General features: G+C 34.0%; 1 protein-coding gene across 3 annotated transcripts; it reads left to right on the top strand.

Moving 5' to 3' along the window:
* The first annotated feature begins 13,401 nt into the window (after positions 1 to 13,401).
* Positions 13,402 to 80,699, top strand: LOC132728581 (uncharacterized). Of its 3 annotated transcripts, XM_060714242.1 has the most exons (13): positions 13,402 to 13,624; positions 13,667 to 13,966; positions 18,543 to 18,628; positions 19,269 to 19,345; positions 28,749 to 28,922; positions 55,136 to 55,335; positions 60,366 to 60,460; positions 70,739 to 70,867; positions 71,108 to 71,201; positions 72,976 to 73,110; positions 75,132 to 75,273; positions 78,270 to 78,991; positions 79,460 to 80,699. In XM_060714242.1, exons 1-13 carry the CDS (start codon positions 13,426 to 13,428, stop codon positions 79,600 to 79,602), a joined length of 2,496 nt encoding a protein of 831 aa, XP_060570225.1. In that variant the 5' UTR covers positions 13,402 to 13,425; the 3' UTR covers positions 79,603 to 80,699. The 3 variants fall into 3 exon arrangements, with proteins under 3 accessions (XP_060570225.1, XP_060570224.1, XP_060570223.1); XM_060714241.1 differs by having other exon boundaries at positions 13,402 to 13,966; positions 79,463 to 80,699; XM_060714240.1 differs by having other exon boundaries at positions 13,403 to 13,966.
* The last annotated feature ends 28,018 nt before the right edge of the window (positions 80,700 to 108,717 follow it).

Consider the following 108,717-nt stretch of genomic DNA (forward strand, 5'->3'; position numbering starts at 1 on the left):
CATAAGAATCAAAGCGTTTGAAACAAAAAATATTATTATGTAAATAATAAAAAACAATATTTCAGTAAAAATCTTTCAAAAAGTATTTTGGGAATTTTTAGGGGATGCAATTTGGTAAAAACCTTGCTTTTAGACTAATAAGTAAGGGCACACCGTTCGGTCACCATCGACAGAAAACGTTCGTGTTTTTCCCCCAAGATTTTCAAGACACATAAGATTTGGGGCTGAGAACTAACCCATCCAAAGGTTTGTTTGGAAAATGCTTTTATTTTCTTTGTTCAAAATCGTTTGTGTTGGCAGAGTGTTTAAATTTTTGTTAGACAAACGAAATTAGGTCAAGGATTGTTTACAATTATTGAATTTTACAGGTAAACTCGGCCCCTACAAAAACCCAGACTCCGGGACAAGTGACATAGTCAACTCGGCCCTACTAAAAACCATAATATTAGGATATAGATTGTTTTAGTTAATAACATTAATTGTTTTTAAATTATCCTTTAAGAATAAATAATTACTGAAGAAGAGATATCAAAGAGACAAGAACAATATATGTTAAATATTGAATCAAATAAATAGAGTTTTTAGAATTGAATTTTTGTGACCAAGAATTTTTTTTTGTAATTTAAAAATACTGTTTGTTCTTTAATATGGACAAATGTTTTTTAATGATATTTTTTACAAAAAAATCTGGAGTAAGCAAAATATGCGTTTAAAAATTGTAAATTCCCTTTCTTTCTCAAACAAATTCACACAAAAAATTGGGTACTTTCATAAAATTAAAAATTTTTTCCAATACCCCTTGGATAGATGCCCTGTTAAAAGTAGTGTGAAAATTTTAAAAAACCAAAAAGGGTTTATAAATAAAAAACATATAAAAAGTAAGAAAAGAAAAATCATTACCAGAAATTAAAATTTTAAAGGGCCCGGGGTTGGACCGCTGATTTGGAAAATGGGGCCCAAAAGCTGACTCAAAGGGCCAAGAAACTTTTTAGGGCCGGCTGACCCTAAATCGAATTTACAGTGTTAAATTTGTTGTGAAAGGAAATTTCCCTTTTTCAAAATCTATTTTTATTTTAGACTACAAATTAACATAGAAAAAATTTTAAATAATATTTTTAACGGGTTGTGAAAACAATTGATATTCGTTTAAACTGTATAAATTTTTTAAATCTAAAGCCCTCCTGATTTTTTATTTGGCGGGGGTCCGGGGACTGACAGACAGCCTTTCGCACAGACTGCAATTTGCAGTTGGGGTATAGTAATTTTTAGTGTTTGATGATCAGAAGATTTTTTCCTTCTGAAAAGCATGGAACTTTGAATAATTTCAAATCTGTGTGTGAAAGCGCAAAGAGAAAGAGACTGAAAATTAATTGCCATTATTTCTATGGACAATATAGATGTTATAAATTTGTAATCAAACATGTGGGTCAATTTTCAGCAGTAGTTGAATCATGACAAAGTATTTTTAATAATTTTAATTTAACTTCTGGCTATTTTGAAAATTTCATGCTGGGATGTTTGCTTACCATTACTTTTTGCATAAGAGCTCTATGATTGACATTAAAGTCCACGGGCCAATTCATTTCTGATATATCTATAATCTTTCCGAATATCTTGTTATTAATATAAATGAACTGAACATCATTTTAGAATTATTAGGAAGAAATAACATATGTTCATTCCTTGTAAAAAATGTTAGAAGAACTTGCAAGTTTACCGACTTAATCATTGCATTTATTTATTAAATTGAAAAAAATGGCCGAAAAACAGCTAGTCTCAACAGTCGTTTTATAGGCGAGAATTTTCAAAGTTTGCATTAGGGCCAAAATATATTGTTAGTCATGACGGCTTTCCCTATTGCTGTCTAAAAAACTTTAAAACCTTGTCATAACTTTTTCAAAGATTTTGGTGTTATTGGGTCTTCAATACAATGGTAACAACCCAAACCCTTGCAAAAAATGACCAGAAACTAAACTTAATTTAAACTTGACCAAAACCATATTAACTTTATCAAAGGTAAAATTTAAAAGGTAAATAAAGGTCTAAAATTTTCTTGAATTTTTGCTATTAAAGTAGCTAATAACTTTGTTATTTTTGAATGCTTGAAACCAACAATCTTTCAAGGATAGGACCTGACTTTCACTCATAAATGTCCTTGAAGCTTTTTGTGATTCAAAGAAGTTGTACCAGAATAATAACAAACCCAGAACAATTTCATTTACTTGGTTTTGCAACTTCTTGAAAGACAATGGGATTTTTAAAGATAGTTGTTTTCTTGGAAATTTCAGGACAGTATAGTAGATAGTAAAGACATTTAATACATACTGGTAATATACTATAATTACTTTAGTGTCCAACTTTTATTTGTCATCCAATGAAAACGCTGTATCTCTTAAAAATTGTGTGCGTTAATTTTCATAGAGTACAAAAGTCGATCACTAGAAAATCGAATTACCTCCATAGTCGAAACTTTTTTATTTTTCATGGTACTATTCATAAAACTGCATAGTGACGTAATAAAAGTGAATGATAATGAAGGCCAAATAAAGTTTGACGCTAACTTATGTAGTATTTCATGCCCGTGCTGTTCTACAGAAATTAGAAACATTCTCCTGTCGCTATTGCTCCCATCGAAGTTTCTTATTTCTGTAGAACAGCACGGATGAACACTAACATATACATAGTATACTACTATAAAAATCTTTATGCTTGGACAATTTTGAACAAATTGTCTCTTAAACAGTGTAAGAAATTAGGATTTGATCGACTTTGGCTGGTCGGGACTATTAGATTGAAATATTTACTTGCCCAAAAGACATTTCACTAGCACGATTCATTTGTTCAAAACAGTTGTTTTTATTGCCTCTGAAAATACAGTAGCCTGGTCAGGCTTTTTACTGTGAAAAGTTGGTAGCCCGAGGAGAAATTTAGTAGTCGGGCTCTCAGACTACTGCTAATTTCGAACATTAGCTGCTTAAATTATTGATTTGATATCAACTAACATAATAATTGGGATACTATATGTAAATCTAATAATATTTATATTTTATTTTTCAGAAGTTCGTCCTACATGTCAGATTTATGAATGTGAGCAGCAGGATATCGATTTTAAGGATGCTTTAGGGTCAATGACAATGAAATCATGAAAGATAAAGGCTAAAAATGTGAGACTGTCAATCTGACTAACCTTGAAGTGAATAAATGGAAAAATGTTTCTTTCAAAGGCAATGGGCATTTAAGGAAGAGGTACATGATTATTTAGAAGTATTTTGTATATGATATTTCTTAATTATTATTTTCTAATAGCTTTTATTCTTGACTTGTTTAAAGGCTGACAACAGGACAGTTTTTTTAAGTCAGTGAGCTTCTGTCACTGGATAGACTATTGTCACAAAAAAGCCAAATTTATAAAAAAAGAATTAGTGTATTTAAATATCTTATACAAGAAATTAGGTCCAAAATTAATAGCAAGAACAATTGTGACATGTAACATGTATTTAGGAATTCAGCTTTCCTTTTCCTTTTCACCTCAGGACAATTCACATTAAAAATATTGAATATTCACAGTAAAGCAGTGTTAGCACTCCAACATATCTGACATATATGATCATCTTATCATCACTTAGCCAGAAATCACTCACATTTATGAATTTGAATAATTTTGAAAAAATTGCTGCTAAGCAAATAGATAAAATACCCGGGGTGTCTGTGACTGATTGTTTTTTTAGTTTATTGACTCCTTTCACTGCTGTAAGTTCAAGCTCAGCATTTTTTTCATGTGAGAAAGCTCATTTATGGAACATTGATGGTATCCATGTGCCTGAAATCATACACATAGGTGCACCAAGGTCTTCCTCAACCAGTAAAGCTGGAAGGAATTGTGCTGAAAATTGCCCCCCCCCCCCCCAAATTTTTTTTTTTTTTTTTTTATATAAAAATAGTGGAATTTTAATTTAATTTTGCAATTAACTTTTTCTAAACAAATATTTCAGGAAACAGAGGCGCTTATATGATAGAACAGATAAAGCAGGGAGCGATAAGGAAAGATACATGTAGATGCGTCTTCATGTCGGAAACACTAAAAGAAATAGAAATATTGTGGTTTTATAAAACTTAAAAGAAATTGGAATACCAGGAGACTGCCTGCCCTTTGCAATGTTGGATAATGAGTTCTTAGATGTGATGTCGAAAGTCTCATGAATATAGTACCATGACTTAATCTAATTAGAAAAAGAAATGACATTGAGGAGAAAACTAGTCACCAGTCTTTCACCAATAACTAGAGATAACTTTCCAATATTTGAAATATCATAATATGTATAGAACTTTAATGAGCCACCAGTTTTTCACCAGGAAAATAAGATCACTTAACTATTTTTAGCTCACCTGTCACAAAGTTACAGGGTGAGCTTTTTTTGATCGCTTTCGTCCGGCGTCCGTCCGTAAACTTTTACTTTAAATGAAATGTCCTCATAAACCACTTAGCCAATTTCATCCAAACTTTACAGGAATGTTTTCTTTGGTGGTCACCTTTAAATACTGTTCATAGAATTTAATTTCATGCAGAACGCTGGTTGCCATGGCAACCAAAAGAAAATGACATAAAGTATCTTCTTTTAAAGAACTCAAAGAGCTAGAGCTTAGACAAAGTATCTTCTTTTAAAAGAACCCAAAGAGCTAAGAGCTTAGACGTTTGGCATGAAAAACATCTTCTAGTGAGTGTCTACCAAGTTTGTTCAAATAAAAGCCCTGGGGTCAAAATTGCCCCGGCCCCAAGGGGTCATTGATTTTCCCTATATGCATATAGTAAAAACTTAAAAATCTTCTTTTAAAGAACCAAAATAGCTAGAGTTTAGATATTAAGCATGAAACATCTTCTGGTAAGTGTCTACAAAGTTTGTTCAAATAAAAGCCCTGGGGTCAAAATTGGCCCCGCACCGGGGGTCATTGATTTTCCTTATATGTGTATAGCAAAAACTTAAAAACCTTCTTTGAAAAAACCCAAATAGCTAGAGTTTAGATATTAAGCATGAAACATCTTCTGGTAAGTGTCTACAAAGTTTGTTCAAATAAAAGCCCTGGGGTCAAAATTGGCCCCGCACCGGGGTCATTGATTTTCCTTATATGTGTATAGCAAAAACTTAAAAACCTTCTTTGAAAAAACCCAAATAGCTAGAGTTTAGATATTAAGCATGAAACATCTTCTGGTAAGTGTGTACAAAGTTTGTTCAAATAAAAGCCCTGGGGTCAAAACTGGCCCCGCCCCAGGGGTTTCATTGTTTTTAACTATATGTGTATAGTAAAAACTTAAAAAAATCTTCTTTTAAAAAAACCCAATGAGCTAGAGCCTAGATGTTTAGCATGAAACATCTTCTTATGGTGTCTTACCAAGTTTGGTCAAATTTAAGCCCTTGGATAAAAATTGGCCATGCCGGGGGTGGGTGGTGGTGCAGAGGTCTTTGTTTTACATTATATTTGTGTAGAAAAAACTTAACATCATGAAACATCTTCTAATGGGTGTCATACAAGTTTGTTCAAATAAAAGCCCTGGGGTTTAAACTGGCCCCGCTCCAGGGGCCTATATACACATGGCCCTCTTGTTGAAATATGTATGAACAAATCTTTATCAACTTCAAGGTTTTATCGAAGGAATTTGAATTACTTGGCACAAATGATTGTTATAATAAGACGATGAGTCATGTGCAACAACCAGACCCCTAACCTCCAGGGTCAAGGTCGCACTTGCTCATTCAAGGTCAACATTGTCTATTTGAGAGTATATCTCATGTCTGGTCTATAACTTTCCTATCTCTAAAGGGATTTTGTAAATACTTGCCACAATTGCTCACAATAATGAGAAGATGTGTCATGCGCAACAACAGGTCACCTGCCTCCAAGGTTAAGGTCACACTTGGAGGCCAAATATTAACATAACCTGTTACAGGGTATATTTCGTGTCTGGTCCATAACTTTTGTCATTTATTGAAGGAATTTGAAATAACTTATTACTTATAACTTAACACAAAATGTTTGTTATAATAAGATGATGATGCGCAATAACCAGACCCCTACCATTAGGGTCAAGGTCACACTTGCTCATTCAAGGTCAACATTGTCTATTTGAGGGTATATCTCGTGTCCAGTCTATACCTTTCTTATCTTGAAGGGATTTTGTAAATACTTGCCACAGTTGTTCACAAACAATGAGATGATGTGTCATGCGCAACAATCGGTCACCAACCTACAAGGTCAAGGTCACACTTGGAGGTCTAAGAATAACATAGCCTGTTATAGGGTATTTTTTTGTCCGTTCCATAACTTTTTCCTATATCAAAGGATTTTGAAAACACTTTGCACAAATATTCACTATAATAAGACAATGTGTCATGCGCAACACCTGCATCCCTACCTCCAAGGTCAGGGTCACATTTCGAGGTAAAAATTAACAAAGTCTTTTAAAGGGTATATATTGTGTCCAATGTAGAACTTCTTCATAGTTCAAGGAATTTTGAAATAACACATAGGCACAAATAGTCACAATAATAAGACTATATGTCAAGTACAACACCTGCACCCCTGCCTCCAAGGTCAAGGTCACACTTAGAGGTATAAAGGTAACAAAGTCTGTTATATGGTATATTTTATGCACCGTCCATAACTTCTTCATAGATGAAGGGATTTTGAAAATACTTGGCACAAATAGTTACAATGATAAGATGATATGTCATGCACAACACCTGCACCCCTACCTCCAAGGTCAAGGTCACACTTACAGGTCAAAGCAGGGATTTTTTCCAGGATTTTGGGAACATAACCCATACCCATGGAACTGGGAATTTCAGCAATATTTTCTTAAAAATTGGGAAAAAATACATGACTGAAATTTTGTAGTGATTAAATGTATGCAAGCAATCACTGCCTAGGATGGCTTCTTCAAAACATTTTAACACTATAACAGTGAAGAAGCCCTTATTTTCAAAGATTTTAGAATTCTTTATTCAATATCTATATTTTTGTAACTTTCAATTGGGAATATTTTCCTGTGGATTGGGAAAATAATATGTCCCAATAACGGCTATAAAATGAGCCAAAAAATCCCTGCAAAGCTTAACATGATAGATTTTGAAATTCAGTATTTCATTTTATTTCTTTAATAAATATATTGTTGCATTTGCAGATCTAGCATTGATCATAATTTTGGACTGAAAATCATTAGATCCCTGGCTCAATCTTTTGAAATAGCACAATTTTTTGTTTCATATAAAACATCCCTGAGGCAGGGGACGTTAGTAACTCTGTCGATCAAAAGTCAAATAATAAATTAAAACATGAGAGTATATTTCTATATACATGGCTGGATTTTCATAACATTTATCACAAATCATGAAATGTTCACTTTATGTATACATCTTTCTCCCTAATCTGAAGCTTTAAGGTTCAGTTCTGAATGAAGGCAACAGGCTCGATATGCTGCCAGTGGGCTTGTCTAATTATGTACATATTTTGATTACCCATGCACTCAATATAAGCATTGTTCTTAACGCAGGCATTCAAGTCCTGTGGGCACATTTCTACTTTTGACTATATTTTGTTGTATAATATCAGTCTTGTATGTAAAAAATCCTTAAAACAGCACCTCCTATACCACTGGCCGTTTGCATTAAAGCTTCTTTCATTCAGATTGTTATAGCTTGTGTCACCTCAATATGTACCAATAATTTAAAGGGACTCACTCCATTGAGGTTTAAAAGCCTAAAACATAACATTTGAATTTCTACAGAAATGAGCCGGGGCACTTGATACAGAAATATATGCACAGATAGTGAAGAAATATACTTTGAAATAAATTGAAAATCGATTTTTTATGCTTTTCTCAGCCTGATCTTCGTGAAATGTGTTTAAACGCTTTTATTTTGGGTCATTTTTTTACAATTTGAATAATTATTCTTGAAAAACCAAGTGCGCAAATGATCTGAAATTTTTCTCAAAGATAAGTGGTCAAAATATACATCAAGTGGTACATTAATCTAGAAAATAAATTTCAGTCTCATCATGTCAAAAAACTTCAGTGGAGTTCCTTTCACACAGTTTATCTGACAAACTAAATTTCATTATCTCCATAATATTTAAGCATTTATTTTTTAATATCACATATATTTTTACTTTTATGCAAGTTTTGACAATAAAAGTTTACTTTAAATCATTGTTCTTTGTTTTGCTATGACTTTAACAGCATGTACATCAATTTCATACTAAAACACAATTAGTCATGTTTGAACTTACACATGTAAGCACATGATGAGCTTTTCTTGTCCTTGAGTTAAAATAAACAGTCTCTTCATTAACTATGATTAAATAATGCTTATGGCATGGTCTTGAATTCCTATGAAGTAGTTATATAAGTCATGGCCGATTTAGGTCAAACTGAGTGGTTCTTTGTGTTCATAATGCAGTAGTATTATCTATTAATTCACTTATTAGAAACAGAATTACCTATGATTTCAACTGATTATGAGTGTCACAACTTATGGGTTTGGGGCCCTGGGCCAAGAACTAGTTATCAGCCCACTGAACATGAGTAGTGCAAAAACAGAAACAATGACGTCACATTTTGTGTCATCAAATCAGCAAGCTGTAGATCGAAGCTTGCACATATTCCTTTGTTTTTAATTCACACACATTGGGAATTTCTATGAAAATTTCCTTCCAACAGTACTTTCAGTGCTTTGATTTATACACAGCTTCCGTTATTCTGGTTCCCTGTCCAATTATGGTTCCCATAGACGTGCGCGGGTGACCAGTCTACATGCACATCCGTTTTCAGCCAGAATTCCTCAGTTTTTATCGTTATCTTTAAATATCGAAAGGTTGCGATGTGTCCAATTCGGTACTTTGGACGAAAGTTTTCAAAAACCATCACTTAGCAGGTACTCGCGTTACCGTAAAGCTCGTTTTTTTTTGCGAGCAGGCCCTTCGGGCCAGCTCGTCGAGAGCTCGCTATTATTTCTATTGTTACAGTCGGCAAATTGTTACAAAATAATGCTTTTAGAAGTGAAGAAATGTCATTAAAATAATCTCTAGACTCTTCATTTTTTCTAGAGGTCATAAAACACGCCGTCTCTGTTTGGGAAAAAAACAGTGCATTTATGATAGGCCTAATACTCACAGTGAATTTCACCGATTGCAGCTTTGAAGGTCTTCTTCTGATAATTTGCTTGGGCTATTTCACCTTCCTCGTTGTATGTCTTTATTGGGGAGACGATATCAGTTCACTGTCGATATGAGACGAAGTGTCTGCCGTCTTTGAATATTGCGCGCACAATAAACCTGTGTTCTACGTAATAAACCTGTGTACTTCGTCAGTAACATGTGCTTGATTCGCAAAATTTCGTGTAGTTCCGTTGTTTTTGCCGTCAATACAATGACTGAATAATTTCAATTATATCGTTGAATTTTATTTCACAAATCTATTATTTTAGCCCAACAAGCGCTTGAATTGACACACTCTACAGTAGTTTCCAAAACAATTGTGTTGCTACGTCATCAGTATACGTATTAAATACGTCATGAAATTATGCTCGTCTCGGTTAGCGTAAATATACGGAAATTGCTCGAGTATAATCGTAAAGGTTCGCTGGTTAAGTAAAGACTAAGTTATCATCGTTAATTTCCGTCAGCATAAATATGACCTGCCACATATAGGCCTACTTTAATTCAGGCGGGGATTCGGGTTTTGACTCGTGAAAATTTGGAAATGCACAAATTTGACACGTGAAAAAATCTGCACAAGAGTCTATTTGCCACATGGGATTTTCAACTATGCAATAATAATCACCTTAAATCCACCCCTAATTAGATCTACATATGTTCAAATCACAATCAATTAAAATGTCAACAGGCAGTATAAGCCGTGTATAAAGTGGTTTATACACACAGCCTGTGCACTGAAGCATGACATCAGTGGATGCAATTTGACAGCGCTAAAAATAGCTCTACACAACTGATAAAAATTACATACTTCAGATGTCAATTATTGATTATTTTCTTAAGGTTTATAATACGTCTTTGATTTACTTGGAGTGCCTGTACATTTGTTATTTCTTTTTGGATTATATATTCCTATTATCTATTAATTAAATGGCCAATGATAAAATTGTCATAATGCAGGTTGACCATTAAGGTCAATTGATTATTAAATTTCAATTAAATAATAATAATAAAAGTAATCCTAGAAAAATATTATTAAATAGATCTAGATCAGTATGTTGTTTTATTTAAACATTTTTATTTTCAATTTTATTGTCTTCCTTCTTTATTTACATGTTTACTTTCAACAAAGAGAATTCCTAGTCTTTAGGAATTTATGTAAGATTCAAGGAATTTAGCACAGATGTTAAGGATTTTGTTCTACAAGATAAATTCTAAGTAATTCCTAAAGACTAGGAATTTTGCAAAATCTTAAGTCTTAGAAATCTCAGAAAATAAATTACAATTCCTAGTATAACTTTGAAATTGATGAGTTGTTTAAAAATTATTAGAAATGCCTAGTTCTCAGTAACTGGTATTTCCTAGGCATTACTAGAATAGCCAAGACTGGTTTTAACATTCTGGAATTTTCTAGGATAATAACTGGGAAATACTGGGACTTTTTAAATACCAGTATATCTTTCTGCAAGGGTTTTCAACCTCAGTGGAGTCCCTTTAAGAATATTTAAAACCAAACTGTACAAGAAACAAAAACCTTTATTTTATTTTTATTTTTGCTTACCATTTTTAAGTCTGTGCAATACATAGATTATATAATCATAATCTAATTAAAATGTCATGATAATTAGAAAATGAGCACTTATGTGACAAACTATGAACTATTTTGGAAGCAAAATCATACTGAATAAAAAAAATATAAGCATATTCGCAACTGCAGACTCGAATGTGAAACACCCAATATAACCATTACTCAACTCGGATTTATTACCGCTTTTTCATTACAGTATAACATAGCGGGCTCAAAGTATTATTTATTTCTAAAGAGTTCCACTACATTTTACCTCTGTAGAGCAACCACTCTAGGCAACAAAGGGATTTTCTCTGTAAAGGTTATACTGTATATTTTAATTAAATACAAAATATAATTATTAAATAACTTGTGCAACTTTTGTTACCACTGAATACGAATAATGTATTATGTTGACGTTATCTTGTTCATTTTTTAATATAATACAGTTTGCTTTAAAACAAAAATAAAAAAATAAAAACAAGAAAAAAATAAACAACCTCAAAACACACACCAAAAACACGTGCTTATAATGTTAGCAATAAAATGGACTTCTCCCTTATTAAGGGAGATCATAATCAGGTTTTTAATTTTGAATATTTTTCTGTTGCCACGTTGTAATCGGTAAAGTGGTCTTACGCTGAATTCGGAAGGCATGGATTCGAGACACGATTGCGTATTGTACTAATAGATTATCCTTTAGAATTGTTTACTGTGTATGAAATGTTTCAAGGTCCACCTCGGACTCCTGTCATTCATTTCCAAAGAGAAGTTGATACTGTGAGAAACACTGGTTTCGTTAAATTCCCTCCGCTATAATTGAAATACTGTTGAAAGCGGCGTTAAACCCAATATTAGAAAAATAAGAAGATATAAAACATAAAATGCATAGTTCATTATTTTGATAGGCTCTACATAGCACTGCATTATGTGCAGACAAAAAACGAGCTTCTCCCACAACCATAATCACACAAATTGAGAATCCTACATAATTGCCTTCAGTACAAGGGCATCTGTATTTAATATGCAAAATTCTCCGCTTCTGAACATACAAAATAAATCAACGGATATTTCGCCTCTAATCGAAAAATGATCGCAGCTTCAGGTCCCCTCAAAGATGCGCTAGTAAACGCATACCGCGAGTCAGCTATTCTAAAATATATAAGAATATCTGTAATTATGTGAAATACGTGAGAAATTCAAGCCATAGCATGAGAGCGTGATTCCTGCTTTAAATCTGAGTCTCACGCTTAGTGTAGGGTATTTAGCTGCGAGAGAAAATAGAATAACTGATGGCTGTTAATAAATAAATTTTTATACGTGTAGAAATTTTTGAATTTAATGTCTGCTAGATTTTATAATATAATTAAGACTACCAGTGAATCATGACTTACGTACAAATCGTTGCTACTTCCAGTTGATCATATATTTTTGAAACGTAAATTTGATTCGTTTCCTACCAGAGACATAGATGTTATCTATGTCTCTGTTCCTACTAACTGATATAAAAATTATACAATTCAAAATTGTTACATATGATAACATGGAAGTTTGTACCGGGATACACATAACATGATGACATTGCGACTGCACCAGCCTTTTCAGTCTTTTTTTCTGACATTCTTTGCAAAATTTATGTTTTTATAATTTCCACTTAGGTGGCCTTTTAATTATATTTTTCAATATTCTGAATTGTCTTTCAGTCCTCGAGGTATTTATATCCATTCGTTGCAGTTTTTCAGAGATTGATACCAACTTTTGCAGACAGTTTTACCCTGATTTGTTGTACATGTATATAATTGAAGATATTCATCGAAATGCAGGCATCTGACAGGACTTTTAAAAAAATCATTTTTACGGAACATGTCTAAATACTATTGTTGTTGATGGTTTTCACACATTTTTATTCCTGTCAGTATGATATTTATCGAAAAAGTCGTGAAAATTTCCTTGAGAAAAATATTTGACGTCGCCAAAATCATTACGTTTTACTCACCCTTTATTTTATATTCAAATAGTAATAGCAAAATATCTTACGCGTTGACCCTATATTTTTATTGCATAATGATTTTCTTTTATGACTTCACTACATGTTAAAAAAATTAAAGCAAAATTCACCGTTTTGATTTTTTATTATTTCACAATCTTTATTGTGATATCGCGCGATATTTGCATCAAATATGGACGTCAGAACGTGAGGGAAAATAACGTAGAATCGCAGAGTATTAAGCAAATGTTCAAGAAAGACATCATTACAAAGACATACATTTACTGAACATTATAAAATTAAAATGAAGGAAATCGGATGAAAATTGATAAGAACAGACCGGTTTATTGATAAAAAAGACGCAATTTCGCCGCCACCGATAGAGGGCATTTTGACGTCGTAGTAACGCTGTTTATCTATAAAATAATGCTACAGAAGTAAAGCTTACATATTTACATGTCTGTATACCAAAAATCATCAAGATCTGATATATTGTCAAATTTCGGTCGGAAAGTAGCGAGCTACCTTAAATGGACAATTTAATTTGGACGATTTTGCGATAATTTTATATTATATTTTACTGGTGATTATTTTATTATTGATATATTGAGTACAATGAAATAAACCTTCATATATAACAATTAAATCTCCTTCAGGAGAGAGAATGGATGTTGATATTAATGATGACTTTAGAACAATTCAGCATTCTGAGCCAATGCAAGGTGTGCAAGAGAGTCGGAACAGTATGGGTCAGTTTGCTAATAATAGGCAGCTGCAGCCTTTGCAAGGTGTACAGGAAATTCCACAAACGATCAGTGGATTCCAATCAAATGTTGATGATGGTCATTTAAGAATGGATGGTGGTCAATCAAGTGTCGATGGGGGACATTTAAGAATGGATGAAGGTCAATCAAGTGTGGATGGGAGACATATAAGAATGGATGTGGATGGAGGTCAACCACCTGTATCAAGGGGTCAATTAAGTGTGGATGGGGGTTCAGTATCTAGGGATCAATCAAGTGTGGATGGAGGTCAACCACCTGTATCTAGGGGTCAGTCAATTTTGGATAGGGGTCAAAGGTCCTTTAAAGATGCATGTTTGTATGATGGTCGCTTACTCATACTTACACAGGATGTTATTGAAAATTTAAGAAGAGAAAATATAATAGAAATCGGCAAGGGTTCATTTGGAAAAGTATATAAAAGTAAGTACAAAAATTCATCAGCCTTATATAAAGACTTATTTATCTAATGCATAAAAGACAAAAGACCACAGTCATTATTTTGTTGTGTTGTTAATGTAAATCTGATTATTTTATGTTTATAGAGATAAACATATAGTATTACATATAGTAGTAAATTATGCCTGTGTCTAGGGGACTTACAGGTTATGTTGATATTCTGGCAGAGAAATTGTTAGCATATAGGAAAAAAGTATATAGCAAAACATCAGTGATTCTCCTCAGTTTTTCATGCCATATGACTTAAACCATGTTAGTGCAACTTAAAACCCACCAAAAAAAATGCTTTTAGCTTCACTATTTGCAGAATAATCAAGATAATGCAGTCAACCATTTGTCGGCATCGGTGTCCCTGTGGTTACTTTTTTGCATGTAAGGTGGTATACCCTTAACAACTGAAAGGAATGGATTGAAACTTCGTACACTTGTTTTTTGTAATTATCTAACATGATTGGAAAAAAGTCCCATAACTCTGATTTGCTTTTTAGCATAATTATGCCCCTTTTGTATATCAACTGAGGAAGCTAAATAAAGCGAAACATGTTTTGATATCTAAATTTGTGTTGGTTTTTGATCCAATTGTCCTACATTTTCCAACTAAGAAATTCTTGGTTAAGTTGTTGCGTGTAAGCTGGAATCAAGAGAATGGATTGAAACTTCACACACTTGTTCTCTATGATTATCTTACATGATTGGCACAATCCCATAACTCTGATTTGCTATTTTATTTACTTATGCCCCTTTTTCAACCTAGAAATTCTTGATGAAGTTTTTGCATGTAAGCTTGTATCTCCATAACTACTGAAGGGAATGGATTGTAACTTCACACACTTGTTCTCTGTGATTATCTAAGATGACTGGCACAAATCCCATAACTCTGATTTGCTTTTTTTATATGCCCGAAAGAATTTGGGGCATATTATGTAATACTCCCTGGCGTCCGTCTGTCTGTCTGTCTGGACGTCCGTCTGTCTTTCCGTCTGTACAAACCAGAGCTACATAATATGGGATTTGGTCTATTGTTATACCCCCGCACAACAAAGTTGTAAGGGGGGTATACTGGAATCAGCTTGTCCGTCCGGCTGTCCGTCCGTCCGGCCGTCCGTCCGTCGGTTTTTTTCTTGTCCGCCCAATAACTTAAGATTCCTTTGACCCTTAGTCTTCATATTTGGCATGGAGGTTAGTCATGATTAGTAGATGACCCCTATTGATTTTGAGGTCACTAGGTCAAAGGTCAAGGTCACAGGGGCCTTGACGTCAAAAAGCTTGTCCGCCCAAATAACTTAAGATTCCTTTGACCTACAGTCTTCATATTTGGCATGGAGGTTAGTCATGATTAGTAAGATGACCCCTATTGATTTTGAGGTCACCAGGTCAAAGGTCAAGGTCACAGGGGCCTTGACTTCAAAAAGCTTGTCCGCCCAATAACTTAAGATTCCTTTGACCTACAGTCGTCATATTTGGCATGGAGGTTAGTCATGATTAGTAGATGACCCCTTTTGATATTGAGGTCACCAGGTCAAAGGTCAAGGTCACAGGGGCCTTGACTTCAAAAAGCTTGTCCGCCCAATAGCTTAAGATTCCTTTGACCTACAGTCGTCATATTTGGCATGGAGGTTAGTCATGATTAGTAGATGATCCCTATTGACTTTGAGGTCACCAGGTCAAAGGTCACGATCACAGGGGCCTTGACTTCAAAAGCTTGTCCGCCCTATAACTTAAGATTCCTTTGACCCACAGTCTTCATATTTGGCATGGAGACTAGTCATGATTAGTAGATGACCCCTATTGTTTTTGAGGTCACCAGGTCAAAGGTCAAGGTCACAGGGGCCTTGACTTCAAAAAGCTTGTCCGCCCAATAACTTAAGATTCCTTTGACCCACAGTCTTCATATTTGGAATGGAGGTTAGTCATGATTAGTAGATGACCCCTATTGATTTTGAGGTCACCAGGTCAAAGGTCAAGGTCACAGGGACTTTGACTTCAAAAAGTTTATCTGCCCAATAACTTTAGATTCCTTTGACCCACAGTCTTCATATTTGGCATGGATGTTGATCATGATTAGTAGATGACCCCTTTTGATTTTGAGGTCACCAGGTCAAAGGTCAAGGTCACAGGGACTTTGACTTCAAAAAGTTTATCTGCCCAATAACTTTAGATTCCTTTGACCCACAGTCTTCATATTTGGCATGGATGTTGATCATGATTAGTAGATGACCCCTTTTGATTTTGAGGTCACTGGATCAAAGGTCAAGGTCATAGGGACTTTGACTTCAAAAAGTTTGTCCACCCATTAACTTAAGATTCCTTTGACCCACAGTCTTCATATTTGGCATGGATGTTGATCATGACTATAAGGTGACCCCTATTGATTTTGAGGTCACTGGGTCAAAGGTCAAGGTCACAGGGACCTTGACAAAAAAATAAGCTTTTCTTCTCAACTGCTAAAGAATGTCCTGTCCGAATGTATTGATTTTGACATTTTCACATTTGAAGCATGTAGAATACATAACTTAGCAATGCACTGGCTTAGTAACCTCAGATTTGGCAGGGAGGTTGTCCTTGAGCTCTAAATGGCCACTGTTGATTCTGACAAAGTGGTATGCGGGGGTATTCACGCCATGATAGTGGCAGTTCTAGTTCTCTTAACAATAGATGTGTTTGATGCCATTCATTCCATTTCTCTTGTGGGGTTATTTTCTGCATTGTAGGGTTAAAAAGAACAAAAGAAATAACAAAAGAAAACCCCATAATGTAGCTCTGGCAAGAATGTCCGTCCGTCCATTAGCAATTTAGTTTCCAGAGCTTAACTTAAGTTCCATTTGGCCCACAACATTCAAACTTCATAGGATGATTGTATATATTGGGTAAAAGACCCCTATTGATTTTGGGGTCACAAGGTCAAAGGTCAAGGTCACTATGACCTTATAACTGAAAACAGTTTCCGGAGCATAACTTAAGGTCCATTTGGCCGACAGTGTTCAAACTTCATAGGATGATTGTCCATATTGGGTAGAAGACCCCTATTGATTTTGGGGTCACAAGGTCAAAGGTTAAGGTCATTATTACTTTTAAACTGAAAACAGATTCCGGAGCATAACTACAGTTCCATTGGCCAACAGTGTTCAAACTTCATAGGATGATTGTCCATATTGGGTAGAAGACCCCTATTGTTTTTGGGGTCACAAGGTCAAAGGTCAAGGTCACTATGACCTTTAGACTGAAAACAGTTTCTTGAGCATAACTTAAGTTCCATTTGGCCCACAGTGTTAAACCTTCATAGGATGATTGTCTAAATTGGGTAGAAGACCCCTATCGATTTAGGGTCACAAGGTCAAAGATCAAGGTCATTATTACTTTAAAAATGAAAACAGTTTCTGGAGCATAACTTAAGTTCCATGTGGCCCACAGTATTCAAACTTTAGGCTGATTGTCCATATTGGGTAGGAGACCCCTATTGATTTTGGGGTCACAAGGTCAAAGGTCAAGGTCACTTTAACTTTAAAACTGAAAACAGTTTCCAAAACATAACTTAAGGTCTATTTGTCCCACAATATTCAAACTTCATAGGATGATTGTCCATGTAGGGTAGAATAATCCTATTGATTTTGGGGTCACAATTTCAAAGGTCAAGGTCACTATTACTTTAAAACTGAAAACAGTTTCCAGAATTTCTATTTGGCTTATAGTGTTGAGACTTCATAGGATGATTGTCCATATTGGATAGAACACCCCTATTGATTTTGGGGTCACACGGTCAAAGTTCAAGGTAGCTATTACCTCAAAACTAAAAACAGTTTCCAGAGCATAACTGAAGTTCCATTTCGCCCACAATATTCAAACTTTATAGGCGGATTGCTATTTGAAGAAGGTAATACTTTATTTAATTTATGTAATGTCTTACAAATGCTTCATCCTTTGTAAAGAAAAAAACAAACTTTCGGGCATTTAATGCTCCGCCTAGCGATGCTCTTGTTCATATTTATGCCCCATTTTTGACTTACAAATTCTTGGTTAAGTTTTTGCGTTTAAGCTGGTACTCCATAACTACTGAAGGGTTTGTGCCTTTTTTGTGACAAGTTTGTCTATCCGTGTAGGGGCCTGACTATTAGGTTTATTTTGACAGGGGCATTACAAAATAGTGAGCTTACTAAGTCAGTCAGTCTGACCATTTGAAAATAATGCACAGAGGGGCAGCTGAGGTCTTTTTCTACAAGTAAAGCTTTAAAGTCACCATGTGACCTTGACAATGTTGGTGAGATGTCAAACCCAACAAAAAAATAAAATGAAAAAACACTTGATTTACGACAATATTGTTTTAATATTAAAGAGATTACTTTTATCACAAAATCTGATTTATTTCCAGTATACCCTGGTTAGCTGCATATAATGCTTGATCCAGAAGCTTTTAAGTGTGAGCTATTCTGTTAAGTGCTTATATCTCAATTTATGTGTATGCAAATTCAAAGCAGGGCAAACCCATAGCACAAACACATGTTGTGTTTCTTAATTTACCTCTTATTTTGAAATATATCATCAGGTGAATCTAAATCAGAGGACTTTGGGATACATGTTGTTGTCAAGAAAATACCTTGTGATGGACCTTCAGCAACCACAATTAGAAGGGTAGGTATTTACTTTAAAATACATGCAGCTTTTAGCTTGGTTATAGGAAGATAAACAAAGGTGTTTTGCTCAACCTGCTGTTTTGTTAGCAAAGCACTTTGTTAAAATTCTGCATGCATCCTCATATCTTATAAACCAGTGAAGAGTTTCCCTGGAGACCCTTATGCTCTTCTTTTAGTTACAATCCTCCACCCTATTTCTCTGCAATTATTGGCTGGAATTTAACTAAACATTTTTGGGAACCATCATTACCAAAAGGAGATGCACATATTGTGGCCTTGTTCTGGTCAGACTCTAAGACACAGAGATATGGCCCTTGTTTAGGTATGCCAACTGATGTGTCAGTACTGATGTGGAATTGGGATATTTCATAAGTGTGTGCTGATGTGGAATTGGGATATGGCATAAGTTGGTACAGATGTGGAATTTGGATATGGCAAATGTCTGTAGCAATGTGGAATTGGGATATTGCATAAGTCAATACCAATATGGAATTGGGATGCGGCTCAAGTCAGTACCATTTGGCATAAGTCTGTACCAATGTGGAATCTTGAGTAATCATGCTTTACAGATATATCAAATTTTTTCAAGGCTTTAAAGCATTGAATAAAAGTCATAGTATCATATTGTTTATTTTCAGGAAATGATTACATCCAGAATTTTGCATCCATTTATTCTTCCATTGCTAGCTGCTGTTGAGCAACCATTACCAGATGGGTAAGTTTGATAGATATACTGCTAAAGCCTGAGTCAACATCACTAAATTTGCATCACCATTTATTTCATTGTAACAGCATATTTCCATGTGACCAGTGTTTTCATACGTCAAAGTTAATCTGACATATAATTTTAGTCATACAACTTACCAACAAAGTTTTCCAAATATTTTAGTGGGCTTCATTTTGTCCATAGTTTTGGTGTAGAATATGAAGGAAACCATATAAATCATTTAGTTTATGTGGTAATTTTACTGGTTTATTTCCAAAAATGATTCTTAAAAATCAAAGAAAAAGCACCTGAACCGAAAATGTGCTCACATCCATCCATATCTCAGCCATTCATCAAGGGATTTTGAAATAACTTTGCATAAATGATCACCATGATAATACCAAGTGTCATACACAACAACAATACCCATGCCTCCAAGGTCAAGGTTTCACTTGGAGATCAAAGTGTCAATATTGTCTGATCCACTCTATTACTTTTATATCCTTCAAGGGATTTTGAACAACCTTGCATGATTGTTCACCATAAAAAGACAGTGTGTCATGCACAACAGCCAGACCCTTACCAGTCCTAGGTCAATGTCAAAAGGTCAATGTCACTCTTGGAGATTAATTAAAAGGTCAACATGTCTGATGGGGGATATATAATAATCATAATTATCATCATCACCATAGTTGTTATATTATCATCATTTTAGCACAGCCTCACAATAAAAAGTTTCAAGTTGGATGGCATTTCAAGTCATTGGTAATTTTGAATGAATACTTTGCATTAGTTTTTGATAAATAAATGCTGACTGTATGATTTGTTTCATCACATAAATAGTTAACAAAAAGAAAAATAACGTGTTTGTTAAACTTGATGAATACTGACCAAATTAATGCAATTTGTTAGGATATAAATAAAAAAAGGCCTCAAAGTATGTAAGTATTTTGTAACTGCACTCCTCATCTAAGATTGTTGCAAAATAACATTGACCTTGTAGGTAAAAATGGTTTCTGATCAATAACTAAAGAACGCTAAGGCATAGGAACTTCATACTTGTTATGATGATTGTTCATGACCAGAAGATGAACTCTATTGATTTTGAAGTCAAAGGTCAGGGTCACATTGACCTTGTAGGTAAAAACAGTTTCCTATCAATAACTTTACAACACTTCATAAATTGACCACATGACTAATTGGCTTCCAATAGGAAGCATAAATGTTTTACAAACATATCTTGTTAAAATTGCAGAACAAATAGAAGAGATAACTTGCTATCAGCGTAAGTCAAGTATAAAACAACAGGTGGAAATTATTAAGACTTAGTGAAACATAGTTTTCAAAATAATCAGCGGAAACCATTCTGACATTTAAGGCCTCTGTGACCTTGACCTTTGACCTTGTGACCCAAAAATCAATAGGGGTCATCTACTCTTTATGACCAATCACTATTGTGAAATATTTTGACTTGGTGATACATAGTTTTCAAGATAATCAGCGGAAGCCATTTTGACATTTAAGGCCCCTGTGACCTTGACCTTGTGACCCCAAAATCAATAGGGGCCTCTACTCGTTATGACCAATCACTATGTGAAATTGAAAACCTTGTCACATATGATGTAGTTGATGACCAGAAACTTATATTTAAAGTTTGAAGTAAATACCTTAAGAAATAAAGAACTTATAATGAAAAAACGTTAAAACTAGAATCAGAAATCTTGAAATTCAGTCTATTTGTTGCCATAGCAACGGTTTCCGCTGATTATTTTGAAAACTATGTATCACTAAATCTTAATATTTCACAATAGTGATTGGTCATAGAGTAGATTACCCTATTGATTTTGGGGTCACAAGGTCAAGGTCACAGGGACCTTATATGTCAGAAAGGTTTTCACTGATTTATAATCTTGAAAAGTATTCATCACAAAGTTTTCATATTTCACATTGTGATTTGTCATAACTTGTAGATGACCCCTATTGATTTGGGATCACTAGGTCAAAGGTCAAGGTCACAGGTGAATGTCAGAATGGTTTCTGCTCATTATCTTCACAAAGTCTTAATATTTCACATATTGATTGGTAGTAACTAGTAGATGACCCAAATTGATTTTGGGATCACTTGGTCAAAGGTCAAGGTCACAGGTGCCTTAAATGTCAGAATGGTTTCAGCTCATTATCTTGGTTACTATTTATCACAAAGTCAAAGTTTTCATATTTCTAATATTGATTGGTCATAACTATTAGATGACCCCTATTGATTTTTGGTCACTTGTTCAAAGGTCAAGATCACAGGGACCTTAAAATGTCAGAATGGTTTCCTCTAATTATCTTGAAAACTATCACAAAGTCTTCACTATTTTTCTTTTTTCCATAACTGAACACTTCCATGTACCCATCTATGGCAAGTTTCTATAGTAAAATAACCAATAATGTGGTCAAGGACTAGATGGGGGCATATGTTTCGTTCGATTTCTTGTTGTTATTAGACCTTACATTAGAATTAACAAGAATGTGTTTAAGATTTTTAGGTCTTTTAAATGCAACCAAAGGTTTACTTTCATGAAGCTTTTGCACAGAACATTTACTTGAAAGATCAAGTAAATCCCAATACTTTTTAATGATATTTACTAATTTTAGGTAAAATTGGGTTATACTCAACAATAAAGGGAATAACACTGCCATCACTTGTTTTCTTGTTAGTACACAGGGCCTCATCCTGTGTTAGACATGAAACCTTACTAAGTGCATTATCAATAACATTGATAGGATAATTTCTTTCTTTGAAGTATTTATGCAAATTCTGTAAATTGAAAACATCGTCAGAAATGATATGGCGGTAATGTTTCCCTAGATTGTTCGGAATACCATTTTTACAAGACACTTAGTCTAGGTGACAGGAAGAGTATTCTAAATACTGATGATTATTATCTGTCTCTTTAACATGTATATCAGTGTGTTTAATATTGTTTTTGTCTTATGAAAGGTTTACATCTAAAAATGATATGAGAGATTTAGAAACGTTCGCTGTAAATTTTATAGATGGATGAAAGTTATTCAAACTATCAATGAAAACATTCAAATCATCAAGGGAATAACGTTACTCCATATGCAAAATATATCGTCAAGAAAACGGAATCATAAACTTGGTTTTAAAGAACGTTGGCTTAAAAAGTAATTTTCAAATTTACAAATATATGGACTTATGGGGTCTCCTTGACGACAGCCTCTCCCTATTTCAAAGAAGTCAGAGAGAAATCCATTTAACTGTACAGCAGCTGTTTTTTACATTTTTGTGCCCCCACTTAAGTGGCATTTAGATTTACCCTTGTACATCCTTCTGTCCGTCCATCCTTCTGTCCGTCCGTTCTCTTTTGTGTCGCATGTTACTCAAAAAGTATTTGACTTAGAGTCATGAAACTTTATAGAAATGTTGATCAGCATGTGTAGTTGTGCATCTGGGTATTTTCTTCTGGATATTTTTAGTATTTTTAGAGTTATTGCCCTTGACTTAGTAAAATTTTGCAATTTTCAAGTTGTGTCGCATGACTAACTCAAAAAGGATTTAACATAGAGTCATGAAAGTTTACAGGAATGTTGATCAGCATGTGTAGTTGTGCACCTGGGTATTTTCTTCTGGATTTATTTAGTATTTTTAGAGTTATTGCCTTTGACTTAGAAATTTTTTGCAATTTTCGACTTGTGTCGTATGTAACTCAAAAAAGATTTGACATAGAGTCATTGAATCTTACAGGAAGGTTGCTCAGCATACAGTCTAACTTGCCCATGCGACCACGTGTATTAAGCGACTTTTGTCTTAAACAACCACTTTAAATTCCCCCCGATCATTTTCTCTCTATATCTTTATTGTATTAAGCGACTTTTGCTCATCGCGACCAGCGACCGCTAATTAGTCACCTAATTGAGATCAATCTTTTCATTAAACGACCACATTTACCGTCAAGTAATTGTGTTTTTAGAGAACGCCGCCTCGCAAAGTCACAAGTGTCAAAAATCAAACACAACAAGTAAACGTGTGAAAAACTCTGTTTCCCAAACCGTTTTAGTGTATGCAAATGAAGTTAAGTATATGCGTGACGTGTTTTATCCAATAATATTGAAAAAACAATGCAACGCTCGTCTCTACTTCTAAAGATGGTGCATACGCTTCGCTTGTTGACATTAAGACTGCATTGAATTGACCTTGAACTTGATCAGCAATTAAATTAATTGTAACAATAAGATGTAGTTGTTTATTTCTAATGAAAAATGCACAACAGAAAGCATCTTCATTAATAGGGTTTTCGTGTTGGAGTAAAGGAAAAACAACGGAGAAGTTAAAAAATTTTCGAAAAAATGTCAAACATGTACGTAATGGATCAAAACTGTTTTGTCAATAAATATCAGAAAGATATTTTTTACATTAGCATCCATTTAGATTATCGGAGCGTACTAATTATTCAACATTTATATAAAAATGAAGTTGAAAAACATTCCCATCGCATAAGAAAGATGCCATCTATAAATTTTGACTTTTATATCATGCTTTGTCTTAAGAGACCGTTTCATTAAGCGACCGTTTTGGATGTTTCCCTTGTGTGGTCGCTTAATACAAGTTTGACTGTTATTAGTTTTGCATTTGGGGTTTTGCTTGTGGCTGTATCCATTATTTGTAGAGTTATTTCCCTTGACATAGTAAAAACCGTTTCATTATGTTGTTATTTGTTCATTGAATCAACTAACTTTACAGGAATAATGACCAACATCACTAAATTACAGAAATAATGATTCACATCACTGTGAAGCTATGCACCTGGGACTTAGCATGTGGAATTTTTTCAGTTTTGTTAGAGTTATTGCCCTTGACAGAACAGTGGCGCGGTTGGGGCACTCGTGTCCTATGGACACATTTCTAGTTCATAAATAAAGATATCCATTGTTTAAACATTCGACCAAAATTGAAGAAAGAGAGCATGTTATTTATGAAATTACAAGACGAGGTATCAAAAGCTTTTTCAAAATCTGTCATCAATAGCATTCCAGGAATCTTATGTTTTTCTGTGTAGTTCATGACATCATTATAATAAAAGTAATACTATGTTCTCACCAATAAATCTACCTTTTATAAAACCATTTTGATCAGAAGAAATCAATGAATCTAAAACTGTTTTTAATCTATTGGCTATTTATCCTGACGCTAATTTATAAACAATATTTAAACGGGTAATTGGTTGTCAGTTTTTATGCCCCCACAAAGTGGGGAGCATATAGCATTGCACTTGTCCGTCCGTCCGTCCACGCAAACATTTTGGGTTAAGGGGCTATGATAACAGAAAAGAGAACAAAAAAGAACAATAGGTTCCTTCTGTGATCAAAGGCTTAATGGGCTAGTAGCCCTTAAGAAAACAAAGAAAATAACAAAGAAAATAGCCCCTAAACCCAAATGTTGGAACGTACGTCCGTCCATGATGCCATCCGGCTGTACGTCCCGAAATCTTGTGATCGCAACTCCTCTTAAACCGGATGGCAGATTTTGCTTAAACTTCCAGGGATGAACAACCTTAATGTGTAGATGGTAGTAAAGGAAGGAACTTTCGCTGGGACCAAATTTAAGAGAATTATGGCCCTTTGTTGATTTTTTCACTAATGCAAGTAGTGCAACTAATAATTCCTTGCTTCTGAGTCACTGACAATTCTTCATTTATAAATCCATAAATAATTGCTCTCAAAAGAAAATGACCAATTTTTGACCAGAAAACTTTATAAAAATCAGCTGTAAAACCGTCTGCGCCTGGACTTTTGTCATTTTTCATATTATTTAAAGTGTTTGACAGTTCAGAGAAAGATTATGAGTCCTTCTAGACTATTTGATTGTTCTATTGATAATTTGTATATATATATTATTTGTATTGTTAAGAAAATCATTAATATTTCTATCCCCAATAACATCAGCATTACTATATAAATTTCTGTAAATTTTTATGCCCCCACATAGCGTTGCACTCTGACTGTCCGTCCTTCTGTCTGTACGTCCGTCCGTCTGTACGTACCGAAATCTTGTTAACGCAACTAGGCTCTTAAACCGGATGACAGATTTTGCTTAAACTTCAAGGGATGAACAATCTTAATGTGTAGATGGTAGTAAAGGAAGGAATTTTCGCTGCGACCAAATTTAATAGAATTATGGCCCTTTGTTGATTTTTTCACTATATGCTATGTAGAAATTTTGTGAACGCAACTCCTCTTAAACCGGATGGCAGATTTTGCTTAAACTTCCAGGGATGAACAACCTTAATGTGTAGATGGTACTAAAGAAAGGAATTTTTGCTGCGACGAAATTTAACAGAATTATGGCCCTTTGTTGATTTTTTCACTATATACTATATAGAAATTTTGTGAACGCAACTCCTCTTAGACCGGATGGCAGATTTTGCTTAAACTTCCAGGGATGAACAACCTCAATGTGTAGATGAAGGTCAAGGAAGGAATTTTTGCTGCCACCAAATTTAACAGAATTATGGCCCTTTGTTGATTTTTTCACTATATACCATATATATGTTGTCAGTGGGGGCATCCGTGTCCTTTGGACACAGTTCTAGTTTTAGTCTCATTTAATATTGATTTTTGGTCATAGATAAAAAAACCCATCTATATTTTTGTAGGTATGGATTTATTTTACTAGCATAATTATATTTTCCTGAATTACAAAAACAATTACTTGGTTTTACCCCCTCATCTATCCATTGTGCTCTTGATCTTATCATATGACCACTTATTTTCTAAGTTTTTAGCTCACCTTGCACAAAGTGCAGGTGAGCTTTTAGGATGGCCAACCAAATGGCGTCCGTCGTCTGTCGTCCGTCCACATTTTAAATATTCTAAGGACATCTTCTATGATACCGCAAGGCCAATTTTAATGAAACTTGGCAGGAATACTCTTTGTATGAAGCTCTATCAAGATTGTTCAAAGAATTCCATTTCATGCAGAACTCTGGTTGCCATGGCAACCGAAAGAAAAATCTTTAAATATCTTCTTATAAAGAACCGTAAGAGCTAGAGCTTAGATATTTGGCATGAAACATCTTCTAATGAGTGTCTACCAAGTTTGTTCAAATAAAAGCCCTAGGGTCAAAATTGGCCCCGCCCCAGGGGGTCATTGATTTTCCCTATATGCATATAGTAAAAACTTAAAAAATCTTCTTTTAAAGAACCCAAAGAGCTAGAGCTAAGATATTTGGCATGAAACATCTTCTAGTGAGTGTCTACCAAGTTTGTTCAAATAAAAGCCCTGGGGTCAAAATTGGCCCCGGCCCGGGGGGGTCATTGATTTTCCCTATATGCATATAGTAAAAACTTAAAAAATCTTCTTTTAAAGAACTGTAAAAGCTAGAGCTTAGATATTTGGCATGAAACATCTTCTAGTGAATGTCTACCAAGTTTGTTCAAATAAAAGCCCTGGGGTCATAATTGGCCACGCCCCAGGGGGTCATTGATTTTCCCTATATGCATATAGTAAAAACTTAAAAAATCTTCTTTTAAAGAACCCAAAGAGCTAGAGCTAAGATATTTAGCATGAAACATCTTCTAATGAGTGTCTACCAAGTTTGTTCAAATAAAAGCCCTGAGGTCAAAATTGGCCCTGCCCCAGGGGGGTCATAGATTTTCCCTATATGCATATAGTAAAAACTTAAAAAATCTTCTTTTAAAGAACCCAAAGAGCTAGAGCTAAGATATTTGACATGAAATATCTTCCAGTGAGTGTCTACCAAGTTTGTTCAAATAAAAGCCCTGGGGTCAAAATTGGCCCCGCCCCGGGGGGTCATTGATTTTCCCTATATGCATATAGTAAAAACTTAAAAAATCTTCTTTTAAAGAACCGTAAGAGCTAGAGCTTAGATATTTGGCATGAAACATCTTCTAGTGAATGTCTACCAAGTTTGTTCAAATAAAAGCCCTGGGGTCAAAACTGGCCCTGCCCCAGGGGTGTCATTGTTTTTAACTATATGTGTGTAGTAAAAACTTAAAAAATCTTCTTTTAAAAAACCCAATGAGCTAGAACTTAGATGTTTAGCATGAAACATCTTCTTATGGGTGTCTACCAAGTCTGTTCAAATAAAAGCCCTTGGGTAAAAATTGGCCGGGGGGGGGGGCTATATACAGGTGAGCGACCTCAGGGCCATCATGGCCCTCTTGTTATACTTTCCAGTTTTGAATGTAAATCAGATAAAGTTTTCTGATTCTTTTCATTTATGTTTGTCTCTATGTCTTGAATTTTGGAGAGGAGGCTGTCCAGACTGTAACTTTGTCATGCATCGAATGATTTTAAAATAACTAGGCATAAATGTCTGTCATGCATCGAATGATTTTAAAATAACTAGGCATAAATGTCTACCACATGAAGACGATGTGTCAGGTTCAAGAATTACGTCCCTGCCTAAAGGTCAAGGTCACACTGACATTTTGAAGTTTCACATTATCACAATTAGAATTAATAGATACACACAATCACACAATCTTGTCCGGGCTGTAACTTTGTCATGCATGGAAGTATTTTAAAATAACTTTGCATGAATGTCTACAACATCAAGACGATGTGTCGTGTCCAATAATCTCGTCCCTTCTTCAAATGTAAAGGTCACACTACCATTTTGAAGTTCACTTTATCACAATTAGAATTTATAGGTACACACATTCGTGTCCGGGCTGTAACTTTGTCATGTATCGAAGGATTTTAAAGTAACTAGGCATAAATGTCTACCAGATCAAGACCACATGTCACGACAAAGACCCATGTCCCTACCTTCAAGGTCACACTTATAGTTTTAAGGTAGTCATTCTTTCGAGAAGAGTTTGAAGATAGGACATTCATGTCAGGACTGTAACTTTGTCATGCATCGAATGATTTTAAAATAACTAGGCATAAATGTCTGTCATGCATCGAATGATTTTAAAATAACTTGGCACAAATGACTACCACATCAAGACAATGTGTCGCGGCTAAGGCTCATGTCCATCTGTCCATGTGTCCCTTCTTATGCAACAATCATGTACAGACTGTAAGTTTGTAATGTCTTGAGGGATTTTGAAATAATTTGGCACAAAAGTCTATCTCATAACAACATTTTGTAGCATCCAGGAACCAAGTCCCTTCTTCAAAGGTCAAGGTCACACTTATATTTTGAAGGTTCATCATCATGCTATCACAATTAGAGATTACAGGTACAATTATACAAATAACAATATTCAGAAATTAGTTACTTTCATTCTATTTTCTTTTCGGGGGCATTCATCACTTGGGTGACAGCTCTTGTTTCTTATGGACACATTTAAGTTTTAATCTTTAAATCATTAATATGATAAATATACTTTTTTATACTTAAAGAAACCCTTTAATAGAACTTAAATATTTCAGGAAAAAAGAATTTTGGTTTGTCTCTCCACTTTGTGAAAACGGTGATCTTGATCAAGTCCTCCAACATGACAGGACGCAGCAGGTCCTGAAACTGAATGCACAGAAGAGAGTAAAGATTCTTCTCCAAGTTGCATTAGCTATCAAGTACATCCACACTGAAGTGCCTGGTGTCAGGTAACAAGTTAACCTGTTCTTTAAGTCTTTTTCCCTTCAACAATAAAAGCTAAAAAAAAAAAGTGAGCTTAATGTTAGAGGATTGACCTGGATATTGGCTTATTGCTGATGTGACTTGTACTTTAATAAGGCATTTTGTTTACTTAATGGCATTTTCATTCATATAATTATTATACCCCCAAAACGAAGTTTGGGGGGTATATAGGAATCACCTGGTGGTCGTTCGGTTGGTCGGTTGGTCCAGCAGTCTGTTGCATTTTCTTTGTCCGGAGCATAACTTGAAAACTAATGGTTGGAATTCAATATAACTTCATACAATGGTCAAGCACATTGAGAGGAAGTGCAGTGCACAAGAACCATAACTCCACTTTGATTGATTACAGAGTTATTGCCGTTTGTTACTTTTCTCTGTCCGGAGCATAACTTGAAAACTACTGGTTGATATTCAAAACAACTTCATACAATTGTCAAGCACAATAAAGAGAAGTGCAGTGCACAAGAACCATAACTCTATCTAAAGTAATTACAGAGTAATTGCCCTTTGATACTTTTCCATTGCTTTCTTTTGTCCGGACCATAACTTGAAGACTAATAGTTGAAATTCAATATAACTTCATAAAATGGTCAAGCACATTGAGAGGAAGTGCAGTGCCTAAGAACCATAATTCCATCTTGACTAATTACATAGTAAATACCCTTTGTTACTTTTCCTTGTCCAGACCATAACTTAAAAAGATTTAGTTGGAATTCAATACAATTTCATACAATGGTCAAGCACAATAAGTGGATGTGCAGTGCACAAGAACCATAACTCTATATTAAGTAATTTCAGAGTTATTGCCCTTTGTTACTTTTCCATTGCTTTTTTTGTCCAGAGCATAACTTGAAGACTAATGTTTTGAATTCAATATAACTTCATACAATGGTCAAGCACAATAGGAGGAAGTACAGTGCACAAGAACCATAACTCTATCTTGATTTATAACAGAGTTATTGCCCTTTGTTACTTTTCCTTGTCTGGAGCATAACTTGAAAACTATATGTTGGAATTCAATATAATTTCATACAATGGTCAAAGTATATTGAGAGGAAGCGCACTGCATAGAAACCATAACTCTTTCATGACTCATTCAAAAGTTTTTGCCCTTTGTTACTTTTTATTGTCCAATGCAATACTTGAAAATTAATGGTTGAAATTCAATGAAACTTTATACAATGGTCATGGGCAGTGAGATGAAGTGCAGTGCACAAGAACCATAACTCTATTTGGACTAATCTTCAGTATTTATAGAGTTATTGCCCTTTGTTCCTTTTCCTTGTCTTTCTGGACTTATTACAGAGTAAGGGGACAATACACAGTTTTCAAGGCTTCTCGGTAAACAAGTGACTAAAACCTGACACACAAGTCTGTAATCACACACCTGAAATAAATGCATTTCATATTTAACATATACATATGTATCTCACAGCAAACAATTAAAAATACATGTCCACCTTCTAGTTTTCTGGCACATAGCCCTGTGTTTTTCATTGTTTTGTCGCGAAAATCAATGACAAATAGAGCAGATTATACTTATTTGCAAAATACAACAATATATTAACGTCAAAAAATTAAATCACAAGCTATAGTGTTTCTTCCTTCTTAAACGATGCATAATCTGAAAATCACACCCAAACAGGGTGCCATCCACCTACTTTTTTCACTATTCTAAGTCTTCTGCATACCCTTTAAATTGAAGAGCTGATTCACCGGCTAGCTCCAAAAACCACACATTCGCATCCGACAGGTACTCTCTCCAAATGCAAGGGTCAACGCCACTAAATTCAATTTTACTAAATAACTGAAACACAATACTAGTCATTGAAACTTGAAATATAGCAACTATAAATATTTAGAACCTCAAATATCCTCTTCAATTTCAAAACTGTCTTTTATTTGTATATTCGAAACTAAACGTGTACTGCCTCCTTAATTCAATAAAACTTCATCAATGGCCAACCACATTGAAAGGAAATGCAATATACAAGAACCACAACTATCTTGAATTGCCCACTACCATAACTCTATTTCAGTTCTTTTACAAGGTATTCTGTTAGTAGTAACATCCTCTTTTCCAAAGCAGTCTGGGGGGGTGTATTAATCACATTTAGTGATAGTTCTAGTTATAAAATTTTATAAGATATTAGGAATTCAATTCTAACTGTGTCCTGTTGTTTTAATGAGTCCCCTACCGGTTTAACCAGAGGAGACTTTAGATTTACCCTCCATCCATCTGCAGTACCGAATAGGGATAGGGGGGGCATCTAACTGTAAACAGAACAAAAGAGAACAATAGAATTCATTCCATAACAATAGAGTAAGGGACCATGACCCTCTATTAAACAAAAGAAAATACAAGTAACAATAGAAAGGGCCCTTTATCCCTATTCGGTCAGACAGATGTCCGTCCATCCGAAAAATTGGATCCCGCGATAATGCAAAAAGTACTGAATATATTTTTAACCAGGTTTTCCGAAGGAAAAAACTGGTTATTAGATTGAGGTATGTCGGCTGGCGGATGGGCGGGCGGACGGGCGGGCGGACGGGCGGGCGGGCGTTCACAATTTCTTCTGTGCGCAACTCCTCCTACATTTCTCAACGGATTTTGACCAAACTTTCACAGAAGCTTTGTCATCAAGTGCCCTGGCGCATATTGTCGGGGTTTTGCCATTGGATAATATTTGACCTAATTATGGCCCTTTGTTGTTTTTTCTTATATAGAATATATAGTGAACAATTTCTTCTGTGCGCAACTCCTCCTACATTTCTCAACGGATTTTGACCAAACTTTCACAGAAGCTTTGTCATCAAGTGCCCTGGCACATATTGTCGGGGTTTTGCGATTGGATAATATTTGACCTAATTATGGCCCTTTGTTGTTTTTTCTTATATAGAATATATAGTGAACAATTTCTTCTGTGCGCAACTCCTCCTACATTTCTCAACGGATTTTGACCAAACTTTCACAGAAGCTTTGTCATCAAGTGCCCTGGTACATATTGTCGGGGTTTTGCGATTGGATAATATTTGACCTAATTATGGCTCTTTGTTGTTATTCTTATATAGAATATATAGTGAACAATTTCTTCTGTGCGCAACTCCTCCTATATTTTTCTATGGATTTTGACCAAACATTTACAGAAGCTTTGTCATCAAGTGCCCTGGCACATATTGTCCGGGTTTTGCCATTGGATAATATTTGACCTAATTATGGCCCTTTGTTTTTTTTCCTTATATAGAATATATAGTGAACAATTTCTTCTGTGCGCAACTCCTACATTTCTCAACGGATTTTGACCAAACTTTTACAGAAGCTGTGTCATCAAGTGCCATGGCACTTATTGTCCGGGTTTTGCCATTGGATAATATTTGACTTAATTATGGCCCTTTGTTTTTTTTCCTTATATAGAATATATAGTGAACAATTTCTTCTGTGCGCAACTCCTCCTACATTTCTCAATGGATTTTGACCAAACTTCCACAGAAGCTTTGTCATCAAGTGCCCTGGCACATATTGTCGGGGTTTTGCGATTGGATAATATTTGACCTAATTATGGCCCTTTGTTGTTTTTCTTATATAGAATATATAGTGAACAATTTCTTCTGTGCGCAACTCCTCCTACATTTCTCAACGGATTTTGACCAAACTTTCACAGAAGCTTTGTCATCAAGTGCCCTGGCACATATTGTCGGGGTTTTGCGATTGGATAATATTTGACCTAATTATGGCCCTTTGTTGTTTTTTCTTATATAGAATATATAGTGAACAATTTCTTCTGTGCGCAACTCCTCCTATATTTTTCTATGGATTTTGACCAAACATTTACAGAAGCTTTGTCATCAAGTGCCCTGGCACATATTGTCCGGGTTTTGCCATTGGATAATATTTGACCTAATTATGGCCCTTTTTTTTTTTTCCTTATATAGAATATATAGTGAACAATTTCTTCTGTGCGCAACTCCTCCTACATTTCTCAACGGATTTTGACCAAACTTTTACAGAAGCTGTGTCATCAAGTGCCATGGCACTTATTGTCCGGGTTTTGCCATTGGATAATATTTGACTTAATTATGGCCCTTTGTTTTTTTTCCTTATATAGAATATATAGTGAACAATTTCTTCTGTGCGCAACTCCTCCTACATTTCTCAATGGATTTTGACCAAACTTCCACAGAAGCTTTGTTATCAAGTGCCCTGGCACATATTGTCGGGGTTTTGTGATTGGATAATATTTGATGTAATTATGGCCCTTTGTTTTTTTCCTTATAAAGAATATATAGTGAACAAATTCTTCTGTGCTGAACTAGTCCTACATTTCTCAACAGATTTTGTTCAAACTTTCACAGAAGCTTTGTTATCAAGTGCCCTGGCGCATACTGTTAGGGTTTTGTGATTGGATAATATTTGACCTAATTATGCCCCTTTGTTTTTTTTCCTTATACAGAATTATCAATATATAGTGAACAAATTCTTCTGTGCTGAACTAGTCCTACATTTCTCAACAGATTTTGTTCAAACTTTCACAGAAGCTTTGTCATCATGTGCCCTGGCGCATATTGTAGAGGTTTTGTGATTGGATAATTTTTGACCTAATTATGGCCCTTTGTTTTTTTTCCTTGTACAGAATACATTTTTTCCTTATACAGAATATACAGTGAACACTTCTTCTGTGGCAATTCCTCCTACATTATTCATGTTTTACATTGCACATAGTTACATTGTTTATTGCTTGCATTTGTATTACAAATACAACATATTTATCTACAATGGAGATAATTGAAAACCTGGTTTCGTGGCATTGCCATGTTTCTTGTTTATGAAACTTGATACATGGATAGATGGCAGTCTGAAGATTATGCATATTTTTTATTTTTTCTTATGTATAAAACTTTGGTTGCTATTGCAACTTATAGACTGAAAATATGGCTAATTTAACACATAAACTGGATCCTGTGATAACCCAAAAATTACTGAAAATATTTTTATGTAACTTGATATTTGGATAGATGGCAGTCTGGAGCTTATGCATGTCTTTTTCTTTTTTTTCTATGTTGAAAAATTTGGTTACTTTGGCAAACAAATATGCCTAAATTTGGCAAATATAACAATATTTGTCATTTCTCAAAAAGTAGTGAAAACATTTCTATGAAACTAAAAATATATGTTTCTGATCATCAGCATCATCATATGTGACAAGGTTTACAACTCTAGCACAAAAAATTTCAGAATTACCCCATTGATATTGAAAAAAATGAAAAATAAATAAATAGTTGACAATAATCGATCAATAGAAGAAGGTCTTTGGAGACTGGTGACCGTTAAAGTTACATTAAATTTCATAAAAAAAAGAATTAGCGACATTTCATTAAGAAATTGGGTTTCATATCGACTCCAGAATTTATTTTGGTGTCCAGACAACCAAAATGAGTTTAATGAGCATACAAATGTGCAACCTCATTGTGGCGAATTCGGAAGTACAATTTCTGTTTGCATGAGAAACTCCGCCTTCAGATCATCCGTACATCAATATTAAATCAACAAACGTGACTATAAGTAGCAATCCTGATTTAACGGTATATTTCCGCATTATAACGGATATTGTCATACAAATTTAATTTTTTTTATGAGATGATTATTTTTTCTGAACCACAGGCCTAGTGCACCGTGAAGCTTAAACGGTAAAAGTGTGTTTGCACAAGAAAATCGTATATTTGCTGTGTTCCGGATAGCAACTATAACACCGTGACTTAGCGCGTACACGAGCTGATTATAGTCTTCATTTGCATATTAAAATTCGTATAAGAACTTTAGTGTTACCGTGGGGTTTTCCATTTAAAATCCTAATTTATGAACAATTTTTGATGAGATTTACAACGATACTGTTTAAAAGGTTAATGAAACTGTAGAATGCTTGGTTTTTAGGCCGACGGCAAAAATATTTTAACATATTTATTTAATGTAGCTTTAAAGACCAGAGAAGGTTGAAAATAAAGCAATAATATTTTTTTTGCAAATGATTAAATACCATTGTAATATAAATAATTCCGTGCAAAAAAATAAAGTAAACACACAAGTTTATGCAGAAAATATCTCAATTTATTATGGCAGATGCCACTACCAATGTTTTATTTTTGTAGACTTTCACCATTAACAATTTATTGTTTGTAAAATTTGAGATAGATATTAACGAAACATTGATAACTTTCAATCACATCATGCAAGTTTTCCCACCTTAAACAGTAAAAAAATTATAGAAAATTACAAATACTAGTATCATGTAAAAGTGTTATGTTAGTAATTAGGTGTAATTCAGACTAATTCCCTAGAGGTAAATCTGTAACATACCGGCACAGTATTTAGTTACGTTTTCAAAAAGGTCAATTTACCAATCATGTATGGTTTACAGATCACATGTTCCTCCTTGTACAGGTCACGTGATCCTCCATATCTCAAAAATTAATCGCATACCAATTCCCTACGGGCTCCAGCCCAAAGGGAATAATGATTGTGTGTTTAGAAACTGGTATTGCTTATTTGAAAATATGGTATTTCAGAAAAAGTTAAAGTACCTGCATTTCAAAGTAAAATACAGCTATGTTATACACTTTGTCAATGTTTGTCAATAAAAAAAATTTTAATTTTGAAACAACCTTTGCACTATGGCCTTAGAATCTTAACATTAGACACATATGCACATGTGTCTAATGATTTGACATGCTGAAATATGACCTTGACCCCCAAGTTCACTAGACACTACTGCGTTAATGCAAAGTTCAATTGTATAGTAACAAGAAATCTTCTTCTGTTATATTAATGCAGTGGCAGAGTTTTTTTAGCTTGACTATTCGCAGAATAATCAAGCTAATGCAGTCACTAATTTGTGGGCGTCGGTGTTCCTGTGGTTACGTTTTTGTGTGTAAGCTGGTATCTCCATAACTACTGAAGGGAATGGATTGAAACTTCACACTCTTGGTCTCTGTGATTCTCTAACATGATTGGTACAAGTCCCATAACTCTGATTGCTTTTTTGCATAATTATGCCCCTTTTTCGTCTTAGAAATTCTTGGTTAAGTTTTTGCGTGCAAGCTGATATCTCCATAACTACTGAAGGGAATGAATTGAAACTTCACACACTTGTTCTCTGTGAAAATCTTAGATGATTGGCATAAGTCCCTTAACTCTGATTTGCTTTTTTGCATAATTATGCCCCTTTTTCGATTTAGAAATTCTTGGCAAGCTTATATTTCCATAACTGCAGAATCTGGGAATGAATTTAAACTTCACACATTTGTTCTTTGTGATTATCTTACATAATTGGCACTAGTCCCATAACTCTGATTTGCTTTTTTGGATAATTTTGCCCCTTTTTCGACTTGGAAATTGTTAGTTAAGTTTTTGCGTGTAAGCTGGTATCTCCATTCACTACTGAAGGGAATGGATTGAAACTTCACACACTTGTTCTCTGTGATTATCTAAAATGATTGGCAAAAGTCCCATTATTTGTTGTTGTTTTTTTTTTGCATAAAATTTGGTTACTATGGCAACAAATATGCCTTAATTTGGCAAATATAACAATATTTGTCATTTCTAAAAAAGTAGTGAAAACATTTCTATGAAACTAAAAATATATGTTTCTGATCATCAACGTCATCATATGTGACAAGGTTTACAACTCTAGCACAAAAAATTTCAGAATTACCCCCTTGAACTTAGAATTTTCATGAAAAAAAAGATGATTTTTATAACTTCTTTATTTCATAATGTATCTACTATAAATTTCATATATATGTGTCTTATTTTTACTCATGTCATTGGGAGAAGGTTCAATACTCTAGCTTGACTATTTCCAGAATAAGGCCCCTCTTGAACTTAGATTTTTGTATTATGATCGCAGGTGATTAGGTTTATCATCAAAATACCTATTAAGGATTCCACTAAATGGAAATTCTAAATTCAATATTATTTTATTTTATTCAGGCTTTCTTTATATAACTTCCCCGTGGTGCAGGGGTAGGTGTGAGAGGTCTTTGGTTCAAATCCCAGTCGAGGACTCTTTTTTTTCTAATTTTTTCAGTTGAATTTTTTAAGGAAGTAGCCACGATATGCAAGGATAAAGTGTCTTAAAAAATGAGCATAAATGATTTTTGATGCAACTCTAGTCATGCAACTGTTGTAGTAAAACATCTACTTTAACACAGTCGCTGCATCTCAGTGCCCTGCAAGATGAATTTTAGTATATAAATTAAACTTATACAGGACAATACATACAGATAGATATACAGTACGATTTAGATTGCAATGATCAGAAAATACCACAGAGCTTGCAAACCTTTAATTTTTTCTAGAAATAATTATATTTTACTCAAACTTCTTCATTTCTTATAGCATTTCCTTCCAACTCCCACATCATAATAATATGACATGGGTTATAAATTTAGCGTCCATATTTCCGGAATTTTCTCCTGAAACTTTGAATTTTTCTGATTCATTCTTTAACTTTCTTATTTCTCCATGGATTTACTTAAAATTTAAAAAAAGACATTCATTATCAAGACCTACTTCACATGTGATTAGATATATAAAACATAGGTTTCCATGATTATTTTCATTTTAACTTGAAATTTCCTTGATTGTTAGCTCGACAATTCGCAGAATAATCAAGCTAATGCAGGTGTCGACTTCCCTGTGGTTAAGTATTTGCATGTAAGCTGGTACCTCCTAAACTAATGAAGGGAATGGATTGAAACTTCACACACTTGTTCTATGTGATTATCTTACATGATTGGCACAAGTCCCATAACGCTGATTTGCTTTTTTGCATAATTATGCCCTTTTTTCGGTTAGAAATTCTTGGTAAAGGTGTTGCTTGTAAGCTGGGTATAATCTCCATAACTACTGAAGGGTTTGTGCCATTCATAATAATAAAGCAGTGATTTATTCGATAAAACATTTTAATAGCAAGCCTTTGTACTTTTTCGGACAATTTTATGTATTCATGTAGGTAAGGATTATTATTATTATGAAACAACCTTGTGACAACTTTTCGAATAGTCGAGCGTTACTGTCCTCCAACAGTTCTTGTTCCTTTGAATTTTCTTCTTTGTTACTATAAATGGTATATTTTTATTTGCCCGAAAGAATTTCGAGCATATTATGTTATACCCCCTGGCGTCTGTCCGTCTCTCTGTCTGTCTATCTGTAAAAACCCAGAGGTACTTGTGTGACTTGAAGAACAATGGGTTACAGTAAATTAATCATTGTATCACTGTATATATGACATCATTGAAATTAAGGATTGTGTTGGCTTGTGAAATTGTTACACAATATTCATTTACAATGTAACTTCTCTTTGATCCTATTCAATCCGTTTTTACTTGTGTGTCTTTTTTTAAGTTACACGGTCAAAGGTGAAGGTCACTATCACCTTAAAACTGAAAACAGTTTCCGGAGCATAACTTAAGTTCTGTTTAACCCACAGTGTTCAAACTTCATAGGATGATTGTCCATTTTGGGTAGAAGACCCCTATTGATTTTGGGGTCACAAGGTAAAAGGTCAAGGTCAATTTTACCTTAAAACTGAAAACAGTTTCCAGGGCATAACTTAAGGTCTATTTGGCCCCCCCCACCCCCCCCCCCCCCCCCCCAATATTAAAATTTCATAGGATGATTGTCCATATTGGGTAGAAGACCCCTATTGATTTTGGGTCACAAGGTCAAAGGTCAAGGTCACTATTATTTTAAAACTGAAAACAGTTTCCAGAACATAACTTAATTTCTATAAGGTCCATAGTGTTCAAACTTCATAGGATGATTGTCCATATTGGGTAGAAGACCCCTATTGATTTTGGGGTCACAAGGTCAAAGTTCAAAATCGCTATTACCTCAAAACTGAAAACAGTTTCCAGAGTGTAACTTCAAGTTCCATTTGGCCAACAATATTCAAACTTTATCGGAGGATTGCTATTTGAAGGAGGTGATACTTTATTAAATTAATGTAATGTCTTACAAATGCTTCATCCTTACTAAAAAAATTCACTTTTGGGCATTATAATGCTTCCCGTAGCGGTGCTCTTGTTTATTATCTCACCTGTCACAAAGTGACAGGGTGAGCTTTTGTGATCGCTTTTCGTCCGGCGTCCGTCCGTCCGCCGTCCGTCCGTAAACTTTTTCTTTAAATGACATCTCCTCATAAACCGCTGAGCCAATTTCATCCAAACTTCACAGGAATGTTCCTTTGGTGGTTAAGTAACCTTTAAAAAATGTTCAAAGAATTTAATTCCATGCAGAACTCTGGTTGCCATGGCAACCGATAGAAAAAACTTAAAATATCTGCTTTTAAAAAACCCAAAGAGGTAGAGCTTAGATATTTGGCATGAAACATCTTCTAGTGAGTGTCTATCAAGTTTGTTCAAATAAAAGCCCTGGGGTCAAAATTGGCCCTGCCATGGGGGTCATTGATTTTCCCTATATGCATATAGTAAAAACTTAAAAAATCTTCTTTTAAAGAACCCAAAGAGCTAGAGCTAAGATATTTAGTATGAAACATGTTCTAATGGGTGTCTACCAAGTTTGTTCAAATAAATGCCCTTGGGTCAAAATTGGCCCTGCCCCAAGGGGTCATTGGTTTTTCCTATCTGCATAATATTATAGTAAAAACTTATAAAATCTTCCTTTAAAGAACCCAAAAGCTAAAGCTAAGGTATTTAGCATGAAACATGTTCTAATGGGTGTCTACCAAGTTTGTTCAAATAAAAGCCCTAGGGTCAAAATTGGCCCCGCCCAGGGGGTCATTGATTTTCCCTATATGCATATAGTAAAAACTTATAAAATCTTCTTTTAAAGAACCCAAAGAGCTAGAGCTAAGATATTTAGCATGAAACATCTTCTAATGAGTGTCTATCAAGTTTGTTCAAATAAAAGCCCTAGGGTCAAAATTGGCCCTGCCCCGGTGGTCATTGATTTTCCCTATATGCATATAGTAAAAACTTTAAATTAAAAATTCTTTGAAAAAACCAAATAGCTAGAGTTAAGATATTTAGCTTGAAACATCTTCTAGTGAGTGTCTACAAAGTTTTTTCAAATAAAAGCCCTTGGTTCAAAATTGGCCCTGCCCCGGGGGTCAATGATTTTATTTATGTGTAAAGCAAAAACTTATAAAATCTTCTTTGAAAAAACCCAAATAGCTAGAGTTAAGATATTTAGCATGAAACATCTTCCAGTTAGTGTCTTCAAAGTTTGTTCAAATAAAAGCCCTGGGGTCAAAACTGGCCCCTCCCTAGGGGTGTCATTGCTTTTAACTCTATGTGTAGTTAAAACTTAAAAAAACTTTTTTTTAAAAACTCAACGAGCTAGACCTTAGATGTTTAGCGCGGAATATCTTCTAATGGGTGTCTACCAAGTTTGTTCAAATAAAAGCCCTGGGGTTAAAACTGGCCCCGCTCTGGGGGCCTATATACAGGTGAGCGACTTCAGAGCCATCATGGCCCTCTTGTTTATTTTTTTCACATTTCTTTTTATGCCACCGCAGCATCTGCGATGCAGTGGCATATAGCGATTCACCTGTTTGTGTGTGTTTGTCTGTAATATAGATTATATAGTGAACTTCTTGTTAAAAACCACAAGTCCAATTTCAACCAAACTTACCAGGATTGATCCTTGGGTCAAGGGCTTCCAAAGTTGTTCAAAGAATTTCATTCCATGCAGAAATCTGGTTGCCATGGCAACCAAAAGGAATTATAAACATAAATTTAAAAAATTTTCTTGTAAGGACCCAAAAGGCCTAGAGCTTAGATATTTTGCATAAGGCATTTGGTAGACCTCTACAAAGATTGTTCAAATTATAGCCCTGGGGTCATAATCGGCCCCACCCCGGGGGTCATTGCTTTTCACTATATGTACATATAGTAAAAATTTAAAATACCTTCATGTAAAGACCCAAAAGGCCTAGAGCTTAGATATTTTGCATAAGACATTGTCTGGTAGACCCTTACCAAGATTGTTCAAATTATAGCCCTGGGGTCAAAATCGGCCTGGCCCCAGGGGTCATTGATTTTAACTATATGTACATATAGTAAAAACTTGAAATACCTTCTTGTAAAGACCCAAAAGGCTTAGTGCTTAGATACTTTGCATAAGACATTGCCTGGTAGACCCTTACCAAGATTATTCAATTTTTAGCCCTGGGGTCAAAATCGGCCCCTCCCCGGGGTCATTGATTTTCACTATATGTACATATATTAAAAATTTTAAATACCTTCTTGTAAAGACCCATAAGGCCTAGAGCTTAGATATTTTGCATAAGGCATTGTCTGGTAGACCTCTACCCAGATTGTACAAATTATAGCCCTGGGGTCAAAATTGGCCCCGCCCCCGGGGTCATTGGTTTTCCTTATATGTATTTAGTAAAAACTTAAAGTAAAAACTTTAAAAAAAAATTATAGCAAATGATAAATGCTAGAGGTTAGATATTTTGCATGAAACATTGTGTAGTGTACCTCTACCAAGGTTGTTCAGGTCAAAATTGCCCTGCCCTGGGGGTCATTGATTTTCAATATATACATATAGTAAAAAATCAAAAAATCTTATTGTCTGAAGGTACAAAGCTTAGAGCTTTAATATTTGTTAAATGATATCATATATAGGTACTTTACCAAAATTGTTCAAAATTTGCCTCTAGTGTCAAAATCTGCCCGCCCCGGGGGCCATATGTTTTCCTTATTTGTCATATATAGTAAAAACTTAAAAAATCATCTTCTCTAAATTTACACAGGCTAGAGTAAAGATATTTTGCATGAAACATTGTGTAGTAAACCTCTAGCAAGATTGTACAAATTATAGCCCTGGGGTCAAAATTGGCCCTACCCTAGGGGCCATTGATTTTCACTATGTACAAATAGTAAAAAGGTAAAAAATCTTCTGGTCTGAAGGTACAAGGCTTAGAGCTTTGATATTTGGTATATAATATCATCTATGGGTCCTCTACTAAAGTTGTTTTTATTATGCCCCTAGTGTTAAAATTGCCCTGCCCCAGAGGCGATAGTTTTCCTTATAATGTAAAAACTTGAAAAATCTTCTTCTCTGAATTGGCAAAGGCTAGAAGTTAAATATATGGCATGAGACTTTGCGAAGTAAACCTCTTCCAAGATTGTTCAAATCATAGCCCTGGGGTCAAAATTGGTTCTGCCTTGGGGGTCATTGATTTTCATTATGTACATTTAGTAAAAATAATTAAAAAATATTTTTGTCTGAAGGTAAAAGGCATCGAGCTTTGATGTTTGCTATATAATATCATCTATAGGTCCTCTACCAAAGTTGTTCAAATTTTTACCCTGGTGTCAAAATTGGCCCTGCCTAGGGACAGTGATTCTCATTATGTACACATAGTAAAAATAGAAATTAAAACAAATGTTTTCTGAATGGGAGAAAGCTACAGCTTAGATATTTGACTTGAAATGTTGTTTGGTGGACCTGTATCAAGATTGTTTTGAATTAAACCCTTGGGTCAAAATTTTGCCTTGCCCAAGGGGACAGTGACCTACTTTCTTGTCCTTTGATGTAGAGCAATGAAATGTTGACCATGTGCACAGTTTTAGTTGTAAAATTCAACTTTGATATCAGGTGACCTAGATGTTGATGATGTGCCCTACTTTCTTGTCCTTTGATGTACAGCTATGAAATTTGAACCATGTGCACAGATTAAGATGTAAAGTGAACTTTGTTGCACTTATTCAGTATCCCTCATGTACAGACTCAATCAAACCGAGTCTGCAATTCTTATGTACTATTGTTGTGATTAATGCTTCCGAGTGATCACTTTCTTTCCAGATTTTGATATCAGCTGACCTAGATTTTGACAAAGTGTCTTAATGTGTTGTCATTGATGTAGTCATGAAATTTAGGTTGTGTGAAATATTACATTTACCACAAAATTCACTAGACTCAAGTGCATTGATATATTCCTACTCTGATCTTTAATTGGATTAACAATAGATTTCACCACTAATCTGATAATAAGAAATAGATAGGTCATGGATCTATGCATTATGACAATCTTAAATTGTATAGAAACAAAAAAAATATGTTCCTTAGTAACACTACTATTTAGTGTTGTATTAATGCGGTGGCATAGCATTTTTCTCAAATACAACCTTGTTTGTGACTATAAATGGTGTCTTCTTAGATGTTTAACGATCTATCTTTAACGAACTGCGTGTTTGTGGGGAAGGATTGCTATTTTGTTTACAGTCTGTAGAAATACACATAGACAGTATAAGTCAAAATATATCCTTTATTGACAGTCCAAGAAATTATCTTTACAAATACAATGTATAATAAGACATGTTCTTAATTAAGAATTCTCAATACATGTGTATCAATATATAAAATTCATAGACAATTCATTTCAATATGATAACAATTATTTATTAAAATTAAGTTGGGGAAATAATTACTCACTTAGCATTATGAGAACATTTTGATAATTAAAATAGGTAACAGGTACCATGTCAACAAAATGTATATAATAAAATACTTAATTTACATTACAAAAATCAATGTTCAATGTATTCATGTGTTCCAAAAATATAAGTCAACCTATGAAAAATATGTTGTAAGTAAAACATAAAGTTACATTTAAACAAGTCAGAGACTAAAGTAAGTTTACAAAATTTCATTTCCTATTGATTTTAGAAAAAGAGTTAAAATATAAAATAAAGTTTAACATGAGTAAAAATATAAAATAAAGTTTAACATACCTGTAGAAATACACATAGACAGTATAAGTCAAAATATATCCTTTATTGACAGTCCAAGAAATTATGACTGTCTAACCTTAAACTGTCTATTTTATAGGTATGTTTTGGAATTGTTTGAAAAGTAGAATTAATTTATAAATGGGTTTTCACTTTGAAGTTATAAATGTCAAAAACTAAGAAGGAAATAAAGCTGTGATATTTTACTCAACTATTATTCTGTATTTGTTTGTATTTACTCTATAAAAAACAGTCCATCTGTTAAACAAAGAAAAGTGCTAAAAAGACCTAAAGTGCTTCCTAGGCTTAAGCAAAATGTGTTAAGAATGATGGTTTCTATCCCAAAGTTTGAAGAAGTAATTACTGTAAAAATACATGTTATTTTAAGGTTTTAAATTTGAAAATACAAACAAGTAAAATATAGATACAAAAATGTACAAAAATATGCATTATGTAATATAAAAATATAACTCATATTTGGGGTTCCTTATAATTCCCCTCGGCTTCGAGAACTTTTACCCCAAAGTTTGAACGAAGTAAGGTATGAACGTTTTTTAGGCAAAAGTATTTAATCATAATGCTTTTTAAATTAAATACAAAGAATAAAAAGTGAAAGTCATATTACAAATATATGAGTTTACAAAAATAAAAAGAATATACATCAATATACAACAGTGAGAGTCAACGCTAAATAATAACTGTCCTGGTGGTACCTACTGATGTCTAATTGGTATGAGTAGGTTGTGTTTTTGGTAAAAGTAAACATAGAATGGTTTTGTAAAAATATTTTGTAGTTTGTTTGCTAAGGTCATACTAAGAGGAATTGCTGAAGAAACATAAAGAATTGTTTCAGACTGTTTGTCCACTATAGAGAAGCCAGGCCAACATACAGTTAACTTGCATGACAGACAATGCTTTTCATGTTAAAATCAGATACTGAAGCAGGGACATTAATATGGTAACTAGATGGGCACCTGGGCAACCGAATAATGTCAAGTAGAACACAGTCATCATTGTTTGAGATCTCTAGACACACTGTAGAGTTTTTACTTTTACAATTCTTTTTAAACAAGTAGATAGCAATCAAAATAAGTATTAGAAGAAGCAAAACAAAATTTGAATGTTCCCATTTTAAGTCCAAGGACAGAGACTGACTGAGCTGTGGAGCTGCAGTTTTTGGTTTGTAAATAAAACTAGGAACTGTAGATGGCAGCCCTTTGACTTGTTGCACCTGTTGTATAATTTAAATAAAGCCGTGCTTAGTTTCCTTACTCTATAGAATGTATATAAGAGTAAGATTGTCAAAAATACAGTTACATTTATAGTATATAACAACAGTATTTCATTTGCAAAGGGGAAAATATATGGCATAGCAATATCTAATGGGTATTCAATTTTAAAACTTTGGTACCAAAAGTCACTTGCAATGAACACAGGGTTTTCTTTCTTAAAGAGAATTCCATGATTAAGCCGTTTCACATTTTCTGTTCTTTCACTTAAATAAATCAGACCAAACATGACCATTATGCACATTAGTACACACCTCAGAATAGAGACACTGACGGAGAAATCTGATAAAAATTCTAGTAAGAGTTAGCACTATTGAGACAACAGAGAAGAGTTTGTTGTAGGTATCACAGTTTCTGTTTCTTCACTTAAATCAAACAATCACATTAGTACACACATCAGAATATAGCCATCACTGAACTCAGAAAGTAAGGGGAAATCTGATAAAATTCTAGTAGTGAACCAAGAGAAGAGGTAGACAACAAAGAAAGAAGAATTTTGTTGTAGGATTCACTACTTAAATTTTATATACAATTAAGATCAAAGTTTGGAAAGATAGTTTATTGCGCATGAGTTGTGAGTGACTTCATTCATCAGTATAATCCTATCTATTTGTTAACAGATCTAGTGAAATATTTTGGTTTGTGCCTCTTTCTTCTCTTTCCCTGTTTTGTGTGAGTTTTCAGATATTCTGAAATCATATAAGTGTTAACTAGGTGTTCCGCAAGCCAGCGGCGAGACCTGTTTACAAAGTGAATACAGTTCCATTGAGTTCCATTATAACAAACTCCTAATATTTTAACATACTTGGAAAGAGCATCCATTTTTCCAGCTTTATTTAAAATCATTGATGCAGGTGGTTGCCTATTTTGTTTAGACGTTGGCCAGCTCATTTTCTGCAGATGCTCAGCGACCTTCTGTTGAATAGTAATGTAAGTCATACCATCCTGCTTTTATGAATCAGTCAGCAACATCTAAGTTGTCTGATTATTATTTGGCTGTAGATCTCGAGAATGTAAAATTCAACACTGGATCAGAATTGCTTTCTTCAGACAAGACGGTATCTTCGTGGTCACTCAGCGCCAAGTTTGATTCTTATGGATCTTCTGAGGTCCCTTCGTTTCCGTTGTCTGTAGATAATAGCGTTTCAGGTGTTGACATTACCCGGATTCTCCACTAATCTTTAACGATCTATCTTTAACGAACTGCGTGTTTGTGGGGAAGGATTGCTATTTTGTTTACAGTCTGTAGAAATACACATAGACAGTATAAGTCAAAATATATCCTTTATTGACAGTCCAAGAAATTATCTTTACAAATACAATGTATAATAAGACATGTTCTTAATTAAGAATTCTCAATACATGTGTATCAATATATAAAATTCATAGACAATTTATTTCAATATGATAACAATTATTTATTAAAATTAAGTTGGGGAAATAATTACTCACTTAGCATTATGAGAACATTTTGATAATTAAAATAGGTAACAGGTACCATGTCAACAAAATGTATATAATAAAATACTTAATTAACATTACAAAAATCAATGTTCAATGTATTCATGTGTTCCAAAAATATAAGTCAAACTATGAAAAATATGTTGTAAGTAAAACATAAAGTAACATTTAAACAAGTCAGAGACTAAAGTAAGTTTACAAAATTTCATTTCCTATTGATTTTAGAAAAAGAGTTAAAATATAAAATAAAGTTTAACATGAGTTAAAATATAAAATAAAGTTTAACATACCTGTAGAAATACACATAGACAGTATAAGTCAAAATATATCCTTTATTGACAGTCCAAGAAATTATGACTGTCTAACCTTAAACTGTCTATTTTATAGGTATGTTTTGGAATTGTTTGAAAAGTAGAATTAATTTATTAATGGGTTTTCACTTTGAAGTTATAAATGTCAAAAACTAAGAAGGAAACAAAGCTGTGATATTTTACTCAACTATTATTCTGTATTTGTTTGTATTTACTCTATAAAAAACAGTCCATCTGTTAAACAAAGAAAAGTGCTAAAAAGACCTAAAGTGCTTCCTAGGCTTAAGCAAAATGTGTTAAGAATGATGGTTTCTATCCCAAAGTTTGAAGAAGTAATTACTGTAAAAATACATGTTATTTTAAGGTTTTAAATTTGAAAATACAAACAAGTAAAATATAGATACAAAAATGTACAAAAATATGCATTATGTAATATAAAAATATAACTCATATTTGGGGTTCCTTATAATTCCCCTCGGCTTCGAGAACTTTGACCCCAAAGTTTGAACGAAGTAAGGTATGAAAGTTTTTTAGGCAAAAGTATTTAAACATAATGCTTTTTAAATTAAATACAAAGAATAAAAAGTGAAAGTCATATTACAAATATATGAGTTTACAAAAATAAAAAGAATATACATCAATATACAACAGTGAGAGTCAACGCTAAATAATAACTGTCCTGGTGGTACCTACTGATGTCTAATTGGTATGAGTAGGTTGTGTTTTTGGTAAAAGTAAACATAGAATGGTTTTGTAAAAATATTTTGTAGTTTGTTTGCTAAGGTCATACTAAGAGGAATTGCTGAAGAAACATAAAGAATTGTTTCAGACTGTTTGTCCACTATAGAGAAGCCAGGCCAACATACAGTTAACTTGCATGACAGACAATGCTTTTCAATGTTAAAATCAGATACTGAAGCAGGGACATTGATATGGTAACTAGATGGGCACCTGGGCAACCGAATAATGTCAAGTAGAACACAGTCATCATTGTTTGAGATCTCTAGACACACTGTAGAGTTTTTACTTTTACAATTCTTTTTAAACAAGTAGATAGCAATCAAAATAAGTATGAGAAGAAGCAAAACAAAATTTGAATGTTCCCATTTTAAGTCCAAGGACAGAGACTGACTGAGCTGTGGAGCTGCAGTTTTTGGTTTGTAAATAAAACTAGGAAGTGTAGATGGCAGCCCTTTGACTTGTTGCACCTGTTGTATAATTAATAAAGCCGTGCTTAGTTTCCTTACTCTATGGAATGTATATAAGAGTAAGATTGTCAAAAATACAGTTACATTTATAGTAAATAACAACAATTCTTCATTTGCAAATGGAATAATATATGGCATAGCAATATCTAATGGGTATTCAACCTCAAAACTTTGGTACCAAAAGTCACTTGCAATGAACACAGGGTTTTCTTTCTTAAAGAGAATTCCGTGATTAAGCCGTTTCACCGTTTCTGTTCTTTCACGTAAATAAATCAGATCGAACATGACCATTATGCACTAAGTAAACACCTCAGAATAGAGACACTGAAGGAGAAATTTAGCACTATTGAGACAACAGAGAAGAGTTTTGTTGTAGATATTACAGTTTCTGTTCCTTCTCTTAAATCAATCCATCACATTAGTACACACATCAGAATAGAGCCATCACTGAACCCAGAAAGTAAGGAGAAATTTGATAAAATTCTAGTAGTGAACCAAGAGAAGAGGTAGACAACAAAGAAAGAAGAATTTTGTTGTAGGATTCACTACTTAAATCTTATATACAATTAAGATCAAAGTTTGGAAAGATAGTTTATTGCGCATGAGTTGTGAGTGACTTCATTCATCAGTATAATCCTATCTATTAGTTAACAGATCTAGTGAAATATTTTGGTTTGTGTCTTTTTCTTCTCTTTCCCTGTTTTGTGTGAGTTTTCAGATATTCTGAAATCACATTATTGTTTACTAGGTGTTCCGCAAGCCAGCGGCGAGACCCGTTTATGAAGTGAATGCGGTACCATTGAGTCCCATCATAACTAGCCCCTATTATTTTTACTTTATCAGAAAGAGCTTCCATTTTTTCAGCCTCAGTTAAAATGAGTGATGCAGGTGGTTGCCTATTTTGTTTAGACGTTGGCCAGCTCATTTTCTGCAGATGCTCAGCGACCTTCTGTTGAATAGTAATGTAAGTCATACCATCCTGCTTTTATGAATCAGTCAGCAACATCTAAGTTGTCTGATTATTATTTGGCTGTAGATCTCGAGAATGTAAAATTCAACACTGGATCAGAATTGCTTTCTCAGACAAGACGGTATCTTCGTGGTCACTCAGCGCCAAGTTTGATTCTTATGGATCTTCTGAGGTCCCTTCGTTTCCGTTGTCTGTAGATAATAGCGTTTCAGGTGTTGACATTACCCGGATTCTCCACTAATCTTTAACGATCTATCTTTAACGAACTGCGTGTTTGTGGGGAAGGATTGCTATTTTGTTTACAGTCTGTAGAAATACACATAGACAGTATAAGTCAAAATATATCCTTTATTGACAGTCCAAGAAATTATCTTTACAAATACAATGTATAATAAGACATGTTCTTAATTAAGAATTCTCAATACATGTGTATCAATATATAAAATTCATAGACAATTTATTTCAATATGATAACAATTATTTATTAAAATTAAGTTGGGGAAATAATTACTCACTTAGCATTATGAGAACATTTTGATAATTAAAATAGGTAACAGGTACATGTCAACAAAATGTATATAATAAAATACTTAATTTACATTACAAAAATCAATGTTCAATGTATTCATGTGTTCCAAAAATATAAGTCAACCTATGAAAAATATGTTGTAAGTAAAACATAAAGTTACATTTAAACAAGTCAGAGACTAAAGTAAGTTTACAAAATTTCATTTCCTATTGATTTTAGAAAAAGAGTTAAAATATAAAATAAAGTTTAACATGAGTAAAAATATAAAATAAAGTTTAACATACCTGTAGAAATACACATAGACAGTATAAGTCAAAATATATCCTTTATTGACAGTCCAAGAAATTATGACTGTCTAACCTTAAACTGTCTATTTTATAGGTATGTTTTGGAATTGTTTGAAAAGTAGAATTAATTTATAAATGGGTTTTCACTTTGAAGTTATAAATGTCAAAAACTAAGAAGGAAATAAAGCTGTGATATTTTACTCAACTATTATTCTGTATTTGTTTGTATTTACTCTATAAAAAACAGTCCATCTGTTAAACAAAGAAAAGTGCTAAAAAGACCTAAAGTGCTTCCTAGGCTTAAGCAAAATGTGTTAAGAATGATGGTTTCTATCCCAAAGTTTGAAGAAGTAATTACTGTAAAAATACATGTTTATTTTAAGGTTTTAAATTTGAAAATACAAACAAGTAAAATATAGATACAAAAATGTACAAAAATATGCATTATGTAATATAAAAATATAACTCATATTTGGGGTTCCTTATAATTCCCCTCGGCTTCGAGAACTTTGACCCCAAAGTTTGAACGAAGTAAGGTATGAAAGTTTTTTAGGCAAAAGTATTTAAACATAATGCTTTTTAAATTAAATACAAAGAATAAAAAGTGAAAGTCATATTACAAATATATGAGTTTACAAAAATAAAAAGAATATACATCAATATACAACAGTGAGAGTCAACGCTAAATAATAACTGTCCTGGTGGTACCTACTGATGTCTAATTGGTATGAGTAGGTTGTGTTTTTGGTAAAAGTAAACATAGAATGGTTTTGTAAAAATATTTTGTAGTTTGTTTGCTAAGGTCATACTAAGAGGAATTGCTGAAGAAACATAAAGAATTGTTTCAGACTGTTTGTCCACTATAGAGAAGCCAGGCCAACATACAGTTAACTTGCATGACAGACAATGCTTTTCATGTTAAAATCAGATACTGAAGCAGGGACATTAATATGGTAACTAGATGGGCACCTGGGCAACCGAATAATGTCAAGTAGAACACAGTCATCATTGTTTGAGATCTCTAGACACACTGTAGAGTTTTTACTTTTACAATTCTTTTTAAACAAGTAGATAGCAATCAAAATAAGTATTAGAAGAAGCAAAACAAAATTTGAATGTTCCCATTTTAAGTCCAAGGACAGAGACTGACTGAGCTGTGGAGCTGCAGTTTTTGGTTTGTAAATAAAACTAGGAACTGTAGATGGCAGCCCTTTGACTTGTTGCACCTGTTGTATAATTAATAAAGCCGTGCTTAGTTTCCTTACTCTATAGAATGTATATAAGAGTAAGATTGTCAAAAATACAGTTACATTTATAGTATATAACAACAGTATTTCATTTGCAAAGGGGAAAATATATGGCATAGCAATATCTAATGGGTATTCAATTTTAAAACTTTGGTACCAAAAGTCACTTGCAATGAACACAGGGTTTTCTTTCTTAAAGAGAATTCCATGATTAAGCCGTTTCACATTTTCTGTTCTTTCACTTAAATAAATCAGACCAAACATGACCATTATGCACATTAGTACACACCTCAGAATAGAGACACTGAAGGAGAAATCTGATAAAAATTCTAGTAAGAGTTAGCACTATTGAGACAACAGAGAAGAGTTTGTTGTAGGTATCACAGTTTCTGTTTCTTCACTTAAATCAAACAATCACATTAGTACACACATCAGAATATAGCCATCACTGAACTCAGAAAGTAAGGGGAAATCTGATAAAATTCTAGTAGTGAACCAAGAGAAGAGTTAGACAACAAAGAAAGAAGAATTTTGTTGTAGGATTCACTACTTAAATTTTATATACAATAAAGATCAAAGTTGAGAAAGATAGTTTTGGCGCCAGAGTTGTGAGTGACTTCATTCATCAGTATAATCCTATCTATTTGTTAACAGATCTAGTGAAATATTATGGTTTGTGCCTCTTTCTTCTCTTTCCCTGTTTTGTGTGAGTTTTCAGATATTCTGAAATCATATAAGTGTTAACTAGGTGTTCCGCAAGCCAGCGGCGAGACCTGTTTACAAAGTGAATACAGTTCCATTGAGTTCCATTATAACAAACTCCTAATATTTTAACATACTTGGAAAGAGCATCCATTTTTCCAGCTTTATTTAAAATCATTGATGCAGGTGGTTGCCTATTTTGTTTAGACGTTGGCCAGCTCATTTTCTGCAGATGCTCAGCGACCTTCTGTTGAATAGTAATGTAAGTCATACCATCCTGCTTTTATGAATCAGTCAGCAACATCTAAGTTGTCTGATTATTATTTGGCTGTAGATCTCGAGAATGTAAAATTCAACACTGGATCAGAATTGCTTTCTTCAGACAAGACGGTATCTTCGTGGTCACTCAGCGCCAAGTTTGATTCTTATGGATCTTCTGAGGTCCCTTCGTTTCCGTTGTCTGTAGATAATAGCGTTTCAGGTGTTGACATTACCCGGATTCTCCACTAATCTTTAACGATCTATCTTTAACGAACTGCGTGTTTGTGGGGAAGGATTGCTATTTTGTTTACAGTCTGTAGAAATACACATAGACAGTATAAGTCAAAATATATCCTTTATTGACAGTCCAAGAAATTATGACTGTCTATTTTATAGGTATGTTTTGGAATTGTTTGAAAAGTAGAATTAATTTATAAATGGGTTTACACTTTGAAGTTATAAATGTCAAAAACTAAGAAGGAAATAAAGCTGTGATATTTTACTCAACTATTATTCTGTATTTGTTTGTATTTACTCTATAAAAAACAGTCCATCTGTTAAACAAAGAAAAGTGCTAAAAAGACCTAAAGTGCTTCCTAGGCTTAAGCAAAATGTGTTAAGAATGATGGTTTCTATCCCAAAGTTTGAAGAAGTAATTACTGTAAAAAATACATGTTATTTTAAGGTTTTAAATTTGAAAATACAAACAAGTAAAATATAGATACAAAAATGTACAAAAATATGCATTATGTAATATAAAAATATAACTCATATTTGGGGTTCCTTATAATTGGTTAATCTTGCGATAATTGTTCTTTGTTACACTCACATCATGTATGAAAATGTTCATAAGTCTAGCATCTTTATTTCAAGAGTTATCTCCTCTTAGTTCAAGAATTTTACTATTAAAAATGTTATATTCTGGTAACAACCAGGGATGTTTAAAGATTTATCCTCAGGGTCTCAGTCAGTTGGTCTGTCTATCCGTTTCTAAAAACTGTTTCTTGAGATCACTTTTAAAGACATTGGAACTTTTATAACAAATTTACTTAAAATATTGAAAAGTTGAAACATCAGTCATACATATTCATCCTGACAAAATTGGATCTTTTGATTATCTGTTCTATAAACATAATAAGGGACACTTCACATATTACTTAGATACAGACAATTTAAGAACTCAAAAGATTTAAGTTTATTCATGTCATTCATTCATTCATTCAGTGACATAATTAAGTGACCAATGGCCCTTCAGAATGTTGCTGGGGTTCTAACGGGTAGGGGACTTCTTGATTGCTTGCAATTCTATGATGATTGCTTGTTTACATAATATTTCAAGAAAGGTTCTTGTAATACACTTAAATTTTGTAATCATGGAATATATCCTACAAAAAAGTAACTCTGTTTTTTCTGTTGATTTTATGAAGATAATATCTCAGGGTAGGTAATAATACACAGAAATAATGTAAATATAGAATATTTGGTACCAGATATCAGTGATCTCATTCATGCATCTTAGGTAGTATTGTGTTTCAAGACTGTGTTCATTTTTAGCTCACCAGAGCCGAAGGCTCAGGGTGAGCTATTAGTATCAAAGGGGGATGCTCTGGCGTCTGTCGTCATGCGTCAACAATCGTCTTCTTCTCTGAAACAACTAAGCAGATTTACTTCATATTTGGTCTGTAGCATCCTTGTGACAGCCACACTTGAATTTGCTCATGTCATTTCAATTGGCCCCTTTTAGGGGTCAGCAGAGCTAAAAATAGAAAAACCTTTAAACATCTTCTTCTACAGAACTAGTGGTTGGATGATCACCAAACTTTGTCTGTAGCATTCTTGGGTAGTCTTTAATCAAGTTTGCTCATATTAATTTGATTGGCCCCTTTTAGGGGTCTCTTAAGGGCTAACAATAGAAAAACCTTTAAATTTCTATTTCTACAGAACTAATTGATGGATGATCACCAAACTTTGTCTGTAGCATTCCTAGGTAGTCTTTTATCAAGTTAGCTAATATTATTTTGATTTGCCCCTTTTAGGGGTGAGTCTCTAGGGCTAAAAATAGAAAAAACCTTTAAACATCTTCTCCTACAGAACTAATTGATGGATGATCACCAAACTTTGTCTGTAGCATTCTCAGGTAGTCTTTTATCAAGTTTGTTAATATTATTTTGATTGGCCCCTTTTAGTGGCCGCAAAAGCTTAAAATAGAAATACCTTTAAATGTCTATTTGTACAGAACTCTTTGATGGAAGATCACCAAACTTTGTCTGTACCATTCTTGGGTAGTCTTTTATCAAGTAAGCTCATATTAATTTGATTAGCCCCTTTTAGGGGTCTCTATAGCTAAAAATAGAAATATTGTTAAATGTCTATTTCTAGAGAACCAATTGATGGATGGTCACCAAACTTTGTAGTATTCTTAGGTAGTCTTTTATCAAGTTTGGTCATATGTCAATTTGATTGGTCCCTTTTAGGGGCCGCTAAAATTAAAAGAAGGTATACATTTAAACGTCTATTGCTACAGAACTAATTGATGGATGATCACCAAACTTTGTCTGTAGCATTATTGGGTAGTTTTTTATTAAGTTTGCTGATATTAACTTGATTAGCCCCTTTTAGGGGGCGCTAAAATTAAAAATAGAAATACGTTTAAACATCTCCTACAGAAATAATTAATTGATGATCACCAAACTTTTTCTGTAGCATTCTTGGGTAATCTTTTATCAAGTTTACTCATATTAATTTGATTGGCCCCTTTCAGGGGCCTCTAAAGCTAAAAATAGAAAAACCTTTAAACATCTTCTTCAGAACCAATTGATGGATGATCATCAAACTTTGTCTGTAGCATTCTTGGGTAGTCTTTTATCAAGTTTGCTTATATGAATTTTATTAGCCCCTTTTAGGGGTCACTAAAGATAAAAATAGAAAAAACCTTCGAACATCATTTCTTACTGAAATATTTGATAGATGATCACCAAACTTTATAGTATTCTTAGGTTGTCTTTAATCAAGTTTGCTCATATTAATTTGATTAGTCCCGTTTAAGCTAAAGCTTAAATACCCCAGGTTTCTGGTGATTAAAAGTTTTCTTCTTTAAGAAAGTATAATGTTATAGTATAACTGTCCTCTCTTGTAACATGTCAGTGTTGTGTTTCAGAACTGTAATTCTTCACAAAGATATAGCCTCTAAAAATATTGTGTTGGATGATATGTTTAATGCCCGCCTTATTGACTTTGGGTTAGCAAGAGAAAAAGATGATAAATCAAGTAAAACTGGTGGAAGTTTATTTTACTTACATCCTAAATTTGGAGAATCAAGTGCAAACGAGAGCTGGGATTATTACAGTTTTGCTGTCAGTAAGTATATGATTATAACTTGACAGACACATATTTAGCCTAAGTTTTGCATATAAGGGGTGTCATATTTTAATGGGTTTGGTCGTTTTGGCATATAGCAATTCACCTGTGTGTGTGTTTGTTTGTGTGTGTGTGTGTGTGTGTGTGTGTGTGTGTGTGTGTGTGTGTGTGTGTGTGTGTGTGTGTGTGTTCTATAGATTATATAGTGAATTTAAAAATCTTGTGAAAAACCACAAGTCCAAATTCAACCAAACTTGGCAGGATTGATCCTTGGGCGAACAGCTTCCAAAGTTGTTCAAAGAATTTCATTCCATGCTGAAATCTGGTTGCTATGGCAACTAAAAGGAATTATAAGAATAAATTTAAAAAATCTTTTTGTAAAGACCCAAAAGGCCTAGAGCTTAGATATTTTGCATAAGGCATTGTCTGGTAGACCTCTACCAAGATTGTTCAAATTACAGCCCTGGGGTCAAAATCGGCCCCGCCCCGGGGGTCATTGATTTTCACTATATTTACATATAGTAAAAACTTAAAATACCTTCTTGTAAAGACCCAAAAGGCCTTGAGCTTAGATATTTTGCATAAGGCATTGTCTGGTAGACCTCTACCCAGATTGTTCAAATTATAGCCCTGAGGACAAAATTGCCCCAGCCCAGTGGGTCATTGATTTTAAATATATAAATAAAGTAAAAAATAAAAAAATCTTATTGTCTGAAGGTACAAGGCTTAGAGCTTTAATATTTGTTAAATGATATCATCTATAGGTACTCTACCAAAGTTGTTCAAATTTTGCCTTTAGTGTCAAAAGGGGCCTAAGATTTTCCTTATATGTGTATAGTAAAAAACTTAAAAAATCATCTTCTCTAAATTTACAAAGGCTAGAGTTAAGATATTTTGCATGAAACATTGTGTAGTGAACCTCTAGCAAGATTGTACAAATTATAGCCCTGGGGACAAAATTGGCCCCACCCCCAGGGGTCATTGATTTTCACTATGTACATATATAGTAAAAAAATAAAAATCTTCTTGTCTGAAGGTACAAGGCTTAGAGCTTTGATATTTGGTATATAATATCATCTATAGGTCCTCTACTAAAGTTGTTTTAATTATGCCCCTAGTGTTAAAATTGCCCTGCCCTAGAGGCAATAGTTTTCCTTATATGTGTAAAGTAAAAACTTGAAAAATCTTCTTCTATGAATTGACAATGGCTAGAAGTTAAATATATGGCATGAGACTTTGAGAAGTGTACCCTTACCAAGATTGTTCAAATTATAGCCCAGGGGGTCAAAATTGGTCCCGACCCGGGGGTCATTGATTTTCATTATGTACATATACTAAAAAAATAAAAAAATATTTTTGTTTGAAGGTACAAGGCATAGAGCTTTGATGTTTGCTATATAATATCATCTATATCTGTCCTCTACCAAAGTTGTTCAAATTTTTCCCCTGGTGTCAAAATTGGCCCTGCCCAGGGGCAGTGATTCTCATTATGTACACATAGTTAAACAGAAAATAAAACAAATGTTTTCTGAATGGGAGAAAGCTACAGCTTAGATATTTGACTTGAAATGTTGTTTGGTGGACCAGTATCAAGATTGTTTTTAATTAAACCCTTGGGTCAAAATTTTGCCTTGCCCAAGGGGACAGTGACCTACTTTTTTGTCCTTTGATGTAGAGCAATGAAATTTTGACCATGTGCACAGTTTTAGTTGTAAAATTGAACTTAGATATCAGGTGACCTAGATTTTGATGATGTGACCTTCTATCTTGTCCTTTGATGTACAGCTATGAAATTTGAACCATGTGCACAGATAAAGATGTAAAGTGAACTTTGATATCAGCTGACCTAGATTTTGACAAAGTGTTTTTCTGTGTTGTCCTTTGATGTAGTCATGAAATTTAGGCTGTGTGAAATATGACCTTCACCTCCAATATTAATTTCACTTAACTCAAATGCATTGATATATTCCTACTCTGATCTTTTATCGAGTTAACAATAGATTTAACCACTAATCTGATAATAAGAATTAAGATAGGTCAGGGATCTATGCATTATGACAATCTTCAATTGTATAGAAACAAAAAAACAATCTGTTCCTACACTGTATTAATGCGATGGCAATAGCATTTTTCAAAAATTGCAATCTTGCTTTTAGCCTAAAACCGGTTAGAAAATTTCAGTGACCGCTAACCAAAGTTAGCTTAAAACCTTAGAAATTTAAAATTGAATTTTAAACATTACAATATTTTGTTAGCTAAACCAGAGCCGAAGGCTCAGGGTGAGCTATTAGTATCAGAGGGGGATGCTCCGGGGTCTGTCGGTCATGCGTCAACAATCGTCTTCTTCTCTTAACTACTAAAAGCAGATTTACTTCAAAATTTGGTCTGTAGCATCCTTGCGACAGTCCACACTGGAATTTGCTCATGTCATTCCAATTGGCCCCTTTTAGGGGTCAGCAGAGCTAAAAATAGAAAAACCTTTAAACATCTTCTACAGAACAAATTGATGGATGATCACCAATTTTTGTCTGTAGCATTCTTGTGTAGTCTTTTATCAAGTTTGCTCATATTAATTTGATTAGCCCCTTTTAGGGGTCTCTAGGGCTAAAAATAGAAAATCCTTTAAAGGTCTATTTCTACAGAACTAATTGATGGATGATCATGAAACTTTGTCTGTAGCATTCTTAGGTAGTCTTTTATCAAGTTTGCTCATATTATTTTGATTGGCCCCTTTTAGGGGCCTCTAAAGCTAAAAAAAGAAATATAGTTAAATGCCTATATCTAGAGAACTAATTGATGGATGATCACCAAACTTTGTCTGTAGCATTCTTGGGTAGCTTTTTATCAAGTTTGCTAATATTATTTTGATTGGCCCCTTTTAAAGGCCGCAAAAGCTAAAAATAGAAATACCTTTAAATGTCTATTTCTGCAGAACTAATTGATGGATGATCACTAAACTTTGTCTGTAGCATTCTTGGGTAGTCTTATATCAAGAAAGCCCATATTAATTTGATTAGCCCCTTTTATGGGTCTCTATAGCTAAAAGTAGAAAAATCTTAAGATATCTTCTTCTTCAGAACTAATTGGGGCCGCTTAAGATGAAAAAATAGAAATACCTTTAAATGTCTTTTTCTGCACAACTAATGGATAGATGATCACCAGACTTTGTCAGTAGAATTGTTGGGTAGACTTTTATCAAGTTTGCTCATATTATTTTGATTGGCCACTTTTAGGGGCCGCTAAAATTAAACACAGATATACATTTAAACGTCTATTGCTACAGAACTAATTGATGAATGATTACCAAACTTTCTCTGTAGCATTTTTGGGTAATCTTTTATCAAGTTTGCTCACATAAATTTGATTGGCCCCCTTGTAGGGGCCTCTAAAGCTAAAAATAAAAAAAAAAAACTTTAAACATCTTCTACTTCAGAACCAATTGATGGATGATCACCAAACTTTGTCTGTAGCATTATTGGCTAGTCTTTTATCAAGTTTGCTCAAATTAATTGGATTAGCCCCTTTTAGGGGCCGCTAAAATTAAAAATAGAAATACGTTTAAACATCTTCTCTTACAGAACTAATTAATGGATGATCACCAAACTTTGTCTGTAGCATTTTTGGGTAAATTTTTATCAATTTTGCTCACATTAATTTGATAGACCCCTTTTAGGGGCCGCTAAAGCTAAAAATAGAAAAACATTTAAACATCTTCTACTTCAGAACCAATTGATGGATGATCACCAAACTTTGTCTGTAGAATTCTTGGGTACTCTTTTATCAAGTTTGCTTATATTAATTTGATTAGCCCCTTTTAAGGGTTACTAAAGCTTAAAATAGAAAAAAAAACCTTCGAACATCATTTTCTATTGAAATAATTGATAGATGATCACCAAACTTTGTAGCATTCTTAGGTAGTCTTTATCAAGTTTGCTCATATTAATTTGATTACCCCGTTAAAGCTAAAGCTTAAATGCCCCAGGTCATAGCATATCTTCAAATTATTGTTTAAACATGTTCTATGCTCAAATTTAATATAAGAATATATTGACATTCCAACACTGAAAAGCAGTTGTTTCAAGTGAGCGACTCAGGGCCATCATGGCCCTCTTGTTTTTTTATGTCAAGATATGACATTTAGTTTTTAAATCTATTTTTTATGCTCCCCGAAAAATTTCGGGGGAGCATAATTATAGTCGCCGGGTTGTCCGTCCGTCTGTGCAAACCTAGAGGTACTTGTGTGACTTGGAGAACAATGGGTAACAGTAAATTCTCTTTGATCTTTTTCATTCCGTTTTTACTTGTGTGTCTTTTTTTAAACCTTGTGTGACTAAAAATGACTAAAAAGATCAAAGGAAAAGTCACATAAATACCAATTCGTAAGTATTTAGTCCGTCCTTACGTGCCAAATTCGTGTCTGGCCCATAACTTTGTTATTTGAAGTTGGATTTTATAACTATTTCACAAAAATGATCACCATATTGAGACGACGTGTCACACGCAGCATTTGGGTCGCTACCTTGAAGGTCAATATCACAGCATGACCTTGCAGCAAAATCGTGTCCGGCTCATAACTTCGTTATTTGAAGTCACATTTTACAATAATTTCACAGAAATGATCACCATATTGAGACGACGTGTCATGCGCAACATTTTGGTTGTTTTTCTTTTTGAATTTTGTCTGTGACATAACTCTGACACGACAAGAGGTATACCTTCATGTGTCCAAAACCTATTCGCAGAGCATCACCCGGTTCAACCGGCTCTTATTAATTTATTCCAAAATTGCATAATTGAATGGCCATCATGTCACTCACTGTTCCCAGGCCCTTACGAGTATATCTTGGGTTCTAACCAGAAGGGGACTTTTATATTGCTTGCCATACAATGATAATTGCTTGTCATACATGACCAATTTGTTTTTGTTGGAAAAAACAAAAGTTGCTGCATTAACTTTTTGCCATGTAACTCTTCTTTAAAGAAGTGTTAAATGTTTGTAATTAAGCCTTTTTTACTTTTTAAATGAACAGTTGTGAGAGAAATGATTGCCAAATTTGGACCAGAAGGCGATGGAACAACACACTTGAAGAAAATGACAGCCAAAAAAGTCACAGATAATGTGATTGTAAGAAAAATCTCATATCTTGCAAAAAATATCTCTATTGTAACTTTTTTTGTAGCCCACCTGTCACAAGGTGACATGGTGAGTTTTTGTGATCGCTTTTTGTACGTCGTCATCCGTCCATCCTCCGTCTGTCTGTAAACTTTTACTTTAAACGACATCTCCTCATAAACCACCAGGGCAATTCCATCCAAACTTCACTGGAATGTTCCTTTGGTAGTGACTAGTCAACTTTAGATATTGTTCAAAGAATTTAATTCAATGTAGAACTCTGGTTGCCATGGCAACCGAAAGAAAAAACTTAAAAAATCTTCTTTAAAAAAAAACTAAAGATCTAGAGCTTAAATATTTGGCATGAATCATTGTCTAGTCAGTGTCTACCAAGTTTGTTTAAATAAAAGCTCTGGGGTCAAAATGGGCCCCACCCTAGGGGTCTTTGATTTTCCTTATATGTATGTAGAAAAATCTTTAAATAATCATCTTTTAAAAAACCTAAATAACTAGAGCTTAGATACTAAGCATGAAATATCTTCTAGGGTGTGTCTACCAAGTTTGTTCAAATAAAAGCCCAGGGGTCAAAATTTGACCCACCCCAGGGCATCATTGATTTTCATTATATGTATGTAGTATAAACAAAAAAAACATCTTAAAAACCCAAAGAGCTAGAGCTTAGATATTTAGCATGAAACATCTTCTCGTGTGTGTGTACACCATGTCTGTTCAAATAATAGCCCTTAGGTCAAAATTGGCCCGACCCGTGTTGTCATTGATTTTCCTTGTATGTATATAGTAAAAAATGTAAAAAAAAATCTTTAAAATAAAACCCAAAGAGCTAAGCTTAGATATTTATCATGAAATATCTTCTTGTGTGTGTCTACCAAGTTTGTTCAAATAAAAGCCCTGTGGTCAAAATTGGCCCCACCCCGGGATGTCATTGATTTTCCTTATGTGTATAAAGTAAAAACTTTAAAAAATCTACTTTAAAAAAACAAATAGCTAGAGCTTAGATATTTAGCATGAAACATCTTCTTGTGAGTGTCTACCAAGTTTTTTCAATTAAAAACCTTGGGGCAAAACTGGCCCTGCCCCTGGGTGTCATTTATTTTCATCATAATTATGTACACGTCATGTGGAACTGTTGTTTCGCCTTAGCAATAGCAAACAGTAATAATTTTATACATGCAATATTTCAGATTGTGATATCAGTTTAAGATTTAGATTTTGTTTATAGTTTACAATATTTCTTGTTCCATGTCATGGAGAGGTCTTGTATACAGTGAGCTATTTCAGGGCCATCATAGCCCTTTTGTTAAATAATTGTAACGAACTTGAAAAGTAGCATGTAATGAATTGACTAAATATGTGATTTTACAAATATCTTTAAATAAAGTATTTTTTATGCCACCGCAGCATCTGCGATGTGGTGGCATATAGCGATTCACTTGTGTGTGTATGTGTGTGTGTGTGTTTGTTTGTTTGTGTGTGTGTGTGTGTTATATAGATTATATAGTGAACTTAAAAAATCTTCTTGTGAAAAACCACTAGTCCAATTTCAACCAAACTTGGCAGGATTGATCCTTGGGTGAAGGGCTTCCAAAGTTGTCCAAAGAATTTCATTCCATGCAGAAATCTGGTTGCCATGGCAACCAAAAGGAATTATAAGAATAAATTTTAAAAATCTTCTTGTAAAGATCAAAAAGGCCTAGAGCTTAGATATTTTGCATTAGGCATTGTCTGATAGACCTCTACCAAGATTGTTCAAATTATAGCCCTGGGGTCAAAATCGGCCCCGCCCCGGGGGTCATTAATTTCACTATATATACATATAGTAAAAACATAAAATACCTTCTGTAAAGACCCAAAAGGCCTAGAGCTAACATATTTTGCATAAGGCATTGTCTGGTAGACCTCTACCAAAATTGTTCAAATTATAGCCCTGGGGTCAAAATCGGCCCTGTCCCGGGGGTCATTGATTTTCACTATATGTATATACAGTAAAAACTTAAAATCCTTCTTGTAAAGACCAAAACGGCCTAGAGCTTAGATATTTTGCATAAGGCATTGTCTGGTAGACCTCTACCCAAATTGTTCAAATTATAGCCCTGGGGTCAAAATCGGCCCCGCCCTGGGGGTCATTGGTTTTCCTTATATGTATATAGTAAAAACTTTAAAATAAATCTTCTAGTAATTGACAAATGCTAGAGGTTAGATATTTTGCATGAAACATTGTGAAGTGAATTCTAGCAAGATTGTTCAAATTATAGCCCTGGGGTGAAAATTGCCCCCGCCCCGGGGGTCATTAATTTTCAATAATTTTATAAACATATAGTAAAAAATCAAAAAAATCTTATTGTCTGAAGGTACAAGGCCTAGAGCTTTAATATTTGTTAAATGATATCATCTATAGGTACTCTACCAAAGTTGTTCAAATTTTGCTTCTAGTGTGAAAATTAGCCCTACCCCGGGGGCCATAGGTTTTCCTTATATGTATTTTGTAAAAACTTAAAAAAATCATCTTCTCTAAATTTACAAAGGCTAGAGTTAGATATTTTTCATGAAACATTATGTAGTGAACCCCTAGCAAGATTATAGCCCTGGGGTCAAAATTGGCCTGGCCCCCCCACAGGGGTCATTGATTTTCACTATGAACATATAGTAAAAAATCTTCTTGTCTGAAGGTACAAGGCTTAGAGCTTTGATATTTGGTATATAATATCATCTATAGGTCCTCTACTAAAGTTGTTTTAATTATGCCCCTAGTGTTAAAATTGCCCTGCCCCAGAGGCGATAGTTTTCCTTATATGTATAAAGTAAAAACTTGAAAAATCTTCTTCTCTGAATTGAAAAATCTTCTTCTCTGAATTGACAAAGGCTAGAGGTTAAATATATGGCATGAGACTTTGTGAAGTGAACCTTTACAAAGATTGTTTAAATTATAGCCCTGGGGTCAAAATTGGTCCCGCCCCAGGGGTCATTGATTTTCATTATGTACATATAGTAAAAAAATATTTTTGTCTAAAGGTACAAGGCATAGAGCTTTGATGTTAGCTATATAATATCATCTATAGGTGCTCTACCAAAGTTGTTCAAATTTTTCCCCTGGTGTCAAAATTGGCCCTGCCCCGGGGCAGTGATTCTCATTATGTACACATAGTAAAAACAGAAAATAAAACAAATGTTTTCTGAATGGGAGAAAGCTACAACTTGAAATGTTGTTTGGTGGACTGTATCAAGATTGTTTTGAATTAAATCCTTGGGTCCAAAATTTTGCCTTGCCCAAGGGGACAATTTTGACCATGTGCACAGTTTTAGTTGTAAAATTGAACTGACCTAGATTTTGACAAAGTGTCTTACTGTGTGGCATTTAATGTAGTCATGAAATTTAGCCTGTGTGAAATATGACCTTCACCACCTAATTCACTAGACTCCAGTGCATTGATATATTCCTACTCTGATCTTTTATTGAGTTAACAACAGATTTAACCACTAATCTGATATTAAGAATTAGATAGGTCAGGGATCTATGCATTATGACAATCTTCAAAATTGTATAGAAACAAAAAAAATCTGTTCCTACACTACTATTTAGTGTTGTATTAATGCGGTGGCATAGCATTTTTCTCAAATGCAATCTTGTTCTTTAATTGTTATAAAAAGGGCATACATTCACTTGCATTATAAAACTTCTTGTATTCTATGTCTATAAATGTTTTTATTACCCCGAAAATGGGAAGGCACATAGATTTTGTATATTCTATCTGTCAGTCTGTCCTTTCATCTGGACATTGTCTGATCCATAATTTTGTTATTTATGGATGATGAGTTAAGGTCTCACTTGTAGATCATGATATGAATTTTAGTTTGACTTTATACAAGAAAAAGAGGAGATGCTACAGTCATAGTGTTGTTGACCTCATTTTTGCTGTAATGATTGCCATCAGATAAATGTGTTGGTTTTTGTGTCGCCTTTTAAAGGTGACAAATAGGGGCTACTTTTGTCAGCCTCGGTGTCGGCATCCCCTAAATCTTGTCCGGAGCATAACTCAGTCACTATAAGTCTCATTGACTTCAAACTTGGTATGCATGCTTCTTTTAATAACCAGAAGTGCAGTGAACAAGGACCGGTACTCTGCACTTCTTAATTTTTGAGTTATTGCCCTTTGTTAATTTTCATACTTTAATTTTCTCCGGGCCAATTTTTTTCAAATATAAAAGCTATGGACTTGAAACTTCATAGGATGATAGATCTCATTAAGAAGAAGTGCAGTGCACAAGAACCGGTACTCTGCACTTCCTAATTTTTGAGTTATTGCCCTTTGTTAATTTTCATACTTTAATTTTCTCCGGGCCATTTCTCTTCAAATATAAAAGCTATGAACTTGAAACTTCATAGGATGATAGATCTCATTAAGAAGAAGTGCAGTGCACAAGAACCGGTACTCTGCACTTCCTAATTTTTGGGTTATTGCCCTTTTTAGCTCACCTGTCACAAAGTGACAGGGTGAGCTTTTGTGATCGCTTTTCGTCCGGCGTCCGTCCGTCGTCCGTCCGTCGTCCGTAAACTTTTACTTTAAATGACATCTCCTCATAAACCACAAGGCCAATTTCATCCAAACTTCACAGGAATGTTCCTTTGGTGGTCACCTTTAAAAATTGTTCAAAGAATTTAATTCCATGCAGAACTCTGGTTGCCATGGCAACCGAAAGAAAAAACTTTAAATATCTTCTTTTAAAAAACCATAAGAGCTAGAGCTTAGATATTTGGCATGAAACATGTTCTAGTGAGTGTCTACCAAGTTTGTTCAAATAAAAGCCCTGGGGTCAAAATTGGCCCCGCCCCGGGGGGTCATTGATTTTCCCTATATGCATATAGTGAAAACTTAAAAAATCTTCTTTTAAAGAACTTAAAGAGCTATGGCTAAGATATTGAGCATCAAACATGTTCTAATAGGTGTCTATCAAGTTTGTTCAAAGAAAAGCCCTGGGGTCAAAATTGGCCCCGCCCCAGGGGGTCATTGATTTTCCCTATATGCATATAGTAAAAACTTAAAAAATCTTCTTTTAAAGAACCAAAAGAGTTAGAGCTAAGATATTTAGCATGAAACATGTTCTAATAAGTGTCTACCAAATTTGTTCAAATAAAAGCCCTGGGGTCAAAATTGACCCCGCCCGGGGGGGTCATTGATTTTTCCCTATATATGCATATAGTAAAAACTTAAAAATCTTCTTTTAAAGAACTCAAATAGCTAGAGTTAAGATATTAAGCATGAAACATCTTTTAGTGAGTGTCTACAAAGTTTGTTCAAATAAAAGACCTGGGGTCAAAATTGGCCCTGCCCCGGGGTCATTGATTTTCCTTATATGTGTATAGCAAAAACTTAAAATCTTCTTTGAAAAAACCCAAATAGCTAGAGTTTAGATATTAAGCATGAAACATATTCTAGTAAGTGTCTACAAAGTTTGTTCAAATAAAAACCCTGGGGTCATAACTGGCCCGGCCCCAGGCGTGTCATTGTTTTTAACTATATGTGTATAGTAAAAACTTTAAAAAAATCTTCTTTTAAATAGCCCAATGAGCTAGAGCTTAGATGTTTAGCATGAAACATTTTCTTATGGGTGTCTACCAAGTTTGTGCAAATAAAAGCCCTGGGGGTTGGGGCGGCCTATATACAGGTGAGCGACCTCAGGGCCATCATGGCCCTCTTGTTTTAATTTTCATACTGTATTTTTGTCTGGGCCATTTCTCCTAATGTATAAAAGCCATGGACTTGAGACTGCATAGGATGATAGATCTCATTAAGAAAAAGTGCAGTGCACAACAACTGGTACTCTGCATTTCTTATTTTTTGAGTTATTGCCCTTTGTTAATTTTCATACTTTATTTTTGTCCGGGCCATTTCTCCTAAAGTTTAAAAGCTATGGACTTTAAACTTCATAGGATGATAGATCTCATTAAGAAGAAGTGCAGTGCACAAGAACTGGTACTCTGCATTTCTTATATTTTGAGTTATAACCCTTTGTTGATTTTCATACTAATCTTTATTTTTATTCAGGTCATTTCTCCTGAAGTATAAAACCTATGGACATGAAACTTCATAGGCTGATAGATCTCATTAAGTACAAGAACCAGTACTCTGTATTTCTTATTTTTGAGTTATCACCCTTTGTTAATTTTCATACTTTATTTTGTCCAGGCCATTTCTCATAAATTATAAAAGCTATGGACTTGAAACTTCATAGGATGATAGATCTTAGTGATAAGAAATGCAGTGCAAAGAAACTGCTGCTCTGCACTTCTGCACCAGAAAAAAGTCTCCTTCCGTCCATCCGTCCTTCCATCCGACATTTTTGTCCAGAGCATATCTCAAAAAGTATTTGAGGTATCAGCTTGTCAAACTTACCAGTGCAAAAATCATAAATACTTTGACCTAACACTTGAAATGAACCTATGAAAATGGACAGAGGTCAGTTTGTTGTCATTTTTTGGAAAAGTGGTAAGATTATAAAGGTGTTCTTTCCTGCGCATCAGGTAAAGTTGATCCATCTTTCCAAAAATCCTTGTTAAAATGCCTATTTTTAACCAGTTAATACTCTTCAGTGCTGTTTTATAAAGCACCATGGGTTAGTTGCTGCGCCACATCAAGTAACCCTGAAACATAGAAATAGGGTTAGTTGATGCATCAACTAACCCCCTGTAGACTGAATACAGGGTTAGTTGATGCGCCACATCAACTAACCCCAGACACAGAAATTAGGGTTAGTTGATGCGCCGCATCAACTTACAACCCCCTTTAGACTATATACAGGGTTAGTTGATACAGGGTTAGCATCAACTAACCCCCCTTTACATGGACTAACACCCCATAGTTGATGCCAAGCATCAACTAACCCCACATTAGATAAACTAACTCCCCTAGGTTGATGTAACCCCCCCCCCCTTAGATGAACTTAATCTCAGGAAATTATTTTTTAGTGTATTCCAGGTTTAATAATTATTCCATCTTCAGATAATACTCTGTTTTGAAACTTCATAGGTGGATAGACCTCATAGAGGAGGAGTGCAGTGTACAAGAATGATAACTTGACCCTGCATAATTTTTGAGTTATTGCCCTTTGTTATTTTTCAAAATTAATTTTTAGCTCACCTGTCACAAAGTGACAGGGTGAGCTTTTGTGATCGCTTTTCGTCCGGCGTCCGTCCGGCGTCTGTCCGTCCGTCCGTAAAATTTTGCTTTAAATGACATCTCCTCATAAACAATTAAGCCAATTTCATCCAAACTTCACAGGAATGTTCCTTTGGTGGTCACCTTTAAAAATTGTTCAAAGAAATTAATTCCATGCAGAACTCTGGTTGCCATGGCAACCGAAAGAAAAAACTTAAAATATCTTCTTTTAAAAAACCGAAAAAGCTAGAGCTTAGATATTTGACAAGAAACATCTTCTAGTGAGTGTCTACCAAGTTTGTTCAAATAAAAGCCCTGGGGTCAAAATTGGCCCCGCCCCAGGGGGTCATTGATTTTCCCTATATGCATATAGTAAAAACTTAAAAAATCTTCTTTTAAAGAACCCAAAGAGCTAGAGCTAAGATATTAAGCATGAAACATGTTCTAATGGGTGTCTACCAAGTTTGTTCAAATAAAAGCCCTGGGGTCAAAATTGGCCCCGCCCCAGGGGGTCATTGATTTTTCCTATATGCATATAGTAAAAACTTAAAAAATCTTCTTTTATAGAACTCAAAGAGCTAGAGCTTAGATATTTAGCATGAAACATGTTCTAATGGGTGTCTACCAAGTTTGTTCAAATAAAAGCCCTGGGGTTAATATTGGCTGCCCCGGGGTCATTGATTTTCCTTATATGTGTATAGCAAAAACTTAAAAATCTTCTTTGAAAAAACCCAAATATCTAGAGTTTAGATATTAAGCATGAAACATCTCCTAGTAAGTGTCTTCAAAGTTTGTTCAAATAAAATCCCTGGGATCAAAATTGGCCATGCCCCAGGGGTGTTATTGTTTTTAACTATATGTGTATAGTAAAAACTTAAAAAATCTTCTTTTAAAAAACCCAATGAGCTAGAGCTTAGATGTTTAGCATGAAACATCTTCTTATGTATGTCTACCAAGTTTGTTCAAATAAAAGCCCTTGGGTAAAAATTGGCCCTGCCGGGGGGGGGGGAGGAGGAGAAAGGTGGTGGTGGGGGAGGGCAGAGGTCATTGTTTTTCATTATATGTGTGTAGTAAAAACTGAACATCAAGAAACACCTCCTAATGGGTGTCTTCCAAGTTTGTTCAAATCAAAGCCCTGGTGTTTAAAACTGGCCCTGCTCCAGGGGCCTATACACAGGTGAACGACCTCAGGGCCATCATGGCCCTCTTGTTGTCCAGAGCGTAACTCAAAAAGCCTTTGAGATATCAACATGAAACTTCATAGGTGCATAGATCTCACTCAGACGGTGTGCAGTGCACAAGAATGATAACTCTTCTTTTCATAATGTTTTAGTTATTGCCCCTTGTTATTTTTCATACTTAATTTTTCATCAGAGTGGAGCATAACTCAAAGAGTGTTTGAGATGTGAACATAAAATGTCATAGGTGGGTGGATCTTACTGAGGAGGAGTGCTGTGTGCAAGAATGATAACTCTTTCCTATATAATTTTTGAGTTATTACCCTTTGTTCTTTTTCATACTATTTTGTTGGGAGCTTATCTCAAAAAGTATTTGAGGTATCAACTTGAAACTTCATAGGTGGATGGATCAATCTCATTAAAGAGGAGTTCAGTGCATAATAAGGATAACTCTACCCTGCATAATTTTTGAGTTATTGCCCTTTGTTATTTTTCAAAATTATTTTTTGTCCAGAGCATAACTCAAAAAGAGTTTGAGATATCAACATAAAATTTCATAGGTGCATAGATCTCACTCAGGAGGTGTGCAGTGCACAAGAATGATAACTCTACCTTTCATAATCTTTTAGTTATTGCCCTTTGTTATTTTTCATACTTAATTTTTCACCAGAGTGGAGCATAACTCAGAAAGTGTTTGAGAGGTCAACATGAAATGTCATAGGTGGATAGATCTTGTTGAGGAGGAATGCTGTGCGCAAGAATGATAACTCTTCCCTATACAATTTTTGAGTTATTGCCCTTTGTTCTTTTTCATACTATTTTGTTGGGAGCTTATCTCAAAAAGTATTTGAGGTATCAACTTGAAACTTCATAGGTGGATGGATCTCATTGAGGAGGAGTGCAGTGCACAAGAATGATAACTCTATCCTGTATAATTTTTGAGTTACTGCCCTTTGTTATTTTTCAAAATTAATTTTTGTCCAGAGCATAACTCAAAAAGCCTTTGAACTTCATAGGTCCAAAAATCTCACTCAGGAGGTGTGCAGTGCACAAGAATGATAACTCTACCTTTCATAATTTTTTTTGAGTTATTGTCCATTGTTATTTATCATACTTAATTTTTCACCTGAGTGGAGCATAACTCAAAAGTGTATGAGATGTCAACATGAAATATCATAGGTGGATATATCTTATTGAGGAGGAATGCTGTGCGCAAGAATGATAACTCTTTCCTATATAATTTTTTAGTTATTGCCCTTTGTTCTTTTTCATACTATTTTGTTGGGAGCTTATCTCAAAAAGTATTTGAGGTATCAACTTGAAACCTCATAGGTGGATAGATTTTACTGAGGAGGGTGCAGCACACAAGAATGATAACCTACCCTGCATTATTTTTCAGTTATTGCCCTTTGTTATTTTCAGCCATCAGTATTCAAATAGGTTTCAAATGTGTTATCACTTCAGCCATCAGTTTTCATTACCAAAAGATCTTAAAATTGAATTATTCTGCTCTACTACATATACATTCTTCCAATGAGCAAACACTTTCGGCGGGGGATGGCCATGTTGACATGGCTCTTGTTAGATTATAAATTGTCTTGGACACAATAATCTTTAAACAAGATTCAATTGGACAAAATTTATAATGACCCACCTTGAATTGAAGGTTAAATTAATGAATTTTCTTGATTTTTGCTATAATTGGATAGAAAACCATACAGTAAACTGTGTTTAAATTCTGGGTACAGATGTCCTTTCAGGTGTAAAACTGACCTACGTTGTCAATTTTGCAGTTCTTTTTATTGCCCATTATGGTCATCCTTACTTTAATTGTAAAAAGACCTGATTATATAACAATTTTGACCTTGACAATTTAAAACCACATTCAATAAAAACAACAGAATTTAATAGTAAGAAAATTTTAATTATTCATTCTACAGGAAGAGATATGGGAACATGATCATCTAGGAAATGCACATGGAAAACTGAATAATATAGCAACACAACTGCTAGAACAGACTGATTGGAATGTTGAAGATTTCACAAAAAATGTCATCGAAAAGTTAGAAGTAAGATCTTATAATTATAGTTAAAATCTGAATGATTTAAATGTTTCATATGCATAACAATAACAATAATGGAATCTGAACTTTGAAAACCTGCTTTGCATTTCATTTTTTACTTAAAATTTAGAGGTTTCCTAGCTTTTCATAAAAAAAAAATTGCTGTTGATTTTATCAATATTTTAATGCTTTTAAAGCTTTTCAATTCCTAATTTATTTTACTCAAAAATGTTTATATCCCTCCAGAGAATATATGCAGGTTTTGGAGAAAGCTGCCTTCTTGATGTTGCAGAAGGTGTAGAAGATCCACCTTGCCATTCCTGTATGATAAATAAAAAAGGTAAGTGTTGATTGAAAATATATTTATTGATTACTTACTTGTCACACATTTTTGAAAAAAAAATGTTTCAAATGATAACACCATTGGGCCTGGAATGTAGTTTGAATCCTTAATATTTTTTTTCAAATGATTTCCCTTTTATTCACTTTTTTTTACACAGACTGTGTGAAGAATTACAAATCCAAATGGAAATTCTAAATTTAGAATCATTTGGTATGGACTTATTTCTTAGAACTATATTGAGAGCCTGTGGTCCTATGCTCATCTAGGATTTGAGAGGTCTGGGGTTTAAATCCAAGTCAAGACAATTGGTTTTATTTTTTGAAGTGTCCTTTTAGTGATTTTAACATTTTTATACCCCCAAAACATAGTTTGGGAGGTATATAGGAGTCATCCTTTGGTTGGTTGGTCGGTCGGTCAAGACGTCCGTTGCATTTTCCTTGTCCGGAGCATAACTTGAAGACTTATGGTTGGAATTCAATGGTCAAGCACATTGAGAGGAAGTGCAGTGCACAAGAACCATAACTCTATCTTCACTAATTACAGAGTTATTGCCCTTTGTTACTTTTTGTCCAGAGCAAGACTTGAAAACTACTGGTTGGAATTCAAAACAACTTCATACAATGGTCAATCATAATAAGAGGAAGTGCAGAACACAAGAACCATAACTCTATCTAAATTAATCACAGAGTTACTGCCCTTTGTTACTTTTCCATTGCCTATTTTTGTCCGGAGCATAACTGGAAAACTAATGGTTGGAATTCAATACAATTTAATACAATGATCAAGCACATTGAGAGGAAGTCCAGTGCACAAGAACCATAACTCCCATGTTGACTAATTACAGGTCATTTCCCTTTGTTACTTTTCCTTGTCTGGAGCATAACTTGAAAACTACTAGTTGGAATTCAATACAACTTCATACAATCATCAAGCACATTAAAAGGAAGTGCAGTTCTTAAGAACCATAACTCTTTCTAGAGTATTTATTGAGTTACTGTCCTTTGTTACTTTTCCATTGCTTTTTTCCTGTCAAGAGCATAACTTGAAAAGTACTTTTTGGAATTCAATACAATTTCATACAATGGTCAAGTATATAGAGAGGAAGTGCAGTGCACAGAAACCATAACTCTTTCTTGACTCATTTAAGAGTTTTTGCCCTCTGTTACTTTTTATGTCCAGTGCATAACTTGAAAATTAATGTTTGGAATTCAATGAAACTTCATAAAGTGGTCAAGGGCAGTGAGATGAAGTGCAGTGCAGAAGAAACATAACTCTATTTTGACTCATTACAGTTATTGCCCTTAGTTACTTTTTCCAATTTTCAACCAGTGTTGCACCTAACTCAAAAAGTATTTGCCCTAAAGTCATGAAACCTTACTGGAATGTTGATTACCATGTGTAGTTGTGCACCTTGGTATTTTCATGTGGATATATTTAGTATTTTTAGAGTTATTGCCCTTGAATTAGTAAAATATTTCCAATTTTCAACTTGTGTAACACGTGACTAAACAACATTTGACCTAGAATCATAGAATCATTTGCCCTTTACTTAATAAAAGATTTTTAGTTTTCAACTTGGGCACATGTAGCCAAAAAAGAAAGTATTTGACCTAGAGACATAAGATTGACAAATCGGTGGGGTTGGGGGGCACCTATGTCACATGGACACATTTCTAGTTTCTAAAATGTTACATTAATTTGATAAAATTTATTTTTATAATTCAAGTATATAAAATCATAAGACCTTAAAAGTTGAAATTTTGTACTGTAGCAAAGCAGACTTCCATGAATCAAAAGCACGATGACAACTGCACTCAGAAAATAGAAGTGTGCATGGCATGTGAGAAGAATAGTTTTCTCAACCCAATAACATGTTACTGTGGTAAAAAATTGACACCTACTATTGGTAAGTAAAAATATCTCATATTTACCCAGATCGGTCAGTATGTTGATTAGTTTATACAAATTTATTTAAGTTCGATTGTGTTGGAAGCTATAAGCTTATTGAAACACTCTCGCATCCGTTCCTTGAACCAACCTGTACTAAGCAAAGAATGTAAAGTTTTTTACTCAAGGAAACATTGGCTTGCCCCTGACATAGTTTGAACCCACGCGGTCAGCAATCCTTCTGGGCAAGTTACGTTACTAAAGCTTAAATTTTGTGCACCCAATATAGGGGTATGGGGCTTTTTCTCTTCATCCATCCGTCCGTTTTTATGTTATGTAATACATAGCTCAAAAAGTATTTGAACTAGAGTCATGAAACTTTACAGGAATGTTGATCAGCATGTGTAGTTGTGCACTTGGGTATTTGCGTGTGGATTTATTCAGTATTTGTAGAGTTATTGCCCTTGATTAAGTAAAAATATGCAATTGACGCACGTAGCTCAATAAATATTAGACCTAGGAGTGTTTTTTTTCTCAATTTTCAATACAACCTGTGGCTTTCTGAAGGGGCAAATATAGCGCGTGAACTCAGAAAAGGGAAAAATTAAATTGCAACAACTGAAATTTACACACACATTTTATAGAATTTTCAATTTCAGTTAAATTTAGCATGCATGGTACATAGCAGAGGCTATCCATAAGGACAGCTTTTTGTCGTCTAGCTGATATAAGTCTGCTGCTCTCGTGAAGAATTTGCACTGGGCATCTTAGGGGAAAATAGTAGCATTTTTAGAGGAAAATTTACCTTTTTTGGGCTAGGGGAAACAGCCTTTATTCAGCTGTAAAATAAGAGGAAAAAATCACTGCATGGGGTGATGACACTTTATAAGAATGTTGCTCAGCATGTGAAGTTATGCACCTGGAGCTTTGCAAGTGGATTTATTCTGTTTTGTCTGGGTTATGGCCCTTGACAAAGATTTGAAATTTTCAATTTGTGTCATGCGTAACTCAAAAAGTATTTTACCTAGAGTCATGAGACTAAATAGGAATGTTGTTCAACATGTGTAGTTTTGAATTTGGGGGTTTGAGTGTGGATTTATTCAGTATTTTTAGAGTTATTGCCCTTGATTTAGTAAAAATTTACAATTTTCATCTTGTGTGGCGTGTCACAGCTTAAAAATATTTGACTTAAAGTCATGATGACCAACATCACTGTAAAGCTGTGCATGCGAATTCTTTCAGTTTTGTTAGAGTTATTGCCCTTCACTTAGTATAAATCATAGACTTGTTCATGAATAGCTCCAAAAGTCTTTGACCAGTAGTCCTGAAAGTATACACGAGTGTTTTTCAGCATGTGTAGTTATGCATCGTGGGGTTTGCTTGTAGATTTATTCAGTATTTGTAGTTTTTGTCATTGACTAAGTAAAAGATTTTCGGTTTTCAACTTGTGTCATGTGTAGTCCCACAAAAATTGACCTAGAGTCAGTAGATGGGCAAAACTGAAGTGTGTGTGGGGGGCAACAACATGTCCTATGGACACATATCTAGTTCCTCTTTATTCCATATTATTCAATTGATTTTATTCATATTTGGTCAAATTTGATTTTTTCAAGTTCATCTGAAAGTGACATTGACCATCATGCTTATGTTTTGAATTTTGCTTAAATTGCTATGACTATGTTATTAATATACAACACTTATAAAAACACACATTGAATAATTGATTATTAAATATAACATTGACTTGTTAATGTCCATGACTTTCAAGGTTAAATGTGAAATTTGGATTTAATTTACATTTTATAATAGAAAATTATGTTTTACAGAGCACTTAACTACATTATTCTTCCTTGAATGCCCTGTTTAGGAACAAGAATAAGTCAAGTGTGACCCTTCTTTATACAATTATGAATTATCATGTACATAAACATAAATTTTGTCAAATAATTTCTTTCAATCTGTCTGCAAAAGACTTAAGTAACAATACAATTTGTGGCAAAATACTTCAACCGTATGTTTTTTTTACTTTCATGTGTTTAGGTCATAGATGGGCAGCATTACTAGTAGCAGGAAAAGATACGAAAGATGTAAATAGGGTTGAAATATCAAAGGCTCTGGCCAAAGATGTTAAGGAATTGGAGAAGCTGTTGACATCTCATGCACCTCGAGTATTTGGGATAAGGTTTGTAAATGATCTGCTTAATTATATTTGAAATAAAGACCTAAAACCTGCAATGTCTTTATTGCATAAACACAAGATTAGCAAACGCAATGGAAGTATTATGATGACAATACAATTAAGATACAGTTATGACGTCACAAACATATGTCATTATCAGATGACTAAGTTAAAATTGTCTATCAAATTGGCTTGTTATGGCCTGTCAAGTCTAGGATGGGTGCTCCAATGAGGCTTTGACCAAAACCTGTATAAATGAGCCAGAAAGCCACCAGGTGCACCAAGTAATTAACCGCTATGTTATACTCAATTTAGTAGCCAGTGTTTGTCCCTGTTGCTGACAACATTTACAAAAGCTAGAATCATTTGAGAGTCCAACTAGTCACTCGATTACAAATCCCCACCCTAATGAAAAGTATCCGGAGGGATGAGCTTTAATGCTCTCCAACCAAAGAACCTTCTGTTTGATCAAAGATCAGCAACCGAATAATCAGTCCTAAAAATCAGAACCCGTAAGATGACTTTAACTGATGCCCACTTACATGTACAAACTAGGTCTTACCAGAACTCAAAGGCAGGACCTAATGACCCCAACCAAGGCCAAAATTCTGGAAACAAAGTGATCCCTCGGAAGCATTAATCACAACAAAATAACATAAGAATTGCAGACTCGGTTTGATTGAGTCTGTACATGAGGGATAATGAATAAGTGCAACATCCCTCACGCCCCCTAGCACCGGCTTGAGCGGTACTCAATTCTCAACACTTTATAGTGTTGGTATCAATGATCCCGAAGGACCAGAAAATATAACAACACTGAAGTGAAGTACGGGGCAACTTTTTACGGCTGCCACACGGCACTTGACACCTGCTGTTGTGAAGTACGAAATTCTGGAAACAAAGTGATCCCTCGGAAGCATTAATCACAACAAAATAACACAAGAATTGCAGACTCGGTTTGATTGAGTCTGTACATGCGGGATAATGAACAACTGCAACATCCCTCACGCCCCTAGCACCGGCTTGAGCGGTACTCAATTCTCAACACTTTATAGTGTTGGTATCAATGATCCCGAAGGACCAGAAAATAAAACAACACTGAATTGAAGTACAGGGCAACTTTTTACGGCTGTCACACGGCACTTGACACCTGCTGTTGTGAAGTACAAAATTCTGGAAACAAAGTGATCCCTCGGAAGCATTAATCACAACAAAATAACATAAGAATTGCAGACTCGGTTTGATTGAGTCTGTACATGAGGGATAATGAATAAGTGCAACATCCCTCACGCCCCCTAGCACCGGCTTGAGCGGTACTCAATTCTCAACACTTTATAGTGTTGGTATCAATGATCCCGAAGGACCAGAAAATATAACAACACTGAAGTGAAGTACGGGGCAACTTTTTACGGCTGCCACACGGCACTTGACACCTGCTGTTGTGAAGTAAGAAATTCTGGAAACAAAGTGATCCCTCGGAAGCATTAATCACAACAAAATAACATAAGAATTGCAGACTCGGTTTGATTGAGTCTGTACATGAGGGATAATGAATAAGTGCAACATCCCTCACGCCCCCTAGCACCGCAAGTCTACTTTATCTTATTACGGGCATCAATATAACACAGTAGACCAACATTTTTCCAAAGGGACTAATCACAGTAACATGATATCTGAAAGATGTGAAAATTTTAAGGGCTGTAACGAACCAAATAACAGCCGACTATTACAAAATTTGGTTTCCCTAATCATTAAAGATGTGGTTTGGCAATGAAAATATAAATTACTTGAGAAGTTGTGAATGAAAACTATGCCTGTTTGCCGCAAGCTTGAGTGACTAAGAATGTTAGAATCACTTTAAATTCAGAAAATAGTCACAAATTACCTCAAACATATGAACTTTTTTAGATGATCAAGTGGAAGATTTTCCTTCAAAAAGAGGGAGATTTTAGAATTTGCAATAAACAAAGAAGGAAGTTCTGACAAAAAATAGGTAGATTTCTTTAATTTGTGAAAATACCTCTTATTTTAAGAAAAATCTTTGAAAATATGGCTGCAGAAAGTGGGAGTCTCCCGCTTAAAGTTGGAGAGTTCACATGTATGAATAACCTATCTCTAAATGATATAGTGAAACCCTATTGTATCTGCTATTCATTGTGTCGATCTAATTACAATTTTTTTGATTTCTTGCAAAATGCACCGCCTACTGCTTGTTTACATTTCCAACAGTGTCACTAAAATCTTTTGCATTCGTTTTTATGTCGTAAAAATGATCAAAAAACATGTTTCCAATGCCAAGACATTGTAGATAATAAATAAACTTATAAATAGTGTGTTCTTATTAAAAGTACATTTTACTGTCTGTTAAAAGTTCTTAAATTTATGCTGACATTTTAAAACAGACATATTTGTTTCTAATTGACGAAAAAATCTAACGTAAAGATTGTTCAGACTTCCCAAACGTCCTCAGACTAACTGAGCGATTATCACAATGCATCGATATAATGGCGTGACCTAATTCTTCAACCGGTTTGACATGTCTGTAAATATCTATATAAACCAAAGCTAAGAACTATATATCAGTGATGTTTGCCATGAAAATATTATGACAAAAGAATCAAAATAAATGATACAAAATAAAGATTCAGGGAGATCTAAATTTTTAACTGCAGTTTTGATTTATGGGTAAATAGATCGATATAACTGGGTTCCAAGCTACTATTGTATATACAAAATATTTAAATATATATATCACTGTAGACTTAATACACATTATTTGACAAAGTAAACTACGGGCATCGTGCATTAATCTGGTAACTAACTAAAGTACCATGTGATGAATAATTTGAGTATTGCAGCAGCCATAACTAGTTTGCTTTCTGACTGCGTTAATTAATGTTCCTAAATTCCTCTTCATCTATCTCAAGTAATCGCTATACTTTATTTGCTACTGTATCCAACAAAGTCTTTGTTACTAATGTATACATGTTACCTTTCAGTAAAAGCAACGTTCAGACAGTTGTACCCTCTGCTCCAGACAAATTAAATGATGGAGAAAAGTTATGGCCAAAGGTCAAAGCCAACATCAAAGAATTTAGTAAGAGAAAAGATATAGATACCATGCTTATATACATTTCCTGCCATGGAGCTAAATCAAATGGGTCTGGGGACACAAAAGATTTCCAGTTTCAACTCGGATCAAGTCCAGATGACAGTATCACTCTTAAAGAATTTGAAAAGGAGCTAGAGCTTTTGGAAAATATTGGAAAACTGATAATAGTATTAGATAGATGCTATCCTCCATTGGTAAGATTTAAGAAAAGGACAAGAGTATACATTCAGATGAACTCTTGCAAGCAGGACGAGAAGGCGCAGATGGATAGTAATGGAAGCTTCTTTACAAGAGTTCTTATCAGAGGTTTAAAAGCGAAGTCAGAGGGTGACATATGTCCAGATAATTGTCAGCCTTGTATTGACTACTGGAATAGGAGTAAAGATTTCATATCGGTTCACAATTTATACGACTACATCGAAGGTCATTTAAGTGGACAAACACCAGTCTATGAGCCTCATTTGAATGGTCAAAGCAGTAACATTGCATTCTACACAGGTGATAGAGTGGTAATACAATTTAGCCATAAAAACTCCGATAAAAACATATCGCTGAATTATCTTAAAGATATGAAAGAATTGAAAAAGAAATTGAAAGAAGAGTTTGATCGTAAGTTACAACTTTTATTTCTTAAAAGTTATATTTCATTTAATGAACTTTCAGAGTTATTAATATATTAGGAGAAGAAATATTTACTTCAGACCTTTCAAAATTGTATTTAAAAAAACGCAATTTATTACAACAAAACACACATAAAAGCTATGTAAAAAAAAGCACCTTAAGGCATATTAATTTTTTATTCATAAAGTTGTGATATATGCACAAAAATCAGTTATTAAATTATCAGAAAGCCTATTTGTTGACAGGAATAGTAAAGTGTCTACTGATATTGTAGATAACAAAAGAAATGTTTAAATTATTTCCAAGTATTTTAAGATCTAAACGATTTAGTAAGGTTAGTTACACATGAAAATAGATTTAAATGAATGATACATTTGTTATAGACTATATGTATAACGGCATACTGTTATATTTAAAGTTATTAGTACTGTTTATTTTATTGCTTCTCTATTTCAGAAGAAACTGGTGAAGTTTGTATACGAAGAAAAACATTTAGGAAAGATGAAGAACTGCTCCAAGATCAAGTTTGTGACACCATAGACGAAGTAATGGTGGCTTGGGTCCAAAGACAAAGACTAGATGTTACGTTTAACTCTTAATTGTATTGTTAATCTTGTTTATAATGTCAATTTTTAAAAATGAGGGCGACTATTGTTGCGTAGTAGGATATCAACTGTCGAATGGTCGGTCCATCCCACATTGTTTCCCATCAATAACTTAAAAAATAAATGACAAAGGTCAAGGTTACCTTGTATGCTTAAACTATTTCCGAGCAAAATTGAATGCAACTTCGGACATGCTAATAAGAGAATATTCAAGTTTTACAAACATGTTTTTGTTTGCAATGTTTCTTTGTTGGTGTATATGTAAAGAGATACTAGTACGTTAGACATATTTGGTTGAAATGAATCTTGAACTGCTCAATAAAACCACATGTGCTAGAATGAATGAAATAGATCCACAATCATCCATACCTCAGATGAATGTTTCGAGTAGAACCATTATTCAACTTCTAGTAAGAGTGAGCCCTCTAGGTAAATGAAACAAGAAAAAAATCATGTGAAAATTGCGGACTGTTAATAAGATAATCAAATTTGGAAATTCATTTCATACCGCCTTTAATATCACCAGCTTTAATTGTAATCAGTCAGTTTTGGCGTCCATAATTATAGAAGGAATGGAAAAACATAACACCGAGATGAAGAATTGACAATTAGGCAAGGTGGGATCCCTGAAGAATACTTAAAACAAATAAAATATTAATATTTCAAACTTGGTTTGAAAAAGCCGGTTGAAGCAGTCGTTTTGTTTGCTGTGTTTGAAAATTTGTATGTAGCATGCACATGTATATTTAGTATATTGTATCTATAGTTTTATAACATTTATTCATGTTTAAAGATTACATGTATAGTGAAAATAAATTAATGTAAATAATAAATTATATCAAAGGATTGCTGGCCATGTGGATTCAAATCATTTACACAAATATCTAAGTACTTGTTTGTTGGTTTAAGGAATGGATTCGAGAGTATTTCTTTAGGAATGAATTCAAAAGTTAATTTTAATAAGCTTATAGCTTCCAACACATTCAAATTTAAATACAATCTGAACTTAATAAGTTATAAGTTTATATAATTTATTTAAGGAAAATATAAAGCTCTTGAAACACTTTGGAATCCGTTTCTGGAACCAACCAGTATTATTACCCCTCACTTTTTTCGTAATGTTAATAGGCCTCTGGGTGTTATTCTTACTGTTAATGCAAGTGTACCACGTGACTACGAATTTTGTACTGTTACATAGGTAACAGTATTTTTAACAGTATAAAATCTGGTCACGTGGTTTATTTTCTAAATAAAATGAAATAAAATGACCGCCATTTTTTTCTCGATTCATTCTTATTTTCGACGATAGGGCATCGCCGAAGTAACTATTACTCTGATAGAATTTAGTTCTTTGCACCCTAGAGTCCCTTTCGCGTATTAAATATCTTTTTGTTGAATAGTCAACAGGAAACATCCGTTTTCAACGGAAGTAATTGTAATGTAAATAATTTTGTGTCAAACTGGAACATGCAGACAATTAAAGCATGCAACAAAGGATAATTTAACAATTATAACGAGTGAAACGTTACAGATAGAGTTGGTGGACAGACATCTGTAGGATATCATCGTTATTTTCTAAATGCACTTTGTCAAAAACCATGCGAAGAATATTCTGGATGCAGAAGGATCAGATTTCACAGATCATAACCTTATCAATGGGTAAGTGTTTTGTTTTCTGAATGAAACACAGCTTATTTTATGTTTATGACTGGTAGATATCATCACTTGCCTAAAGAATAAAAGAAAAACAGCTTCTCAAGTAGGCCTACAGTGCACTTAAAACTTGCAAGGTAAGGACAGTTTAGTTACTGCTTCTCTTGGCTTATATTTGTTACAGTTAGATATAGTTGACAAGTTTAGATCATGACAGTTTTTGTTCGGGGTAATAAAATAAATAACACATGGGTTTTTTGGGTAACAGTAAAAATATCATCCCTCGTATAAATACTGTTACCCTCAGCTAAGCCTCGGGTAACAGTATTATCCTCGGGATGATATTTTTACTGTTACCCACAAACCCATGTGTTATTTATATACTAATCGGTGTGTGTAAAGTTTCTTGCTTACAGAAACAAAGGCTTTCCCCTGAAGGGGTTTTGAACACACATAGCCAGCAATCCTTAGATTACTAGTCCCACACATTAACCAGACAGCCTTGCCGCTACTACAAACTAAAATGATGATCGACACGTGAAATTGTGCTTCTAGGGTTTTGTGAGTGGATTAATTTAATTAAGTAAGAATAATTGCCCTTGACTTGGTATGAATTTGCAATTTTCACTTTTTGTCGCAAAGTAGCTCAAACATAAAGTATTTGACTTGGAGTCATGACACTTTACAGCACTGTTGGTTAGGATGTTTAGTTGTGTATCTAGTATTTGCTTGTTTTTATTTTCTAGTAAGCATACTTTATGATATAAAATTGAGATTTTGCTGCTCAAAATGGGAGAAATCAAGACATCAACATATGAAATATTGGATGTCGTTTTTTATGTTTCAAACACTTAGCGGAAGGAGGAGTCTTCTTTTATCCGTCTGTCTGTATATCATACTGTCTTGCTATACATCAGTAGACTAAAAAAAGGAATGAGGGGACATCAGCGCCTATAGACACATTTCTGTGGGTTTTTTGGGGTTTTTTTTCCCCCGAAACGAAGTGGGGGGCATATAGGGGTCACTCGGTGGTTGGTCTATCGGTCCTTCTGTCCGTTGCATTTTCCTTGTCCGGAGCATAACTTGAAGACTAATGGTTGGAATTCAATACAACTTCATACAATGGTCAAGCACATTGAGAGAAAGTGCAGTGCACAAGAACCATAACTCCATCTTCACTAATTACAGAGTTATTGCCCTTTGTTACTTTTCCTTGTCCGGAGCATAACTTGAAAACTACAAATAACAGAGTTACTGCCCTTTGTTAATTTTCCTTGTCCGGAGCTTAACTTGAAAACTACTGGTTGGAATTCAAAACAACTTCACACAATGGTATAGCACAATAAGGGGAAGTGCAGTGCACAAGAACCATAACTCTGTCTAGCGTAATTACAGACTTATTGCCCTTTGTTCCTTTTCCATTGCTTTCTTTTGTCTGGGCCATAACTTGAAGACTAATGGTTGGAATACAATACAACTTCATACAATGATCAAGGACATTGAGAGGAAGTGCAGTGCACAAGAACCATAACGCTTTTTTGACTAATTAGAGTTATATCCATTTGTTACTTTTCCATGTCCGAATCATAACTTGAAAACTACTAGTTGAAATTCAATACAACTTCATACAATCATCAAGCACATTAAGAGGAAGTGCAGTGCACAAGAACAATAACACCATTATGACAAATTACAGAGTTATTGCCCTTTGATACTTTTCCATGTCCGGAGCATAACTTGTAAAGTACTGGTTGGAATTCATAACAACTTCATACAATGGTCAAACACAAGAGGAAGTGCAGTGCACAAGAAATATAACTCTGTCAAGAGTAATTATAGAGTTATTGCCCTTTGTTACTTTTCCATCGCTTTTTTCTTGTCAAGAGCATAACTTGAAAACTACTTGTTGGAATTCAATACTATTTCGTACAATGGTTAAGTATATTGAGAGAAAGTGCAGTGCACAGAAACTATTACTCTTTCTTGACTCATTTAAGAGTTTTTGCCCTTTGTTACTTTTCATTGTCCAGTGCATAAGTTGAAAATTAATGGTTGGAATTCAAAGAAACATACAATGGTCAAGGGCAGTGAGACGAGAAGTGCAGTGCACAAGAACCACAACTTTATTTGGACTAATTAAAGTTACTCCCCTTTGTACTTTTTTGGTCCAGTGCATAACTTGAAAACTAGTAATTGGAATTCAATACAACTTCATACAATGGTCAAACGTAATGAGAGGAAGTGCAGTGTACAATAACCATAACTCCATCTATTTGTTCCTTTTCCTTGTCAGGTGCATAACTTAAAAACTAATGTTTAGAATTCTATGAAACTTCATTCAATGGTCAAGCGCAATGAGAGGAAGTGCAGCGCTCAAGAAGTGTAACTCTTTTTGGACTTATTACAGAGTAATTCAATAAAAATTCATCAATGGTCAACCACATTGAAAGGAAATGCAACATACAAGAACTACAGCTATCTTTAATTGCCCACAACCATAACTCTATTTTAGTTGTTTTGCGAGGTATTCTGTTACTAGTAACTTCCTCATTTCCGAAGCAGTCTTGCGGGGGTATTAATCACATTTAGTGATAGTTCTATTTTTATTTTTGCTTTTTTAAGGAAACTTTAGGATATAAAATCAAAATTTGAAATTGTTGCAGCTCAATATTGGGGAAAAATCAAGATATAAATATTGGAAAAATCAAGATATAAATTTTGGAAAAACTGGATGTTGTTTTTATGCCCCAACAACTTGGGGGTAAGGGTAGTCATATATAATTTCCTTAGTCAATCTTTTATACTGTTGTGCTGTTTATCAGTAGACTGACAAAAAATGGAATGTTTGAGCATCTGCGTCCTATGGACACATTTCTAGTTTTGGTATAAATCATACCCCAGCTGACTTTATACTTAAGACATACAAGATGTCTTATTATTGATATAAATAGCCGAGCTTTATTTGGGTTATGCAAAAAAAAAGAATAAGTTATAGCCATAGATATTATACTAGGCATGTTGTGAGGGGGGGGGGGGGTTATGCATTTTTGTACACCCGTTTGCAAAACGGTTCCTATTATACCCCCCCCCCTGGTGGTTGGGCGGGCGGCGTCCAATTTTGTCTAGAGCAATTCCTATTTGCACGGAGGAATGTTATTGAAACTTCATATAAATATTCACCACTATGAGAAGCTAGTCGCGCTCATGAACCAGGTCTCTAGGTCAAAGGTCACACTAAGAGGTCATTGAATAATGCTTTTCCGAATCAATACTTCTACATCCATAGAGGGATTTCAATATAACTTGTCACAATTGTTCACCATTGTAAAGCGGAATGTCGGGTGCAAAATTTAGGTCAATGCGGCCAGGTCAAGGTTACACATAGGGATCAAAGTTCAGACAAAAATATAAATGTTTTTTCGGACCAGTTAGTCATCATTTATTGAGGGACTTAAACACAAATGGTCATTATCACGACTACTGGTGTGACACATGTAATTCAGGCTAATATATGCAAGGTCACTAAAGATGATAAAATATAGAGATTTTGCCCAGAGCATATTTCCTCCACGCATGGTGTGATTCTAGTGAAACTTCATACAAAAGTTCACCACTTTGAGAAACAGTGCCACGTGCATGAACCAGATATCTAGAATAAAGGTTAAGGCCACACTTATGGGTCACTGAAAAATACTTTTTCGGAGCCGAACTTCTACATTCATTGGGGGATTTTACACAAATGTTCACCATTGTGGGGATTATTGCCCACATAATCCAGGTTCCAACTTCCAAAGTCGAGGTCACATAGAGAGGTCAAAGTTTGTGTACAGGGACCATTTAGTCATCATTTATTGACAAATGATAAATATCATGACTAAAAGTGTGACACATGTAATTCAGGTTAATATTTGCAAATTCAAGGTCACTAGAGATGATTAAATAATAAAATAGAGATGATTAAATAATAAAATATCCAGATGTTGCCCAGAGCGTATCTCCTATATGCATATCTAAAATGCCCACATCTCTGTCAAAAGCTTTTGTGACAGGCGTATTTTGCCACAATGATGCCTTTGGTGCATATGGATTTGTTTTACGTTAAATGATAATAGTTTTAAATCGGGTTTAGGATATTTGCTTTCTTTGAACTTTGAATTCCGATATATGTTTGATCTTCCAGCTTGTGGAATTAACACCACAGTTTACCTAGAATATAGATAAACAGTAGTATATGTTATTCTTCTTACAAATGTAATAACGACGCGTCAAGTGTATGAATCAGGCCCCTAACTCAAAGGTCAAGGTCACAGATGTATTCCAAATTCATGATATAAATTCATTCATCAAAGTGTACTGATGTTTGTCACTTTTAGGTGGATTTTCGATAACTGGGGATAAGTGTGGTGTGCATAATGACTATGTGTCACATACCAGAATCATGTCTCCAGTTCAAAGGCTATGGTTACACTTGCATTTCATGATTTAAATTATTTTTAAAGCATTGGTGTTCATGGGCGATCGTTCTGTAATTTCTTTAGATGGATATTGAATCATTTTGTATAAACAAGTTAAACATTATGATGACATGTTGATGATATAGGTCTGTCAGGTCTCCCGTTCAAAAGGTGAAGGTCCTTCCTCCATGAAAATAGTCTTTGGAAAGGTTTATCACTGCCTGTTTTTTTGTTTGTTTTGTTTTGGGTGTTTTGGAGGGGTCATTTAGGAAACATAATGAAGAAAATACACGGTCATCAAAGTTTGATGGCTTCTGCCTTCATCTTCCAAATCTTTTTTAGCACACCAGAGCCGAAGGCTCAGGTTGAGCTATAAGTATCAAAGGGGGATACTCCGGTGTCCGTCGTCATGCGTCAACAATCGTCTTCTTCTCTGAAACTGCTGGGCAGATTTACTTCAGATTTGGTCTGTAGCATCGTTGTGACAGTCACACTTGAATTTGCTCATGTCATGTCAATTGGCCCCTTTTAGGGGTCAACAGAGCTAAAAATAGAAAAACTTTAAACATCTTCTTCTACAGAACTTATTGATGAATGATCACCAAATTTTGTAGCATTCTTAGGTAGTCTTTTATCAAGTTTGATCATAATAATTTGATTGGCCCCTTTTAGGGGTCTCTAGAGCTAAAAATAGAAAAACCTTTAAACGTCTTCTTCTACAGAACTAATTGATGAATGATCACCAAATTTTGTAGCATTCTTAGGTAGTCTTTTATCAAGTTTGATTATATTAATTTGATTGGCACCTTTTAGGGGCCGATAAAGCTAAAAAAAGAAAAACCTTTACATGTCTATTTCTACAGAACTAATTGATGGATGATCATCGAATTTTCTCATATTAATTTGGCCCCTTTTAGGGGCTACTAAAGCCTAAAATAGAAAAACCTTTGAACATCATTTCCTACTGAAACTATTGATAGATAATCACCAAACTTTATAGCATTATTAGGTAGTCTTTTATCAAGTTTGCTCATATTAATTTGATTGGCTCAAATTTGATATCAGAAAATTTTGACAATGGATAATTTCCAACACTGAAAAGCAGTTGTGTCTGGTGAGCAACTCAGGGCCATCATGGCCCTCTTGTTTTTTTGTGTTTTTTTGTATGTCATCTCCGTTAAAGTATTCATGAAAAGCAATCATTTTCATCTATCTGTATATCTTATATACTTTCCGAAATTCCTGTTAGAGATATATTAATTGTATTTGTGTAACATATATTATTTCTTATTGTCTTTGTAACGGAACATAGTATTTTTACTTATTCTACTTAAACATTAATCAATAAAATATAGATAATTGTCTAAAGTCATACTCAACATCAAATTATTAATATTTAAATTGTTTTGATTAAACTTGATAATGATTTTGTGATTTTACATTTGTCTTCTATAAGATAAGTCATAATAAAATACTTCAATAAAATAAGTCAGAATACAATAATTTAATAAATAAATTTTGAAACAAAGATATTCAAAATTAAGTTTGCAATTTGCTTTACCTTTCATAATTAGAATTCAATTTCATTATTTTTGTTAAAAAATATATTGTTTTCAACTTTGATTTTTTTCTTTCCTTTCAATACAATGTGTATAGTTTCGAAAATGATTATTTTAGCTCAAATTATATAGTTTAAGTAATTTTTCAATGAATTGAAATAAAATTTGGACACTGTGAAGTTTGTTGTTTGTGTATTTACAATAATTTTTATGCTTCCCAAAGGGTGAGCATAAAGTTGCCACTTTGTCTGGTTTTTTGTCCGCACTACCGGATAGGGTTATAGGGCCATCCAACTGTAAATAGAACAACAGAGAACAATAGAGTTCATTCTGTAACAATAGAGGTGTAGTATGTTTTCCATACTGTTATCTTGGAACAGACTATATAGCTAGTCTATACATGTAACTTGGCTGGAATTATCCGTCAGTCGTTGACCAGCTACACTTGTAGTAAGATCGCTCGATCATATCATTATATTACTAGTCTTGTAAATAAACTGTATATATATGTATATCGGACTTTGTTATTATACTTGACTTTATTATATTACTATCACTTCCTCACAAACCGAACAAACAATACCCATTACAAACCAAAGCACTGAATGTACTGATGGGGAGGCTATGACAGAATGTTTCAGACTTATAATTTCTTTTCTTTTTGCTTAAAAATGTGTTTTTATTTCAATTAAATGTATTACCAAAATAGGAAGATATGCACATTGCGCCATTTATCCTTACTGTTGTGTTCAACCATTCATATATATGGTTAATATGGTTGACTATTCATCTTGTTAATATTCCAGAACATTTCATTGAGGTTTACATTCGGACTGTTAACCCATTACTTCATATACACGCCTTTTAACGCCTTTTTCACCCCCCCCCCCCTTTTGTTGTCTGAAATGGTGAATAAATGCATTATTTAGGCCCTTAGCACTTGTTTTTGGTTAAGAAATGTTGTTAAAAAAAGTGAGCATTTTTTCGGCGCGACCCCCAACCAAAAGATACATCAGGGGGTTGCCAGAAGGGGAATGTGCCCCCTTCTGTTTGGGGGGTTTGAAGGGGGCGGAGTCCCCCTCATCGCCAAGAAAATTTTGGACTTGTGAGAGGCTATAAATGACCCCAGATTGATCATAAGGTAACGTGTAACCAACGCTGAAAAGCATTTGACTCTATCTCAATCCATGGAGAAGTTGCAGCACTTTGAAATCAATTATGATGGAAAAAATCAACGCAAAATAGTGATTTTTGGCAATTTTGAGATTTCCCCTCGTTGCCATGGTAACAGAAAATTTAAGCCTGAGCATGTTGTTGCAAGGGCAATGGTCTAGTCAACATTTGTGCCAAGTTTGATTAGTGTTGAAGCAGTTTTTATAGTATTATAGCAATTTGAACTTGTAACGGGAGACTTTTCAATGAAAACAGCCATTTTTCACAAAATGCTCATGAAGTAATGGGTTAATCATGCAAATTTTGAAAAACCTAAACTGTCAATAATAAATGACATACCAGCAAGTATGACGACTGTTCATTATAAGATAACAATAACATTTTACAACTGACGGTTCCTTATTAAAATATTCTAGGACTGTTCATCATAAATACTTTATGTCATTTTAATATCATTGAATGATAATAATAACTGCAAGTTATGCAACATTTTTATCGAACATAAAAATTATACATATTTACATGTACCATAATTGAGATCAATATAAAGATACTGTCTTGTGATGAGTATTAATATTCATGCTCTACGGACAGAAAGTTGTCTTCTCCCGAAGCAAATCTCGAATAAAATCACGTTTCAGAAAATTATTCCCATTTTATTACTCGTCGCTGACTTTGACGGCTTCGGATAATATTAAAGCTAAATATTTCTTGAAAAAAATAATACATATCTGCAAAGCTTATTAGTCCCCCACCGGTTTAACCGGAGAAGACTTTAGGTTTACCCTCCGTCCGTCTGTCTGTCTGTCCGGCTGTCTGTCTGTCTGTCCGTCTGTCAGTCTGTCTGTCCGTCAGTCCGTCCGTCCACAAAACTGGATCCCGCGATAACGCAAAAAGTACTGAAAATATTTTTATGAAACTTGATATATGGATAGATGGCAGTATGGACATTATGCACGTCTTTTTTTTTCTTCCTATGTTGAAAATTCTGGTTGCTATGGCAACGAATAGTCTGAAAATATGGCAAATTTAACACATAAACTGGATCCAGTGATAACTCAAAAAGTACTGAAAATATTTTTATGAAACTTGAAATATGGGTAGATGGCAGTCTGGAGATTATGCACATCTTTTTCTTTTTCCTATGTTGAAAATTCTGGTTGCTATGGCAACAAATAGCCTGAATTTCAAGATTTCTGATTTAAATTTTTCAGCTTTTTCACTATAAGTTCTTTATTTCTTAAGGTGTTTACTTCAAACTTTAAATATAAGTTTCTGGCCATCAACCACATCATATGTGACAAGGTTTACAACTCTAGCACAAAAATTATCAGTATTACCTCCCTTGAACTTAGAATTTTTATGAAAAAAAAATGTTGTCTTTTTTAAATAACTTCTTTATTTCCTAATGTATCTACTTCAAACTTCATATATATGTTGCTTATTATCACTTAACATTTTTGAGAAGGTTAATTACTCTAGCAAGACTATTATGTCCCCCTTGAACTTAGATTTTTTTCGAGAATTTGGTATTTTTCACTCCAACTTCTTCATTCCTTATAGGATTTACTTTAAAATCCCACATCATAATAATGACAAGGTTGTATAAACAGAATTTCCTTACTAGGCAGGGAAACTTAACACATTACTGTGATATAGACAAACTTAGAACTCAAAAGATTTAAGTTCATTCATGTCATTCATCCACTGGTGAAATTGAATGGCCAAGGGCCCATCAGAATGCTGCTGGGGTTCTAACCGGTAGGGGACTTATGGATTGCTTGCAATACTATGATAATTGCTTGTTCAAAATTAAATCAATCTAAGTGAAAATTGACCAGGAAGTTATATCTTCTTTTTTACCGCCAACACTCAACTAACTTATGGTACTTATCGATATATTCTACATGTATTTTAAAACCTCATTAGCTTAAAATATATACTACGGAAAATCTGTTGTTAACAGGGTGTGCGGTTATTACGTAGGGTTTTCCTTATCGACCATTTCCCGCAAATAGATGAGAACATCGAAGCGTCAGTGCTATGAATGGTGTTATAAATAGCGTGTTCTGGAAGTTGTTGTTGAAACTTCTCCAAATCCCTCCAGAGGCGTGCACGTCGCGGAGAAGGCACACGGCAGGTCAAGGTCAAGTCATCTCAAGTACCAGAGGTGATTGGTTGACCTGTCGTGACTTACTCTGGAGGTTTGGCGCTAATGCCGTTTTCGTTGTCGTCAGTCAGGAAGTTGATGCCTTGACAGTATCGTCGTCTCCTTTACCACCAACGAACGAAGAATGGGCTACCAGGAAGATTCTGCTTGAAAAGACGTCCCCGATGCTATACTCTCGGACATATGGTTATTCCAGCGCCGAGTATAAATAAACTTAAAACACACACACTTTTGTTGAAAACAAAACAAAATCAAAGCACTGAAAGTACTGAAGTATACATTGCTTGATAATATAATCCATTTTTGTCATCAAGGCCATGTTGATTTTAACCCACTGACCCACTGACCTCGAAAACAATAGCGGTCATCTTCTGACCAAGGTAAATGTCCCTAATTAACAAGTGACTCACATGCACAAGGCTTTTTTTCTTCCGAGACAAGGAAGATGTGATGTTCCATATGTGTATTGCTAGGCAAGCTGATAGATGAGCAATAAATAAATCATTTTTTGAAACACCCGTTAAATGGACTGCAGTAAAGAATATTGAAACAGTCATATTGAGTTTCCAATGATGCTATCTAATAAAATACATTATCTAGCTTGAACTCTATACAAAGTCAATTAATTGAATCATCCTACAAGACTTAATTTCCAAATTATAGTACATCCTTTTGTATAGCTTTCCATGTTACAGATCTATGTACTGTACTTTGATGCATTAATACATATATTCTGGTGTGTTGTATTCATCTTTACACATTGATTTTCAAATGCATTACTTTATCGTTTATTAATAAAAATGAAATCTATAATCAAAACAATTCAAATGAACTGTAATATTTTCATTATTCAATAATTGTTACATATTGTCTTCATATACAACCTTTCCAAGAAATTCATTTATATTGGACAGCAAGTTAACAAGGGTTTTTCCATAATCAGGCTGTGTTACCAACTTCTTAACTTAAGATGAACCATTGAGCTAAAACATTTTTTCTAATTTTTGGCTACTGTGACCTACTTCTGATTTTCAACCAAGGTGATCCATGTTCAAACTCGAGCAAAACCTGTCACACACATTCTTACGATGTTGTGTGACAATTGGGCAAAAGTGTGACCAGTAGAGTGTTAACAAACTAAATGACCAGCAGATTGTTAACAACTGTAATGTCATCGTCGGATACACATGGTTGATTAACATTTAACATGACATAACTGATAAATGTAAATGGTTCGACCGTGGGTATCCGACGATGCTAAACGTGGACAGATCACAGTTGACATAAGATGGATGACCGACATTCAACAATCTGAAACCTCACCCTGTGCCAACCTATAAGTTTCACCACTGAAATAAATAATAAGATACTGCGTAATGATTTAGATGTTGTGTAGCCATTATATCAGAAGTAAATTATTGCTTTTCTATATATGTTCTTTACTCTATTGTAACTAAGCAAGTTCATATAGCATATAAATATAAAACGACTGCTAGATTAGTTTTTACTATAAACAAATAAAAAGTAAAAGTTAATTAATTATTCAATTTATTTGGGGTTTTAAAAAATACCAATCGCTTGATAATGTACAGCACCGTGCTATTAGACACTACATGGGAGTCCACAGATTCGCATCTATTCTGGCAATCACGGGAGACATTGGATGGATACCAACAAATCAAAGACGATGGATTAACATGATACGAATATGGAACAGGGTTATCACAATGGACGAAAATAGAATCACAAAACACGTATTTAACACGGATTACCGTAATTGTCACAATAATTGGTGTACTGAAATCAAGGATATATTTTCAAAAATAGGCCTGGTAGAACATTTTAACAATCGTACGCCAGTGAATTTAATGATCGTTAAATCGGCTATTGAAAATCATTATAAGTCAGAGTGGAGCGAGAAATTGACTCAATTTTCTAAACTCAGAACATATAGACTCTTTAATAATAACTTCGAGCAAGAATCATACCTTAAACAAAACCTAAAAAGAAACGAACGTTCATTACTCGCACAAATGCGCTGCGGTATATTACCAATTCGTGTAAAAACAGGAAGATATGTCGGTGAATTATTAGAACAGAGGCTATGTACATTATGTGATTCAGGATCTATTGAGGATGAAATGCATTTCGTTTTAAAATGTAGCTTGTACCATGATATACGACTCAACCATTTAAGTGAGATTTTTTCAAATGATCAATTATCTCAATTTACAGACAGTGACAAATTTGTACATATTTTTCAGAATCACCCTAGATAACTAGCTAGATTCTTAGTATCGGCATATATGAGGCGTAGAGACTATTTGTTTCATAGACACTGAAACTGTGATTACTTATTCATTTAAATATTTACTATTTGTTGGACTGTATTATGACATTTTATAACATTGCAATCTGAACTTTATTATCATATTTTATTGATATACATTAAGGTTTTAACAATCGTAACGGTTTTTCTATAGTCTTTGATAATCCCTTATTTATCACAGTAACTGTATGTTAGAGTTATTCAGTTGGTTATTATCGACTTAGAAATAGTATGGCAAGATTTTTATGAACTAAGATATAATGCATTAAAGGGACGTGGTCAGTTATCTTTAGATTACAATTTAAGCTAAGCCATCAATTAACTTTGAATAATGTTAAATTTTCGTTTTCGTTTCAGTATTGTTTAAAGTTAAGTACTCGGAGCTTAAAATCATACCACGTTAACATATTCAGAACTTTTCAATAAACGTGTTTAATTTGTACATGATGTTACAATCATATTAAGATATTGAGATAAAACATAGTGAAAGGTTCTATAAACAGGTGATACATATCTTTTATGAAAAATCTGTCATAATAATTCAACTTATTCAAATGATAACTAATCTTGAATGTAATTTGTAAATTTTGGGCATTCGATTCTTATTTGTCAAATATATTTACTGACAACATTGAATTTCTTATACAGTACTTTCTTGTGGTTAAACTATTTAGAATAAATTAGTATTTCTTTTGAGCTAGAAGATAAATAAGATCTTTCTTCTTTTTCTTTTTCTTTTAATCTAAACAGACCTTTTATGTTGTTCACGTGTTTTCAGATTTATTGTCTTCATGTTATTTGTGTCTTATAGTCCCATTTGGCCGGGTGTATACTATTGTTTATACATGTCTTGTTTGTTCATTGCTTGTATGTTTACATATGACACATTAATAAAATATTTATTAACTTACTTACTTACTTATTCAAACGATTGAAAAGTCTAATTTTATGGATATTTTTATTCATATACCTTTCTTATCGCAGGTCCAATGTGGTTTTCGGCTTTCCCATGTTTTTAACGCTGACTGTTACATAGCCGAAAAAACACAAGTTTTTCATACTGTACTTATTACAAAAAATAACTGACAAAGGTAATAAAATTTATGTAATAGTTAATCATTTAAACAGTTGAAAAATGTATTTAGCAGCACTTTTTTTAAACAAATCTATTTTATCGCAAGTAAAATGTGTTTGTTTTGTTTTTTTGTTTGTTCGTTGTTGTTTTTTGGCTTTTCTATGTTTTTGACGCTAGGCAGTAACAATTCAATTCAATTCAATTTCTTTATTCAGCATATGAACATTATATGTTCGTCGCCATTTATCATGGTGACGGCGGTTACAATATTTGAGAAGAGCATGGTAATATATAAACATACATAATCAATTCACATTACACTATGTAAAATTAAGTATGTATACCAATATTTGTACACACCGACTCTCGATAGGCCAGTAAGAGGATATTAAGCCTGTGAAATATGCATACACATTTGGATATTCACTTAAACTTATTCTTTAAAATTATCATTTCAGCCACCTTCATAAGTCTGTGTGTTCAAATACTGGTTTATAATTTTAGTTAAAGCTATGCTACATAACACACTTATTGTAAAGTATCAAAAAAATAAAATAACAATAAGAACGTTATACTTAATGACATATAGATCTAAGGCTAAAACAAAAGGGAGACAATCTGGTTCCATTTATGCATCATATTAAAGGAGTAACCTCCCTTTTACTTTTGTGCTTAACATTTAAAAAATTGTAGCAACAATTGTATGTATGAAACAAACATTACTGCAGCATTATTTTATGATTACATCAACTATGTTTCTACATCATTTACAATACTACTAATCAATAAGACTAGTACGTTTATTATCAGCCAGAAAAACATATTTAGCAAGTTTACATAACACACCAGATTGACTGCAAGTTAACAGTGCTTGAAATTTCTGTATAGTTGGCTAATGGTAATAATATTTCGGGAGACATTGATTTCTTATAGTACGATATTGCGGACAGACAAGTACAAAATGATACTCGTCTTCTATGACATTCATGTTACAAAATATACAAATTCCTTTCCATCCTACTAATGTTTCGATAACGACCCTCTTCTATTGCAAGTTTATGAGCAGAGCACCGTAGTCTAGTTAATGCTATTCTATGCTTATTCACCTTAACACATAACAAATATTTTTCAATATCAAAACATCTTTTTATTACTTTATATGTAGTAAGTTTAGGCATAGTGTCTAAAGTACCAAAAAAATTCTGACAAAATTGACTATATAGACATTCTATTACCTTACTTAATTGTAGGTCAGTAACAGATACATTATTCCATAAATAACTGAAACCCAAATCATCTAGCAGTGATTTAACCCTTAGGGCCCATGAATCTTTCACCAGGTTAAGCTTATCATGCATAAAACATTTATGAATTAATGTATCCGGAGACCTAACAATCTTACACCAATAATTAAGAATTCTTTCTTTTCTCAAGATATCAAGAGGCACTTTACCAAGCTCACCATAGACAGTTGCATTCGTTGTCTGGTATTTAACATTTAAAATTGATTTCAAAAACTTAATATAAACCTTTTCCATATCTGGTGCTTTGTGGAACCCCCAGATTTCACATCCATAATTTAATATTGGCAGTATCATTGAGTCAAATAACTTGAGTTTTTCACTGATACCAAGAGGTACAGCTTCAAATAAAGAATTTAATGTAAACAAAGCTTTTAAAGCCTAATCTGACAGGGCTTTTTGAGCACCAAAAAATTTACCATTTGCAGACAATGTTACACCTAGATAACAAAATTTACTAACAACATCTAAACGTGTGTTATCATAATATACATCAATATGTTCTTGCCTATTACCTAATTTACAGATCATAACAAATGATTTACTTCTGTTTACAGATATATTCCATTTCATACAGTAAACATGTAATTTGTTCATTAAAGTTTGTAAACCAACTACAGAATAGGAAAATAAAACTGTATCATCAGCAAAAGTAACATGAAAACTTGCAAATCGTTTAAGGATATTAAATCAGCATTTATATCAAAAACACTCTTTTCCATATCATTTATAAACAATATGAACAATAGGGGAGATAATGTCTCACCCTGCTTAACTCCATTGTAACTATCAAAATAATCAGTCAATTTACCATTGGCACGGACACATATCTTTACATTATTATACATACTTTTTAACATATTTATAAACTTAGAGGATAAATCATAACTTAACAGTTTATACCAGATACCATTTCTATAAACAAGGTCAAAAGCCTTTTTAAAATCGACAAATGCACAGTACATTTTCTTTCTTTCGTGTTGAGTAATCCTGTTAATTAAAGACTGTAAAACAAAAATGCAATCAATAGTACTTCGTTTTTGTCGAAAACCAAATTGAAAGTCAGTTAAAATGTCATTATTTTCAACAAACAGACGTGCCCGATTATCAAGTAATTGAGAAAATATTTTAGAAAAGATACTAGTCAACATTATACCTCTATAGTTATCTACATTGTCGGTATCCCCCTTTTTATGGACAGGGACTAATATACCTTTTGTCCAAGATTCAGGGTAAATTCCCTTATTGTATATATAGTTAAACAATTTACACAAAATAGGAGATAAGATATGTTTTGAGTCAATAAAAATTTCTGGTATTAATAAGTCTTCACCAGCACTTTTCTGCCTTTTTAATTTTTCAATAGCTTTATTCACCTCGTCAATTGTAAAATCACAATCTAGAAAATCAACATAACTATTTACATTCTGATTTAGAATATCTTCAATAGCCTGATCATTATATACATCAGTATCAGAAAATAATCCTTTAAAATGATCATAAAAATCCTCCGCAGTTATATTAGTGGTATTTTTACATTTCTTTCTAAATTTACGAACAAGATCCCAAAACTTTTTTGGATTACTTTTTGATGCTGAATGCAACTCCTCTTTCTGTTTACTTACATACAATTGTTTAGCTCGACACTTAATTTTTCTATAAAAACGTCGCTTACCAATAACTACACAATAATTTTCATGTGTCCTTGACAAACGGTATTGTTTGTTAGCATAATTTAAGTCACGCTTGGCCTGCAGACAGTTCTCATTAAACCATGGGTTAGACTTTTTTCTGTTACCCCCTACACTACCAACTGCATATTTTCTCACACCAAAAATCGAATATGCATTATTGTACAGTATGTTCCCAAAAGCTTTTATACCTTCATCAATTGTAATATTAGAAGAACAAATGCTTGAAACAATATCATTTAACTTTGAAGTATCAGCTAACATTGCTTCTTTATATATGTTTACCTTGTTAACATCCCACACAAGTTTATTTACACAACAATTACCAGTACTAACATTATTACTCACAAAAATGGCCTTAAAATTCACTTGAATAGGTACATGTGTAGAGAATGAGTAGATATCATGAACAACAAAATTACTGACAAAGGGAAATAAGTGATATGATAAAATTGCATAATCTATTACACTTTTTCCTTTATTAGTCATAAAAGTGAAGCGTCCTACATTCTCATCATCACCTAATCGGCCATTAACAATTCTAAGGTCACTACTACAACATATATCTAATAACTTAATACCTGAAGAATTACAAATTTCATCTTCACTGTACCTTTGCTTAATATCAATAGAACATTCATCATAGTGACTGTCGATTGTATCAATATATTTATCAAATACAGAAGAAGGTACAATAGAATCAGTCCTAGATGCTGTTCTAGCATTTAGATCACCTATAATGCATATTTTACCAATCTTAGAATATTTAATAATGCCTATTTCAAGCTGTTCAAAAAAACCAATATCATGTGATTTAAAATAAACAGATTCACTTGGAGGTATATATGCAAAGCATATACATATATCTGTACTTAAACTAAAAAATTCTTTATTTAATTTTACCCATAAAAATCCATGTTTATCCTTTTCTAAAATAGAAACACCTTTAAGAATGACATTTTTAATAAACAGACATATTCCCCCATGCCCTCTGAAACTTTTCCTATTAATTGATACACTTTCAACTCTAGGTACACAAATAGATGTATAACCTTCTAAGATAAATTCATCAGATTTCTTTTGCCAAGTTTCACAACAAAAAATTAAATCAAAGTTACAAACAAAATTAACAAATTCAGAATCAGATAGACAGTTTTTAAGTCCTTCAACATTCCATGATATAACGGAAAGTTCACACTCTTCTCTCCCGTCCTAATCTGAGTCTGGGGAGTAAAGAACATTGTTAATGTATAGTTTCTCGCGCACAAGATAAGCTCTATGACCTTTTTTACGTGCATCTTCCATGATGGGGATGAGTCGCTTCCTTTGTTCCTGTACCTCGCGGGGGAGCTGGTCAAACAAAGCAAATGGTGTTTTTCTCAAGTCAACATGTTTTAAAGCCTCTTTCACAACCATTTTGGACTCAGTATCCTTAAAGTTTATGACAATTGGACGTTTTTTTCCTGTGACTGGTCGATTAGGCATACGATAAGAAACAAATTTATTCTTATACGCGACTTTGCATCCTTAATGTTGAGAATTTGTTCACAAATTTGGTAAACTTTAGCAATACAGTTTTCTGGTGCTGCAGCACTCGCGTATGAACCCCTTGTCTGTTGATTTGTAGAACCTATTAAATGGTCACTATCAGCTATAGGTGCACTATGACCATCAGTTGTATATGTATGGACCACGTCATTGGGGGATGCATCCAATTGCATGTTGTTACTTTCAGAAATTGTTGTCATAGAATAGACTGAATCAGGACTATCATGTATATATTGTGGGTGCTCTGATATACCTAAAATCACAATATTATCCCTCATGGAACGACAACGCAGATCTGTAATGTCACTTTGTAGGTCTTGATTTTTCTTTTTTAATGTTTTATTTATGTCATTCACTTTTTTTAGCTCACCCTGTATAGCTTCTATTGCCACATTGCTATTGTAACATAGCCGAAAAACACTTTCATACAATGTTTATTACAAAAATATTACTGATATTTTACATTGCTTACAAATATAATGTTATATGCATTCATTTAGACGGTTGAAAAATTTACTCATAGTTCTTATTTTAAAAATGTCCATTTCATCGCCAGTAAAATGTGTTGCTTTTTTTTTTTTTTTGCTTTTCCATGTTTTTGACGCTAGACCGTTACGTAGCCGAAAAACACTTTCATCCTGTATTTATAAAAATAATATCACTGACATTTTCCATTGGTAACAAAAGAAAGTAATAGTTATTCATTTAAAAGGTTGGAAAAAAATAGCGGCTCTTGTTTTAAATACGACTATTTTATCGCCCCGTAAAATGTGTTTTTCGGCTTTTCCATGTTTTTGACGCCAAACTGTTACTTTGCCGAAAAACACTTTCATATCGCATTAAATACAGAACAGAAGCATTCTCTAATTTACACTGGTTGCAAAAAGAAAGTAAATTTTAATCATTTTAAGGATAGAAAAAAGTAGATAAAACTAATTTTGTTGGAATCATACCAATTGTATCGCCGTAAAAAGTGTTTTTCGGCTTATCCAAATTTTTTAAGCTTACCCGTTGAGTTTCCAAAAACATTTTTATAGTGTGTTCCTTTCTATAAAATGCTGACAATTGATAAATTAATTGATCGGAATTGTGAAAAACAATTTCTCTAGTGATTAAAATGGAAATTAGCATATATTTCTTTGCCTGTGACATGTGCTTTTCGGCTTTTCTATGTGCGACGCAGGCTCAGCGAATACATTCATCAGCGTATTTTATGATATATTATCGATTTAAAACTGATATTTTTGAACCCGTTTCATCAAATAACCATCAAAAATAAATTGTTTATATTGCTGAATTTAATCATAGCCTTAATATTTCTTTGTATTTTAAGTGTTTTTCGGTATTTGTTTGTGTTTTTCGGTGTTTTTCGGCAATTCCATGCATCAAAAAATCCAAGGCATACAAAAGTGAAAGGAAAATCATGCGTAAAAAAGGTATTCAAAAGAATAGCTTACGAAATTTCTATTTTACGAAGCCACGATAATTGCCAGTTTTTTTGTTTGTTTGTTTTTTTTTTTGTTTTTTTTTTTAAAAAACACAGGAGCTTGAAATTCTATCAATAATCGCTCAAAAGTACGATTAAAAAATCCATACCTATATATTAAAAAAAACACTATGTAGGTATGGATTTTTTTAAATCGGACTTTTGAGCGATTATTGATAGAATTTCAAGCTCCTGTGTAAAAAAAAACATTTTCCGGTATACGCTGGTAAATTTTGTTACGGAGCTCCATACTCATTTTGTAAAACATTTTAGGCCAATTTTATTGCATAAATGTAAATCAGGAATTTTATTTGATTAAATATCTATCTGAGATGTTTCGTCCCATTTATTTAATTCTGACGACTTTACTATATTTACGATGTATTCATTCATGCTAGCAAGCGCATGCGTATATGCGAAGTTTAACGCGTAGGTATAAACTACGATTTTATCAATGAACTGTTATTTTTTGTTTTCTTTAAAGGAATGAAGAGTCTATTATTTCATGAAAATGAACGATTTGGAACTTTCAAAGCATTTAAAGAACTTTGCAAACACTATTTTAATGATGTGTAGTCGGAATGTAACGCTACTGCAGAATGAAGAACTAGTTTCTATAGCGGTTTTTATCCGGGAGTGGATGTTGTTCGGTAACGACTTAACCTGTAACGATTTCTGAGATATAGCTTATAACTCTGTATACATTGCAAGCAATGTATACAAAAACAACAACACATTTTCTGTAGTAATTTTTCAAGTGTTGTAAAATGAATACGAAATTCCTCTTATGTCGCCGATTATTTTTAGAACACAAACATATAAGTTCTTTTAATTTGATTCATTCAAATAAACATTAATCACTCCAGCGCGCGCAAATATCGTTTTCAAATTAAAGTTTCGTAAGATATGTTGATGAATTCCCGATGCTCGACTGTAAATCGTTCGTATATATATATGCGGGTTTTTTTTGTTTTTTTTAAAGCTTCTTATTCTTTAATATTTTTTATTTATCTCATAATCTGTATTGAAAATTTGAATTTTATTACACATGGACTATCAAATTATGCTGCGTTGGCCTAGAATTAAATAAACTTTCTAAATACACAACATGGGGTCATTCATTTGACTGAAAACTGATCTTTGCGTCTTTCTCTGAAATAAATAATTATTTCCTTTTTTAAAACATATTTGACCACATAGTCCTGTCATTTAACTGTTCACTTTACTGCCGATATTTGTTCTACCGAAACACATGTTTCATGGGATCACCACCGGGTTAACGACTAACAGGTACTTTGGTCATGTTTTTTACCCCAAATATTTGAATGTTTCTATTGGGATTGAAATGAGCGTTTGGTCATGTTTTTTACCCCAAATATTTGAATGTTTGTGATTAAAATGAGCGTAGTTAACTAAACAACTGGTTGTATAAATCCCTTACCTGCCTAATTCTAATTATGAGATTAGTGGATATATTAAGACTTTCACTACAAAATATTCCCTAACAAAAGAGCACATGTTTAAATTTATTCCTATACAAATAAAAGGTCAGAGTAGGGATCTGTCAATTGCCAGACATATTTTTAAAGATACTTTTATGTTAAAAGATTGATTAATGAATTATGTAAGATGAAAATATAAGTATTGCTTTTTTTATTTTGCTAATGTAAAATGTAATATTGTGCTGAAATTTTGTCGGAAGGTCCTTACGGGTTTTGTAGTTAAATACATGTAGTTTTTTTTCGGCGATAATGGTTCAAGAATATAATGTTTTCAAACTATATGTTCATCACCATCAGTGAATTTTAAGTTAAATGTATGCAAAATATTTACTAACAGCTATATGATATAGCGGTTTATGAGCGTTTTCCGCGTACAGCCTCCTAGGGTGTTCTAATAAGTTAGTTTTCCTTAGTTATCACGCAAGCATGATCCATGTCTCTGATGTAAGCGACAGCTTACCATTATTTGTCTTTAAAAAAATATTAAGGACTATTAATGGTTTATAACAACAAAAGAACAGGCATGATATTGAGACTACGGTGTTGCAACGTTCTAGTTAATGACCCGTCATCAACAGTTGGTCGCTGCGTAGTAACTGGAAAATTGTTATCAAAAATAATAAAGAATATTTGCCACCTAATTAAAGCATTTACTTATAAATTTTCATTAATGCTTTTTGTTAAAAAAAATATTGGTAAAGTTATTATGTAGAAGGGTTTTCATACCAGAACTTTTTATGACCAACGTATGACTAAACCTGATTACCGCCGCAGTATGACGTCTTTACAAATTGCAGATATGAAGTTAAAGAATGAAAATATTTTCATATTGTAAATGTCTGTGATGAGTGATGAGTCAGCTTAAAAAAATCAAGGTACTATTTTTTGACCTGATCACCGCCGCAGTAAGATTTGACGAATGGTATTAACATTGGGGAGGCTTAGCCTCTCCATATTGTTTTCGATTGTTATTGCAAATGTGCAGAAATTGCTCTAAAATCTCATGTGGGGCTCTTAAGGGAGTTATGCAGTAGATGAAATTGAATAATTAACCGAGACTTACCTTCGTAGATGGGTTGAAGGTTGATTGGAATTTCATCTACTGCAAACTCCTTAAGAGCTCAACACGCCCTTCCCTACCCACCCAAATTATAGTTATATTTCTTTAAATTTGCTAAGTGAAAGGTTTTTTGGAACCTTTCACAACTCTAAAGCCTGAACTTCTCTGTGGCCGGGACTGCGTCATCTACAACGATACAACAAGAGGAAGAGGCCATTGGCCCTCTATTAAACACATCGACACAGAATAGGTCATATGGCGACATTCCATCTTCACTTGTGGAGGAAGACATCGAATGCCCTTACGTGCATTATTTCAGGCACGAACGGGCACCTTTAATAGTAGAACCACCGACGCAAACTCCTCACAGTGATTACCTCCCTTGGCAGAATAAAGCCAAAGAATTAAGGGGAGATTACTGCGTGGAGATTGCCACCAACGTTCCGTAAGGTATAGCTTCCTCACATAAAAGAATCGAATGTCCCTGTCGGGATTCGAACCCACAGCAGTGAGGGGCAAGTGGTTTGAAGTCAACAACCTTAACAACTCGGCCACGGACGCCCCTTTAATCATCAATATCCGAGATTGCGTTTCCTTCTATTTCAGATACATTTACATCTAGTACTGACACATTATCTCCTATCCCAATTTTAATTTTCGTGCTTCCTTGAATACACAATGCTTTTGAGTATAAAACAGAGAGATATCCTTTGAGAGTAATAAAAGTTGAACAGTAAATGATTTGAAAACACACCTTATTTTATATTTTCTTGGAGTTGAAATATCGAAGATATGAGTAATTAGGGAATACATATCAATTTCGTGTGCATTGTAGTATGATTCACATTTTATCGTTCAAATGCGTAGGAAATAATTATATTATTATATGATCTAAATATAGCTGCAATCTCATTGGTTCAAACAGTAATCAACAGAACTTTTCATAGAAACATATTCACTGGATGTATGATTTCCCCAGTCTAAAAAAAGATTGAGACTCACATTCAATGACCATATATCGTGGACTGATACGCGTACTTATTAAAACAGATAATTGTTGGTTTTGTTCTTTGTGGTATATTTTTCGATCAAAATATCATTCCTTTACTATTATAGTTAAAAGGTACACCGCAATGATGAGTATAAACTTGAATTACTTTTATATGTGCAACGTTCGCGTAGTCCCGCCTTACACGTGCATCTTTTTTCCCCACGCTTCAACAAAACAGGCAAAGGTTGTACATTTATAAGGTTATACTGTTTCTGTGATTTTTTTTAATTCTTATATTCTATTCATATAATACAACAATTATTGACTAGTGTGTCATTCAATATCGTCTAGGTCAATATGTCATCTGCCGGTAAATATCACATCATATTCCATAGCACACTAAATAAAGCTTACTGCAGTACGTAATTAATTAGAAACGATGAACCGTGGATTTATATATTATACTACTGTAGATCGCCAACCAGTATAACACAAGAAAAAATAATGCCTATTTCCATTCTAACATGCTTATAAAAGTGATGATTGTTAAACTATTGATTGCCAAATCTGTTTGATAGGGAAATAGTTTAAATTACGTTAGCATTCTTCTTTCATTCAGATGAGTTACATTATATCTGAAAATAACAAAAAAAAATTATGAATTATGTACATTGGTGTAATAACCAAGTCTACAAGATAGATTAAGCCACGCCTTTAATATCAAATACCATTATTGTTATTGTACGAAAATGTATATGAGTTTACCTGTAGATTTTTTTTTAATATGATGAGTGTGTGAGTGTATACTTGCATGAATGCAATGCAAAACACATATAATGAAATACATAAACCATCCTTGGGGTCTTGTTTAGCTTGTGTGCTAGTATGCCATCCAAATATAACATATAAATATTACAATCGGTTTCGTGATACCCAGGGTAAATAAAGGAGTTTAGCTATTTAGAAATCCTTGTTAACATGACTATAGTCTGTCTAAAAGTTATATGCATTAATCTATATCCAAAGATTTGAAAAACATTATAAGATATTATATAATTTTAAAGTACTTAATGAATTTCGGTAATGCTAAGCAGGTTTTCGATATGTACCTGACAAGGGAAGTAATTCAAATAATGTTTTATGCCAATAACATCATTTAAATAAAATATTGTTTCATAGATTTTTTCACTGAAGGTCAATTTCTGTTATTTATGTACAAAAATGCAAAACTAAGCAATATATTTTATCTTGGTCCGTTTTTACGTGTTGATTCCGGTAATGAAGAAACCTCAACATCGCCTCTAGACTTACACCAAAGAAACGGCCTACGTACAAAGCTCTAGTCCGCCCCACAGTGGAGTATGCGAGCACTGTCTGGGACCCCCACTAAAAGGGAGACATACACTGTTTAGGCATGGTCCAACGACGTGCTGCACGGTATGTTAAAAACAAGTACCACAACAGGTCCAGCATCACAGACATGCTTGCAGACCTTGAATGGAAATCATTACAAGAACGTCACAAGGAGGCCAGACTGATCATGCTCTACAAAGTCATCAACAACAAGGTGGCTCTAGACAACTCACAACTCATACCCTCCAACTCCACATCTACAAGAAATTCACACAACCTATCCTTCAAGATTCCCTACTGCCGTACACAATACCGTCAACAATCCTTCTTCCCACGCACCATCAAAGACTGGAAGAGCCTACCTCCGGACGCTACGTCAGTCGGTACAATTGAGTCATTCCGTACTCATCTGTCCCAACTCTATATCTAAACCACACTCTTGTCCGTTTTTAACCTGCACTGTATATATTTCTCACTATTTTACTCTTTCTTTCCGTCTTGCGCATTAACCTGGCAGTAAACTTCAGTTAGTTGAAGGTGGCCAGTATATTGGAAAGAGAAGAAGATGAAAAGTTGATTTCGGTAAAGTTTCCGAAATCAAGTTGATTTCTGTATCGTAACGTACCCACCTGTGTGTAGGAATAACATCTACATTATACTGCTTAACAATCAATTCTGATTATGACTAGCAGGCGCGTTGTCAGGGAACTGTTAATAAAAGAAAGTATTTATATGCAAATTAAAAAGTTAAAAGAATAAAAGTTCTTCAAGACTATTAATTAAAAAGACAAATAGTGTGCAATTTAGAATTTATAGAAAGTTGGTCAAGCCTCTCAGTAAAGATGTTTAAACTGGGACTAGACTGAACAGTTAGAGGAAGGCTATTCCAAAGACGTATGCTCCTAGGAAAGAAAGAATTTGGATGATATTGTGTCCTACCAGTAGGGTATCAGGTAGTTCAGATTTCTTGTTTGAGTAAGGTGTTGATGGTCAACAAAAACAATGTTGTTTTGGATTTTATACAAGTAGGTTACAGCACTGATGTTTCGACGCTGTTCAATGGTTTGCCAATTAAGATCATTTATCATTTTTGAGACACTACTTGTATAGTCATAATCATTAAAAATGTATCTAGCAGCTGATCTTTGTACTTGCTCTATCTTATAAATTTAGTATTTCTGCCAAGGATGCCAAACTATGGAGCAATATTCAACCTGAGGTCTAGCATAGGTCTTATATATGCAGTTTCCTTTATCTTTTTATTTGGGGTTTTAACATTTCTTCTAATGAATCTGAGGGAGTTATTTGCTTTAGATGTAATGTTGTTTATATGTTTGGTCCATGAAAGGTCTTGACTAATAGTGACTCCTAAGTATTTCGCTTCTTGAGTTGAGTTTAGTTGGATATTATGGAGGGTATAAGGAAATATTACAGGGTTTCTTTTACTTGTTATCCTGAGAACTTCACATTTGTCAGGGTTGAACTCCATGGACCAGTCTTTTTCCCATGTTTCTAAAGCATGAATGTCATCTTGGAGGGTTTGGGCATCTTAATTGTTTCTAAAAGATCTAGATGGTTAGGTAGACAACAATATCATCTGCAAAGAGTCTAACCTTACCTTTGACACTATCTGGGAGGTCATTTATGTAAGAAAGGAAAAGGCAGGGACCTATAATACCGAGCCTTGGGGACACCTGAGAGGACTGGTAGTATTCCTGATTTTTGACCTTCATCTACAACTTGCTGGGAAGGAATGGACCCAATTTGTAACCTCATAACTTATACCCAATCTTTCTAGTTTACTCACAAATTTGTGATGGTCCACCTTATCAAATGCCTTACTGAAGTTGGTAAGGTATCTATAATGAGCGCATTTTTTGCGCGGAGCTTCTCAATTGCTGCATTGCAGCAACATTTGTAGTTGTGCAAATTATGAACTAAAGAACAATAGTAAAAAAACAACATGAACTGGCATAAAAATGTCAGTGAATTTAATTGTGCCGATTAAGACACAGTTTAATACGCAATAGTGATAATGAATAATTATATAACATCAACACTTATATGTACATCGACATTATTTCAGATGTGGTAATCAAACAGTTTAAAAAGGTATAAATAAGTTGGTAGTATCTTTCATGTCTTTATTCGATGTAAATTAAAGATGGTGTCGTGAGTGTTAATTAATTAGGAAGAAATGCATTGAATTTCGAGTTAAAAGGTTTGTATGAATTAAGTTTCCAACAATCTTTTTTTTTCAGTTCATTTGACTGTTTCTATTGAATACGTTCATCAGTATAATAAATATTTGTTTCGTTTTTATTAACTTATTTTCAAAGAATATTTACTGTGTAAAAAAAGTATTGGAATAGATCTATATTGTTTTGTTTTAAATCACTTTATGTCATCATGACTGATAACTGTATTGATTGTGGATCAGGCCCGTCGTCACGATTTTGTGATTGGTGCGGCCAATTTGGTTGGTTTGAGCCAGAATGTAGAGGGGTACGGGGGCATGCTCCCCCGGAAAAAATTTTATTCTAGGATGCTCTCAGGGGCGTTTTCCCGTATATTTGGCACAGTTTACAGCCTGCCTTGTTCATGTTATATAGCAAATTTGTATTACGTCATTTGTTCATGTTTAATATGTTGTATTCTGATGCCTCTCAGAGGCCTAGAATTTGAAAATAAAAAGTTCAAAGTTCAAAGTACATGTTATAGTAATATATGTCAACGATTTTTTACATTTTTAAGTGCGCCGTAAGTTTTAAGGGTGAAATTTAAGGTTCGCATAACGGACGGACAGGTGTACATAAAAGATGAATACATGTAATTGATATTTGGCAAATGAAAAATAAACAATAACTGATGTTATAATTCTTTAGATGCATTTTTATCTGATAATTATAAATTACCAAATAAAAGAGATATTACAGTACGTGGGTTATTGTTTAACATAAATCACACAATGGTATAGGCTTAAATAACAACCCATGACATGATGGAAGAATAGTACATTACGAGTCACTAATAACCACTTTTTGTTTAGCAGTAACTTGTATTTTTTACACAACACAGAGTCTCATTTTATGTAAATTTTCCAAAAACACATCGCCGTCGTTCTCTGGTGGCAATGAACTCATCGGCAAAAACACGTTAGTTAAATGAATCTGGCCTGTACTTATGAATATGTAACACCATTAAGATTGTTCAAACGTACTTGAGACATGACATTGTCGATCTCAGGTATGTCTTTCTTCTTCTGAGCGCCAAGAATGTCCTTTCACTTGTAGCATTAGTAGCAGGCATTTCTAACAAAATCTTAAACAACACAACGACCTCAAAGAACAGTGCTCGTTCTAGCACTGACTGAACTGACACAAATTTCAAAACGTCAGGTAGAGTAACAGTACTATTTTCTGATTTGTCAAAATGTGAACGTAGCAGCTAAAGCTGCACCTCTAAGATATCTCGGTTAATGTCGTTACCATAGGCATTTCAAACAAAACCAAGTTCTCTAGTGTATACTCGGTCGTCAAAGGTTGTGTGACCTTAATACGTAAATCCTCCACGTTCTGAAGTACGGGATATCCCGGTTGGTCAAATCTCTATTTAACACTGGCCATGGCAAGATCGATTGCTTCAAAGTACTTATAGGCCAGAACACGGTTGCCGTATACAATCAATAAAATGTTATCAAGTTCTCGGAGAATTCAGACATACTATTTTAAGATATTCATAATGCATATTGCAAATCTCATGCA

The sequence above is a fragment of the Ruditapes philippinarum genome, unplaced genomic scaffold (genome assembly GCF_026571515.1).
Source record: "Ruditapes philippinarum isolate M1 unplaced genomic scaffold, ASM2657151v2 ctg3867_1_1_1_1, whole genome shotgun sequence".
Lineage (NCBI taxonomy): Eukaryota > Metazoa > Mollusca > Bivalvia > Venerida > Veneridae > Ruditapes > Ruditapes philippinarum.

Coding starts and splice junctions, on each gene's coding strand:
- LOC132728581 (XM_060714240.1), top strand. CDS start 13,426: ATGGATGTTGATATTAATGATGACTTTAGAACAATTCAGCATTCTGAG. Junction 13,967..18,542: donor ATTTGGAAAAGTATATAAAA/GTAAGTACAAAA, acceptor ATATATCATCAG/GTGAATCTAAATCAGAGGAC. Junction 19,346..28,748: donor GAGCAACCATTACCAGATGG/GTAAGTTTGATA, acceptor TAAATATTTCAG/GAAAAAAGAATTTTGGTTTG.